This window comes from Strigops habroptila, chromosome Z (assembly GCF_004027225.2).
Source record: "Strigops habroptila isolate Jane chromosome Z, bStrHab1.2.pri, whole genome shotgun sequence".
Classification (NCBI taxonomy): domain Eukaryota; kingdom Metazoa; phylum Chordata; class Aves; order Psittaciformes; family Psittacidae; genus Strigops; species Strigops habroptila.
Genome location: NC_044302.2, coordinates 8,153,040 through 8,297,218, shown reverse-complemented (window position 1 = coordinate 8,297,218; position 144,179 = coordinate 8,153,040). Strand labels below are relative to the sequence as shown.

The 144,179-nt window shown below is 39.1% G+C and overlaps 1 protein-coding gene across 4 annotated transcripts; it reads right to left on the bottom strand.

Annotated features, from left to right (window-relative positions):
• Positions 1–35,742: 35,742 nt before the first annotated feature.
• ADAMTS18 (ADAM metallopeptidase with thrombospondin type 1 motif 18) lies at positions 35,743–111,346 on the bottom strand. Of its 4 annotated transcripts, none has more exons than XM_030470256.1 (23): positions 111,170–111,346; positions 110,943–111,021; positions 108,741–109,057; positions 83,178–83,460; positions 79,739–79,938; positions 78,915–78,998; positions 77,937–78,096; positions 77,221–77,326; positions 74,919–75,056; positions 73,294–73,447; positions 72,198–72,293; positions 71,071–71,219; positions 65,515–65,687; positions 63,688–63,818; positions 63,427–63,550; positions 61,968–62,212; positions 52,152–52,293; positions 50,504–50,630; positions 45,830–46,034; positions 43,306–43,497; positions 42,717–42,929; positions 41,209–41,356; positions 35,743–37,798 (listed from the first exon to the last, which is right to left on the bottom strand). In XM_030470256.1, the coding sequence occupies exons 2-23, from the start codon at positions 110,992–110,994 to the stop codon at positions 37,683–37,685; spliced, it is 3,555 nt and encodes a 1,184-aa protein (XP_030326116.1). In that variant the 5' UTR covers positions 110,995–111,021; positions 111,170–111,346; the 3' UTR covers positions 35,743–37,682. The 4 variants fall into 4 exon arrangements, with proteins under 4 accessions (XP_030326116.1, XP_030326119.1, XP_030326117.1 ...); XM_030470259.1 differs by having other exon boundaries at positions 111,174–111,346; XM_030470257.1 differs by lacking the exon at positions 72,198–72,293 and having other exon boundaries at positions 36,598–37,798.
• Between the last annotated feature and the right edge of the window lie 32,833 nt (positions 111,347–144,179).

Genomic DNA, 144,179 nt, shown 5'->3' with positions numbered 1-144,179 from the left:
AAACGTGGAAAAAGCTATGATCAGATGCAGACAGATGCACATCTGCTTTCCCCATGCTTTGAGCTGGCCAGACAAGCTGGTTTCTTTCTGTTCATGTTTCAGCTGGCTGTTAACTGGCCTGGCCACATAGCTCCTGGGCTGGACCTCCTCCAGAGCCAGCTCAGGACGTGCAGAAGAGACTTGTCTGAACTTGGTGTGCTGATACTGCTCCAGGCACTGTGGTCGAATAGAAGATGAACAACAGAATTTCTGATAAAGGTCAGGAATATTCCCATCTTATGTAGAAATCATTTTTCACAGATTATTTTTCTACTTTTATCCGTGTTACTTGTGGCAGTAGACCTGAGTAGCATTAAACAGTCTTTGTACAGTAACTACAAAAACAGTGTGTTGAGCATTTTTATGGAAGTGTGCTCATCTGTTTGTGACCTGCTTTGCTGTGTCCGGAATAGATACATATTAAAAATTACTACTGTGTATTAGTGTAAGATAAAGAGGCAGTAGTAATGAACTTCAAAAAGATGCTAAATTACTAATCAGCTGTTACTATTATGAGTGAGGTTGTGGGCATCAGTTTTAGTGTGTACGTCCACATGTTGGCAGATGTATTAAACCAGCGCTGCTTTCACAGAGGCTTAATCTTTGCAGTTTTCACCACCGCCTTTGAAAGCTGTGGGAGCTCTGTGCTTCTAGATCATTATTTTGTAGGAACCTAAATAGGTATTCTGGTATATTAATTACTTCGAGTTCCTATGCAATTCTTTTTTTAAAAGTTATCAGCCAAACCATCTATAAACTTATTAACAACTGACTTGACTTACTTATGTAGAAGGTGAGCTGCTTAAAAAAATCACCTTACAAACTAAGGAGGACAGAAATACAAAAATGATTTCCTAAGCCTAGCAAGCAAGCAGAAAATAGATCCAGGGTATCATGGTACTCGTGTGTTATTCTTTAGCATGTTGCAAATACAAATACATTTTCTGGAACAGTAGGATTTTGCAATGTACCAAGATTATAGGTGTGGAGGTTAGACCACTGTAAAAACCATGACCCAATGATTTTAATCTTTGTGGCTGGCAAATTCTCACTGTTCCATCATCTTTTTCTTATGTGGTTGTCATTCATCACTGTTTGCTGGCAATTTTGACAAAATCTTACAACAAAATAAATCCAGTATTTGAACTAGGCATGTAAGAAAATAATGTAATTTATTCTCAATGATCATGATGATAGCTAAGCAGTTCTTAGTGAATCAATTTTTTCCTAATGTTATTTGCTCTTGAAATCCTTGGGAATTATATTCTAGTGACATCTGTTAACACTGCTGCACTTAACATGTAATTAGGAAGGGGAAAAAAAGAAAACAGAAAACAAAAGCCCATGCCAATCTAAATGTGCTTGAAAGGTGCCAGATTGATTACTCTGGAGAATTGAGTCCTCTGTTTATCTTCTGAATTAGTGCAGAAAAATCAATGGCATCACAGACTTGTTCATGTCACCCTGAAATGTCTTGTGCTCACTCAGCTGTGAGGATAGTTTGGGCTTCATTTCGCCAACAGTCCTTAGGATCCCAGTTGGAATGTTATGAAGGACACTGTCCTGTGGTGGAAGGACTGTGCTGAGAACCCTAAGCTAATTCCAAATAGAATCATAGAATCGTAGCATCATAGAATCATAGAATCATAGAATAGTTAGGGTTGGAAAGGACCTTAAGATCATCTAGTTCCAACCCCCCTCCCATGGGCAAGGACACCTCGCACTAAACCATGTCACCCAAGGCTCTGTCCAACCTGGCCTTGAACACCACGAGGGATGGAGCATCCACAGCCTCCCTGGGCAACACATTCCAGTGCTTCACCACCCTCACTGTAAAGAACTTCTTCCTTATAGCTAATCTAAACTTCATCTGTTTAAGTTTGAAGCCATTACCCCTTGTCCTATCACTACAGTCCCTAAGGAAGAGTCCCTCCCCAGCAAATAGATTTCTGACCACCCATATGAGGTCAAACTTTTGGTTGTACTTCGCAGTTCCAGCATAGATTACAAATGGTGATTTTGAACTAAAAGGCTTTACAGTGAATTTCCAATCTCCTAACTATCTAATCCCCTGGTGTGTTTTATTTAATGCATAAACTTCCATTGACATGACAGAGCCAGAAGCATTACAATCTATCATGTCAAGACTTCATACATTAACAGTTCTTGTTAGCATGCATTGGCACAATGCACTGTAATAGTTCTGAATTATGCTAATGATCCATGGATAATGGGTCACAAGGAGATTTTTGAACCGTACCTTTAAACCAATGCCACAGTGCTTTTAGGATGTGTCAAAGTGCATGGAGGCTTGGCACTGTAACACGCTTTAATGCATCTTCAGAGCACCTTATCTTGTATGCTCTGCTTTAATTGAGATTAAATGGCTTTGAAGGTCCTAACGCAATTTCAAGGACAATGCAGTATCTCATATTCTCAGTGAAAGGTTTTTAATGTGTTTCCTTAAAACCAAGACAAATATTCCATACAAACACATTACACCAAACCGATGTTAAAGGTCTGTCTCAAACTTAGATAAACCAATACAATTTGAATTAAAAGTATGACATGGTATTTCTGAGGCTCTAACTGGGATGAGGTGAGAGAATTGCATAAGATCTTGGGTTCTGCAAGAGCACCAGTTAGCAAAGTAACAACAGAAGAAAGGCTTTTTTAAAGTAAAGTAGAGGTGCCTAGATCCTCTGGAAAGCCAAATTGAAGTTGTGCCAGTGAAGGCTTGTAAGAATATTACTCTGGGGGTACATACTCTGAATTTTTTGCATGATGTCAAGACAGGAGCAAAACCATCCTGAAAGTCTGTGTTAGTTTGTGCCCCAGTCTTTATTACATTCCTGTAAGAATGGTTTAAGAATATTTAAATAGATGTCATATGAAAAGTTAAATGATTAAAAAGATACTCAGTCCCCTTTCCCTTTGTTGTAACTTCAGTTTAATACTTAGCATTTTATTTAGTTGCAAACTTGTCCTCTCTGCCTTGCCTCAATAATGATATAAAGGTGCTGCAGTATCTTGGAAGACGTTGTTGTATTCCAATGATGATAACTGTGTAGTTTCATGACCCTCCTGAGCTTATATTTGAGGACTCATTGGAAAAACTGCCATCATATCACAAGGATGTGAAGTGTAATACTGCCAATTTTTTGAATTATTCATTAGTTGGAAGGAAAAAGAAGCAGCAAAGACATAGGATTCTTCCTTTTATTTATGGTTCTACTACTCTTCATATTTTTTAAGTGAAGGGAATACAATTCTTCCGTCTTTTCCACAACAACAACTCAGAAAGAAAAGAAAATGTGTATGCTTGAAGAGTTGGGATTTCTGGGAATACATTTTCCTCTTTTAGCTTGCATTTTAACATAAGGTAAAACATTTTTTTGACAAGGTAAGTAGAGTAAACAAAGATCAGTGAGAAAGCAGAAATTATTGAAGTACTGGAAAAACTGCTGCAGGCTACTTTTTCACACATTGCTGCTCAAGTCAGGATTATGCTATGACAGTTCTAACTCTCCTGCTGACATCCTTATAGACTCTATTACATTATTTACTTCTTGTAAAATAACATTCTATTACAGCTCCTTCATGTCCTGCTGCTATTCAAAGTTCAAGGGGAAGAAATTCTGCTCAACCATAATTCCTTGCTTCCAGCTCGTTAATACAGCTCTGAGGAGATCATTATTAAAAAGACTGATGTGTGGCTTCTATTTCATGCTCCATTTTCTGTTGCAGTAACAACTGTATTTCTAGGGTGTTGGTCCTCACTTAAATCAACAGCACTGCAGAAGATGCATTAGCCTGTGTCTTGAAGTATCAGATGAAGCATGCCCCACCCTGTGCTGAAGATGTAATGTCATTTTTATGTCTGTAGGGCAGAAAGCTTTCAGACATTTCTCTTGCTGTCTCATTGCAGGGAAAAGTGAAGCCAGGCATGCAATCATACCTGACTTCAAAAGAAAAAGATGTGATTCTCAGTAGACTTGCTAGGATCATCTGTGGATAAAACAGGGTTAACAGCAGACATGTTACTTGAACACTCTCTGGAAATTGGCTTAGGTCTCTTTTTCAATATCAGGAGATAATGAAATACATATGACTGAATCCCACATAAGGAGTCTGTTGAACTTGTTTTCTAGGAAGACATACTTATTAGGACCCAGAAAATGAATTTGCCTACTGCCTCTGAATTCTCATCGTAAATCCAGTTAGCAACTAGGTGTACCACTAGCAACATATTCCCACAGTATGGTAGAATGCTCCCAAAGCACTAGCCTTTGAAAAGTAGTACTTTCATGACTGCCTGAAGCCACCCTGGCAAGTCAATCATCAGCCCTGCTGCTTGCAGTGTGAATCTTGAAAGCAGCACTCAACACTTGAAGAACTGGCATCAAACCAAACAGCAGTGACCACACACTTTGAGACAGTCAGAGGACAGGGAACCCCTGGCACTACACACACAGTTCTGAGCAGCACACTTCACTGGCTTTCAAAACCTGTAAGGACCATCCCTAATGAAATTTAGGTAGCATTTCATCAGTAATAATAGAGATAACATGATAATTATCTAATTATCCAGTCCTTGGGAAAAGATACTTAAACTTGCCAGCAAAAAGTGAGTTGTACATCTTCTTTCTTGAAGGCAAACAGTGAAACAGCTGAAAAATCGGCACCAGCTGCAGTAGCATTTTGTTATGCGTGTGGTGGGTCCTGATAGAGCAGTGCAGAGCATTTGGTTCTTGATCTCTGAAGCTGGGCAGGGACTGTGTGGGAATTAAGAGTGACTTTTGCCACTTGCCTCTACCTGAACCAAGACTTCAGTCACTGTCTCTATTATTTTCAGTTTGCTGCACAACTTAGAGTTATAGAACTGGCACCAGGGATAGAGTCAGATACACGAGTGTGCTACGTCAGAAGCTGGTGATTTTTACTCTGGTAATGGACATGGCTTATTAAATGTCTTATGCATCATGAGCAGATTCTCTGTTGAGAGTTGAGAGTGGCAGGAGGTCAAATTTAAACAGTGTGGTTACTAATTCTACTAGAGTAATCAAACAGGATAGATACTTGCTATTTCTTTCAGGTATTGGTCAGTCTGAAAGAATCATTTTGATTCCTGCTTCCTTTTGATTTCAAGGATGTTTGGGACAGATTCCCATTATTTTGCTCCACAACCTTCCTGTTGGGTTAATTTGTAGAGCCCCTGGATAAGTCACACATGCACAAGTATGGGCCACATAGCTATTACTGGCAAAGAAGAAAGCAGGTTGCTTGCTAGTGCTGCAAATTTTCATCTCCCTTAGGCATGAAAGATGATCCTGTTCTTCATCCCGTTATTTCTCTATATCTCCTCAGTCTGACCTGCTTTTTCTGTAAGAAGGGTTGATTCTTCTCTGGGAAACATATTTTTGAAAGAATTTCAGTTAAAATACCATGAATATCTGCCCAGCTGCTAAAGCCATTTAGTTCAAGTGCCTGTAGAATGTTTTTCAGGTCCAGTCTCCTAGCCCAGTTTGCGCTGGTAATCCAGTTTGTGAAGCAGGGAGTCATTATCTGTTTGGGTTTGAGTTTTATACACCAAGTACTGTTATCAAAATATGTTAAATTAACTCTGTTCTAGGAAAGCAGATAATTTCACTGTAGACTGGTAAATATCCGATTATAAATGAAGCTACCTTTAATTTATTGCAAAGTCTAGCACATTCATCAGCATGGCTAATTAAAATTTAACAATTAATAAGCAGTGGCAAACCCTGTATGAAGGTCAGTAGCAACCTAAGCAAACTTATCAAAAATGCAAAAGGGTTTCAAGTTTTTAAAAAGTTCATTCTGTCCTTAATTAACAGATCTAATTACAGCTCTGCCACAGCAAAATGCAAAATGATCTCTTCAAAAGACAAGAAGTCAAAGGTTTAAAGTGCAGATAACCTTCTTCTTCAGTACATACTGACCCAAGTGTAGAAGGGAATTTCACCAAGTAGTCAACAGAGTTGATTGGATAGCTTTTAGAAATTAAAGCTGAGTAATACATAGAAATCCCCAAACAACAAAGGAAATGAGAGGGAATAAAAACTCTCTTGTGCCTTGGGATTTGAAATAACACCAAGTCAAGACTTTGGATAATCTCCTTTCTTAACAAGTTGTCAATGTATTTATTCTGTGACCTTTGCTGGTTAGTTTTCAATAACACTTTCTGTTCTATAGACCGCATGTGTTTAATTATCACCTCATTCAACAAAAAGAGACAGTGCAAAAATCAAGGATAATCTAGCATAGAAGAGCTAAGTACAATAACGTGAAACACTTCACATTCCTGCAGTTAATAGTCAGCATTTAGGAGCTGAAGGGTGATTTTCCAAGTTTCACTGAAGGGTTTAGTTATGCATTACTTCTTCAAGAGGACTAAGAAAAAAAGGAGCGTTATGTTCAGAGTTTTGCAGGAAGAGGCTGGAAATGAACAGAACTGGGTTCATCGGTAAGAGAATTAAATCTTCCTGGCTGATTTATGTGGGCAAGGGTCATTACATGTGGGTAATATAAAGTGGCTGAAAGAAATACTAGACTGCTTGAAATTAATAATATATAGCTGAAATGAATTGTTACTATTCATCTTTACGTTTGAATTAGCAGAAAGAACACCAGTGTGAGAGGCAAGCTCTCTTCATGGAAACCTGACCTATGTGAATATCCTATTGTTCCCTTTCATACCCTGTCAATGATAAAGTGAATGTAGACCTATGGAACACAGGTACATAAAGTAGAAACAATTGAATCTCAGTAATTATCTTGGAGACACTCAAAAACAGAGGAGCCGTATTCATCTTCTACTGGAAACAAAGTGAATCATAACAAATTTTTCAACCAAAAGGCTCATTAAACGCAACATGAAAACAGAGAGTGTATTCTGAGCAATCTCTATGAACTGTCCTTTAGCTTTACAACTGCACTGTCATGACCTGAGTTAATTTCATATGTCATGATGATTTTCTCTTGGCTGTAGGAGGGGAAAAAAATGAAGCCTGTTCAGACTGATGAGCATTTTAAGACTTCTCTTTAATTCCTTTTCTTAAGAAGAGCGTAATCTTCTGGTTTGAAACTGCCTGCTTTGAACCTGTAGGTAGCATCAACCATTAATAACATGCCATACTGATGTGGCCTCATGCTAGTCCTGTGCTATATATTTGAAAGCAGAAATGGTGAGGCTTCTAAATATAACAAACATTCTTTTTCCAAAGAGCCAGGCATCCTGTGTGGCCATGACATGATGCTCACCTTCAAGGAAATAACAGTGATCTGTCTGAAATGTAGGTGCTCAAAAAGAGTTTCATCTGCTATTTCGTCCTTCTCCGTATACTGCCTCAGTAGAGGAAACAAAACTGGTCTTGCTGCGTTGCTTAAAAACACAGATAGAGAAAACACATACCACATTATCACATTCCTTTCTTTGGTAACACTTGCTTTAAGATAAGAAATGAACATAATTACTTGAGTTCTGCTGATGGGAAGTGAAGTATAAGAGGTAGGCATTATTACTGTTACTGTTATTATTATTGAAGTAGCAGGAAGTGCAGTGCTATAAAAACTCCTCTAAGCAGTCACTCCCTCTTACAGACCATTAGAGGTTCACTTCACACTTACATCTCTTGCTTTCAGACTGAATCTTGAATCATTAATTTTGCACTTGACGTTCCTGAAGGAAAGCTTTTTTGAAGCAAAACCTTCTCTAGACGTCTGAAGGTGCCCTGAAGATGTTAATCACCAAAGCCATAAATTCAAGACAAAAAGCCATCCAGGTACCTTGAATTTATTGAGACTTGAAAGTAGTAAGATGTGAAGATTTTTATTTTATTTTCCAGCACCATGCAATGTCCAATTTAGACGTCCTAATGGCAATTTGAGTAAGCAAAGTTGTTATAAATAATATATGGCCCAAGGCACTATATGAAAGCGTGATAAATTAGATTCAAAGGCAAAGATAACCAAACCGAACTTTCCCCCCTCCCTTGTCAAACTCTCAGTTTACAGATCAACTAGCATTAAAGATAAGACTTATAGAGAGACTTGACAGTAAGGGTGAAAACAATCTTTGGGCTGTGCAGGTAAGATACCTCTAATGAAAATGTATTATTTTTTTTCCGTTCTACCTAACTTTGTAAACTTTTATTTTTTACTCCTATCTTTCCCCCCTTATTTTCCCTTTTCTCTCCTCTCTTTTTCCCTTTCCAGGAGATTTTTCTCTATTAGTGCTTCACCAAAATACAAAATAAATTAAAGGATCTTAAAATGTCCTTTAATATTTTGTTTGGAAGAGACACTCCTTCCCTGTGTGCAGATATCCTTCCCAAAAGAGCTTCTCACTTTCTTTTAAGAATATCACAGCAATGTGAAAGCAAGTGATTTTTCATTTCCAGTCTTCTGTGAAACTTTTTCTTCCTCCTTTCCTCTCCTAGTAAAAGTCCTTTCCAATTAAAGTAAACACATGAAGCAAATTATGAATTTTGCTTTACTTTTAACTAACGAAGACCTCCTATTTCAAATATTCTCAGTCTCAGAAATTCTGAATCTCCCATGCATTATTGCCCTCTAGTGTTACTTTGGAATGTAAGTAGAAGATTCCATCTGTAAAATACACGTCAAAGAGACAGGGTCAGATCTGAATCTGAGAAGAAGTTTCCGTATATCCATCAAAAGAGACATTTTACAATCCCCTGATTTCAGCTGGGTCAATTATCTAAGGCCTTTACTAAGAGCCAGTGCTTTGAATATTAATTTCCACACAAAGGGAATGAGGGGAGCATAGGGATCTTCGTTCTCCACACCTCTGTATTCCAAAATGGAGTGGCTGAAAATTTCTCAGGGATTTTAAAATGCTTGGTTTAACTATGGCCCAATATAAATAAAATAAATAAATGAACATGTGGATCCAGATCTGTCCTTTCCATGAAAGTAGGGACAAAGTACCTACTGTCCTCCTGCCAGAGAAAAACCATATATATTAGTAGACAGGCTACTGGCAGCTTGCTAGAGTGCTGAAAATTATGACCCTCTATCACTATTTAGGTAACTCATTAAAACTCATCTAATAAAATACAGGCTAGTTGTAATTTTAAGTAAAAGTGATCAACAAGAATGTTCACTTTGAAAACAAAACATCCAAAATCACATTTTGTTTGGTATTTAAATGGTGTTCAGTGTTATTACCAGACAAGGATTAAATACTGCATATTTCCTCAGTTGATGGAGGTCTGGATGGAAAGTATAACATGTAGCTTAGTGGATAAAGTTACCACCTGTGGGATGCTAAGAGTTCAAATTATGGGTTTACTGCAGCACATTTATAGAAGTATGGAATCATCCCCTTGACCTGCTTGCAAGAAATTAGCATTCAGACAACTTAGAGAGGATGATTTAAAATCTGATCGTAAGCAAGACACTATTTTCCTAAAAGATGGCAAATGTCTCTAACATTTCATGCTCTGAAGCTCATTTTTTTAGTGATGCTCATAACTAGATTTTTATGGTGAATCTTTATGATTCTGAGAAATCAAATCTCTGAGTGATTTGTGTCACCTCTTAGCTATGGTTACAGCTTTATAGTAATTTTAGGATGTGCACTAGTTGTTTTTTATATTTGAGGCCTGTTAAAGGATTTCTATTTGAAGCCAAATGGGTAAATTTACTGCAGTTGCACATTTTCCTAGTACATCATGAGGCCAATTGTCTTCATGTATGTGGCTGAAGTGAGATTTTTCCAGAGGAGTTCCACTGGAGTCAGGGAAGACTTCAGAGCAGCAACAAAAATGTCTGAAGATCTACTTCATAGCCCACAAAAACTGCAGCCATCACAGCTGCAAACACTTGCCTCAAACAGAGGAACCTGTCGGGGTAAGCACAGGACAGAGGCACTTGGCATAGCTCCTCATATGCGTTAAACACTTCTGCAACAATATGAGAGGAGACTCCACACAACTCAACAAAACACACAAGCTGTGGAAATTAGCTCTGGCTATTCACTTTGTCTTCTGAGCAGCACAGCTGTACTGGCTGATACTAAGGAAACTGCCAGCTCCCATCTCTGAGCAATGGAACTGGCCATGCTGCATGAGCTATCTTCATCTGTTGGCTCTGGGACACAGCTGCCTTTGGGCTATGACTGAACTTGTTACACTCCAAATTTATTGTTGAGCCAGTCACAGTAGTAGCACATGTAAGGAAGATTGCACCTTTACCTGTAATGTGAACTGGACACAAACATAGTATTTTTTGTGGTCAGAATGCAAGGGCTATTTAAATTGAGGTGGGATTTATTCCTTAATTTTTGTATAAGCAACCTAGACTGGAAGGTAGGCTGCTAAAATTGGTTTGAGTTCAGAAAACCTACAGGTCATTGCTTGCACCTGCTTGTCCCTATATTCCTTCTCCCTCTCTGGTCAAAAATGGAGCCACGTATAGTGTTCCCTTCATACTCATTAGATCTGTTCCCTGTGTGCCGTTTTCCTTTTATATGGCAAAACCAATTTCCAGGGTCTTTTTATTCTTGTCAGTCCTGTAGAATTCAATGGAGCTGTAGGGAGGTAGCTTGGGTATTTTTTTTTCTCTCTTACATTAACAATAGAGTTTTTTAACTAAGACGCCACTTCAGAAGAGCAGTAATGAAATGCACAAGTCAAGGAGAACACAGCTGTGACTTTCAGTTTGCAGGGCTGTCAGTGAGCGAAAATGTATCTTAACCTGTAAAGCGGGCAAATTTATTCTGTAAGACTTTGAGAGAAAATAAATTCGGAACTTCACAATGCTGTGTATTCAGAGTCACTTTTCAGCATATAACCACTTTTTAAAGTTCTCATAATAGTCAGTAAGAATCTCATAAGCATCTCAATGCACCTTACATTCTTACCTCTGTCAAGAGTCAGCAACCAAGTTGATAACAAGACCTCTTGTCTTTTATTTTGCTGGAGAGACTCTTCATCAGTTCACAGTTGCCTAGTATGTGTCTAATTTTATGCAGCAAGAAAAAGATGAGCGTATCCATACTGACTTTGCAAGTTGAGAGATATTTTGCTTTGAAATTTACAAACAGATAGGATCCATGACTGGAATTACAAATGTAGATAAGCATAACACATTTAGAATTGCATTTCTTTTCTTCTAAATTGTTTCTCTGCAGCTTGTCATTTGCTTGTGTAACATATCAGCAGACTCAGGACAGGCAGAGTAACACAAATGTCATGGGGCCACATTCAGAGTAGGATGCAACCTCTGGTTTCATATATGCAAATACGCATTCTGAATTGTTCACATTTTAAAAGAAAGCTGTAAATGAGATATAAGGGAGAATAACAAGAAACAAGAAAAGTTCAGCATTAAATGCATTCCTACCACTATGTCTGGAAAACCTCCAGTGCATTCTGTAGAGCTTAAATTTGTACCAAGAAGAAAATTTGGCCCTGGAAATAGCACAGACTACATTGTGTAGTTCTAGCCAGGAACAGAATGTGCTAGAAGCAGAACTGGGTCTATGTGGTTTAAGACCATAGTTTCTGCCTCGAGCCCTGCAAAGCAGGTTGACAGGAAAAAGTCTATTTTAAACATCATTCTTTAACTCAGGAGATAATGTCAAGGTTGTTGGTGGCATTGTGTTTATCTTCCAGCAGATAATTAGCAGCTACTGGCTTCAAACTTAAACAGGGAAAGTTCAGGTTAGATATGAGAAAGAAGTTCTTTACTGTGAGGGTAGTGAGGCGCTGGAACAGATTGCCCAGAGAAGTGATAAATGCTCCATCCCTGGCAGTGTTCAAGGCCAGGTTGGATGGAGCCTTGGGTGACATGGTCTAGTGTAACGTGTCCCTGCCCACGGCAGGGTCTTGGAACTACATGATCTTAAGGTCCTTTCCAATCCTAACCATTCTATGGATTCTAGATTCTATGATTCTACCGCATTTTAATGGAAACAATTTGATTCAAGACAAGTGTTAAGCGGTAGCTCATTCAGGGTTTTGAAAATCCAAGTAGCTCATACTGTACTGGTTTTGATACCTGGGGTCAAGTTCCTTGTCATGTTTCCAGCCATAATCTACTATTCCTGCCTGTAAGGTCTGAGCACAAATGTGAACTGATATCCATGTGCCTAGGTTCCCTCTATCTGAAGAATGAGAGAAAATTCAACATATAGGACTGTACCTCTTATAGCAGAGTTTGGGTTTAGATGCTCTGTGGTGCATGGCTTTCAGGTGGCATGAGGTGCAATAGATGGTATGTGCTTAAGCTTATTTAGGATCTGGACCTCAAATGTTGGCACTAATTAGCTCCTTAAATCACAGCTGAATGGAAGTGCGGAATGAAAATACATTTTACCTTCAACACAGTCTTTTCCAAGTTAGGATGAGATGTTTGCCAAGCACAGAAAATATCTTGACCATGCTGTACTTGCACTATACGTGTTCTGTACCAATGCAGGGAACTTGCAGTTCTGACATCTCTCCTGGCCTCTGCAGCATGTTCACTTTCAACTTCAACCAGTTTAGTAGTAAAAGATCCATCCTTGGCAATGGCTACAAATACTGGAATTCCCACTGTGAGGAAAATGTTAAATATTCAGATATTCCCCTTAAAAGCATTAGTTGAAAACAACTGTAAGAAATTCTGTTCTTTTTTCTCTTGAGAAGAAAAGCAAAACCATAAAACTTTAAGAAACAAAATCTGTCTTTGACTTTACCCTTGCCTGGATTGGCCATATACATGTATGGAACTAGAATCTTGTTAGTCAGCAACTGAATGTGTTTGCAAGTTTAATACAGTGTTCAACCTATTCAATTAGAATACTAGAGATTAATCACATGAATGACAAGCTCTTCGAGATCTTAAAGCCATATTCTGCTTATACTTGCTACTTTTCTCTTTACCTGTTGCAGTGCACTTGGGTATCTGCTAGTTTTGGCAAATTCAAGTTGACATTGTCTTAGAGAGGCAAGGGAAGACCACAGTTGCATGCCTTAACTGTAACTACCAGAGAACCTGAACTGAGCCATCTGTGGGAAATGAAGTCGTTCTCTTGGTCCAGTATAAAAAGGATCTGATCAGTGGTGTTCTCATTGACTGTTTTTATGATGGAGGGGAAAGCCTTTAGGCAAAAACACTATTGGAGAAAGTTTTTCAGGAATTTCCAAGATGTATCTTGTGATTCTCAGTTATATTTCTGTAGTGGTCAGACTGCAGAGAATTGTGCCTTTGTTCTTAAGCTCTGAGTTTAGAATACATGAAATATGCTTGTCTTCCTAGCAGGCTGTAAGTATAGGCTTTGTAGCTATAGTTGACTTGATATGTTCTCACCTTGCTGACTTTGCTTTATCCTCTTAACAGAATAAATGATCTCATGTAATAACAAACCTGACAGATCTTCATAATTGATCACTACTGCTGACATATGAAGGGCACAGGATGTAAACAGAATGAAGTAGTGTAAGTATTATGCAATGCAAGTATTGATTCTTTTGATAGCAGTACTGCTTTTCTCTCTAAGTGCCCACCTCAGCAATAAGAAATTATAGGGAAAAATAGAAGTGGGAAGTAAAATTAGACTTAAATGAAAAAAATATGTAACTGATAACCTAGTGAGAGTCTGCCAAGTAGTCTTTCATTGCCTAAGGGTTCAGTTTTACATGAAGCCCTAAACTGTACCAATAGATTCCTTTTGGACTACTGAAGGCTAAAACAAGTGTAAGTGGGGAAGAAGTAATAAATCAATTCTGCTTGTACTAGACACAAGTTAGTAGTGTTCAAAACCCCTTTATGTAATTAGAATGATTTACAGATCAGTGATTGGTATAGGCTAAGAGGTGCTGTGGGTAATGGGTAGAGCGGTGTGGGGCAGGCTGCTTACACCTCTCACAGCAAAATTATAATCTAGCACGTTGTGCTTTCAAAGCCTGATGTCCTTGATAAACAAGGAATGGCAAGACTTATTAAAGTGTAGGCCAATCATTCTTATACCCTGATACTGGAAGAGATAGGTGTCAGATTCTGTTACCGCAGAAGTTTTCACAGCATCCAAGTGATCTCTTCAGAGGCGTGTGAGAAGGCACATTGGCACATAATACGTGCACACCTATTCCCAAACCTGCAAAACCACTGCAGGACCCGTTTAACCTGTTCTTTCATCTTCTCTTACACATCACTGTTGCCTCACAATCTGCTCCCACTGAGCATGCTGCAGTTGTCTAACAAATTTCACATTCAGATAGTTGAGTCACATTACACTCCACAGGGTCATATAAATGTTCTGAAACTGACAGCTGTGATTACAAGTTAGTTGGGTAAGAAGAGGACCCCTGGGCACAAATCTCTGATGTACCTGAAAATTTTTTTGGCAGCAGTGACTAAATCTATCCCAAGCTTACAAGGTCAATTTGCAGCTCAGTTGCCATCCATATTTATCTGCCTCACACGTTGAAATTTTAGTATGACAGTGATAGATCTCTAGGAAATACCCAAAGTAGATTGTTTCCATGGATAGCCTGTAATCCTCATTCTCTTGGAACAATCTTCCAGGATGTGTCATCTACCAGATGATGTCATCTTTTGTCAAGTTCAAAAAAACCCAAAACAAAAAAACCCACAAAACACAATATGTTCTTATAGTAATGTGTATGTGTATGTTCTTAGAGTTGTGGTAAATGGCTCGATGTCCAGTTGGAAACCTGTAACGAGTGGTGTCCCTCAGGGATCGGTGTTGGGACCGGTCCTGTTCAACATCTTTGTCGGTGACATGGACAGTGGGATTGAGTGCGCCCTCAGCAAGTTTGCCGATGACACCAAGCTGTGTGGTTCGGTTGATACGCTGGAGGGAAGGGATGCCATCCAGAGGGACCTTGACACACTTGTGAGGTGGGCCGATGCCAGCCTTATGAAGTTTAACCAAGCCAAGTGCAAGGTCCTACACCTGGGTCGGGGCAACCCCAGGCACTGCTACAGGCTGGGCAGAGAAGAGATTCAGAGCAGCCCTGCAGAAAAGGACTTGGGGGTGTTGGTTGACGAGAAGCTTAACATGAGCCGGCAGTGTGCGCTTGCAGCCCAGAAAGCCAACCGTATCCTGGGCTGCATCAAAAGAAGCGTGACCAGCAGGTCGAAGGAGGTGATCCTGCCCCTCTACTCTGATCTCGTGAGACCCCACTTGGAGTACTGCGTACAATTCTGGTGTCCTCAACATAAAAAGGACATGGAGCTGTTGGAGCGAGTCCAGAGGAGGGCCACGAGGATGATAAGAGGGCTGGAGCACCTCCCATATGAAGACAGGCTGAGAAAGTTGGGGCTGTTCAGCCTGGAGAAGAGAAGGCTGCGTGGTGACCTCATAGCAGCCTTCCAGTATCTGAAGGGGGTCTACAAGGATGCTGGGGAGGGACTCTTCCTTAGGGACTGTAGTGGTAGGACAAGGGGTAATGGGTTCAAACTTAAACAGAGGAAGTTTAGATTAGATATAAGGAAGAAGTTCTTTACAGTGAGGGTGGTGAAGCACTGGAATGGGTTGCCCAGGGAGGTTGTGGATGCTCCATCCCTGGCGGTGTTCAAGGCCAGGTTGGACAGAGCCTTGAGCCACATGGTTTAGGGCAAGGTGTCCCTGCCCATGGCAGGGGGGTTGGAACTAGATGATCTTAAGGTCCTTTCCAACCCTTACGATTCTATGATTCTATGATTCTATGATAATCACGTTCACCTTAATTTCAAATCTGTGGTTTGTAACTTGGTAGACCTTGGTTACCTAGTGTAGACATTGTTGTGCTAAATAATAAAGGGAAATAAAGGGACAAAGAATACAGTGTAAGATCATTAAGTAACTTAAATTTCTTATGTTAGTTGTGACATCTCATATGAATAATAAAAATACAGAAGATGAGGATAATCCTGTTGACATACACAGATTTTTTCTCCTAAATACTTCCAGTTTCTGAAGATTTGTCGGTAGGAGTTCCTGCTGAGCACTACATATTTAATCACTGTAATACTATAACAAAACACCAGATAACTACAGTTATGAAAGGAATCGTTCCTACATATATCATGTAGTTTTTAGAAGCAATACCAATTTTAGAAGCATTGGAACTGTGTTTAAAGTATTTAGCAAGTTTAAAAATAGTTAGAGTGATATTTAAGAAGTTTTCAGCTGAGTCTCTTGAGAAAGCTATGTCTCTTGGTCTATCATCAAGGCAGTGCATGGCTTTGTGTGATATAAGGACATCCCTGAAATGGAAGAAGGTTTTAACTAAGACTTCAGTAATTCACTAAATGAAATGGCTGATTCTTTTCAAGTCTCAAAACAATTCATTTCTAGATGGCTAAATATTGGGAAAAATTAGAGTCATTGCTCTGAAGTAGCTGTTTAACATTGAGACAATATATATTTGTCTGATTTCTTTGCAAGAACTAAAACATGTAAAAGCAAGAAAGGTTACGCAATGATTTGGAGAAACTGGTATTTTTCATGGTAGACTGTAAAATCAGCACTGAAAAGGAGGGAAAATAACTTCTTCTAGCTCTGTCTTATATGTATGTGTTCCTTAAGTTCTGGAATACCTGTGTAACACAAGGGTTCGGGAAATTCAGTATTCAAACACTGTCACTACAACTAACTGCACCAAGGGCCTAATATAATTCATGCTGAAGTCGACAGGAGTCATTCCATCACCTGGAATGAGTGCTGGATCAGGTTCAACACTACACAGAAATGCAAACTCTGCAGCACTTGCTCTCAGAGGAGCTCCCCGCTATGTCAGCTGAAGTAAACTCTCCATTAGACTTGGTATTGTCATCTGCAATACTGAACACATAAGCAATTCTGCAAAATAAGCAATATGCCAGGAGGTAGTGATAGGCAGTAGATACAGGCTAGTCCATCTCTTCAAAAGCTCCATCTCTGTGCTGTGCGCATGCTATGATGTGCATTTGCAGAGTTTCTGCTCAGCAGAATTAGTCTTTTCTGTACTTAATTTTGATTATTTAACAAAAAGACTGTATTTTATAGTCACCCAATAAAAGAGTGTTCCGTAAGATAGGAAACTACATGCAGGGAAATGGAAATGCAGAGTTTTTACCGAAACTATGCTCATCTATCTCTCTTGTGATCCAGGGCAAAGTTGCTGTAGCTTCTTCCATCATTATTCAATTGCTAAAATAGAAATAAGACTTAACTAGGGGCCAGAAAATGCTACCAGTGTTCTATTGTGAATGTGCCCTTTTGCCATTCACAACCTGGAATCCTAGTCCTGCAAAATTTTGCTCTTTATTTACAGCCCTCTGAGTATATTTCTAGAGCTAGATAATACAGTCTTTGTCAGAGTACAAGCAATAAAATATTGCTATATAGCTAGCATCTCTGAAGCTGGACTACAACCCAATCAAACTGACACAACTGATAAAATTTGATGCTGCAACTCTTGCAAAGTCTTTGCAGCACTCTGAAATGCTCAACTACAGAATGGCCCTGAAATCAGTATGGTCTTGCTATAAAAACACACTACATCAGTGTCAGGGAATAGTGTCCTTTGTTGCACTGATTTAGTGCTCCATGCCAACCCCATTCTCAAAAGGGAATTAGTCACTAGGGACAACTCAAAAGTGTTTTGTTGCTTTTAAGTAAAAAATCTAAATTAGTGGAAGCTTCCAGCGGAGGTGTATGCTTTCTCTTGCTACCAGAAATCCCTCTGTCCTTTGCATTAATAAAACCGGTTGATTCTAAAGTTCCTGCTCCTGTTGAAAATGGTTTCATCATACCCTCCCTGAGTCGAGTAAGCGGGGGTGGAAAGGGATGGTTACAGTATGCAGTATGATGTAGATAGTGATTCAGAACTCCTCTAGTCCAGCATATTGGGGTTGTTTTGTTTGAAGAAGTAATCTAGGGCTGCATTACAAATATACCTTCAGCCCCAAGTATGCTTTGTTTATCACTCATTTCTTGAAGAACTAGCTTTATATTAGGCAGCAAAGCATGCTTTGCTATGTAGCAAGTATTCCTACGCAGACGAAGAGAAAGTTTTGGTCTCATACTATCACTGCGCATTTGATGACAGGAGAAAATGCTAACCATATGTATCTTTGAAGTATCTATAGTGACATGGTACATCACATCACAGGCACCAATCCTCCTGTACAAAGCCCGTTAAAGAATTTCACTGACTGCTGTAGTTTATTGAGCCTGGAAACTTGCTCAGTAACTACCTAGCTTTTACCCACGTGGGGTTTTTTGTCCTCCTTTCTGCCCCACAGGAGCAATATAAATGTAAATGAAAGATTATTTAAAATGTTTTGAAATAACATGGTATATGCTAACTTGTTAGTGTCAGATATCATTAGGCCTGATGGGAAGGATGAAGACGACTGTATTCTGTGACATGCAAATATGTACTGTTTGTAACACAAGCTTGCAGCAAAACTCCCACTCAGCACGTTTCCTACTGGTTTTACGTATTGCTTCAGGTGATACTAGAGAGGTAGACAAAAAGAAACAGATTTTTCTGTTTCAAAGCTGCATCTTTCCTTCTTTCATCTCATCTCTGTTTATCTCTTGCTGTTGTTCAGACCCCCCTCTAGCAGGAAGATTAAAGAACAATATGGAAAAACAAAGGAAATAAAAAGAATGCCGTATTTTAAAGCAATCTTTCTCAGGAGTCTCTGCTCGCAAATGCTTACCTTCAGATTTAAATTTTGTTGTTTGTTTTTTGTGTTTGAACACATTCCACTCTATCTTAAACACTCCTTGTGCCATTTCCAGTGTCAGGAAGGGAAATCTGGGGCTTGGATTGATTGTGAAAAGGAGAAGCAGATGGAAGATAAAATGTTGGGTGAGATTTTTCTCTCTGTCTAGCCACCCGTTCATTTATTGTTCATTTCCATCTGTCTTTGCCTGGCTTCCAAGATTGCATTGTGTATTTCTCTGAGTGCTGTTAAGTGCCAGAGATTTAACTGAGTGCTGCACTTGTGCTACATTAGCTCACTTCAAGAAGAAATAGTATTTAGTTATACTGAACTGGGTTTGTGTTCAGCATTTTTTATAGTTTTTTTTTAAATACAGTTGTTCATGGGTCTGCAGAAGGCTTTTATAACAGATTTATTGTGTAGCCTGTCTGAACCAAAGATAGGTTGCCTACGATGTAGGACACATGTTTCAGGGCCTTTTTTCCTTCAGTGCTCATGTCTTTATTTGTCTTGCCAGTTTTTAGTCCTTATTCTCACTTTTCACCTGGCTTACCTCTTGGTACTGTTTCATTATTTTCTGAAAGATTAATTCAGGAAAGTACTTTGAGGTTTTGCATGGGAAAGGAAAGGATTGAGTAAGGTAAGTGAGATAGATTGTATACAAGTTTTAAGGTGACTTTCCTGAATTCTAAGCAGGTCTGATCCTAATGGTAAGTATTGCTTTAGAAGGGACATAAACTTCTTGCCTCTGTCTTCCCAACTGGAGCATGGAGATGCTGATGCTGCTCTCTCCACTGCAAATGGCTGGTTGAAAAGGATAGTTTAACAGTATTAACTGCTGACTGTTTCATACACCATGCTGATAGTTTTAAAGTGCTGCAGCCTCAGGCAGACTCACAGACCTAATATTGTTTTAAGCTCGCTTATCATTTTGTTCAGATAAACACCTGTATTTTCCATGTAATGTGAAAATCTGTGTATGCATATGTATCAGAACGTGAAGCCAGCTGTTCAGTTTACCAGCAGCTTTAGGTTAGAGAGCTGAAATGACCCAAACTCAACAAAATGTCATAGAATCCTGCTTAAATAATGATGGGAATGTCCATTGAACTGAATGATGTCATGCCAGCAATTCCTGGATATGGAAAATGAGACCTGGCTACTGTAAAGTTAGACAGCCGGAGCTAATGACCAGGTGCTGATGTCAGGAGCTTTTAGGGAGAGGCTATGGGAAATGACCCAGTTCAAATCTGGAACTGAGAAGGCGCGTATGTTTTGAAGAAAAGATCAGGAGACAGAGGCAAGGGTACTTATCTTCAGGTCATCAGAGCAGGACGGTAATTTTAAGAAATTAAAATATAAATTCTGACATGTTTCAACACCTAGATATGGCTTCTGGTTTGTTCTGTGTGTGGTTCTTCTTTTAACTGTGCATTCATCCTTTCTCTGATTTCTTGTCCCGAAAGAATAACTGTGTGAATTGGATGAAAAATGCCACAAAGGCACATAAGGTTTTAAGAGTCTCAGCCTCAGGGAGGAGGAATCCTTCTTCCTCTCTATTTCCAGTATCCTTGTCCTCTTGCCTCTGAAGGACAGGCACACTTTTTTCCTCTGTTAGCTGTGAAACAGTTAAATGGTGTTAGGCACTGAATATCAATGCAGGGTCAGCTCACCTGACACACAACCCTATCAGCAATTGCTATGCTGTTGTAAGAAAAAAAAAAATTTATATGCAAGTTATTTCTCAAGTTTGTCTCAAGACAAACATCTAATTTATTCTCTGAAGAGAAACTTATTTCTTTGTGAAGCTTAAATATGTTACTAACTTTTTTCATTATTTTTCATGCGTTTGAGAATACCTCTTTGTGCAGTAGACTTCAGTGAAAGCCATTTGGATAAGAATTATAGGATTAAGAAATGTGGGATTAGAGACTTTCTTCGTATAAAAAAAATGTTGTTTTCTTTCTAAGCAATTATTTTATTGGAGTACAACTGGAAGTTCCCCAAAACTTCATGCCTGAATTTCTGAAGGGACTAATTCCATCATGATCATTCCCATATGTTTTGTAAAAAGAGATAGCTGGCTGTACTCAATTTGCTTCAACAATGTGCATTAAAATACTCATTATATATTTATAGTGGTCACAGACACAACATGTATCTTCATGTCTTGTAAATAAATGCTTTTTAGGTTTGCTGGCCAAATTCATGTTATAAGCCTCTCTTAGATGCCATCCTGTCAAAATCTTAGCTGACATGTTTTGTTTCCTGCCTTTTTATAACATTTCTGTGATTTGGGCCCTGAATTATTGTACATTCCTCAATCTATCTGGTTTATTTTGTTACTTTATTTTTAAAGATGCATGGTCGCTGCGGTGCTGCTAAGATATTTAGAATGAAAAGGAAAAGAACCTGCAGACTTGGAAATGCAATGTTGCAAATTGCTGTCAGCATGTGCTGTTCTCCAAATATTCTGAAGGGAATTTCCTGGTTTGAGGAGTCTCCAGTCTATGTAAAAATACCACAGCCAGCTCCTTTGTCATATTCTCTTAGAGAATCTGAGGATTTAGGAAAATTGTGTTTAATGTCAAGTGAACTCTGACCATCTGGGTATGGAAGACGTCATGTTGGAAGCCACCTATTATACATTAGACTGGTTGCTCTGGCCTCACTGTCTATTAAGACCCTGTAATTTGGTTACTGATTTCCCCAGCATAGCCAATCCCATGTGTAGAAAATGTTTTCGTATAGTACTCCCATGAAGCTATGCAATAACCAGCTTCATCACCGTTTTCCTTGGCACGTCTACATGCAGATGCAGAGATAACAGCACTATCTAGGATGTTCTTATGAGATCCCTTAGGGTAGGACTAATTCCATAACGACTACCACAAGTTATTCCAATAGCTCATTGCCATGTTGGGAGACACTGCTCACACTTCCTGTTGTCTTTTTCAGAGAAGAAAATGTTTCTGTTCTGAGAAATGTATTAGATTTTCCTTAAAATGTTTATTAAAGAGGAAGAGATAGCCATTATGCTGTCCTGTAGGCTGCTTTTCCAACCCCACAGTTATCTGGCAATAAATACTTGGATAGGAGTAGGATGAAGTTGTGAAATTGAATCATGATATCTCAACAGATGGTCATAAGCAGCCTAAATATGAGGGGAGCGCATTGTATGTTTGACTTGACTCTGTGAAGATGATTTATATAGTTAGGTTCTACCTTAAAAGGAAATACCTAAATACCTTTGCTAATCCAGATCTGTAGTACATTAACTTTCAAAGATCCATAATGTCCCCATTGAATTGTAAGGTAGATTATTGGTTCTTCTGAGCCAGGAGACATGTGAAAAATGACAAAAGGGAATAGGCTCCTATTGAATTTACCAGAACAAGTTGATGAATTGTATGTAAGAAGGGAGGTTGGAAGTATAAATATGTTCTACATCCTTTCCATGACAGGCTATAGAATATTTATTATAAATGGAGACATAAAGCAGGAATAATCTTCCCCATGACCTCACTGTGACAAACTGGCTTTCTAATTCTTGCTGAGTGCTGATTATTACTTGGCTAACACTCTGGGCTAAAGACGAAGCATGTGCTAAGTTGCAGGAATTCTTACAAATAGGCTGAGCTATTTTCAGAAGGGCAATTTTAAGGACACATTCATGTTTTTACTTGCAGGAGTATTTTTTCTCAAAGCGTATGAGTAAATCCATGTATGTGCAAAACCTTCAGGCAAACAGTATGAATGCAATTGCTTATTTATGCATTGTGTTTAGTGCCTGGTTCAATGAAGAAGGTTGTGAGGTGTGGCTTAAAGAGCTTGATTGCATGTTAGGAACACCACTGTGATTAAACATCTTTTTGGAGGTGTATGTTAAACGAACAGTTGTAACATTAATAAACTTGCTTCAATTTTTATCAACTCAGAGAGGATGTTACTGGCAAAGATAGCTTAGAAATAGATAGGTATAACATGAAAGAGTAGAATGAAGAGGTTGGTTGTCAAGTTTTGTTGTTTGCTGGAAGCGTTTGGACTATATACAGACTTTATACAGTCTATATACAGACTTTATACAGTCTTTATACAGACTATATACAGACTTTCCTCGTGGAGGGAAGCAAGCATCCTGCTTTTTGCAGCAATGCTGCTCTTTTGCCATGTACTTCTATACAGTGCTTTCAGAGGGCTGGAGAGAATAGCTACAGTGAAAACACAGAAAGAAATAAGAAATCATTAAATGAATAATTGTGCCATTCTTCATGCAAGGTTTCCCTTATGTATAATCTTGATGATTTTACCATGATGTGAATAAACCAAAGCTACTTCTGGTCTGTACTTTAAAGGTGGCAATGTGCTTAAGCAAGTCTCAGCAGATCTGTTTGACCATAAGTAGGCCATCTCCTTTCCATACCTGTAACTGCAACTGTAAGGAGCCAACCCTTCTAGTGTTGTCTGAGCAGCATAACATAGGCTTTATACTGCTTAGGTTTAATCTGGATATATTTTAATCTAGCAAGCAGGTTAAGCCAGCAAGATCTACCTGAACAGTTGTCTCGTTGTTCCATACCTTTCCCATGTTGCATGATGTGCTCTTCCAAATCTCACATGGACTTTTGATCAATTTCTCTTATCCTTATATAGGAACAAGCCATAGGGTAAAATTTACAAGCTCTTTCTTCCCATGTTTTCAGAGCGTGTTAATGGTAGGTAGACTCTTTGTGGTTTTGTCCCACAGCCCTCTTGATGTGTAGGTACAGGAATAAGGGGAAAAAAGCTAAAAAGTTTTCAGGTCTTACTGATACTGAACAGCAAGAATAGCACACTTCTGGGGATGGTTGTTATAGCATTTCTTCTAATAATGTCCAAAAGGTATATAAAGGAAGTTTTATCATTCATTTTGTAATAATCTAAACATCTGTAACTTTCTTTCAAAGTTTTTCCATAAGGGTTTCTCTACAGCTTATTCTACCATCTCACCATACAGTCTGCTGCTATGATACAACACTTCTGCTCTGAAATTAAGACCACTAGGGGAGATCAGTGGAGGGAATTGTCTCACATGAAGAGTGAAAAACATCAAATAGAATGAGCAAACACCCCTTTTAAGTTCTAGATGAGCTGTGGGAAGTTTTTGATTCTATGAAGTTTCACAGTCTTCCTGAATTTAAACATCCTAAATCTGTGAAAACAGAGAGCTGTGGGTTTATTTCACTTCTTTCAGATCCAAAATACAAGACTTTCTCCAAAACTAGATAGGTTCAGCATTGAGCAACACTGACAAGAGAGAAAAGCTATCTTCAGGCTCAGTAGTGTGTTTCTATTGGCTCTGTCATCTGAGCCCTGTGGTATTATCAATGCAAGCATACTGTTAATCCATGCAATGTTATTAAACCAGTGGGTATATCTTAGTTTCTCAGATGGGTAAACGTTTCTCTTGTTTTACAAAAAGTGCAACAACTTTGTGTCTCTGAAATTGTCCTCACTAAAGTGGAGCATATCAGGTTTTGCAAGCAAGTCATCCAGCAAACGAAGGGTTTTTTCTTGTGTTCTTGATATGACATTGAAACTTTGCTACCTTCAAAGAGTCTCAGGCAAATCATGTCTGCAGAGCATCTTTTGCAAGCATGCGCCATGTTAGCTTGGTTGATTGCAGTTCAGTTGGATTTGCCAAAGAAACTTAAGCAAATTTTAATAGTTGAATGTGTTCTTGTGTAGCCCATGTTCACAGGGTAACACAAACTTTACATGAAATATGCTGGAGATCTAAACATCTACTTTCCGAGTTCTGTGGGTTACTCTGCCATATTCTGTGCCACATATCAGATTTCCACTGTGGAAGAGGCTGATTGATAGAAGTTCAGGCCAAAATGTCACAGGCAGCACTTGCACATCCTGAATTCCAGCAGCAGGGAGCACTGGGAATCAGTGGTCATTTGAGCAACGCTTGTAGATGACCTTAAGTGGAGGACAAGTATGACACTAGAGTGGAGATGTTTCAGAAGGTCCATGTAAGTCTTTCCGAAATCTGAAATTTAATCTTGGAAGCTATAATTTGCCAGACTTTCCAATTTGGCATTCAAAAACAAACAAACAAGAATTCAAAAGTCATTGCAAGATCTATAATGAACCCTTGAGATGGCAGATAAATCACTGTAGTAAACAAAAGTAATTCAGGGCCAGGATGATGCTTGTGACACTTAATACTGGATATATTTGACCCATAATATACACACATATGCAAAAAAAATCAACCCAAAAGCCTATGTTTAAAAATACTGAGGACCAGGGAAGGAGAAATCACAAAAGAACAAACTGCAGGACTTTGCTAACTATGACAACCAATATCTGTTATACTGAAGTGGATGAAATAATTCTAGTATTTATAAATATCTACTTAAAGTGGATATTCATATTCCAATTCTCATGAGATATAATGTTAGTACTTAGTATTAATAGGTATGACTGGGAAAGGGGAAGGTGGAAGGCTGTACTTTAGAGATGCCCCAGTTCTTTAATGCCAAACCCGTAAATATTTGAGTTGGAACCGGGACACTGAAAAGTGCTTATCTCACATGTCTCAGCACAGTCACAGAACACCACAGCATCATGACACAAATTCCTCCATGGGTGCAAAGGAGATGAAAACTGAGGTTTGTGGAGAGAAGTGGCAGAAGCGTGAAGTTGTCTGGGCCTTGTCTGTTGGTGGTGGTACCCACATTCCCTTCAAGGGTCTGGTGAGCTGCCATCAGGATTGAACCCCTCTTGCCCTCTAAGGAAACAAGTGGGACCTGAGTTTACTTTCCAGTTGCTGGGCTGATAGTAGATCTGCTTGTGTCTATGGGAGGACAAAGGGGCTGCAACTCTTATCTGGAATAAATAAATACTGCTTCTCCTCCTCCACAGATTTTGTGTGGAACCTTTGTGTGTATGTTCAGCTCCTACACAGAAGAATGCCGTATGTTCAGGCTACCTCTTCTTGAGGTATAAAACCCCAAGAAATCGGCAAATGACACCAGCCCCTCATGTCTGGAGAGTTTTAGAACTAGAGCTCTGAGGCCTGGATGACAGTAAATTCTTAAGGAACAGGGAGAAATTGGGACAGAAGAGCAGCAACCAGTGTGAAAAGCTAAAGGAGAGGCCTGGAGCACAGCGTGCAATCGCAATGTGACTGCACGCTGTGTAGTGATCTGAGCCATGTGAGGCTGGGAAGATTCTGAGTGAGACCTAATTAAAATCATCTGGCCCTCATGAGGGCAATTTCTTTTTCCTTGCATTGTTTTTGTGTGTCCGGGAGATTTAATTAGGCATGTAGAGCTGATGTTCCTGAGAGGAACCCAAAGCACACTCCTAGCTATTTTTAGTATATTGTCATATTATTGGACTTGGGTATTACAAACGCTGCAGGTCTGTAAGAACAAAGACACTGTATGTCCAGGGCTGCAGCAGTGGTTCAGGGCTGACATGATCTGCAGCTATGGCAGTTCTCTGCATCTGATTTTTGGGAGGCAATAAGTATCTAAGTAGGAATTCTACAGCCTCCCAAACAGTGTCATCAGCAGGGTTTAATTGCTGCTTCTCTGACCTGCTCATCCCCCCTGCAGCTATTCTGTGGCATGTTAATACTTGCTGAAACTTCGGAGCACTGTAATTCGGAGAAGGTTTTCCACCAGTGTCTTAATTTTTTGTTTCAGCTGATCTTTATTTCCATTTTCTTTTCAATGATCACAGTTTAAAAAGAGACCATTTGGGATGTTTCTTATCTCAGGTGGTCTTCATAGCAAGAGGTGGTTTAGCAAGCAGTGATTAGCAGGTAACTGCTGAACTGATGAGGTGCTGACTCTGATTGCTTCATTATAATTCCACGCACTTTGCATCTTTCTCACATGTGGATAAAGCATGTTTTGGCTCTGTGACTGTCCAGAGCACTAGCACAGATATGAGAAGTATGTAACTTTGTCGGTGGTCTTCATGGAGTAACTTTGCAAATGCAAACTCAAAAATCACCTGAATGTTTTTCTGTGGACCCTTATGGTTGAAGGACCGTTAACGAGGACTGGTAGATTCTCTTATTGTACTTGAAAGGCTTCATGTTATTCTCACAACCACAATCAAATTTAGGTTAGCAGAGATGACGATAGAGTACAAACCCGCTGGTGAAGCAGGATCTCTGTGTGAATCCCTAGGAGCAGTTCTAAGGATCTTTCCCTTTGCACTTTGCCCCTCTTTCTGTATTGCATGGTGTAAGGGTTTTCAATCAAAACAGTAATGTTTTGGTTTAGAAATTGGTACATAAGAAAAGGTGAGATGAAGACAGATACAGATATAGATATATACACATAAAAACCCCCATACACTTATACTTGTTCCTAAACAAAGTTTTGAAAGCCACTAACCCTCAGACATCTTTTTCACCTTCAAACTTTCACCTGAACATTCATTTCTAGACTCATAAAATCATGAGGAATCCTGTTTCCTAGCTGTTAAGTAGTTCCAGAGCCCTCCTGCTCTGCAACTGCATTGACTACAAGGTGCAAACCCTATCAAATGCGTTGCTGACTTTAGCGCTGGTTTAGCACTATTTGTGACTTCAGACTCTTGAACTCGCTGCTTTTTCCAGCTCTTGATTCCTCCCTGTCTCACTAGGTGGCTGTCTAAGAACACACATAGTGTTCGCTCGCTGCAGCCCAGCTCTTGGGCTGCTGTGCCATTCCCTGATCGCGCACTGGAGAGCACCCTCTCATCAGCCACAGCAGGTATCAGCTGCAAGCTCTGGGCTGAGGGAACCCAGCTCCGCACCTACTGGACACTAGATCCCTTTGGTTAAACCAGTTTTGTTCTCCAAGACAGAATTAAGTATTTATATCAACTGAATCCAAGCCTCGCTTGAATGACTTCCTCACAACACCAGTTTTCCTAGTTCTGTATGATGTTCATTAAGAGTTAGGTAAAACCAGAGAATAAGGTAGACTGTGTGTAACTTAGGCTACTTTGTTCTTCTAGTAAGCTAGAGGGATGAGGCAAAACAGCTGCCAGAATCTGGAAATTGTGCTTTGTATGTGCAGGGACAGACTGAGGGGAAAAAAAGTGCTGTTCACTTAATATCCTTCTTATTGTCAAAGTCCTTATTGCCAGATGTGGCTAGAGTTTGGCTTGTGTGCACTGATTTTGTATGGTTACGAATCCTTTAACTTAAGGGAAATTATTTCTGATTGAGATGAAAATTGGACCCCAAGGCTCAGGCCGAGCTGAACTTTGGACATGTATCTCAGTTTTCCAGTGCTTTTCATTGGAAACCCTGACTCAGGAAGGAAAGTATGCATGGATTCATCTCCAGTCCATGTGTCATCCTATTGTCTTCAGTACTGTGGAATATAAAGCAGGGAATAAGACCACACAGGACTGCATCTCTCTAGAGCACCTCTGAATCTGACTGTATGGTTTGCGTGAATCTGTACTACCTCTGAAAGACGAGGAATAGGCAGAATCTTGTCTCTGTGCCTTAATGGGATTGCAGCAAAGCTGAATCGGCACATGGCTGGGAATGGTCTTAATTGCTTATGCATGGAGAAAGAAGGGAGAAGATAGGTGAATAGTAGGAATATAAATGTTATCTGTACTTAATCAGTTTTTCCCATCTCTGTGTTTTCAACAAGATACTTCCATTCCATAAACCAGTAATTTTTCTTTTAGTTTAGCCTTGTGGAAAAACCTAGATTTACCTGACTTCTTTAACAATTTTCAGTTGGAAACACTGAAACAAGATACTTAGTCTGAGGGCTGGGTCAACTCCATATCTTCCAGAAAATCTCAGACTGTGAAATAATTTGTTTCCTGTCATCAGAACACAAAATGCTGATGTACAACTCTCCAGTGCCTTCTGGGAGCTGTAATTTGTTTGTTCTCTGCCCAGACCTGGTATTTTTTGGCACCTTGCAACTACATGATACCTTTTCCACGTGAACATAAATGTATGGTTTTAAGCCTTCATTTGCCATAAATCTTCATTTGCATATTGCAAGTTTAGCTGAAATAACAACAAATCGCCAAAATATTTCTGCCTGGCTGTCAGGCAAGTATGAGTGCGAACATTCTTGGCTCAGGACCTGCAGGATTAATGCGAAATGCTAAAACATGATACTGGAGCTGATCAAACCGTGCAACCTACACCTGAGGGGAATTTTTCTCATGGAATTCATAAAAATGTCCTTATTTTCTCTTGATTAGATGTGACTGTTAAGGTTTAAATAGAAAGCAGCAGCTTGTCCATGGACAGCAGTGGGAGCTTTGCTGTTCCAAAGCCATAACTTTTAATCAGCGTAGTTCCCTGTCAGAGTGGATTACCCCAAGACACTTCACAAGCCATTCTGCTCCCCACCCCCCGATGGCTTTGGGGGGGAGCTTTGGAACAGGAGGAGAGAAGCAGTGAAAAAGAGGATGCAATTGTCCGAAAGAGACAGAGCTATGTGCCAAAATGTCTGAAGGTTTCAGGACTGTATCACTCTCACATTATTGGTACCTTATTTTTTAATCGACCGCTGGTTTTTAAAAGGCAAATCCACTGTTTGCCTTCCTCTTCTATGTAGTTAGCACAACACAGTTACACAATTTGGAAACTGAGGTGTAAACTCTCCTCTGAAAGAGTTCTTTGGTAGTTGAAGGATGCTGGCTGGGATCCATACAATAGGCATGAGGTTCAGAAGGTTAATGAGAAGTTCAGGGAAGAGCATTTACAAAAGCCAGCACCAAGAATAACCCAGTTCTTGAAGTACTCTGTTCATGGGCAAAGTGTGACAGCATAATGTAGGGATCTGGGGAACTAGTTTACTCTGGTTTCCTGAGTAAGAAGGTGTATCATGTATGAAATAGTTTGGGGTTTTTTTCCACCTTAATTAAGTTCCTCATATAAAAAAAGAGATAGATTGACAGCCTGGAAGTACTATGCACATTGTATGTATGTGGTTAAGAAGAGTTCAGGTGGCAGATTCTAAATTGGCCTTGTTAGAGGAATCTCTACTCTGACCTAAAAGAAGAATAAGACCTTTAACCTCTTTAACTTTTAAGTCATGATCTCTCAGCAGAACAGTGCTCTTACCAGCACCAGTCAACAGCAGGGCCCCATTGCGGTCACCTTCATGCAGATATGAGGTGTGACTTGGGCCTACCCTGAATAAAATGAAACATTTAACCAAACTAATCAAAGAGGAGATAGTGAGTACAGTGAGCTACAGGGAGGTGGTTAAAGGGCTGAAAGTGATCACTTGTTCTATCAAATCCACTCTCTGACCACTGCAGACTGCTATGTCATGGGTGTAGAGTCCAGAATGAACCAAATGAGTGCCTGCTCTTCTCCTTCTTCTCTTCCTTCCCTAGTGCAAGCATAAGTTGCACAAACACTATCTACCACCTTACAGCAGACTTGATGCACAAGTCTAAGACTCAAAACCTGGTAATTCATGGAAGATTGTAGAAGATGTTGAAATATGTGCAGTAGTACTAGGAATGTATTTGAAAACGTCCAGATGATCTTAACTGCGTGCGAAAAAATCCTTCTTGACCATAGGGTTAGCATTGGATGTAAAACAAAAAGAGTGAGCACGTCACTCAACAAGAGCAAGAAAGTATTGGTAAACCCCGTGCAGTTAGAATTTATCAGAACATAAATCCCCTTCCATTTTGTGTTTCCAAGTTATGCTTCAAGAAGAAAACCCCATTCGTGGCCCCTGCTGAAACACTGCTGCATAGGTTGAAATCAGCAGCAGGTCAGGTCAGTCTGGCTCCTTTCAACCTTGCTGTTGTTGATCTCCACAGGTCAAAGCTCAGAAGCCCCATAATCCCAGACTTTAATTTACAGCTCTGGTATCAATCCTCACCTGTTCTATTAGCAGTTCTCTGAGCTTCCAGCTCTTCAGCTGCTTAGCTGAGGTGAAGGTCCCTCACCAGTGCTCACCCCTAACGTTTGACCCTGCACTGCGGTGGGGAGGCATGGGGGCTTTAGCTCTGCCTTACAAACAGCAATACGACTGTGAAACTGAGCAGGGCTTTCAAAAATGCACCAGCTCCAGGGTAGAGCCACTCTGCTAAGGAGTAAATAAAATGGCTGATGAGCGTGCCAGATGTTAAAGTGTCTTAGCGAGGTAAGTGTTTTATATCAGCTACCCGAGAGCTGCATTGGCACGCTCTGGAATCAATGTGCCTAACGTCATGTAGGTCTAGCGTAGAGATTAGTAGACTGATTCTGTCACTTGAGCAAGCTCTATGCTTATCTGAACAAAAAGCTCATAAGAAGTTCATTATTTTCCTGACAACTTCCATTGCAATTGAGAAACAACAAAAAAAAGTCAGTGTTAGATGTTAACTGGCCACAGGGGTAGTTCGAGTTCAGAATATGTAATATGGCAGATGTATACTGCAGTAGCAATGTACTGTCTGACGGTCTCACTCAATAGCTGAATGCTTTTCAAATTAGATGTTCCAGTTTGTTTATATACGATTTTGGGATTGCAACTAGTATTTTGGAAGTGGACACCAAAACCCTCAAAATTAAATTGTGGTAAATGATACAGTTTGAAGAAGTATATACTATGTTTAATTGGAGAGAGCTGTGTTTACAGCCTGTTATTGTCTGTGTTGGCTGACTGTTCCCCACACACCAGCAAAGACAGGCATGAGTAAGTCATGGTCGTTCTGGGCAGCTTGTCATTTGCGTGTATTTGCACAAAGTCTGAGGTGATGAGCTTTCTGCTGACAGGCAATATCACTGGCTAGAAATGAAATGTTCTGATCCAGTTACAATATTAACTATCAGTGGAGGGTGCTGTGCAGTTAAAGTTAAAACTTTGAAAGTTGAAACTTCTTTAGTGGACTTAGAAGTAGAGTATCTTCTTGCAGAGGTTGAAATACTGATTTGTATATTGAATCTTCCTCAGGTCCTGGGGATAAATAGTGACATATCATTAATAGAATGAATAATCTATGAGCTCTTTCTGCAGGGTTTATCTGTTTGTATCATTTGAGGAGAAAGTCAGTGAGATGATCTGGTTGAGTATTAAAAATACACCTGGAAAGTTTATTCTGTCTTTCTCAGTCAAAAGTTATATTTCAGCTATCAAAAGCCCCAAAAATGAAAGCTATGTTCAGTAGCTTATAAAGATCATTTCTTGGTGGTGCATTTTAAGGAAATAGAGACCTCAGTTACTTTTTACTGCTAACAGCTAGGTTGAATATACAATGTGGAAACGTGAGTTCTAGTACTCTGGGGAACACATTGCACCAGAATGGCTTTTCCTGTGAGACGAGTCATAACTGCTTCTAGGGTAAACATTCATGGCATTTTCTCTCATCTTTCCTTATGGAAGGAAAATGTAGCCACATCTGTGTTGAGGTGCCCCTTCTGCTTGAGCCTGCAGGAGTCCTGGGTACGTCTGCAGCTCCTGGCAGTGCCTGATGTGAGGAAGCAGGGTGGCTGCAGTACATTACACAGTGCTAAAAGCACTGTGATGGTCAGAAAGAGCATTCTAGCTAGGATGAAGTGTTCCGTACAAGAGCAGCTCTTCAATTCTGCAGATATCCTGAATCTCTTCAACTGTAATCTAAAGAGAGCTAGTGGAGGGTCATTATTTCCATGGAAACACAGGAGTGTTGGCACGGATTCCCACTTTGGTGAGAATGCCTTCAGTTTCTCCTGTTAGACAGACCTAATTCAGATATTACAGTGATTTGAGAAGGTGACAATCCCAAAGGAGGAGTTCTTGTGTATGCTTTTCTCTGAAATCTGTTTGCTTTCCATAGGTAAGAACTTCATGAGTAAACATTTCCATTATAAGCCCTTTCATATTCTTTTTAAATGTGCTTTTGTGTCAGCTCTCCTATGTTATTATGAAAGGATTAGTGAATATTATCAGCACAGAACATAATAAATTAATGCTTGGCAGCCCGAGTCACCTAAGGGATACCAAAAGCCGATCTTAAATTGCAGTAGGTACATAGCAGTGTTAAGGCTGAAATGTATGGTGACAGTGGCTTGATTTGATGCTTAGAAAGTAAGCCTGGAAGTTAGGGCTCAGCTGAAGGTTCCTGCCTCCACTGGAAGAATCCAGAAATTAAAACAGATTCTCAGATTCTGTTCATGATTGAATACTTCTTATTATTGAACAGAAAGTACATAAAATATTTATTAGTTTGAAGCGTAGGTCCCATAATAGATGCTTTTCTTCAGGGAGCATGAGGAAAACTGGTTTCAACATTACCTCATTGCATTGTGAATTGAGGACTTTAGGTTTTGTCTCTTATTCGGCCCAGCTGGGACATTCAAATTGTTTCTGCCCCAGTATCCATCATGGAAAACGAGTACACTAATTCCCTACAGCCACACCTGATGTGTGAGGGCCGCTGGAGCAAGCTCTGTGGGCCAGAGTGTGCTTCCCATGAGCAACACAATACCCGTGCTGGAAACAGCAACCTGTGTCTAAAGCATTTGCTGTGCAAGTCAGAGTCAGTACGAACCCACCACTGGTCTGTCATTGCCCCTTCTTGTGGGCAGCAAGTGTTACTTGTAAGCTGCAAGATGAAGAACTTTGGAGTGTGGTATACAAAGACAGACATGTTCCAGTCCAGCCGGGCCTGGATTTGTTTTGAAGAGCAGGGATGAAAAATATCCGTGGTAACAGTGGCACACAATGTGGAGGAAGGTCAGCTTGGTTTGTCTTGTTTATGCAATATTGGCTGGGGAGGAATTTAAGGTGTTTTCTAGCAGCTTCCTCTCCTTATTTCAGACCTTTTTCTTGATGGAAAAACGACTTACTGCCTTGCTGAAAACACCTCTCTCTAGTCCCTGATAACTGCCACCCTAACAGTCAGAATGAGTTGTAGGTGTTGCTTTCATCTTGAGATAGTCACTGTCTGGTTTAGGACTCAGCATTGCACACACCTCATTTTTGATTCCTTCCACTGCATCCCAGCTCCACTTCTGCCTTTGCCCTCCACTGTCCTCTCAGACCTCAGAAATGCTCAGCAGTTGCTTTTGAAACAGAGTCAAGTTCCTCACTATTGCTCTTTCTGATCTTATCTGCGTGGAGCTGCCTTGGAAATGTTCTGCAGGGTCCAGGCACACAGACAGGGAGCCACGAGCAGCACTTCTCCTAAGCACAATGAACTCACTGTTAACATCTTCTTTTCCTGTTGTTCCTTGTTGTACACTCGGGGCCATAAGCCTTCTACGACATGAGCACATGTTGTACACAATGGGATCTCAGTGACTCAGTGGGGTTGGACTTCTATTACAGTAGAAATAATAATGTTATTTTATTGATGCTTTTGAATAGGATTTGCTGAAAAATAAAGGAAATATGGGATATGGATCGTGTTACCATAAAACCACATACAACTAAACTAATCTGTCTCCAACATTTCATGTCTTCTGGGCATCCGAGATAGCTGAGTTTGATTTACACAATCAAGCCATTCATCAAATATCTGTTCGAGTTTTAGGCAGATGCATCCTTTACCTGAGTGATGAAAGCTGTCTACAGGAAATGCAGCTATTCCTTTGTGAAAAGACTCCATTCTGCTTTATAAAGTGAGCCTTCCAGCAATATACTTCTAGAAAACTGCCAGGCTTTGTATACCAAATATCATTGTAAGGGCTCGGCAATAAAACAGTTGTGGACTTGGGGTCGATCCAACCACACAATAGCACATCTTTATGCAATATTTCCTCTTTCAACATCCATCTCCAACACTGTAATTCACTGACAACCGTCAGTTCATTGTAATTCCAAAATTGTAGCCCAGAACACATAGTGGTTTAGAGTCTGAATTCTTGTGTGGGCATATTAATTACTGAAATCACTAGTCCAAATCATGTTCAGAGGAGCGCTTGCTGGGAATCCTTCAGGACCAGACTGATCTATTGCTTACTATTGCCTGCCAGAGTATACTGTAAGTAAGACAGAAGCATGCTCAGTATTTCCTATCAGCAATACTTGGTATAGCTTGCTGTTGTCAGAGAACTGAGTGACATTGAAAGAAAGAAGGGAAAAACATCAAATAATGTTAGAGAATATATGTATATGAAAAGATGAAGTGAATCGATGTAGTCCCTACTAGAGATTGGCTTGGAAACTTCTTAGCTGAGTCATTTTTAGAAAAATAAGTATCCCCAGGCAGACGGGGGAGGCTCTAAAACCTAGTGCTGTGTTGAATGAGCTTCATACCTCGCAAACCACCTTGCAGCGCAATACATGCAGGGAGGAATCACACTGATTGTGATACACAAGTTTCCACTGTCTCAGTGAGAGAAGGGGTAGCCCAGTTTTGCCTTCCTTATGGCAAGAGGAGGGGAAGGCAATGGTATTTTTGTGTATTTTAGCTTTTGTGTTGCTATGAAAATAGAACCATGAAGTTAGTTAGGTCCATTTTGCCTTTTTGTGCCTGAAATGGGCACAGCCCAAGCCAGCTGCTTCAATGGTAGAGTAGTCAGTCAAATGAGAAACATCTTCTGCTCTTAAAAGGCAACTACAATGCATTCACTCTGTTGAATAACCAGGCATGCATTCCTCACTCGCCAGTATAATGGGACCTTCAAGAGTAGCAAAGTTTCACATGACCCTGGCACATTTGCCTGACTTTGAGTGCCTGAAAGGAATGACCTCCATCCCATTCATCATAACAGCTTGTTAACACTCAAACCCACTGTTTTGAGGAGTCCCCACCAATATTAACCCATACAAGACCTGCATGGTGGGGCATGGTTAGACAGAGGGGTCACACTTAGCTGTGGTGACTGAAGTTCCACTGCCCCAAAGGATGGGTTTTTCTTGGGGGGCACCTTTTGTCACTCCCCCTGCCCGGAACTGGAGGCTGCTGAGAGTCACAGACATCAGCCAGTTACACAGCAGCAGAGACCAGAGAGAAAACAGGGCAGCGTTTAGTAAAAGATATTAAGGGACAATCAACACAAATGCAGATGAATGCATTCACCACTTCCATTACTTGATATTTACTTATAAGCTCCATATTTTATTCATGAATTTTACAATTCCAAATATAGTGAAACAGTTAGAGTACTTTATTACAAAGCTTATAAAATAATTAAATATTACACTTATATTTTTTGCTTTTTTACACCATAATTCATATTTATGACACTACCATTTTCTTTCCTCAGTTGTCACTTAAGGAAGGGAGCGAAGAAATATAAAGGAAAAGCTATGCATTAATAAATTAATTATTTTACATCAAATAATAAAAAGGACATAATAATAAAAACAAGACAAAAAACCCCCATGTAGATCTCCTAGAAAAAAGGTTATAATTACACAACGTCTGATATCGAGACAGAACGGTGTAGGCTGAGATATGTTTCCAATCATCATTTCCTAAAGTATCTCAGCATACATGGTTTTAATTTAAATTGTTGCAGAAGGAACTGCTAATTTTAAGTGACCACTGTCTGGCATTAGTGCTGAGCTGGCTATCTACTGCTGAAACGATACTTTAAAGAAACAGTAAAACTGAACTACATTCATCAAATGGAGTTGTGGGATTGGGTGGAATTCGATAAATATGCCCCTCACAGGCGCTCCCCAGAAAATTACAGTAGGACACATCCCCATCTCAGAATGGTTTGGCAAAGAGGCTGGAGGTTTTTCAATGCAGAAACCTTAAATTGTACCATAGTGTCAACAAGCATCAAGATACTGAATGATCACGAACACCATTATGCTTATGTTTCTTTTGTTTGCTGGTGGATTCCAAACTAAATAAAACTATCAGGAGAATGTATAAAAATAGAATTGACTTTCATTTGATTAGAGTAAATCATCCACTTTTTTTTTCTTTTTTTTTTTTTTCATATAACCTGTGTGACTAAACAACTACTTAAAGAAGTTTAGCATGAAGTAATGGATTGTAATAGTTGTGTTATTTCCTTTGGGTAACAGATGAATCAAAATTTGCAGAGATTTGCAATTAAGAGGAAGACATTCTTCAGTTATCTTGTCATTTGAATAACCTAGCTTCTGAAAAAAACCTACTTTAAAATATCAAGTTTAAATTTTAAAATGACATAGCTATTGAGCTTAGAAAGTTGAAAACATAACCATTGAGTTCAGTAAATCTGAGTTCCTTGAGTTAATTGAAACATGAAATTATATTTTACTTGTAACACAGCAATATTAAAAGTCCAAATATTCTAATGCTGAATATTTCTAGGAATACATTTCAAGTTACTAGTTAACCACCTCTGAGTTCCTACACAAAGCAGAAAAGGAATTCTTCAAATTAATAAAAACATTAGCATGATGCAAAACTTGCCTTTCCAGCAGCAAGTCTAATAGAGAAGCACCATTTATCTTTGTAGTGCACTAATTACTTCTTGTGGTCACACATGTGACGCTGAGTTCTGCAGACAACAGCCATTGGAGTGTCTTTCCGTGGCAGTGGCAGCAAACCGCCTTCTTACCTTGGGATGACAGCATCATAAAGGGAAAGCTTTTGATAGTGCCATCTGCCAAGCTGCCATGCTGTAACCTTCCTCCTCAGGCTCCCAATCTCTTTTGCTTTGCATTCTGGTAAGTTAGCCAGAAGAGGCTTCCTTGCCTCAGTTTCTTCCTCATAACATAGGACAGTGCAAAATGACCCTTTAAAAGAAAGAACTGATGACCCTTTAAAAGAAAGAACTGCCCCTTCGAGTCTCAGTGTTCAAGTGATCCATAGTACCCTGTACATTAGTGAGGTCAGCAAATAAAAAAAAAAAAAGAAAGAAACATTCTTTTTTCAACATATCTCCAATAATTACTGTACCTCAGACATTCCCTTAGAAAATGGCTCTTCCATCAGTGGTTTATGTGGCACCATGTCTTGCCTCAAAGCAAAGTTAATTCCAACATAAATTGCAGAAGTGAATCCTGTCACTGATGGGTTCAGATAACACGCTGTCAGTTCTTCTTTGTGCATGATTTACAACATTGCTTGCCATAAAATTTGTGGTTACAGACACCATGCTGGGGTACCAGATGACACCAAGTGAAGAAATCCACACAAGAAGGATCATCTGAAGGAGAGAAATCCAAGCAAAATGGTAAGACTCTGTTTTGGCAAGTATATAACTCAGGCAATAGTTCCACGTGCTTATACGCATTTGGTAATGTTAAAAACACAATGGGTGATTCAGTTCAAAGAAGAGGAACTTTCTTTGGCTCAAAAATACTAATTTTTTTTTAATTTGTTTTTTAATTTGTTAAGAGGTGATTAGTTTATTGAGAGATCCAAATTATTAATTTGCTAGACATAGAGCTGATCTATGTCAGAGGATGTCAGAGGCTACAGGAATTAAAAAACTGAGAGTCCAGGTTCAGGAATACAGGAGGCAGTTCCACTGTGGAGGATAAAAAAGTAATCTGTGTTTTCGTCTCCAATTACAAATGTTGTTCTGCAGCCAGGAACTTGTATCAGGGCGCCCGCTCCAAGCTTGCTGCTGACTGCTGCTTGCCACCAACATGCCATGGAGTCTACCTGCGCCTCTACACTCCAAGTATGTCGCAGTTAGAGTACAGGGACCTTGCTCGGAGTACACGTGTGCACAGAGAGCTCTGCTGCAGGTTGCCAGAGGGACTTGCTAGAGGGACTGCTTTCTCTGACTGTGCAGGGAGCCTAAGAAATCTCTGCTTAGACACTTTCTTCAGGTGGCATGAATTGGGCTTTTAGCACTACGACTATGTTAGTGAAATCTTAATTAATTGCACTGGCAAAAGAGACAGGCTGATAATGTTTAGTTCTGAAAAGCCCAGCTTTTAATTACAAATAAACCATATTTTTCAATTAACATTTTATTTCACTTAAATTTACATACAGATCATTTATACACACAGCCCACTCACTTTAAAAACATTTCATAGCTGCTCTTTTCTACAGTTCTGTAGTGGATGCTTTATGCTTCTTTAAAAGAGCAGAGTGATGATTCATATGGATGATTTATAAACAAACTCACCATGTCTGAGAGAGCAGTAGGACATTTAAATGAGGTTTAGCAAAATTTATAGCTAAACTGAAATCTCCTGTGAGCATGGGAAAAGATTCCATTCGACTCTCAGAACTACTGTTTACATGGTCAATAAAAGGAATTTACAAGGAGACAGTGAAGAAAAATCTAGCCACCGTTGTCTGTGTTCTCCTATCAGCTAAGCTGAGTCACAGAAGATGAATGCTCCCTCACACAGCACAGACAACTTCGTCTTTGGGCCAGGAGTGCTTTCTGTCCCTACAGTAACTTCTTTTGATTAGTCACCACTTTGGGTTTTTTGATTCTATTTTATATGATGGCAAAGGTGATTTTGTATACCTCCATCGCCCTCAAATTTATTTGAATTAATAAGAAAATACTGATTTTTTTTAAATATGCCATTTTATTCCTTGGGTTTGTAAAAAATAAACCTGTCTGTAAATGCTAATGCTATGTAAAGAAAATACTGCCCTTGAACAAGTGGTTGTCTAAGAATTGGGACGGCACGCACAGAACAACATGTGGAAAGCTGTTCTGATTGAGACTTTCAAGTTACAAGCTACTGTTTAAAAAACTTTATAAGCACTAAGGAGGCAATACTAGTAAGTCTTTTTGTCCCTTTTGAAGATCACAGTGCAGTGTGCTGACATGGCAGAGGTAAGGCCAAAAACTTTACTCTTGGGACCTAATCCAAAGACCATTGAAATGAACACAAAAAGTTCCACAGATTTCAATGGATGTGGATCAGGCTGCCTGTTCCTTATTTCTGTTTACTCAAGTATTTATACTTGAGTTGTTTAAATTTTCATTCATTATAGGCAGTTGGATTTACTCAGAGTTACGGTGACCGTAACTGCATCTAACAGAGGGATGGAAATGACCCAGCTTGTCTAGGAAAGTGTGTAAACTCTCCCTGAAACATTAATTTCTTGACTGTGATCACTGAGCTGGAGCTACACAGCTGATAATACCGACTGATTTGCTTCAATGTGATTCCAGCAGAGCTGGTTCCCTCTCTTTTTGCTGGTTTAGACAGAAAGTTACAGAGCAGTGAAGAGATAATTGATCTCTAGGGCCTGATGACCCAGTTATAATAAAGGGGAAAGGGCTCCTGCAGATGTGAGGAGAGACAGAAGCAGGCCAAGGCCAAAATTAATAACAGACATTACTGCAGACATGAAATACAGCAGAGGAAAGCAGGGGTGAAAGAAAAGTGCTTGCTATATCGTGACAGAAAAGGATATAATACAGCAACTCCAAAGTACAGCAGAACTTTTTAGGAAGGCGAATTTGATGTGTTAGGAACATTTACTTATAAAAATGCAGAACTATTTACTTATCCCTTTCAAGGCCATTTAATCTATACATCCTTGTTTGGATTTGGGTCCCCTGATGTATGTTTGATAACTCTGCATGTCCTGAGTGGATGCAGTAGAAGAGTCTGTTAAGAAACCGCTGGGTGTTCTGGCGTCGATGTGAGTGAATGGCAGCACTCAGTGCCAAAGAGGGGGTGGCTGGCCAATGTCAGCTCACAAGACACAAGGCCAGAGCTTGACCTTTGCTCCAAGCTCTGCCACCACCTTTCTGTTGCAATTTAGCCTCGGTTTTATAGAGGTTACTTGTAGCTCTCAGGTTTAAAATGGTAACAAGACAGCTGATGGTATTTTAGTGCTTTAGCAGACCTAGATAACTAGCATTATATGGGACAAACCTGGACCTCCATGAGGCTTTTAAGTTAAGAAGGAGTCATAAACTGTAGCCAGCTTGACAGCAAATATATGGGATGGGACTAATGCACTGCTCACTTTCTGTTGAGGTTCTCTGAGAATTCCCCTGCTATCACTTAGAGCAACACAAATTCTCTTCTTCCTCCTGCTCCTCTAGGAAAACACACTGGAGAGGTGGAGTGGGACACAGCAGACATACAAGTGGGGACAGAGCTTAACAGTGTTCCCTGACTCCACATCATATGCTGATCAGAAGCAGTAGGAAGAGAAGTACATTCTAGACAAAATGGTTTGGGACTCCCAGGATATGGTGCAATCTGAAGTTTGGGCAGACTTCAAAAGACTAAAACTGTATGGCAAATTCTCATTGTTTAGTTCAAAGTTACTATTATTAACCATAAAACAGTAAAGCACAGGATGCTTTTATGTTATACAACAAGATAGTACAAAGATGAGGCTCAGAACCAAATGACATTACTTTTTGACAAACTCTTTCATTTTAAATCTCCTGTGTCAGTTATACTCCCAAGTCTGCTTTAAAAGGGTTCACTTTGAGAAGAGAGATGCTGTAGTATCACAGAGTAACTGTAAAGCTGGAAAGTCTGGGGAAAAATCGTTTATGAAGGAGCATGCCAAATACAAATCCTCAGTGGGTGTAACTGGAAAAGGTGATTTTTGCTGGATATAGAGTTCCAAGCAACCAACCCTGCTGCAGCATGTAGAGCTGGGGTTTACCTCTTTTCACAGGGACAGGGCAGAAGTTAGTGTTGCAGGCTCTCAGGACTGCTGGTTTCTGCTGGGGCAAGCACCCAGAAGCTGGTCTTCCATGGCGCAGGCACTGTACGCTGCGGGTTTGCACTCCCCCTCCACACGTTACTGTGCACTGTGGAGAGGAAAAAGTAAAAAAACGCTTTTTATTATAGAGACTCTCTGGGAGCCCACAAAAGCCGAAGCAGTAACTTCCAGAGCTTTGGATGAGACTTTCAAAGCGAGAGAGGTGAGGAAAGGATGTGTTGCTGTGCAGCAACCCCCATCAGGACCAACTTTTCAAAGATGTGTGCATCTGCTTTTCCTTCCAAAAGTTTGGTTATGTAAGGACTCGGCTGAAAATCTGGTTCCTTACTCAGGCATCGAGACAGACATGAAACATTGCAGAAAACCTGTTCCTGATTGTCTGCACTGATTTCTTTGAACTCTCAGCCTTTGGGCCCAATCCTGCTGTCTGAACAGAGATAAAACTCCCATTGGAACTGTAATTATGGCTGTATCTGGGGAAAACCACTATGCATTTGCAGGAAGATCTATGAAGTATCTTAAAGTTAATAAGCCGTTTACTTGTATGTGTTTCATGAAAAGTTGTCTTTAAGATAAATGTGATCATTTTCATCTGATTACAATTGTCAGGCATACATTGTTTCATGTAAATGTTATTAAATGAGTGTGTGTCTCATTGATCTATGACTCATAAAGTAGATAAGTTCCAGAAATACAGAAGCTTGTTTGCAAGAATGTAGAAACAAATACAGACTGATCCCATAATTAATCATAGTATTTAGGGAATTCCAGGCAATCTGTGCAGATGCTCAAATACATTGTGCATATAGATATGTAATAGTTCAACCACAGTGCAGTTTGATGAAGACTGAGAAGAAAGTGTTGGAAAATGAGCGCGGAATGTAGTGCGTCTCGAGCATGAATAACATTTTTAGGTGACATTCTTCAGTTTCAGGACAAAGAAATGGGCTGCACCAAAGTACATGATGGATGTGAACCAGCTGCACCATGTTTCAGTGGCTGAGTGGTGCGTCCTTTAGGGAACAGCTATGTGCAGGAGACACCTGTGGACTGTTAGTAGTGGAGATGTCTCCTCCATACAATTGGATGTTTGACTACAGCACAATGCAAGACCAGAGCTAGCTTTTATCTAAGTAGCTTGGTTTTTGTGTCACCCCAGCTCTAGTGTTCTGTGGCATATGACACCACAGCTTTTCTAGGCTTGGTGTTCTCTAAGCCCAGCACCGCAACCAACTTCTAATTACAGTGGATGCAGTGTCCAAGAGCCACATTGCAGTTATTTTGTTCTCTAATGCTGTGTAGTGAAAAGCACTAGGAGTTGCTACTTGAGATACTGTGTAGAAAAACACTCTCCTTTTATAAGCTGTGTAAAAGTTAAGACATGAAATAGTGCTGGAGAGAGTGCTAGCTTGGACAGGGAGAGAGGCGAGAAAGTTTCCCATTCGTACCTGCTGCCAGGGTGAGGAATACCAGCCAGACACCATGTTATACAGTGTTTGTGATGGACAGGCTCCCTTGTTACAAGCTTCTTCCAGGTTAGTGTTTGGTTTCTTGATGTTTCTACATCTTCTCTGAGGAAAGGTGATCAATTTCCCATGGATGGTTTTCTCTCCACATTTTAGTTCTCGCTTTTGTACACCTGGGCCACAGGAGGCCGAGCACTGCAAAGGCAAAGTACACTGTTTAAATCTAGAGGAACACATGCAGATAAAGGAGACTGTGCTATGTGCAAGAGACCCCCAATTATGCAAAACTACAGAAGCGCTATATAACTAAACCCGCAAAAAAACCCGTGTTCCATAATGTGTAAAACGAAATACGAATCTGAGTCAGTGAAAGTCCTGAAAGACAAAGACATTGGGGTACACTAACTGCAGCTGGATGTAAAGAACTGTGTTTCTACAGCTGCTTGCCCAGCACACCTGATTCTCAAATGACATCTCAGCTTTTCCCCTGCTTGGTTTGTGCGTGTCCCTGAGTAAACATTCCCAAGAGCAGCCAGGGAAGGCAGTGAGCCATGTAACTGCATCGCTTTACCTCACTCCAGGAAGAAACCACCCACTGGAGCCGGTCGTTCTTGGGGCAGCGTCCTAGCACACAGGTCTGGTGGGATTCAGGTTTATGGTCTCTGCTGCACATACTTTCAGGCAAGATTTTAACCTTGGGAGAACCAGTACTTTTGCAGTAGACATCCCGTTTCTTAACACCTCTCCCACAAGTCTTGGAGCACTGTGATGGAAAGAAACATTCATTTGAACAAGAGGAAATGAAAATTGGCATTGTTTGTGTTTTACAGCAGAGCATAGAAACCATGGCTAATGTGCTGGGTAGCTGCCATTATAAGTAAACTTGAAATTCTATTGGTAAATAAGTAATAGCAACATCTGTATGTCACTTCTGAAACATTGTTCTAAGTGCTTTCTTAATGTAAACTCTGAACTCTTACAGCCCCCACATAGAACAGATAAGTAATATCTCTCTTCCGTAGATGAGGTAAGTTGGACTTGTGAGCAAAATGCTTTTTTCCCTGGGCAGTACAGTTGAAAGCTGGTCCTAACCTCCCATCATAAAATCTCACAACAAAGTTCTCAGCTATTTGTTATTTTGTCCTCACCTTGGCCTAGAGGGATGGGATACAGGCAGAGAAAACTACCCAGGGAATCAGTACATAACTCGTTCACCAAATGAATCTCACTACAAGACAGAATCTGATACAGACGATGGTTAAGAAGATTGACCAAAGATATTCTAATTGCCAAGATTATAACTAAAGCTTAGGGCAAGTCCCCAGTGAATAAATACACATTGCTGAACTGGGGTTCAGTTGAAAATACGTTCTGGAGTTTCCATTGCCTTAGCACACAATAAAATGCATGAATGAGCCATTCCTGATGAAATGAAGAAATAAACGGCCCTGAAATAATGTTGCCAGCTTTCTACCTACTTCCACCCTCTTCTAATTGTTCTTTTCACTAATAATTAAGGGGTACATTCCAAGGAAGAATCCTGCGCTAGTATTAAATCCCAAATGTTTTTAAAAGATGTCTTGAAATCAGAGTTGTACTGAGGATACAACAGAAATATCTGCATGCTGAAAATTTCTAGGTTTAATCTTTCCCACAAACAACAAACAACTCTTTTCATTTAAAATTACTCTGGTTTGTGTAGAGAGGCTGGGTATTTTGCATTTTTCCCCTTTTTAGCTCCTTTCAGCCTTTCAGCTGAATCTTAAAATCTTCACTAACAACTTGTTCAATAGACCTGTTCACTACATTTCAGCAGTACTTATGAACTTAATTTTCATAGGCTTATTTGAAAATTCCAACTTGAATGTTACACCTCTTAAAGAGAAGGAAATTTGATTTTTTTTTCTAATTGTGGTGGGTTTGGGTTTTTTTTATTTTAGAGGAAGTAAAATTTAAAAGTGTGAATGTGTTTGAAGATTTTGTTCTTCCTTTTTAAGGATGTTCTTCCTTTTTAATGATCATACTTGGTTTTTACAGTCTCCTCCCACACTAAGTTTTCCTTCACAGACACTGGAAAAAAAGTTCCTTTTTGAGTGTTAAAACTCAGTTACAGTGGAGTGTTGAGTAGTAACTCGTCTGTCATAGTACATTATGGGCACTCCCCGGAGGGGCAGTCTGTGCTGCTCAGCTGGGAATGCTTAGGTCAAGATGTTCTTCAACACATGAAGGGTAACAGTACCACAAACTATGCACAGGAGTGACAGATTTTTCAGTGAATTTAAATCCATCTTGAATCTCACTAAATGAAGATGGAAAAGTGAAAATAATGTAGCTCATTTTGACATAAGCATACTGGCAGCTCTCTCTTAAATCCTAGATTTGCCAGTACTTCACTTATTCTTACACTAACAGTTCACAACTGCATCAATAGGAGTGAAAGAAAGAGCAGAGGTGAGCTCTGTGTAAGTGTGTGTGTGTTTTAACTCAGGCTGGTTTGGTGTCAGGCAGTTGTCAAGTTTGCAGAGCGGGGTGTGTGGACACAGGGATCTGCCCAGGGGCCTTATGCCCCTCAGGGCAACTACTTGCAGCAGTGCTCTACTTGCCGTAGGATAGTCACTCTAACAAAGGCAAATGTGCAGAAGTGATTAGTGAACATGTACATCATAAATCTATCAAGCCACAATTCACATATGTGTGTGCATTAACAGGCAACTCTAACCCCAAATATTTCTTCACTCCGTGACTGCCTGTCATCTCTGAGAAAAGTTAATATTGCTGTGGGAAGTAATCTCAGACGGGGATGATGGCTTTGAGGAATTCATAGAGCCTTCAGTTATGAAACCAGAAAAAATTACCTTTCTATTTGTACATACCAGAAAGGACACTACATGCCCACTTTTGGCAAGCGCTCATGTCTGAACACTTAGGAAGGCTAATTAAAATATATACATAGCTTACATGATATCTTCATGAACAGAGCCACTTGCAAAGTCCTGACCTTCACAAAGTTTGCATTGTTCTTCCTTTTGAGCAGAGTTTTTGGCAATATTTGCATTATACCAGCAGATAAAAATGCAAGTTTTTCTCCAAATTACCTGAGACCATAGTCCGGGGCTCCATTCAGGTGGGCAGTCCTGGCTATTGCACATCTGCACCTGCGCAGGGGTGCTAACGGGACACAGGGAATGGGCTACTACCTCATCTCTTTGGAAAGCCCTTTTCCGGACACACTGAATGAGACGGCTTTGTTGCCCTCCTCCACAGGATTTGCTGCATGCACTCCATTCACCTGTTGACCAGCTTAAAGTAGAAAATAAGTGTTAGCAACAAAGGAGTCCAGTTAGCTTTATAAAATCAATTCATACAAGCCCCCTGTCAAATGTGAATTACTCAGGATCCTGCTCTCCTGATCTGTTCAAAAAATCAAAAAGCCATAATTAGTTATATCATCTATTTTCAAAGCATGAGACATTTTGCTAGGGATGAAATATAAGTCACACAACTAGAAAAACTAGTATTACTTATTTACAGCTCTACATCTACCAGAACCAGCTTGTTGGTGAATCTTGCCTGTGAATCTGACCTGGAATCTGGAATTCCACAGGGATTATGAGAGATGTTGCCAGGCTGGTGGAGTATCCAGGATATATAAGGGTTTGGCTAACAAATCACCATGCCTTTTTAACCACATCTATGCATCTAATTGAAAAAAAAGCTCTCTAAAACACGAAAAGAAAAACCTCTTCTAAATAAATGGTAGGATGATCATTTTTGTTACTTTAGCTGCTGAAGAGATCTCCAAATAGACAAGCAGACCCAAGGCCAAAAGAAGAATCCAGATAAGTGGAGAGAGTTCTGTAAATCAATAAGATTTGATTACTGGAAAGTTCTGCCCTTTGGTTTACATTTTTTCCTTTTTACATCTCTTCAGAAGACATGGCAGAAGAGGATTCTCTTCAGCTGGTACAAGAGGAAAGATGGTGTGGCAAGGAATGAATGGGGCCGGCTTAGCTGAGCAGGCACCTCCTGTGCATTTGTGTGTAGGTTCACTCACACTGCCTGGCACATATCAGCATGGTGCCGTCCAGCGCTACTTATGCCAAACCTTACTGGCCTCTATTCACAAAAAAGAACTTGCTTGCTAAAATCAGCAGCCCTGACATTAGTGTCTTGAGGATTTAAATGTCCTCAGACTAATAAAATTGGCAGACAGATGATATAGAACCTAAATAAAACAGAGGAAATATAACCAGCAAAAGCTGTTGGCAAATCCGTACTCCAGTCACAGGCACGCTTCAGTTACACATTGTGTCACAGAAATGACACAGTCTGAAGAATTATCACCAATTGCTTAGGGTAAGTTCAGTTTTTAAATGTCAGTAGCTGCTCAGTACTTCTGTTAGTGACACATTGAGTGGGACCCCAGCCTTTGTGGGACACTTTGCAAACATACAACCACATGTCTTTGTCAATGTAAGACCATAAAAAAACAACTAGATAGGAAAATAGAAGTGAAAGAAGAAAGGAAACTATGAATGACACACAACTACTCAAGTTGAGAACTCTCATTCAAAGACCCAGCACTGAAATTAAACTAAAGATCTTAAAACATCCATTTTACACATTTTTAATAATGTTTGCCACAGAAGAGGTTCTCATCTCACATCCAACTGCATGGCCTATCCTACAGTTTCTAACAGCATCAGTCCTGTGACCACTGGAATAGCTGCTTACATACAGTTTTTTTTCTTTTCTTGCTGTGTGAAAGATGAACAGCATCCCAGTTGTCTGTCCACATCTGCCTGAAGACAAATCTAATTCTAATTTGTAAAAAATGTATAAAAACCCTATTTTGGAAAAATCTCTTTGGGAATAGAAGAAATCCCAACTCTCAGTCAGTAACTTCAGTAACTGCCAAAAGTAGTGGGAAATATAAAAAACACTCACTTAAGGACAAAGAAATATTAATGTGAAAAGTCAGTAGTTAGGTAATTCCAGACCACGTCAGAAGTTTCCTTTTTGTCTGATTTATAAATATTTGGACTATTGCAATGCAAACTTCTGGAAAAAAGTTATAGTTTTAATCCATTTTACAACTTCTAATTAGTTTGCCTTGATGTTTCTGACAATGGTGATTGGTAGAACTACCAGAAGTGTTCATTTTAAGAGTTTATTCACCATAACTGTCCAGAAAGTTTCCCTCTTCACAGAGGCGAGGGCAATAAACCTACTTTAATGTCCTGCAGTAAACTGCCATTTTCCAAGATTATCTGGGCTGTGATCCAAGAGTATTTCATTAGCTCAAATAACTAAATAATTATGATCAGATTTGGCAGCTCTGAAATCCAACAACAACAGTGTGCAGTACCGATGCCTTTCTGTGTTCTTTGCTGTCGGGACAATAGTTTGTTCCTACTCAGACTAATGAGTCTTTGTTCTTATGCAGTAATTATTCCTCACTGACCTTTGTAAGTCTGGAGCCTCTTTTATGTCACAAAACTGATACAAAACTGTATCTCATGTTAGTCACCTCCTTCCCTTGCCTGTTACACCTACTATATTTCTTTTTGCTTTATTTGCTGGCTATTAAGCGTTCTTTGTTTCTTCCATGGTATTTATTAATACTTAATTTTTTGATGTTGGCTGTCTCGGTTTTATGGTAAATATTACACGCTATGACTTTCTGGGCAGATTCCTCAGCAGAGATAGTCTGGCATAGTTTCACTCAGCTGAATGGCAATCTGTTAATTTAAGACATGGTCCTACATGTAGATCCTCCATACATTAACATATCCCAAGAATTTAAAAATAATTAATTAACGAGTTTCCCTGAAGGTGGCTCAGGGCTTTTATAGTTTTTCTTTTTGTACTCTTTTTAGGGTTCAAGTCATTAATTGTGTTTTAAAGTAGTAAATCTAAGAATATCAGAGAAGTTTCGGCATGAAAACATTGCAATGCATGTCAGAATGGATAGTCAGCATTTTCAGTGATAGGGGTATCGGTGGATGTTCAAAGTACATCGGGACCTCTGGTCAACAGAAATGGCAATTTCGTGTGTGGTCAGTAGAAATGAATACAACTTTGGTGAAGCCTTATAGCATAACAAGCTCACATCAAAGCAAAGGTAAGCATAAACAACTTAAAAAGACTCCTGGGGACATCATAGACATTTATGTGTACATGATACTGCGTTCATTGGATAAAAATAGGTCTGGCAGAAGATAAGTCACATATGAAAAGATTGTGTTTTGCTACAAAGATTATTTAAAATTGGTATTGAGAAAATCGTGTGGCTAAATGCAATCTAAAGAAACTGCTGAAACAGGAACATGGGGCTCTCATGTCATATGCTGCCATTATTTAAACCTTATCGCTCTCATTTTGTGGTTGTAGTGTATAATTTGCCATTTGGATTTTGTGTACTCTGCTGTAATCTTTAAATTTGGCAAGAAATTCCAAACTGTTACTGGACTATTTTTTAGTATGTTCAACATATTGCAAACTATGAATTTTTAAGTAAAAACAAAGCCACTGCAGAACATACCCATCTTTTTGCTTTGCCCCATCATCCTCTTCTGGACTGGGGGAGATGAGGAATGCTTCCTATTAAGCTTCATTAAATGTGTTATTTTATGAAGTATGGGAGCAGACTTAGCCAATTGCTTCTACAGCCCATTGCTTTTATCACCACAGAGTAAAACAGCAGATGGCACCAGGTCTAGAGCTTTCCTCCATTTCCTCTGCCTTCTGCTGCCTGCACTTTTCAATGCATCTTCAGCTGTCTTTATTTCTCGCTGAAACACTCCTGATTTTTCAACATTTCTATTTAGAAATTCGCTGTTCTGGAAGTCAGAATGTCTTGTCCAACATAGTACAGCTTTTCTGATCTTTAGTATAAAATTAAAACAATGCTAAGGTTGCAAAGTCAGAAATCCAAAGGTGAAAAAAACCAGCAGAAGAAAGATGGTCAATGTGTCCTTAAATCTGTCCACTTACATTCTTAGCCACACAATACCATGTTTAATTATACGAGCACACTGCATTTTTTTTTTTCCAAAGGACTCCTACTACAGCTACTATAAATCAGCGTAACTCCGTTGTTTTTAAAGGAGTTGATTTAGACCAGCTGGATTCTAAATACTTATCTGTGTGTCAATGTCTTCCTTTGCATCTCACCTTTCTCATGTCTTTTAGAACATAAGACTGTTCACATAGGCAATGTCTTCATATTTATTTTTGTGGGCACCAGGAGCATTGCTGATGATTTATTTGGTTTAGATAGTCCTCTCCTTGGTATCATAATACTCTGTGGGACATTTTGTCCAAAAAGCACTAATTACACTTCACAAGGTTCTTTTAACCTAATCTAATATGTGGAATCTGAGTCATGAGGCCAAGCTTCCACATGGGGAGTAGCACTTTACTCAGGAAATGGTCTTACTGATTCAAGGTGAGTAAAGGTGGCAGAACAGGCCTCTAAGTAACTTAGATTTACTCGGTGTCACATAGCTAACCCCAGCATGGTGATAGAGCTGCAAGCAATCCTCGGGAGGTCCTGCTTAGCAACATTAGAAATACTGCCTCTATTATTATCGTTGGGCAGAAGCCTACACAACTAACATTTTTAAACAATTACTGATTTACGTTACAGAATAAAAGTGGGTTCATCTAGCAGGCTATGCAGTCCTGTCTGCCTGTCAGAGGACTTCTTTCATAGTGAACTCAGTCATAAGGCACAGCAAAAAGGTACAAAAATAGAGAGCACTTACTATGCTGGGCAGGGATTAGTGTTGCATAGTTTCGTCTCAGTTAAAGGCTTCATCCTTGGGCCACAAAAGGAGGAATTAACTCGCATACGATGATCTTCTAAACAAATTGCTTTTGCTGTAATGTGTCCTATGGAAATATTAGAAAAGAATACAGTAAAATAAATGTTTATTTAAAATATAAGAGAAAAAGTAGTAGGGAAGAATTTTAACTAAACAAGTCCAAGCTCATCCTTGGTTCAATTCCACCGACTTGGAATGAATAAAATAGGATTTAATTTGGCAGGATGTTTCTAACATTAATTCACTTCTCTGTAACACAGGTACTATTGAAGTCAGATGAAACATTTCAGTTATAAACAGCATATTTGCAGAATCTTCCCACAGCAAAAAACAGTAATTCCTCAAATCCTAACTCCCTGCAGAAACTACCAGTGCTTTCTTAGATCTCTCTTCATGCACTTGCAGGTTGCAACAAAACATTTTGCGTTTATATAATTCTGCAGGTTCCTGCTCCTAAACTCTTGTCTAGTGTCAGCATCAGGACAGATGGCAGAGAAGACATCAAATGCCTTAAGAGATGAAGTGATTTCGTCGATTTATTTTCAATTTAGATGTACCATTCACCTCACTCATGGTTCACTGGGCACAGGAACTTAAATTTGGAAACAGCCATGCTTCCAGCATCTTTATATCCATGCTGCAACCTTTATTTGTTTTAAAGGGAAGCAAGAAAAACACAGTTGTTGTATTTTATGTCTACAGTGCTCCTGGAGGGTCTTTCTTCCATAAACAGTTTATTCAGATGCTGTGAAGTCTGACAACACACTAGCAAGACATTCCTGAATTTCACCTGGACTTTTTTTCCTATACAGGAGCATAACGTGTAATTTCCTTGGTTACCTGGTCCTTTGCTTTGGTATTAAAAACAACTGCATTGTATAGTCTTATTTATATGACTCCGTTCCAATCTAAGGGCCACTAAAATGTTAATTCTCAATTCTTTTTGCACGACTTCCGACATGCCAGTTTTCTGCTTTCATTACATCCCAGAATTACCTTTGCTGACCAAACGTCCAGGATTTAGAAGAACAAACAGATGGTCTGCACAAATCAAACACCTTTAGGAGTATGCTAATAAGAAATCCTTAGCTTATATATGATTTCAGACTTTAACCTGACAGCACTGGAGTATTTGTAGTTTAACAGTGAGAAAATTAAGGTGCAACTGCCGGTAAAGGTCTTGATAATATTTTAGTCTTCAATTACTCTCTATGTGTAAGATAAATTTTACTCATTATTTGCTATCTTTCTTTGTTCCTAAATTATAACAACATAAAAGCACATATTTACTTTCCGCATTACTTCAACACCAAGATATCATATGGTTATGGACTGACCTAAAGAAAAAAGACGGAGTCACTGTAAGTGACATAAACTGAGACTGGCGTGATTCTTTTTTTTACTATAAAGGAAGTATGAAGGTATTTCATCTATACTGTAAGTTGTCAGATAAAAAAATAGGGACCAGGTGTTCAGTGTAACCCCCATATGTCTTGATACACGTTTGCAAAATTAAAGACAGCTGAAATGTTTGAGATGCTTTATAAAAATGAAAACGATGACAACTGGCAATTGGAAAGTTACCTACCACCGCCACAGGTAGCTGAGCACTCTGACTGCACCGTCACCCAGGAGTAGCTGTGTTTTTTGACAGACGTCTTGTTTTCACTGTTGGTTTTGGAAAATGTATATTCCCAAGCAATCCCAGGATTTTTGCCTTGTAGGAGGATCTGTAGAGGAGTATGTAGAGTTTGGTTAAAAAAATAAAAGGAGGGAGTAAAAAAAAAGGAATTTTGTTATTCTGAAGTAAGATGAACTGAACATGATACAGATAATCTATACACACCATGTTTGTGAAAGAAGTTTCAGGAGACCTAATTTTTCAACAAACTAAAAACCACCAAAGTAATTCCTAAACAGCGAAGTGTTTTCTTGGACTAACACTTGCAGGGCATATAACAGAAGAGTGCAGAAATAGATGGTTCAGCATAACGTTCCTTTAAATCAGATGGCATTTGACTGGCTTATGGAAGCAGAAATGCCTTCAGTAGGTGTCAAATATCTGAAACCTTTTGGCAATGTAGTATTTATCACTGTCCCTGCCTCAGCTCTCAGTACTCTGCTCCTGCAACCAGCCTGTAATAAGTGTGTCCCTGCATTCACTGGGGCTCACAGGCAGGTGCTGGGTTTGCTGTGGCAGTGCAGTGGATGGGTGAAGGATAGTGGTGGGAGAAATTTCCTGCCTTCTGTGAATGACGAAGCCTTAGCTTGGTAAGTAAGCAGGTCTCAAATGCTTGACGTAAGGAAGCTTGAGCAAATCAGTAGCATAGCTGTGTGGAGACTGGGAATAGAGGTGCTTAGCGATGGCCATCTCAGTTCTTGACACTGAGGATAAAAAACTGTTTTCTATGTAGACTGATGATATATTTTGTTCAGAAGACCCCCAGACAGTATTTTTCTCCTAATGATTGAAGCTGATAAAGCTTTAGTCCAGGCCTGTCCCCGGGGCATCTACATGGAAAAAGGTTTGGAGAAAACACTTATTCATGATTGTAGCATAACGTATTAGAAAATTTATAGAAATGGTGATTACTGACTATAATACCAGTCTTTGTCATTTAACTTGGGGAGCCTACGTCTCAGGGGTGTACTGTTTTAGTGCTGAATTATATTGCAGTTTTCATGTAGGCAACTATATTCATTTCAAATCTGAATTATAATCAATGCAAGATGCACAAACATCTGACACAGACCTAAATTTGGGGATAAATTTCTATTTAAGAACATTTATTTTTAAAACTTTCTGGCAGCAAAAGTGCATTTATATTCATACTTGGTAGAAAAAGCACAAGAGTTTGCAGTTACAGAGCTCTCTTATGCTTTAATTCTTCACCAATATGGATCTGGTCATCATAATACAAAGAGCAGGTGCAGTTAACGTTAGGTCCTAAATATGCTTTTTGATAAGCACCAGCATTTCAAGTACAATTTCAATCTATATTAATGATTACCATTCAAAGTACTAATAAATATCAGCCAAGTTCACATGATGTCTAACCCAAGTGCTTAAGCATAGCATGGATACTGATCTCTGTACAGACTGGTTTCATAAAATAGCAACAAACTTGCATTTATGTTGTTTAAGACTAAGAAATATAGAAACATTTTATAATTAATTAAATATTTTGAAATGTAGCCAAAGGTTTTAAAGTATTCTGGAAATGTACAGGAAATACCCATGGCATTGAAAATTCAGACCAAATTTACATGACTCCCAGTTCAATAATGTTGAACACATGAAGGATCTGGACTGTGTGTTGTTTACTTTTCTAGAAGAACAAAGGATGCTATATTTTCTGTTCTTAGTAGCCAAAGATTTTATTTCAGTCAGTGAACCTTAATAATGATCCAAACTACATACAACAATTAGAACTGTAAAATTCAAAATACTTTCAAAAGAATTGGAGAGCACATGCCTTCTCATTGGAAGATTCAGATTAGAAAATTCTCCAAGCACAGGCAAATTAGAGTATTTCATATGAAAGCTTTCAGCTTGCCCATGGAAGCTTAATTCATGAGCACCTTTCTTTTATTCCTTGGCTGTTCATCACTCTCTGATGTAAGTGTTTGGCAAGATTTAACAGTCCCTTCAGATGAAGGAAAACATCTCTTCTATCTAAATTTTTACTTTTAGAAAGCTGTCCGATTGCTGATAGCAGAAATTTGAACTCTCTTAAAGCAGCTGTTCCACAGTAACTTTGAATCTTGAATCTCAAGCCCATGGCCATCTGAGTTTCTAGAAGGAACAGGTTGCAATGATATGTGTTCACTCTACTCTCCTTCTCCGAAGGACAAATTGAGACAAATATCTAATAAGTAAAGTTTCAGAACATGTGCTTCAGAAAAAAACCAGGGTATGTTAACCCTAGTAAGAATTGAGCCCTGGAAAACTATTCTTTAATTAAAATAATTCCTTTCCTGGTTCTTCTTACAGACCAGACCTAAAAATGCTGTAATTTGCTTTTACCCATTGGAAGGTCCTACAAGTCCCAGTATTAGCACAGATCTCAGCATTTCGGGCAGCCAGAAACACTTTCTCCCCTTTCAGTAGTTACTCTGTGTTCCTTCAAGTGCAGAGGCTGAAATTCTATCTGGCCTTTTAGTAAGTCATGAGTTGAAAGAGGAGGAGGTTTTGTCCATACCCTTGTGCAAGCATGAGCCCTCGTCTCTCCTGATTCTGACAAATGTCATAAACCTGTGCTATGTCAGTGGCTGAAAAAACAGTAAAGCTTTTAAATAAGAATACTTTACAGTATTAGGCTGAGCACTTGTCTCTGAGAGTGCTCTTTACTTGGTGGTAGTAGAGGCAAGAAATGGAACGAATGCATCCTGAACAACAGAAGTCAGGATATGAAAGAGTGAGGATGAGAAGATAGAAGTGGCAACGAGTTTTACTCCTGATAGAGTAATATTCTCCTGGTGCTTCAAAATAATGAAGGGAATGAAGGGGAAGTGATCTTGAATGAGTTAGAACAAGATGTGTTCCTATCATTTCAGAGAACAACCATCACCAATGTAAGAAACTCACAACCTCCAGCTGAGCGAGTGCCTGAGGGCAGGTCCTGCACACCAGGCAAGCTGGGCCATACCTACTTCAAGACCTTGGGCTACACCCCTTCTCACGCCATGGAAAACAGGCACAGTTACAGTGGGCAGATGGGGTGAACTCTGTTTCCTGGCTGGCAGCCCACATGCGAACCCCTTCCCACCCAGCAGACTCCAGAAGGAATGTTTACAAAGCAAGAGCTGCATTACAGGCGGGTCTCTTTCCCCCTGGGTCATCCCAGCTATGTAGCAAAAGGCCAAAATCAAACTCTGGAAAAGTATCGGAGGCAAAATATTGTAGGAGACAAAACCCAAGTCCACGGCATTCAGCTGGAAAAGAGTATACAAAGTATAATGTCCAACCAAGTTTTCACCAGGAATGCAATGCTATTGCAAAGTTGCAATTTTGCCAAAGTAATGAGCATGTAAAAAGTTTTCTATCGTATTTTCAAACATTCATTATAAAGCCCTTCCTTAACAACCCAATAACCAAAGTCTGCTTATACAGCCAAGTTATCAGACCTACAAATTTGGAAGGACCTCCAATGCTAGTCTACTTAACTGGATGCATTCCAGCATCTTCCCAGCCAACTGGCATTTGCTCCCAAATTTACAGCTGGCAAACAACGTCCTTAAACATTTCCAGTTCCTCAACAGAACTGTTTAATGTCTACCTTTAACACACCAACCACCTGACTTCAGACACAACACTCAGCAGCTCTGCCGCAGGGCGCAGAGTCATAAAATTTACAGCTTCTTGAGCTCGAAAACCACAGACTCTGCGGCTGGAATCTGCCAGATCTATCCTGAAGAAAAAGAGCTGTGGCTTTTGCTTAGGGCACAAGATGTTAAAACAATGGATAAATTGAACTCTCCTGAGTAAAGAACCTTTTCGTTTTGCTGCTAATTTTGATTTCAAAGCTAAATCAATAGATTTCCTAAACTAGCTGTGCATTTGCTCCTTTGTTTGAGGTTCCTTTTCTTTCCCATGTTTCTCCTAAGTTTTCAATAAAATACTCCATTTTGCAGCTCATATTTTTAAAGAGCCTATCAGCATTGTTTTATTATCATTGACTGTGCTTTCAGGTACTTTTTAACGTAAGATGGATGTGTGAAGTTGCTTGCAACACACTGAATTAAAAGACATTAGTTTACACAATATAGAGCATAAACTTTGAATCCCAGCATCCGTGCATGGTAGCCTTGATCTGAGTCTTCAAATTGCACCTACGTTTCCTGGCTCGCTCCATGCTGTGTAAGTCTTTGGTAAGTTCTCTAGGTGAGTGTGACAGAGTTAAGCTGTCAGCAGTGAGCCCTCAGTTACAGCAGTAAGGGCAGCCAGAGAGCTGTCTGTACGGTAGGCTCGTGCCTGCCTGAGCTATGCTTGTGAGACCCACAGTTGTCATCCACTGTGACTCTACATGCTGTTTAAACATCATAATATCCAACATCCTAAGCCAGGATGTGATTTCTCCATTTAATCAAGATTAACTCTACTTTCATGAATTTACTCAGGTTTCAGTAGGATAAATTAAGCATGCGGCATATGCTGGTGGAAAACTGTTCAAAAAACTTTAAGCCAGGACCCTTGTTTTAATGGACATTTATTGGATGGGATGCTGGACAGTGGCTAACATCAGGAGTGTCAAAGAAAAGGGAGAGAACACCTGCTTGGAAAGCACCTGTAAAGGAGGATTACCCATTGCTTACTTAAGCCAAACCTTAAAACAAAAGGGGCTTTATCTCTTCATTATTTCTAAAGACACTTTAAATACAATCTTAGCTAAAAGTATTTGACAAATGATTGTTTTTCAAGAAAGTCCACTAAGGTCATTAATAGGGAAAAAGAAAAAAGAAAAAAAATAGAGTATCCTTGAAAGGTCCTGTATGATCTCATTTCTACTTCAGCTGTTTCAAATTTATCTTCTGTTATTATTGTGTCTCCATTTTTTTTACTGTTCACATGCTAAATGTACAACCTGCAGGGATACTGTCCAGCTAATCTCCCCTCACTAGAGGAGAACCCTTTTATCTGCTGTATTGAATCAACATCTGTATCTTATAAGCACATCTTAGCTCTCTTTAGCTTACTTTCTCTTTAGGGGAAATCAGTACAAATTTATCATCTAGTAGCTAATAATAAATGTAATGCTTTATTACTGCAACTTGGCTTTCTCCCAGTGGCAGCTACATCATCAGTAAAGTCATTCCACCTGGCTTCCTTTCTCTTCTTTTCCCCTATTGATAAAGAGGAAGTGATTTACTGGTTTTAATTAGACATATTCCTGCCTCGGAGCTCCATTCACCTTCTCTTCCCATGAATGTCTGCCTCTTTGCAAAGCATCCTCTCTATCTGTTACTTACTGCTGTCCAAATAAATGTTTTTCACAAAGATTTCACAATTTCTTGATTTCACCAAGTTTGAGGTAAACTTCAGTGAAGATTCTGATTCTGTCTCACCCTGAAAACTTTACAGTGCTTTCTCAAATTGTGTTTGATTTCTCAAATCAGTCAGCTCTTCATTCGAATAGAAAATTATTTTTACTGTTTATTTATTATTTACTAAACTCTCCATATTTTTACATTAGTGTATCAATCCCTGGTCACACAACATTTTTCATGCCCATATAACAGTTCTGTTTCTTTTTCCCTTTCAGAATCTTTTCCATAATTCAAGTCAGTTGTAGAGGGTGATTGAATATCTAAACAACTGGATGCCCTGAGTAGACCCTGTACAAGTTCTGTGTTGCTACAGCACTGTGAGGGCAGCATCCCTCATGCTCTGATAGCCTCTTCTCAAAGTCCTTTCAGCAGCTAGAGGTGCCCACTGTCTTCCTGTATTTGCAAAGCTAGATAAATGAATGATGAATTTACTGTTTGTTTCTCCTTAAGTTACATATTTTTCAGTTAACAGAAAAACACTTGACAAGGTCTTTAAATTGAAAGTGCTGGCCTTAGGTTACCTATGACCAAATGACAGATAAATGAGCAGAATATATTCAACTACATTAAAAAATACTCCAATGTGTTTCCGTTTAAGATGAGACAATTGTGCTACAGAAACCATATTTTAAAAACCTGATATTAATTTCTGATCCTAGATTATCATTTAGCTATCATATTTCTACCCTTTTGACTATTGACACTTATTTCATCTAACCTGAATGTGATCATTTTGCGAACTGACTTCTAAATCCATGATTATTTTTCATTTCAGCTTTTACTGGTTTCTACAAATCCACAATCACCAGAGTATCAATAATACTTCAGAAGGATGCAGATACACAAATTCTGAAGGGCACTGGTTTACTGGTTTTTGCCTTCCCTCCATCTGTGAAATTAATTCTCAAATGATCCAGAAAGGGTTTGGAAGAATTCTAAAATCTCATCATACATTTACACTTCCAGTAGCTGTGCTCAGGAAATACTAGTCCCACTCATTTAATTCCACATTCAACTCACAATGTTCTCCTCAGAAAATATTTGACCACTGTAGTTTGTATTTTTTCTCCCACAACCTAGTTAAATTACAGATTCACTGCCCTTTGTCTTCTTTGGTATGAGTTGGTCCCATAATTACATACATAGAATATATGTAAATATATATGTGTGGTTGTTTTTTTTTTTTTTTGGTTTTTTCGTTTTTTTTGTGAAATTCCAGAGTAAATAAGAAAAGCTGTTTATCAGTCTTGTCTGACTAAATGGTACATGCTTAGCTGAACTATTGAAAACCCTCATGGAAAAACAATTGCGTGGGAACATTCTGTACAGTAAGATAGAAATACAAAGCATTTTGTAGAACTGCAAGGCTGAACTTGTGCTATGCAAGACAGTAGGGAATTTTAAGATTTTTTTTCTGACTTGGGCTTCCTCCTTCTCTCTTAATACATGCTTCAGATGTCTCTTTCAAGAAAATACTTTGGAGAATGACTGCATTTCAAAGGAAGTGATTGCCTTGAGCAGAGATTTGCCAGACCTGTCTGGACCCGTACCTGGAGAGCACTGGTCCCATCCTCTCCTGTGATTGTTGCTCGGCGGACGTGCAAAGCCTGAACGTTCTGGATACATATAGGCTGATTTGCATTCAGAAGCACAGTGGAAAACCTGGACCATTTGAGTCACCACACAAACGTCTAGCAAAACTATGACTACAAAACTGAACAGGCACAAGCTGTGTTAATCTGTCTTTCAAATCACAGTGGAATGGCAATAAATGCACCTACAAAATCTTGTATTTTCTGCCCACCTGAATAATAAAAGTTCCTGTATTTCTGTATGTAATTTATTCAGTTGCTTAATACCTGCAGTGTGCATTTTTACAAGGGCTTGAAAAAATCTAATCTAGAAAATAGGTATTAAATTTCTTTTGGAAACAACCTAATTAAAAAATGAAGAAAAAATATCTGAAGATTACAGGAAGAAGCTGAACCCTGGAAAGCCTTACCTTACTGAAAACCAACTGAATTGGATAAAAAATTGCTGGCAGGACTTCTTTTGTATGCTGAGAATTTCTCATGAAAATTACATGAGAGGAAAATAAAAACAAAGCTGCAATGTAATATGCTTAAACACTCCCTTTTTGAGCTTTCTATCAGTTTCTGGTATTTATAGTCAAAGCAGGATTTATTTCATTATTACTGCTGCAAACAAATCTTCAGCAATATGAGTATTTTCTCATAAAAGCATATTTCTTCAGTTTTCATTGGCATTTTTGCTGCTTACAATTACCAGTAAATCATAAATAATGCAGATCTCTGAACACAGAAAATTTTGCATTTTTTCCAGAATTCAGCTTGTTGAATGTTGCTTAAATTATTGAAATGAAGAAAAAAATCTTAACCACAGCTCATAGATATATATAATTGGGAATACGTGACCGTAACATTTGCAGTCATTAGAATCCCTAGTTGCCAATGCCAGTGGTGTAGGTATTTCAATAAAAATACAAGGGAAGTTTAAATAAGCTCTCAAAGGAGCAATAGCCTCCAGTTAAATGTTAAATCTTAATAAAACTGTTTAGCATAATTTGATAGGATGAAAATAGAAGTGTTATTTGGCATTAAAATTTCTTTCTTTAATCTTTATTCTGCAAAGTATGCGCACGATATGCAGCCAAGTAAGTCATCTTGCAGGAAATTTATTATTCATACTTTAACTCTGTAATAATATAGTTTAATCTACTTTGTATTATGACAAATAAGATTCTTGAGAGTTCAGCTTAACATTTCACAGTATTTATAAGTGTGCTTGTTTCTTTGGTGTAAGGCTGTTTTAGAGATGTTTTGCAGACGGGGAAGTGTGTCTGTAACTTGTAGACCAAACTCTTCCTTAGACTAAAGCATCCCTACGGACATATATACCCAAACTGAAAATTCTTTTGACTCAGAAAAAATGTTTTAAAAGGCATTGCAAATTGTGATAGTAATTTGTGAAAATACACACCATGTCAGACTGTCTGTTCTAAAACATGTGTTCATCTTAAAGTACTTCAACAAGTGTTCACGGTCCATGAACTTCAGTGCTTCTTAAAGGTACATTTAAGTGCATGACTCAATGAGTATGGGTAGCAGCAAGGCTCTTCAGTATTCCAAATAACACTTGACTGAAGACTTGCGAAAATTTAAATACTCCTTGATGAATATATTTCATGTCACAGTCTACACTTAAGTGTCTGTCTTAGTTTAACGGAACAAAGCTGCCTAAGGGAGACGGGGTGTGGAGCTCTCAGCTGACTGCTCCTGCTACCTCCGGCAGAGCTGCTCTTGGGGATGGTGTTCTGTGGTGGGGTGAACAACTGCAGGCTGCTGCCTCAGGGAAGGGCACAAGTGCACACCACACAAAGCTCTGCCTTTGACAGTGGGTGACCAGAGGGGTACTAGAAGGTGTTGGAAGGAACTGAATCCCTTCTGGGGAGGGTTCCTTCCTTCTCACAGGGAAGGATTCACCAAAGCAGACACAATGGATCCGTTACAAAGCCAAAGATCTGCTAGAGATTTCTGACAAAACAGGCAAACTAATGTAGCTAACAGGAAGCAAAGGCTTGAGCAATTGAACCAGAAATAGGCCCTCAGATCTTCTGATGTATTTTAAGAGAAAATCTAGCGAAGTAACTCAATGCAGAAAGAGATTTTTCTTAGAACAGAAGTGTTACTGGCCAATTTCAAAATTGTAACACTGGAACAAACCACATAAGTACCAAAATAACTTTCTATTAAATATAGTTTCAACACAGAACATCTGGCAGACAGAGTAGGTGATACAAATTTGACTGGGAGATAAACATATATAAAATTCATTAGTTCAGATGCTATCACCAATGAAACTGAACCAACAGAAATTACATAGGAGTCTATGTGTGGTACTTTGACCATCTGTGTCCCAAGGTAGATGTTAGACTGGCTACATGTGCCTTCAGTTTCAGAAGCATTTTTTGAAACTCTTAGCATTAAGCCTTGCTGTAATGTCAGATTGATTTTTACATCACTGAATTTTATTGTATACCATTTACGGGATGTGTTTATAATCTCTATAACCATTGTGCAGCAACAGAGAAATCATGCTATATGGTGCTGTTTATGCACCTTCCTTTTTACTGAATTTGTGACAGTTTGATAAACTTCAGACCTTGCTAAACTAGTGAAAGGCCTTTCCATCTAGCATGACCACACAATTAAGTCTGAATACTGTCATGACTCAATGTTATTCTTTAATCTTGCCGAGAGCTACAGTGCAGAGCTAAAGCTGTCTTTACTAATTCTGTAATAGACATCAAGGGAAGAATAAACACAAGAAAGCTTACTTCAAAGACCAGCGTCTCATTAGTCGGTCCTGCTGCATATAGACTCTCTGGATGGTTAAAAGAGCGTTGATAATCAAAAACTGTTCCAGCAAAAGAGAACTTTCCTGGCCAGTCAATTGTCCAGTCTCCTGTCAGATAATACTTTTTACCAAGGTTGCGCACTGCAAGGTAGCTGGTAGAGATCTGCATTTCGTGGAGCTGTATACTGCGTGCTCCTGCTGGAACAGTGACCACAGCATAATAGTCTGAAATAAAAGAAGCAAGCCACATTTTTGCAGTTGTCATACAGGTAAAGATGGCTTATAATTTCTGAGCCAGTTCGAAGTTTTTGCAGTTTAGAAGAAATTGAAGCTAACTGTTCTGATCCACCAAAGTAACTCTTTCCACGAGAAATCAGTTCTGATTTTACACACACCCCCATGCAGCCTGTAATCAGAGTAACTCTGAGGTATTTCAGTTCCTGTAATTTTTCTCCGTGATTGAAGACAAGAAAAAGCAAGTTCCCATAGAAAATGCAGAATGGCTAATGGTGGTTTCCCTGCAATTGTTTCACCATGTTTTCCCTGTAGTTGCCTGCAGTAGTTGGAAGGTACTACTTCCATCTTGGACAAGTTTTTTGGAGTGAGGTGAACTGGGATGCAGAGAGCTTTCGCAAAGCCCTGTGTACCACAGGATCTCCCTGGTGTGAGCCACTGAACTCTGAGCCTGTAGAAGTCTCACTCCTTCTACAATCAGATGAGACAGCACTGATGATCTCCAGCATGCGCTGCACACAGCTAATTTCACAGAGCATTCAGTTTAGGTTAGTTGTCTAGCATTGTACCTTTTCATTACTATACCCTAAACAATGTCCTCTATTACTATAGTAGTGACATGTCTTATGATCAACAGTAAATGGATCCTTAAAACACCCCCATGGGTAAAAAAATTCTATCTGCATTTTATGCCTGAGAAATTGAAGCACAGTGAGATTATTTCACAAGAAGCCTGTGACAATCCACTAAAGGAAAGTCCATCTCCCAGCGATGGGATCATCCACTGAATCAGCTGGATAGCTTCCAGCAACTTCATTTGAAAATGGACATGGAAATACTGTCATGTTTGGCATTGTGCTGTGTATCACTTTTTGTACAGTCCCATCCCAGTCAGAGCTGTTGACAGCTATTCCTTCAATTGCCTGAATCCTAACATCTCTTTTAAGAGGAAATTCACACGTAAAGGGAAAATGTGGCTTAAGAAACAAGAGGAATGCTTGCAAATTAACTAACCTAGACTTATGCTCATAGCTTTCTTGTTACCAAGAAATAGGAGAAATGTGAACTTTCCTCTCACTCTCCCTGTGATTTTCAGTTCACATCTGGACTTGTAGCCACTGCCCTAATGAGCAAGGAGTCATATTTATTACATGGGGATACAGCAGAGTAATGAATTGATGATCATGTGGAATAGCTTTCCTTACCATTAGCTTTGTGCTGGATCAAGTATTGGCCTTTAAAGAACTTGCATGTTGAATTATCTCCTTTACAAACTCCACAAGCATCCAATACAGCTTTGGAACCAAGTTCATGATCACACCCTACTTGCTGCAACCAAAAGGCACAAGTGAAGGACTCAGACACAAGGGAATTTGAAGAAACAGCTGCATTTTCCATAAAGGAGTCAATTGCCCACTTAAAAAAAAATAGACATTAGGATTGTAAGAAAATTAATTTTATCTTACTTCACATATTCCATCAATGCAAACATCGTATTTATTTGGAGAACACAGAGTTCCATCCTTCACTTTGCTCGACATTGCAAAGAAAAAGTCAAAGTCTTCAGCTGTGCAGTACAATTTACATCTATCTTCCTCTGCGGGTAAAAACCAAAAACAAAGAACGAGGCAAGAAAATATTAGCAGACCTGCAGCACAGTCTGAACAACAGTTGAAAGCATCCTGCTATTGTCTCTTCCTGCATCCTAGATGGCAAGCTACAATTTTGTGTGGTGGCATATTAGGACCTCAAGATGGACAAAAATGTAGCCAAATGCAGCAGCTTATATTATGCTGCTTTAGAAGAACACGTGGGTTTGACTGTCAATCAAATTTCTTCTTATATATGGACAGTATGTTATGCTTATAAAGGGCTGATTAATTCTACATAGACAAAACTCATGCAATTGTAAATATTGTCACAATTGCTGAAATACACAACTTTAATACAAATAGCACATGCAACACATAAAACAGTGTAACAAAATTCTGAAGAACACGAAATTGGATTCAAAGTAGCGTTGTTCTATTATTAAATAAGCAGCTGGATTGTCAATAGTACTTTCTGCAGAGGCAACGCATCTGTAGCAATTCTGAAAACAGATAATGTTTTCAGGACTGTAAATGAAGATCTTGGGTTAGATTTTGCAAAGCAGCTAAGAACATAAGGACAGGCCTCTTCAAGTTCAGAGTCACTTGGGGACGTAGTGCTTTTGAAAATTATGCCCTTTGTCCCTGATTTTAAGCTTCTATTTCTTTTACTAAATGCAGACCCTACCTTTAAAACCAACGTAGGCTACCTTAATTTCTATTAAAGAAGATTTATTATTCTCCCTATTATACAAGATCCGTTGTTGTTACACACTGTGAAACTGTATTTCCTCTTTCCTCTGTTCGCATTGGCTGTTATGACATAGATTTCTGTCTACCCATGAAAATGACTGCAAAGACTTTTGAAGAAAACATAATCAGGCTATGAATGAAAGTTACATATACGTTTATGTGTGTATATATATATAATTATACACTTATGCCATCAAATCCAAATTTGTACAGGTGCTAACTGAAGCAGCTACAATGTGATACAATTCAGTCACTTTTAATCAAGTAGTAGTAACTGCAGCTCCAAACTGTGATTTCAAACTGCAGAAATATTTGTTGTATCAGAGAAAAATGAATACTGATTGAAAATATTTGCAAAATTAGGATGTATAAAGTAAAAATAAACTTTGCTTGTACAAAAGAGAAGAAATAGTTATTGAGAACTGAACTTTATGAGGATGTCTTAGTAAAAGATGACTTCAAAAACTTTTTGCCAGTACATTGTTTGTTTTTCCAATTCTCATGGGACTATACCAGCAGAAAAGTCAAAAGGTTGATTTATTGTTATGTTTTGAAATCTGAGAACATTCCAAAGGAAGGAAGATTCTGGAAACGTTATTGTGGGAGCTCGCATTTCCCAGGCTGAAAAATCCATGGAAATTGTTTTGGTTTGGTTTTACACTAACCAATACATAATATAAAATGAAAGAGAGGGGTAGCAACAGCCAGGGAGTCATGCTGAAGACAAAGATTCAAATTCACAACCGAGATCAATTCTGCGTGTTCATACAGGCAGTATGGCACAGGAGGCCGGATTCAACTGTGCTAGAAAGCAAACACATCTTCAATAAGCCAACTGAATTTCTGTTTGCTTACATCAGGGTCATATTTGCCCAAAGAATATGGATGAATTGCAGCGTATAGCTTGTTTCCTGTGATTGCCTCTTACCATCAGAGCTGTGGCATAATTACCTTCTACTTTAGTATATGGCTTCCATTTGTAGTACCATCCCCGGAAAGGTTTGCTGTTGTACTCTGCACACTGCTGGGCACGGAAGTCCAAGCTGTTTGCAGGACACGGCTGGTGATTACAAAGCTGATAAATACGACCGGAACCTTGGCAGAATTTCCCGCCATGCTGCGGCCTATAAAAAAGAAAAAACCTTCTTTTGCAAACTCCATTTTTTATGTGATTGACACATTATATGTATAAGAGAATACAGAGAAAATGAGAGGATAGATTGTCTTAGGAGATCAGTATTTCTTATATGGGCCATTAATTTTCATGGTTCCTAAACCCAAGCAAAGCAGTTGCCATGAATTATCAACTTGGATTACTGCAAACTCAGCAAAGATGCAACCATCTAGAGGTGAATTATGTTTTCACTAATTTAAATTTATAGGGCTATTCTGTATTGGCTGGTTTCAATCTTGTTATATAGCTATTTATACCCTGCTGTAACTCAGGAATGAACATATGCAAAGAATTACCTATCACAATAAGAGTTAATAAAGGATAACGTAACACTGATCAAACATAAACAGAATGAATAATTACATTTGGTTGTTCATGTTTTGTAAATCATTTTGAAACAATGTGTTTTTAAACAGTCAAAGGAAACAAGGACTGTGCATGGTTATCCTGCTGTAGGGAAATGTTAGGATTCATGGATAACTTCAAGCATGTCACGTCCATTTCAGCAAACTTTAACAGGGCATTTCCCTTAATTTGGCCAGAATGAAAAGAGCATGTGTTATTCCTTTGCTAGTATCTTACGTTTCCAGAATATCAGGTTTTTAACTATTTGGTCTATGCACACCACGGTAAAACAATGTAAAATGTAAGAACTTCCTCTTTTTTAAGTGACTGAGCAGTCTCACAAACTGCTGAGAAATTTATTCTCTTACTTCTGTATTCCTTACAGATCTACACAGGAAGTCACTGATGTTATTTCTGCAGTTTAACAATGCTCAGATATACATCTATAAGTACTGAGCCAGGTCTTCAAAACACCACGTTCTAAGAACTGTTTGTTATATTATGCAACTTCTTGCATCAAGTGAAAGAAATGTAACAATGTTGCAGTGCTGCACTTGCACACATTTATCTAATGAATTTTAACAATTATGGAACATACATACTTGGAAGATAAACTGTGATCTTTCAGTGGACAGTTTGCCCATTTTACACATGCATTAGGGAAAAAATAGAGTATTATAAAAGATTGAATAGTAATATATTAACTAACAATAATAATTTATAATAATAGTATAAAGGATACAGTTGCAATGTATTGTTTGTTTAAATCCCTAAACCATGATTCCCCATAACAAGTATCCCATGCAACTTCACTTGGCATGCATTTGACTAGAGTACTATGGAAACAGTTGGTGCAACACGGATGAGAAAATCCAGGTGCTTTTTCTGTTTGCTTTATTATCAGTTTTAACCCTCATATGTCCAACCCACTAATCAAGCTGAGGCTTGGCACTTCTGTTTTGAAACAACTTTGAATGTATACAGTATCTGCCTTTTCCAGAATTCTGGGTTACAAAACAATCTTTCAAAGGAAGAGGTGAAGGCACATGTGCAGCTCTATATAAAACTGGGTATAACGGCAAAAGTCTTAAAACTAACTCAAATTTTCTGTCCTAGTTGGTGGCAATTCAGTCTGTGACGGGCAGGGGGATAGTGACATCAGTGAAGGCAGAATTTATTTTGACTTTGTGCAATCAGTGAGAGCTTTGAGGTAAGGCAGCCAAACCGTTGGGTCCCTCATCAGTTATCTACAGACTTTCTTTACAGCTTCAGCACATGTATGATTTTTGACCTCTTTTAGCCCCAGAGTAAAATTCTCTTTTAGTGTAACGAAAAGAAGCAACCTTCTTCCAAGTAAATGCCACCAAATTAGCAATATAATGGAATTATTTATGGCTAGATCGTGATTTCTAGCCACAGTCTTGCATTTGAGGATGGTATAAAATTCCACCAAACTAAGGGAGCACTGGAAGAGGCATTCCATTTCCCAGCTCTGTTACAGCATTTTAATATTACAGTACACTCCCATTACTGAAACTGTTGGCCAGAGAATTATGGAAACTTCCCCACCTTCATTTTTACCAGGAAGATGTCAGTAAGAATTAAGTAATTCACAGGAAACTAGATGTAGATCTACAAAACCCCATTTCTGAGAAAATATTATTATTTAACTAACAAAATCATGCTTTTATTGGTGATGTTTATACCACCAGTAGATTCTGGCTTGATTGCCTGCCAAAGCTCTGTTAGTGTAACTGTGAGTGCAACAGAACACTTTGCAGAGGGTATTCCAACATTTCTGTAGTGGTACAGTGCTCCTAATACAGATAGAGCCTGAACTTTTCATCTGTGTACCTCCCCAGTGCTGGCATGCATAGGTAAATGTACCTGCATGAACAGATGCTGTTAGAGCTGAGGCCTTGCTGAGGGTAATTGAAAAAGGAGAAATCTGGGGAGAAAAGCCAGCAAAAGGAGTTCAAGTACAAAGATGTAAGCACTCCACTTCATGTAAGACTCAACATGTAGCTTAAAGTAATTCCTCAGTACCCTTTTAAGAATAGACTCCATGAACAATGAAAGTAAAATGGATATTCACTACAATGCAACAGAGAGCAAGAAATCCTGGAATTAACCTGATCAAGAAAAATAATTTTTGCCTTACAAATGGAATTAGACTCTGAAATTCTGGACTCCTGTTTCTTGATGTTTTGTCATAATTTAAGCACATTTCTACTGATACTATGACCATATTACAATAGTTTACAAAGCTAGACTATTTTATTCTGCATGAATTTGAAAGGTCTACAAGATCTTTACTTGTCTTCATTTTCAAATGGCAACATGACTTTGCATCAGTTTATGTCCGCACTGTCTGCAATCACTGTTACAGGTATCATAAACAAAAGATTCAGAAGTCATGTTCAAACAATTTTGATTTAGTTTTTTGATTGCATACATGCCTAAAACTCCATTCTGCTCTTACTGAACAATGCGCTATTGTGAGGTGGGTAGAATGCAGTCCCACAGATATGATTTAGGCATTAATTTAAATCTCTCAGGCACTCTTCAGGTTCTTTCCCAGCTAAGTTATTAAATTATGTAATCTATTTCTATCTTGGAGAAGTACCTCAATTGTAAAATGTTATGATGTACGAAAACCAGATCCATGAAACTAACACTGTGACAATTTACAGAAACATAATGATTTTAGCAAATCTGCATAGTCCTGTGTTCTACAGATGACCTCCATAGGTGTTTGTTTGTATGGGTTCGTACATAACTCCGGTGGTAATTCAGAAGCCACACCCAGAGCTGTTTGGATGTGATCACAAGGTCTGTCTTAAAATTGTCAAGAGAAAGGGAAGTGAATTGGTTGGATATTATTTGCAAGAGCAGAATTTCACATACAAACACAGGCAATGAGATTTTCGGGAGCAGCAGCCTGAATTAATGTTCTTCACCTATCTTTAATCTTCTAATAACATGTTTCACCTTTAAAATCATTGGAAACCTAGACATCTCCCTTGATGTTCAAAAGAAGTGAATTTGAAAGTGAACTACTTATTTAAAAACCTCATTTTAGAGTCCAGTCAGTTCTCCAGAGATCCACACCTCTTGCCCTAATCTCTTATAGAAATACTTCTTATTTTTTTGTCATTCTCAAAATTTTGCTATCCAAAATCATCAAGCTTTTGAACAAAATAAACATTAGCTCCTACATAAATCTGGATTAGGAAAAGTGAAATAAATATATTACATATCAAATAATATACATACATGTACCAAAATATATTTCAGAAGTTCAAGAAGAAAGGAAACGTTATTCTTTGTTTATATGCAGTTATAGAGGTGAACAATGAACAGTGACTAGGTTATAAATTGTTCCATGTGACATAACACTGAGAATGGACAGTATAATTTTTCTAAAGATTCCACATTTATACAGAAGTGCTGTGATGGGAAATACAGTTACCTAGATATTTGTGTGCTGTTGTGCGGATGGCTTATTTATAGTCCTGTCATTTCATCGCTCGAACTCTGAGAGAGGTTTATAGTCTCTTCTTTTTGATCTAACCGAATTACCACTACTATAATAAAATTAAACTTAGTATAAACATGATCCAGTTCTGGTATCAACTCTTACTTGGTTACATCAAGTCTTGAATCAAGTCTTATTTTAATTAGATCAGACAAATCACTCTGAATGCAAGTTTTAAATATATCATGCTATAGTAGCAGACATTCTTCACATTAAAGAGCTTCTGTTTGAGGACCATTGGAAGTCATTATCAGTTATAATAGTGCACCAAACTGAAACATGTCAACTACTGTCACACAGGGAAAGTAAGGCAAGGCTTATGAACAAATGCAAAGAACAAACAAATTCAGAGGCAAAACAGGGACCAAAGTAGAAAAACCAAGATAGATGTATGATGTGTAATTGAGACTTATCATTCTCTTGCTAAATAGTTTAATAAAGGAAACTATCGAGTAATTTTATTTATCAAAATACACTGGGAAACAACAGAAAAGGTTGAGAAAATGCTCTGCTCAGATCTGCAAAAATTGGCTTGGCTGAGTGAGGGTAACAAAGACTATTTTAACTAACTCATATTTTCCTATAACATAGTATGTGAAATGTGGATATTATTACTGCAGCACTGTATAGTAGGTGTGAGGCTTCTTTACAGCCTCATATAAACTGTGTCATATTTTCTCTGGGTTTTATTACTGTAGTGTAAATGCTGTTTTTATTGTGTGCAATGAAGAATACATGTGTCTATGCCTGTTGAAGTTGTGTATGAAATAAAACAGTGAAATCCTTTTTTTCTTGTAAGTTGAAGTGAATTGAATACTTGGGAAAGATGCTGGTCAGGTAACACTTTACCTCTACTTTGAATTAGTATTGCAAGGAATAATAGTATTTACGGTGATAGGATATTCACTAGAGGAAAATACCAGAAATGTTTCATTAGTTAGGATACAATTAGTTCAGCTACTTTATCCAGGCCTGTGAAACATAGAAGAATGCAAAGAACCTGACAGACATATTAAGACATATTTTTACAACCATTTTGACATTGAATTTAAACATTTTGGGTTTATTATCCTCAACAATATGATCTCCTCAGAAGACTTACTAGCTTTCAAAAGCTTTTTCCCTTGCTCTTAAATTACTAGGTGTGAATATGTCTGTGTGGTGTTTCGTTGCTTCTGCAGGTACTTGATAAACTGTAGTGTCACAAAATGAATTGAGAAAATTGGGCTGTAGATGTTCTAGACCTCTAGCAGTCTTCAGCCAGCCACAGCTTTCTAGTATCAGGACATATTTCTGTCTTTGAGCTACTAACTGGTCATATTAGGCATGAAAGAAAGGTCTTAGAAACATTTTCACACCTATTATTTCCTTACAGAAATGGACTCTATTATGTTTTTGTTCTATTAACATAAATAGCACAAAGTAATACCTTTTCACATCTATGTCTTACTTTGGATTATTGCAGTGTCTTTCTTGATACGTGACCCCACCTCCACAAGTGCGAGTACACTCTGACCACTCGGACCAGGCAGACCACTGGCCATTTACAGGCTTGGGTCCATGATCACCGTATTTGACACACTGTCCTCTTCGACACCACTGCCAAAAGAATGCCAAAAAACATCCCATCAGAGTTAGCAGTATGTAGTAGATGCAAAAAAGAAAAAATCCACCTTTAAAAGCTCCAGTGCTTAACCCTTACAAACATGAGGTCACCTACCGAACTCAGTGGGATAGTTCACAGTAGAACAAAGACTCTGAAGTAGGACATTTATAGACATAATGGTATAGATAAGAAATGTCCTAAAATTTGTCCGTGTTCTGAGTTGATGATCTTTGAGGTACAAATTTTCAAAACTCTCGCAGAGTATTTTTTTGGCTTACTTTTCCCTCCAAAAAATCCATGGTAATTTGTTGTCCTGTGCTGTCAGAACCTCAAAACTTCCCATGTAATTTGAAAATAGCCTGCTAAAATTCTGCTAAGATCTCTCTCTTTTATCACTCAATTACAAAATACTGCACAAAGAGAAAAAGTGAAATAGAACATTTGTCAGTAACGTGAAAATTAAATATTCTACTGGAAGAAACATTACAGGAAAAGAAAATATTTCGGTTAACTACTGATTAGTGTAAATTAGAAAGTTCACCTAAATTAGAAGGCTCAACTAAAACAAATAACCATGCTTTTCTAGCAGTGATAATTGATGATAATATGCATGATGGCCTTTGTACAGCAAATACTATGGCTTAAGGAATGTTTATATCTGAGTGGAATTTGAAGCCTTGATCTAACTTCTCTTATAATTAATAGATTTTTTTACTGATTTAGATTTGCCAGCTATATCTTGTTCCACAACTAGATGAGAAGCACCACTGCCTTCCATCGGACAGATGCCTCTGTGGGGGCCAGTCCTGATTATACATTGCAATGCAGTGTTTTACAGAGCAATCCAGAAGTCCATGATAGCAAACCTGCAGGAATCTGGATAAAACTGTTTTTGACAGGAGCTCGTATTTGACCCAGTGTAGTCTAAAAGCAAGTTCGAATGGTATTATCCTATTTATAAAACAACTTACCATACTTATACCACAAGCTGTTCCTTCCGCAGCTGGCATGAACTTTGTCTCACACCTATGGCCCACTTTGTGGCACCAGAGAGATTTGCATATATCCTGGATAGAAAAAAAGTACTCACTGCAGTACTCATAATTCCCATTATTTCCTGATATTTAGAAAGAGTAACAAATGATACATGCCTCTGCTATCTTAGAAACCATGTAAATAAAACTTTTTCTAAATTTAGAAAATCCAGGGTTTAAGATTCATTGCACAGCCATATTCTCTATATTGCCTCCCTGTTTATGCACCATTTCACTTATCTATCCTTTAAAACTATTTTGAGTGTGATACTGTAATAGAAAAAAAACTGTTCAAAAGTTCAAGGCTAAAATTTCATCAAGTCTACAGGGACTATGATACTGTGAAGAGACTAGATTTTCTAAAGCACAAGAGAGATCTGAAAAACACCGTCTCTCCACAGTGCTGTTTGCTCTCTCTTCTTTATTAGCTGTAGAAGAAACACAGCTGCCATCACCTGATAAATGTGGTTAGTATAAAACAAATCAAAATACTCCAGGATAATAACAGGAGTAATAAAAATGACAATATTTCTTTTCAGAACAAGCACTCCAGATTATCTACTAAAATGTCTCCTCTGAAGAGATCAGCAAGAAGTGCAGCAGTCACTAAAATAATTGGTTAATCTAAATTCACCCTTTATTGTTCTAAGATAACCCTATAGATCTTTCCTAGGCTGTGCTGTCAATGCATAAAACACAAGAAACTTAGTCTTTCTTACCCCACAACCCCATACAAGCTTTGATCAAAACTCTACTGCCTACTAACTTCCCTTAGCATAGTAGGCAAGGACTCATGGGTCTTCTGTGTTCAACTGCGCTCCTTATAACTCCTGGAAAGAACATTTCCTTCTGAAACTCTCTAGGGATTGTGATATTTCTCAAAAGAGGCCAGTACCTTTGAAGCAAATTGGCAAGCAAGATAAGGTAGAGAAATAGCCCAGGCTGCTGAAGAACACTGTATTACTTGTACGTATATCATGTACTGCAGTTCTTTAATGGAATTTTAACTTTTCAAAAGTATATCAGTAGGTACCTTTACAAAGCTGAGGTTGCACAGTTTTGCTTTCATTCCAAATTGCCATTTGCACTGGGTATCAGCATCATAGATCTGCCCTGGCAGTTTGTCAGGGTATTTATACTGTCCTGTTTGCTTAGGTTCATCAATCAGGCAGGCAGCTTGAGCTGTACTATAATGAGAATGTATATTAATCATGACTATGATCTTTATATCAAAATATTTTAATTTGCTACAGACCAGCAAAAACACGTAATATGGTATACAGTACCTTTAACTAGCTTTAGAGGTATGCACTGAAATGAGAAACTTATCTTATTGCAGGAGCCAAAAGACCTTGACATCTTGTCGGTAGCCTGACCTGAAAAGTTTTAAGGAAGCAGGAATTTCCAGGCTTTGGGACTGCTGTGACAACAACAGTGAATGATTTCAAATTCTTTTCCTCCCTTTATATCTGTGTAACCATGAGCAAGGTGATCTAGTCTGCTCCTTTCCCTTAAATAGATTCCCAAAATCAAGAATCAACCGGCATGCTGTCTCATTTCAGCATTTGCTCTGTGTGCATTGACAACGAAGGCTGCTACAGCTTGTCTGCTTTGGGTTCCTGTGCCCAAAGGTTCACTACAGTCTACTTTTTTCCTTTGTAAATGTTTAGGAAGCCATGTCTACAGAAGGTCACACTGTAGACATGGGTTTACATATCTATATGCTGCATGTATCTTCCAAGTGTCTCTTGGACCATATTGCATGTTGGAGGGCTTATGTGACGTTTTAGTTTGCAATTTGCTTGTGTACTCAGAATATGTTGCATCATTGCAGCATAAACAGAACTCTGTCACCTTTCCTGGCCACTACCGTAAGATAGTAACTAGGAATACAAGGATCAGATCCTTGAATTCTAGCACTATTTAAGTGATTGATTCTCACTCTAAGGAATTAACATCTAAACCACCTGTACTGGATCTGGTCTTAGTACCACCTACACATTTTTTAGTAATCTTATATAGTCTACCCATGTACAACAAACTAAATAGAAGGAAAATTGTACAGGAAAGGACTTCAATCCTGATGACATTAAACACAGACTAAAACCCAATTCCCTTAAAAGCATCACTGAGTAATGCCAAAATGCTGGAGAAATAGTTGGCATCTTTCTCTTTTTCCTTCCCATCCACCCCCAGAAACAGAATATGAAAAATGCAAAACGTCCTTACTCATGGCATGACCTAGATCAAGAGAGAAACTCCAGTGAGAAAGGCCACTAATGTTAATTTACATTTTGTAATGACTTTGGTACCACTGTGTCTGCCCTCTTTTGTGTTCATTTCCTACTAATTCTCTAATAAACCTAGCTGCTGACAGGAATGCCTGGGAAAGAATGACATGCCAGTCATTGCTGCAGGATATTCATGGAGGGTGAAATTCATTCTTTTGAAATGAGGCAGGACAAAAGCCACTTATATGCCATACCGCCTGTACGCTTCGTAAGTCCAAGTGTGTGGGCTCAAATAGTATATGGGTTTGAGCACATTTTGAAAGAGGTGAATTTCACACTTAAGTAATTTTTATGTCTGTTCAAGAATTCAAGCCCAGTTACTAAAGGCACATTCTCTGGCAGTAGCCCAGATTTACATTTGACCTACCTGAGAAATTTGTTGAGATACTGCCTGCTGCATACAGACCAAGAAAACACTCCATTGTTTCCTGTGAGTGTGGGAGACATAATATTACCCTCAGCTTTTCTACAAGGATTTCCTTCTCCATCATGAATCATACCAAAACTGAAAAGAGATCCAAGCATGAGAGTGAAAATCTAGATTAATTAGAAGCAAGACAAAATTTGGGGAAAAAGAAACACTTTTTGGGTAACAGTCTGAGACCTCCTTTGCCTAGTGATAATGCCTGTTGCCATGAATGGCATGGAGATCAGAAACCAGGGAAATACCAGCGTTACATAGTTGTAAGAGTATAACTTCACTGTCTTCCTAATAGGACAGAAGAACTACATAGCTATATTCTATCTATAGCAAAAGAAGTGGGATTGAATGAATAGAATACAAGATATGAATATAAAAATGTGATTCTTCTTCTAATTTTGGCCACTAACTTGCTACACTATCTCAGGCATATCACTTTCTTTTCCTTGCTTTTGTTATACGCTGTCACTTACATACTTTGCCTAGACTGTAACTTCTTTAGTGGGAATATTGTCTCTTACTGGGTGCTTGGCTCAGTCTGCAGCATCATGACGCCCTGCTTTCCCTAGGAGAGGTGTTAGGGTAATATAAAGAATAGTAGGAAATAATAAAAAACCACGCAAAAATAACAAATTATGTGGAGCTTATGGACATAGTAAAGCTAATTTTCAGTTTTTTTCCTTTCACTGTTTTGTGTTTATTCACTGCATGGGACATCTGTGACTTTCAATGTGTTTTGAATAGAAGTTTCATAATCTGTTACTTCAACATTGTAATGCATTGGCAACTATATGAATGTAGTCTGTCCACGTGCAGGGAATATCTAATGTACTGAAGTCAGCCCTCTCCTGTTATAAATCATTGCAGGCTCATCAGAATTACTACATGTGCTGCCACCAGCTGAGGCTCCAAACTTGCTAAAATATATGGCTCCTTCCATAAACAGACAAAAAAAAGTACCAACTGAGCTAGTATTTTAGAAACCTTTATAAAATCCTAACTTTGTTAACATACACTGAAGCCAAAGAATCTATAGCTTAACATACCCACTGACAGAACGGGCTCTGAACTCCCAAAGGAACCCTTAAGCTTTCAGGTAAAAACACAAACCACCTGAAGAAAACCATAAAAATGTATAACAACTGAAGCTACTCAGTAGATCACAGAGTGTGATCTGTGCAGGACACAATATTCTCCTGCTATTAAATCCTTAGGTTAATATATTCACAGTAGACCTGAGCACCTCCAAGGCTGCCACAGGTTTTTTTTCCTCAAGGAATTTGTATCACAGAGACCAAATTCTGTTGTCTTACATCACACAGTAGGTAGCTTCAGAAACATGAACATGAACGAATTATAATAAAGACGTTTTGAATCTGGCACAGATTTTTTCCAGGAGATAAGATGCATTTTATGAGACAGAAGTATGGAAATATACCAAAGAAAGACTGAATACTATAATAATCAAAGGCAATGGTGAAAAAGTAAAAAAAAATTAGAAGATTTCTAAGTATAATCTCTCAAAACAAATAAGAAAATAAACAGGAAGGAAGGACGTTAAGGAACTAGCGAAGATAATTCTTGAAAAATAAGTTATGGGCCTGATTCTCTCCTGTTACTGATCAAAGGGCATTAAAAATGTACTGAAGTCAGTGAAACTGCATTAGTGTGACAGGAGGATCAAACAATATATATTTTACATATTTGGTCCCATTGAAAGTGTTGGCACAATTCCCACGGGCTTCACTGGTAGCTGGATTATTCTTTAATTCCTTGTTTCCCTTCAGATGCACAGAAACCTGTGAAAGGGTCTCTCATGTAGACATTAGGTCATAGTATATACTGTAGAATACATTTGTACAATGAAAACTAAATAGTCCCGATTCAGTCATGCAGAATCAGAATAATTGATGCCTTGACCAAACAGCAGAATACAGTATGTCTGCTTCTCAAAGTTATTCTGTTGTTGGACAAAATAAAGATCCTATGCCCATGTTTTATCTGACCCTTGATTTCAGATTTGTACCACATAGAGAAATTATGCTTCTATACTGCCAGTGGTTAGACAGAGTCCAGTTTGAGCTATGTTAGAATTGAAAATAAAAACCATGCAAGAAGTTGTGAAAATGTAGTTAAAAATTACTTGGGGGGAAAAAAAAAACAACTAAAAACAGGACAGTAAAACCTAATCATCTTTAGATTTATATATTTATGTATAGAAGAAGCACGTAAGACTCATGAAACTTACTTGTGTCCAGATTCATGAGCAATTGTAAAAGCCAGTCCTAGGCCTGTATCTTCATTAATGGTACAACTCCGGTACTTGCTACACATGCCACTGATAGGTGCGAATCCTGCATGAAGGAAGCAGTAGAAAAGCTTGTTCCTCTGCAGAATTCCAAATACATATATCATCTGCACTGGTCCTGATAAGCCAGTCTATTTTGGTGCATGAAGTTGGTTGTCTACTTCATCAGGTTTATCATGGAGAAATTACAGCAGACTTTGACAATAGAGACTCCTGTATAAGATGTATAAATCAAATCCAACCTCCCAAAATCGTTTGTTAAGTTTATTCTTTCCCTACCTCATGCCTTTACTGCTCCCAAACTAGGGAGGAACCCCATTCAAAAAGGGCAAGGAGTCACAAAAAGAAAAGAAAAAATCAGAGTGGCTCAGAAATAGTCTCAAAACTATTCCTTGAAGAGATGACAATCCAAAAGGATGTCTTCAGATAATTTATTTTGCTACTTTTCATGAGGCAATGATATCAGTGCTACTCTTTTTCTTCTAGGTATCTCAAAGACAAATACATACTGCATATACAACACTGTTCTTTCATCTTCACAAGGCTGACATTATGCGCAAAAATGGACTTTTTTATTTTAAAACATTTCAGTCTCTATGAGCCAAAATGCTACTGTGTCAACCACGAGTTTATCAGAATGTGTTTTCATGTCTTACCTAAAGTATCACAGGGCTCATTTTTCCAAGAGCAGATATCAAAACCCGTAAGCAAGATGGCATGGTCATGGCGCTTTCCATTCTTCCCAACCAGAGCAGATTGCCATTGACAAAAGCTGTTCAGTGACTGGTCTGCATGGTGGTTAATCAGTAATCCACCCTGTAGATATTTCACAGGCACAGAAATAGGGTGCTACCATCAATACTTGAGAAAGATGATTGAAAGAGTAAGAGTTCGTTAGAGAAAGGGAATTACTTTTTCATATTTGTTCTACACAAACTTATGCTTTCCCATGTTGACTGTGATGACTAATTCAGTTGATGAGGGAATCTACTGCAATAGTAAAATAAAACTGCACCTCTGCCCAGACACATAGATATTTTCAAAACCAGTGGTTGGAATTACAGTGTACATATATATTTGATTCCTGATAAAACTGAACACTAAACCATTTTCAATCTTGTGATTAAAACGTTTGGAGATTTCTGTGGAGGAAAAGTATTATCCCACCACAAATTTCTTTTCATTAAAAGAGCTTTTGTCTTCTTTTGCCTGCCTCCCACATTCTGTCACATTCTATCTTCAGTTTGAGGCTTTCAACTCCTTCCCCCTTCTGGTCATCACATTCTGGAAAGCCCAGTTTGAAGTCTTTTTATTTATTTAAATACTGCTTAAGTAGATTTCTCATTCCAGCCATTTCACTTCAAGAAAATGCTGGAAATTGTTAAATTATACCTTTCTGGAAGCATTTCAATGTTTCTAAAGAACACTTATATGAAGACTTTAGCATCAAAAACTGAGAAGCAGTGAAATGCAGAAAGTGTGATTCTGGAAGCTTTTGTGATTTTAATCTGTTCATGCTTCATGTCTTCAGAAACCTCTCACGAAAGCTTATGTACATTATGTGGGAGCCTCTGGTGCTCCCTGTGAACAGTACCAAACAAAGTATACAACACAAAAACTCTGACACAACTTACAGGCTCTTGTTCCAAAAGAAGAAGGCTCACAACAATAATGTTTATATCACTTCCAATTGTTCCATCTTTAAACAGACTAGAGACCTGCAACAGTTATTGAAAAGGAAATATAATATACATGTATATATATTTTTAATAGACTAAACATATTGAATTTGAGTGCTGAGTTATTGCACTGGGCTTCAATTTTCAATACAAATAAATGGAATTCTACACCTTGTAGGATTCATCCAAAAGAGCATACCCCAGCAGAATTATGCCCCAAATCACTACATTTATTCAAGAAAATGAAAACCTTTTATTGACTTCAATGGGCATTGTTCTGTCCCTGGTCTTCTGGAGCAAGTGTAATCAAGTTTCAAGTTCAAGTTTTGTAGTACAAAACTAAACAGCAAAGCTACAAAGGAAAACATATTTGTAGTTGAATTATCTTATTTTTCTCAAAATAAATTTGTCCTTTCTCAAATAATTGTTTGTTTCAAAGGGAGATATCAGACAAAACAAACTAAGCTTCATGATACTAAACGAAAGTTTTGATTTCTGCCTTTTTTGTATTACACAAGAAATATTTTCAAATTTAACATTTTAAATATTTTTATTTTCTTTTTTTTAACCCTAAGGTATTGTTGCCAGAGCTGGGATAATATAGGGATATATTTTTAAAGAGCCTTTTGACATAAGTGATATATTAGATGAGACCTGAAGAAAGACCTGTGTAAAGTGTCCCTGCTCGTTTTGGTATCATTATTTGTCTAATGGAAGATCCTACTCTGAGATAGCAATACTCCACAAGGAAAACATACCTCAGTAGCACCACATCTTACCATATTCATAACTGTTAAGATGTACGTTGTTACATTTTCTTTGCCATGTTTCTCCAACATTTTTTTATCTGCCACAACAAGGGTTTCAACGTTTAGACTTCCATTTTTCTGAATTTTAGCCGGTGATCTTCTGAACCTTGCAGAAGCCCCATATTCATCTGAGCGAATGTATGTCTCTTCTGTGGGTGGCTTAGGTGCATCTAAAAGGAAATAAAACTCAGGTTTGGAAAGGATTCAGGTCACCCATGAACAGTTTCATCAGAAAATGAAGTATCACTGGTTTACAGCCTTAGATTATTTTTACAGCATGTGATTTCATACTTATGGCTAAGTTCTTGTATATTTATTAAAAAAGATCTGATTCATTCCTGAGGGAAAGATGGCTACAGTGAGAGAAGGAAATGAAAGAATCACATTTGTATGAAATAAGCAGTTTAAAATAAGGAATTAACCTAATAAAATGGTAGCATCTGTGGCAAAAAACACACACGGATTTTTTTAACAGAATATCTACATTTTTCCTGTCCTTCTGATAACTTCCTGAGGTATTTGGCATGTGCTACTTGCATAGCAGTTGGTAAAAAGTCCTTTCCATAACAACTGTCCACTGTCAGTACAGAAAGCAGAGACACACCACAAGTAAGATTCCTGCCAGCCTGCTATTGCTAATGTGATTGACATTAACCTTCTATGTGAATTTGCCACTGAGATTATTCCTGCTAGGAACATATTTGGTTAGTATAGGGAAATGTCAGGCAACAGCTAGGAGGGCTTAACAGGATATGTGCATCCAGCCCACACCCCCCAATGCCAGAGTACACTTTTTCCATCTCTGTTTGTTCAGCATGGTCAATGGCACAATTAGAGGATGGTTACTACTCCATTTCTTCAGAGATCCAGAAAATGGGAACTATGTCCTACATCTTATAATGTTCCTGTTATTCATAGCTTCTTTTGCATAAATCTGTACTGCTTTTGTTTGCATCAAGAATTAACTCCAAGGCCATAGTTAACATACTATTCGGATAACAATAGGATTTTTTTCTGACACAGAACGTAACATGACACAAGTGAGGGAGCCTCAGGTAATCAAAAAAAAAATCCTGTCTGTGTCTCATCTGAAAGTTATTCCAACAACAGAGCTGAAACAGACGCTACTTCCTTCCATGATTAACTGGGAAATCAAGAATACCACAGAATGCACAACAGTGGTCTGCTTTCAAGAACTACGTCACTCTAAACTGTATTTAAGATTGCAGGTGACTGTGCTAGTAAGATTTTAAAACGCACCACTCATTAGAAACAACTATCAAAGAACTTTTCTCTACTGGAAGCACGTCAAGACACAAAGACATGCCTCACCCAAGAGAGAAGCATTCAGTTCAAGGCACATCAGTTTCCATGTGCTATTCTGAAGGCAATACAATTTCAAGGTGTCTCACTCATAAATCCATGAGCAGTGGGATCTTGCTCTTAAAGTTAACTTCACAGCTACTGATAAAACTTGAACGGCAGTAATGTTTCAAGCATCATTCACTAACTACAGTCCAGTTAATTCTCATGATCTAAACCCACTTAAATTATTAAAAGAAAGTCCCAAATACTCATGGAAGGGATGTTGCCTTTACTGGAGTAATACATTTTCTTCCCCATCCTACCTCTGCCCCTATTCCATTAAACAATCACATGTGATTTTATTTAGGATGGCATTCATTCTGTGAACATGATATCAACTTGTTCTGTAGGTTAACCAAGGCTGGGTATGGAAATAGGTTGGTATTTTTTAGAACTCCTCCTATCTTTGTAAAAGACTGCCGGCTGTGAAAAGGTTTCGCGATTAAGGTATTTAAATGTAATCTTGCTTAATCAGACCCTAACAGTGAATGTGACACCAAGTTCCTAAGCAATGATACATGAATCATTTATACTAAACTCATCATGGTTGGATGCTAATTGCACGTTCTTCATTTCACATAAACCCAGATTGAACATGCAGCTAAGAACTCATAGCTGCAACTGAAATTATTGAATATATAGATAAACATACAATTACAGGAGCATATATTCTTATGAGTATTTTCAAGAAAAATCTCAGTTTATCAATTTGGTACCCAAAAGCAGTGGTTACTTTTGACCTTTCCTGTGTCTGTAAGTCCCATTTATAAGACAGGAATAATGACAGTATCATCTCACATCCCAGGAGGCTATGAAGACATGGTGTTCAAAATGCATTCATTTATCATAGGGATAAGCACTGTGCAAAAGCTCAAAAGGACTAATGAATAATTCTGAATTTGGACAAGCAGTCACAGAGGGTACAGTAAATAAGGCACAAGAGCACAGTGGACATGTAAATAAGATAAAACAATATAGAGCAGATGAGCTAACTTAGCACCAGGAAAACAGAGGCAGCAGGAAAACACAACAGGAGGGAAAGAGAGTATGCGATGAGGTAGTTCTGATCTGCATCAGAATGCAAATGTTTACAGGTTGCATCATAGGCTTGTGCATCTGGCATTTGAGGTCTAGCTCCCAAATCTAGGAAGAAGGATTTTTGAAGAAGCAGTCAATTCTTAATAAGCATTTTTCAGGCCTCAGATAGGCTTCAGTCTCAGTCAACACCTCCTTTCTTATTCCTTCCCTTCTGTTGGTTTTCTCTTTGTTCCCTACATGCCTTTTGGAAAAGGAACCTGCTCAAGTAGGAAGTTGTAAGAATATAACTGGACAGAGACAATGTTTTCAATGCTGTGTGCAGTCCTGGAGACCCTCATTAAGAAACTCAGCTCAGAAGTAGATCAGCTTTCAAAAAGAATCAACTGAATGCTATAAGTACAGATATAGGCTCCAAGGGGGCTCTAAAGTGTTCTGCAATTTGAGGGCCTAATGAAGGACTCAGAATAGACCTTGGCAGGACAATATTCCAATATGTTTTTAAAGAGGTGGCTCCTAACTCTTATTTAAACAATTTACATGGGAGGTTCTTTTTGAAGATCTCAGTTGCTGAAAATTTTATTATCAGATGGTGAGTTCTAAAAGACTTCTCTGTTCTCTCAGAAATTAATGATTTGGGAGACTTTTTCTCCGCCTTCAAGCCTAATCAGTTATATATCCCCAAACTAACAGAAAGCATCAGCTTAGGGACTTGGCATTCATCACTGTGCAGAACTGCTTACTGAAAACTGTGTTGGTTCAGATAAGTCAGAAAAGGGATCTCTTATTATAGGTAGAGAATAAGAAAAATAAACAGCGATTCTGATGGCTTAATAAAACAGATTATGACATCAGTTGAAAGAAACAATCAAGTTTTTCATATCTATTTAATTTTAGAAATGTATAATGTAAGATTATTATGTCTCCATCACAAAGGTGACTGTGAACCACACTACACAGTCTCTGAGAACCACTATCTCAAACAAGGAGAGAAAGTTTCCTTACATACATTTCTTGCGACGTCCACAAAAATGTTGCTTTTGAAACCTTCCACGGTGGTAACCATTGGCTTGAGCATGATGCTTGTGGGAAGTGAGCATTCTGTGATGACCAAAAGAAAATAATTTTGAATTGGACTCTACTGTGTACCGGTGAACCTTCTCTTCTGCAGTTCGTTTATATAATACATGAGGATGGTGTCCAGCAGGTGATGTGTAGTTGTGCTCCTGTGCTAGCTGCTGAGGTAATGGAGATATAAGGAACTCAATCTTCCGTGTCCTTATCAAACCTGACTAAAAAAAGAAACACTGCCATGAATTAGAGAAAAGACTGTCAAAGTTCACAGCTGGAACATGCTAGCTTTTAAAGAGATCTCCCTTTAAAGCCTAGACAGATTGAAATGTGCACCCCAAATTAGATTTACTCAAGGTACAATCTAGATAGTCTTCCTGATTAATGCATGCATTGTTTCTCTTTGGAGATGACCAGGCTTCACATTTGATAACATAGAAAACAAGATTTGTGGGGCTGGCAGCAGAACACCTTCACACAGTACCATGACTAATTTCATATGCAATATCAATCCATTCTTCAGAGTATAGATTTGTTTGTAAGCGTGATTGTATAAAGGTCTACAACCTCACATAAAAAGAAAATGCTTTTGGAAAACGCAACTTCAAATAAATGCATACATTAGTAAAACAAAATATTTGAACTAAGGCTCAGGTGTTTTTCAGAACAAGGTATTACCAGACAGGAATCCCACACTTCAGGTTACTATAAGTAGAAACATAAGCACACCATAGTATAGCAGCACAAAGTCGAAGCATCTGAACATTTTAGTACTCTCATTCAGTAATCAACTCCCCACAATTTAATCATCATAAATGCAGTTTAAAATTTATGTCCTCCTACAAGAGAAAACTGATCAGTGAAAGTAAATATCCGATTGTTTTCCTCCTTGTCCCTGAAAGACAGAAGTAAGTATGGGAAAACTACACTGCAGTTTTCACATAGTATCTGTGCATAAAACTGTATATGTGATGAAGTGTTTCCAGGATCAGGGCCAGGGAAATGTGGGTGGCACTGAGGAAGTATTTCCATGCAGCTCATTAATCAGTTATGATTTTATTTCATTTATTGGTTTTGTAAAATATGTTGTAATAAACACTTCTCTTTACCAAGTCAAAGACCAAGAAGTTTCATCAGGTAATTCTATTACATTATATATGTAATACTAGATACAGATTTTTGTTTTGGATCAGTGAGACTTTACCACGTGCCAACACCCTCCTGCCAAAATTGACATCCCACGAGGCCTACATTATCTCTTATGCTTCAGAAAAATATTTGCAGACAAATGTCAATTGCAAACCATCCTATCTGACATCTTAAGTCCTCCCAGGTCATGATTCCACCTCCCTCCTCAAAAAGCATTCTTTGAAAATGCACATATTGGACATGTATGAACTATTCCCTTCTGAAATGGATGCTTTCCTTTAGCCTAGCCTCCTAGAACCAGAACACCAAGGGTATCAGAAGGAGAGCAGTTTGAATGCCTAATGTAAGCATTGTACTCCTATAGAATATGTGGAATTTTCTGCATTTTCAGAACTGTTTCCTATAAGGAAAACTCCAAAGCAAATGAAAAGCAAGTAAAAATAGAAAGTTTTATATAAAGCTTCACAGCTTTCACTGTTCACTAAACAAATGCTAAAATTGATTTAAAGTCTATTCCAGCAGAAAAGATTTATCAGAGATATACAGGTCCTCAACAGTCTATGGTCAAACGCTCTGCCCTTTTCACGGAAATCCACTTCTGTCTTTCCAAATCAAACGTAACTTTGCAGTACTCCCCAGTATAAGCATACTTCCCAAGGGCCTAATAATAGCACCCATAAAATCATACTGCTACCTTAACTTTGTCAAGACATCCCATATTACGAACTGGGAGGGTCTGACTGCCTCCTGAAAAATAATATGAAAACAAACAGAGACGATATTCTGATTAACAATTTGACCCCTCTCTTTCTTCACCCCAAATCCATAATTTCGTATCTCATCTTGTATCTACTTAATATTCTAAATTAAGGTTAAAATTGCCTCTGTCAATAAGAGGCAGGCTTTAAATAACTGACAAGAATTTAAACTTGCCTGCTCACTGCAATAAGTTGGCATATTTCAAATGTCAGATCACATTCAGTCATGACAAAGTACTTTCCTGTAGGGAAGAAGACTAATATTTTAATCCTTATGATGCGTGTCATCACACAATTTAAAAGTGGTTCTGAGGGGCAATCTTTATGTACTAGAGTGCACTGATAATTGGGCACTGCTAAATGATTTTTGTTTTTTTCAGCTGGAAAAAAGAAATGTAGTGAATCTGGTTCTTATTTCCCCATTTTAAAGGTTTCCACATCTAAAATTATTCCTGTAGGATTCATTCTGTAAATGATTCAAACCATATGGAACAAAGGCTTTTCTACATTTTCCTGTAAGAAACTGCCCCTGATGTACACGAAGTTTCAGCCCCAATGTAACTTCTATATTTAACATTGTAAGCGAGGTTTAAGAATGTGGGACACACACACACACAAAGTGAATTCTGGGCCCTGCACTACATGTGTATTGTCTTTACATAGGCTGCAGCTAACTGGGTGCCTTACAAATGTATTCTTTTTTTTTTTTTTCCAGCAGAAATGACCCTATATCTCCAGTAAGACTTCTTTCCTTTGGGTTTTACATGAGACACATCCTCCAAATTGAAAAATGTTGTGTGAACGAAAGATACCTTCTTTTTGATAACATCTAATTTTATGAAGTTGTCAAGAAGAAAGGGTAAGTGCCACAGAGCAATCTGGACACTCATTCAATCACAGACCATTTTCCATTTCTTCTAGGTAAGGGATGGTTTCAAGGATTCACGTTAAAATAATCTCTAGGGTAATTCCAAAGTAATGCTGAGAATGCTGACGTGGTTCTGACAGAGACGCAGTCCTCCAGATTGCTGCAAAGGGGGCAGCTGGGCAATAACTGACAGATAGTTTTCTTGCAGGTTCTTGACTCGCAGCCTTAGGTAAAGCAAAGTGGCCTACGGCTGTGGTCATGTTGGCTGGAAGCTACGTCAGCTGAGAAACACCAGAGCCCAGAGGCAGGATACTGGCACTGAGTAATTTTCTCTAACTACACTGCCAAGGAATTCCAGGTTCTGAAAAGCCAGATTGTGGCTACTCAGTACTACTGGGCAACGTAAGTGTTAAAGGAAAAAGAAAAAAAGGGGGACTGGTGGTGTTTCTGGGAATGTTTTCTACAAATACATGAAACATAATTGTGAGTTAGATGCAATATGTTTATCCAGCTCAAATACTTCAGTAGATGAACAAATACTGTCAAAACTGTCATGGAAATTTATACATTAGGTTTCCTATTGCCAGCATAGCTTGAAGTATACATGTGATTTTCCTTGAATTGGAATTCAATGATATCTTTCCATTAACTTTGATGGGTTTGGGACTCAACAAGAAGAGGGTCAGGTAGGTCAAAACTCCATTTTTATTTCAGATTCTCTGCAATTAAAACACCATGAGAGGAAGCAGGATGACAAAATCTAACATTCTTATAAGTCTAGACAACACAGCATGAAAAAGACCAGGGTCTCCTGTCTATTCCCTCTCTCTCCCACTGTGGCTATCACTAATAATAGCACTAATTGTGAGAATATGGTGGGAAGGAAAACCCAAGAGGTTGCTCAGTTGGAATTTGCTGTTGTCTTGTTTTTCCCTCACAACACACATTTGCATTCTGTAAGGGATATTCCATGCCCTTGGAAAGTAAACAGCAAGACATACGTTGATCTGTGTGGTTAGTAAATAATTCTGAATCAATAAATTAGAGGAACTTGCAGTTTGTTTGCAGAAAAGTTGTGAAGAGATGAGAAGGCAACATTCCTCCAACTTGCTATTTGTTATGAAATGTTTGTTTAACTCTGGGTTAAAGGAATTTTCAGATCCAATATCTCTTTGTGAAATTCCTCAGTATCAGGATGTTATTACCAAGGTAAGGCACTTGTTCTATTTTCTTGGTGTGTTTCAAAAGGAAGAAGAACCTCAAAATGGAATTTGGACATGAGAAATGATAATAAAATATCTGCTTCATTATTTTTTCAATTGAAGTTAGATTATAAATGAAAAATAACAATTTTTGAAACCACTGAAAATTTATTTTAGCTATAAGAAACCAGGTAAATATTCCACATGGAACAGTTTTGAGTCACACTAACATTTCTGTTTCTAACAGGTCTCATTGGCCTCTTCCTGGAACAGCACAAAGGCTGTTCCCATTTGTCTCCCCCTGTGTCCTTAGACTCTGAGTGAAGCCTTTGGCAGCTCATCAGCCTGTAAACCTAATGCGTTTTGAGGCTTCAGCATCTCCAAAAAACAGACCCTCTATAATAACACAGCAGTGACAGTGAGTGAAGGATTTTCAGAACTTATGTTTCTTGCCTACAGTTGAATAAAGATAAGTTTTGAAATAGCAGACAAACCCTTGCTCTGAACTAGAAGAGTCTCATGGGTTTGGGTTCTTTGCATACAAGGCATTTTTATTGCATACTAATTAAATTAGAGGGAACAGCTTGGCCATATGCACATTAAAGTTATGGGAGTTTCATAAACCAGATTCAAATAATGAGGTAAGAAGCATAATGAAGTGAAACTGAGAATCAAAACATAAAAGCGAACTGCAATGTCTCTTCTAAACATAACTAATAATAATTATTAATACTGACCGATGCAGAGTTAAGTTACAGTTTGTTCAAAGATGAGGGTATCTTAACTAAATAAAGTACTAAAAAGTTTGCACGTGTTGTCTAAGGAACACTACTTATATCCAGAATGCTTTATTCAGTGTTACAAGTATATATATAAAATTAAGGGTTAAAAAACCACTGTGTCTTAATGGAGAGCAGCTAAAACAGCCAAAGAAATCAATTAAGCCTACACAATTAGATGGGTATGCATGTACTCAAGATGAAAAATCTCTCAAACGGAAAAGTTAAATGTCTTTTCACACCCATTACAATCGTGCCAAATATTCATGCAAAGTTTTAAAAGACTTGACAAAAGGCCAACTGAAATTGGCATAAAGCTTTCCAGAGACTTCAGTGGACATTGATCCAAGACTTCTGTTGTGTTATTTCGCAACTGTCCAGCTCCTAAAACCCACAAATCATCGATTCAACCACTTAACAAGAGGTACAGCACGTAAAGTACAGTGACATAAAGTACAGGTTTTAGTTCTGCTTAAAACAAATAAAAACATAAATTAAGAACTCCCTCAAAATAAAAGAATAAGAACAGATGACCTAAGAACTATGGTTGCTGGTTATTTAAAATTATCTGAGGTCAAAGATGCCTATATATCTAGTATTCACATCACAATATTGTTGGGACTGTCTCATGTCACAGCATATTGGAGTCTTTTCTCATTCACTTTGCAGTGAAAACTCATGAAATTATCTCAGCCACAGCTCATTTTAATCAAAGACAAACTCTTATTTTCTGCCCTGATGTACTTCTAAGTCTCTGGCGCTTTGGCACCAACAAAGGAAACACAAAAGACCTATCTCTGTCACCAAAGAACTCCCTTGCTGGAGCAGAGACTCCCCTAGCTCAGACATGACACTTGCAGTTTTTGTCTGCCAGACCATTTCCCATACTGGAATAATGAGCATCTTAGAAGCAGAAAGAGGGTATGATGGAGATTCAGAGAACATTCACACAACTTAGAGCTACCTGACTGTCATGGTTTAAGCCAAAAGCCAGAAGTTGCCTTCAGGACCAGACTGGCTTCTAGAATTGAGCAGATGTCAGTTTTCAAATACCCACATACTGCACCATGTGTTAGAAGAAGGGAGAGGTCTCCGTGTAACTCCAGTATTTCTCCTCAGATTCCACCACAGACTGATGGGGACATAAGGCCCTTCCCTCAGGTCGTACAAGCACATAATGGTAGTCCCTTCAGGAAGTACAGAAATTATCTTCTTGTTTGTGATCAGCCCTCCTTTCTTTCTGCACAGGCTCCAAGGCAGCTGCTGGCACACAATCATAGAATGGTTTGGGTTGGAAAGGACCTTAAGATCATCTAGGTCCAACCCTCCTGCCATTGACAGAGACGCCTCACACTAGACCAGGTCGCCGAAGGCTCTGTCCAACCTGGCCTTGAACACTGCCAGGGATGAAGCATTTATTGCTTCTTTGGGCAACCTGTTCCAGTGCCTCACCACCCTCACAGTAAAGGACTTCTTCCTTAGATCTAACCTGAACTTCCCCTGTTTAACTTGAAACCTGCCACCCCTTGTCCTGTCGCTACAGTCTCTGATGAAGAGTCCCTCTCCAGCATCCTTGTAGGCCTACAAGCTCAAGCACAGCATAACATATGTCTACGTGGTATTTTGCAACACCTAGTTCATGCCCAGGAGCTTGGGGAATAGTGACAGTGATTTCAGATCCATTTCAAATGCACGCTCAAGAAAAACCTGTGTGGATATGGCAGCCCCTGTGCGTACACCAGCAAGCTGATACAAAATCTTGTCAAGACAGCAGGAAAAGTGCCAGCTGTTTAGAATGGGATTTGGGTCAAGCCTTGAAAATAGGGTAAAGATAGAGTTTTTTCACACATGCCAAGGAATCCCAGGAAAAATAAAGTTATGTTAAGTTTGCCAACATTCATCTTATGGATTCCTCTTTCCTCCAAAGCAAGGATATTCAATCAATACTAGTACAAAGCTGTTCAAAGCAATCCAGCATCATGTAAGCAGTCTAAATAAATCATTGCTTCTTTAGAGAATGTGTAATGAAGTAGACTCACTTCTTGGGATAGGTTAAGCTGGTAGTCTGAAAAACATGTAAGACTATAACCTTACTACAGACCTAAGCAAAACTACTTCCAAGAATTATAGCCAGCGGTATAGTACAGCCTGACCTGGAATTGTAGATACCTGGTATCGCTAACTGCCTTTTTGAGAGATGGATTATTGAGCACCTCTCAGGTTAGGGTCAAAATGTCAATGCTCTGGAAAATATAATTAAAATGAGCAAATTAAGATGTGAAGTTAGGTAGAAAAAATGACAAGGAACATATATGGCAAAACAGAAAGAAGGAGCAGAACTGCAGAAAGTGTTGCTGAGGTGAAAGATATCTTTACCCTTGGGAAGCATCCTGAGCAAACAGTCAAACCAATGGCAGTAAATCATGGCAATTAAAGAAGTTCATTCCCTCTCTGTTACAACCTACAGCCCCTTTTCTGAGGAGTAACTGTGAAGGAGACAGCAGCAGCTAACAGATCTGAGGCATATTTTGCCTCCATATGCTGTTTCTGTCCCCCTCAGAAGGGCACTTCACACAGATGAAGCACTGGGTAAATTCAACAAGCTTTCTGAGTCCCACTGACAATGGACATGATCCACAATTCTCCAACAAGAGGTGAAAAGTCTGGACCTTAAGTGCATACACAGACTGTGAAATAAATTACTTTCAAAGAGTGTTAAGCACCCAGGAGCTCCCATTGAGCTGAACATTGTCTCTCCAAGCATTTCCAGAGGGCATTTTTACCAATTTGGGAAAGAAAATGTTCTGGGAAACTAGTGAGAATGGACTCTCATGAGGTTTCCAATAATACACATGTATTATTAAAGTCAGAAATCCCACGAGTAAAACTCAGAGCATGTTCATTTTTGATCATATCCCAAACCAGGCAGCACAAAGGCATGTGAATACGCTAAATGAGAGAATTTAAGTAAACTTTAAAACCCTAGCTTTTATGTTGCCAAAGAATTTCACCCATCCTTCAGAAAAGTATCTAGTCTGTACATAGGCAGTTACTGATGGCTACCCCAGAGTCAGGGAAGTACAAATGTAATGTTTTATTGGACTGGGTCCTTGGCTGATGAGAATGACCTAAGCAGATCTTTACTGATTTGCACAGATTGGAATATCTGGCTCTGTATCACAGCAAATGTTTAGGTGAAGTTAATGGCCTTTATATACACAAAAATATTTTTGTTGTGAAGGAAGCATTAGAATCACTGGTTGCCTACTCTGACTTGAGCATTGTACAGGAGATCACATTTTTCTTTAGATTCTCAGTGACTCAGAAGAATAATTCAATTTATTCCATTTTCTAACATAATATAGATTTCTTGCAAATGCAAAATGTGAAGAGTTCTTCACAATATACCATTTTATTATCTGCAGATCTGACAGGAGGAGAGTACGATGTTTGAATTGCCAGTCTGAGTTAATCATGAAAGACTGCTCTGTTTGGCTGCTCAAAAGAAGTGTTACGCAGAACATTCAGCAATTATTAAAACAAGGTAACAAAATTGCATGTCTTTAATTATTCCTATATGAACAAAGACAGTGTTATCTCTGAATAGTGCCTTTGTATTTCTGCAGTTGACTGAACTTGTTTTAAACATCTATATGCAGCCCTCTGTCAACATATGGCAAATAAGGAAATATTCTTATTTGTTCCTCCACTTAAGGTAATTGAACCAGTCACATTGGTATTTAAATATATTAAATTGGTATTTATTGCAGGGTAATGAGATATTCTAGAACTAACACAAATTTGATTGCTTTGCCACAGATTAAATACTTGCTTGTCAGTACGTGAGCTCCTTCATTTCTCATGTTTTGGGGGTTTTTGGGGGGTCTTTTTAGTTGTTTGGGTTTTTTTTGTTGGGGTTTTTTTTTTTTTAACAGAAATAGGCATGATAAATGAACAGAAGAAAAATACTAATGTAAACTACAATCTTATGACACTAACTATACACTAATAATATTTAAGTGCCAAAGGTTTACCAAGTTGCACTCAAGAACACTTCATTAATGATTCTAGCTGTATGGTTCTTTGACTTGCTATAATGGTTGCTATACTGCAATTGCTAATTGCTATAAAGCAATTAGCTAAAACCAACAGCTCAAATTTAGGCTTGGTAGCTGTACAAGCACTTGGGTATGGCCTGTTTAAGCAAATCCCTGCAACTGTAAGATAAAATCTAGATCATTTATTAGTTATGACAGTTCTGAAATCCATCACAAAGCAAACAGGAAACAGCAGGAGTGTTTTATGAATGCATTTATGCTTCACTTTTCCTAAGAAAAAGGGCAGCCCACTATTTGTCATGTGCTGTCTTACAGTTGATTAGTTACTTACAGTACATCAAGAATAACAGAACAGCTGACTTCAGAAGGTAGTTTAGTTAGTCCTCTAATCAAGCATCCCATGTAACTGAGCGCACAGCTTGAGAGAACTAAAGTGTGAGAGGAGGTGTATCCTTTGGAAATTTTGAAGCATAGAAAATGCAGCCCTCTCTGTCCTCTCATTCTGTGTAAAAGCATAAAATAAAGCACTATTTATGTTCCTCTTAAATCTCTGAAATGTGACTTCAGGACTCCTAGATCTTTAACAGACCTTTCGACAGGGCAGAATTTTACCCTAAGGGTGGTTTGCTATGAATTAGGTGCAATGAGAATGTTCTGGCAAGATTCTCCTCCTCCTTTGTGTACAGCTAATCGATTTTATGTGGATGGAATTCAGATGTACTAATACTCTAGGGAAACCGCATGCCTTCTTAATGAATCTTCTGCTCCTCTAGTTGTGATAAAGGCAAAACCAGTAAGATTAGGGCACAGTGACATAGAAAATGAACAGCTTAAAAAAATCCAACTGATGATAGATAACTAAAATCAGTACTTGGAAATTCTTTTCCGTAGGTACTTAGCATTAACAGATGCTTGCTTGAGTGTTTCTGATAAGGAACATTCCTCCCTATCAGACATACAACTCCAAACATTAGAAGTCATGACTCAGGCCTTGCAGGAAACAATGCTATAAATTTCAAGATTTTGTAAAATAATGCCAAAGGGCTTTTGTGTTTTCTTTCTGATTTCTTGAACCATTCTCAACTGAGTTTTTAATGGTTATTTTTACCCTTTATGGCCATGTGTACTAGCATCAACCTTGGGTGTTTTGGTTTTTTTTTTTTTTTGTGAAAATGCAGCTTTTCCTGTGATGATGGGACTTTGGCAGCTCGACCTTTCAGAAGAACATTTCATATCATGAGTGAGAGTGGCAGACAAGCCTCAAAGACTTCCTTTCCCTTATGAAACACTGTTGAGGTTGCAGCCAATAGAGAGACACACTTATCCAATGCACTTGGACACCACACAGAGCTAGCCGATGAAGTGTAGACCCTTCACTCTGTTCAGAGGTCTTGGCTTCAGAGTGACTTACACTGACTGCATGAAAGCCCCAAAGCAAATGCTCTAGACAGCGGCAGTTCACTTCCCATACCCACTTTTCCCCAGCGAAGATCCTTCATGAAAACTTCAGCCTGGCAGAGCTGATGCAAATGAATTCCAGGGAGCAGAAGATCTGAGCCTGTCTGACCTGAGATAATTTGCATTCAAACAAAATAAATCCAGCTCAATTCCCATAGCAATTTTACTTTGCTATGAATAGCTCAGCAACTCCAATAACGAGGAGCTCGGGTTACATCTGATTGCCAGCTGTATTGCTTACTAAGAAGTTAGGTCAGTGGTTCCCAACCTTTTAATTTTCCTTCTTGGAGTATACATTGCTATGGATTAGTTACATGAGAGAGTGGTCACAAGAAACTCTGTAGGGAGTAAAGTATCAGCTTTGCTGATATTCCACATACACAGACATATACATATGTTGAAATATCTATGTGGGAAGGAGAAAGGGAGGGGAACAAAAGAGCTTAGGCCATTAAGGGAATGGAAAACAAGAAGCAAAGATGGCCCAAGAGTGAGAATGTCAGGCTGGCGTCTGGGTTATCTGGATTAAACTCCCAGTTCTTCAGCTTCTTTGTTCCTTATTTCTCAGCTTTATAGTCAGGATTTTGTAATCAACCCAGTCAATGCTCAAGACAGACTTGTGAAGGCTCACATCTGACCCCAGCTGGGTTGTTCTATTAAAATGCCTCCATCTTCCTCACTTTAAGCTGCAGCCCCAGCCTTCAGGATTTCACTCAGTAGCTTCAGCTGTGATCCGGTGACCAGCTGGACTAAGCACAGAAGGTCACAGAATAGCTGTGCCATGTAGTAGGTGGCACCACTCACAGGAACAGCAATGCTACATTGTCTGTGAACCAGAAATATGCATTCAGTCACTGGAGTCTGAGAAAGTTGATAGGTTTGCTCACAACTAGGAATTCCCTTGCTATAATGCTTTCTATTTTTCACATGCCTGTAGAGAAAGTTTGATTATGTAACATCACTGTGAAAAAAGGAGTAGGAAAGCCTAAATTTCATCTTTTCTTCTTTTGCTGTAATCACCTATTTGAAACAGGACAGCAGCCCAGGTGTGTCTGAAACATTTTTTCCCCTCAAGAAATGGTAAATCAATAAAACCTTGAACGCAATTCATACTATTAAACATGAAATGCAGGGCAGCAGCATCCTAAGGATCCACTGAGATAAAATAAGACCTCACCATTTTCTTAGTTTTTCAACATGTTGAGAAACTGGTACAGTGCCAACTCCACGTAACATTCGGATAACCATAAAAACATCCTTATCATCTAGATCTTGGTTTGCAATAGGTATTTGAATACAAAGTGAGTTATTTGCTAAGATAAATGTAGTAACTTGTGTCTATATTCCACGTCATAAAAAAGCCTCATTATTTGTAGGCAACATTTAAGGCCATGAAACCTGCCTTCATAATATTATATTGTCGAGTATACCATGGATCCAAAGATTCTTTGTTTTCTTAATTGTAGCTACCAATCAACAGTGCTCAGACATACTGCACTAACCCTTGTCCTGCTTTCAAACTTTGCACACTCATTCACACTCCTCTCTACCACAAATTAGCCTATGATGTTTCTGTTTCAAAGGAATGATGCACAAAGGTGAGCATGCTATAACAGCTCTGCTGTGCAACTGTAACAAAATTAAAAGCAGGAAACCTAGGTGGATTTGTCCTAGACTACATAATTTTTCAATAGAATTATAAACAAATGTTTGATGAGAAAAGATCCTCAGTGCAATTGTCTGACTAGAGAAATCTCTGTAACAAATATAACTGTAATGGCATGCAAAAACTGCCACAAAGAGGTCCTGGTTTGGTATGAAATAAAACATCATGACATAACTCTTCAATAGCAACAGTAATACTACCTTAATACTGGTCCAGATATTAAGCATAAAGCGAGGTAAATCCACTCTTCAACCCAACACATCAATTTACTTCTCCTGACAGGGTCAGAGTACAACACGCAAGTCTCAACTAGTATTTGGAGCGTTAACACAATAGTTTCCAGGTATTCAGATCCATGTTTGACTTGTACTTACTGTATAGGCCTGCAGTACTAAACTGGTCATGAAAGGTTACTCTGATATCACCATAAGCAGACTTTAGCCTAAGCCTGTGAATTATGTGACTATTTAGCAGGGATGATTCTTAAGAAAAGTATGAAAGATGGTGTGGGAGCATTTACTTGTGTCTTTTCATTGAAGAATGCAGTTCTATTACATGCCTTTGAGAATCAGAAATGAGAAGAGAGGACAAAGAAGCTGAGGAGAGGACATCAAGGTTCCTACTTCTACTAAGTTCCACAGAAACTGGCTCAAGAAGGGAGGGCTTTGATTCCTGTTTCAGCAATCACCATTTGCAATGATTTTCAAGCAAGTGAATATAATTTCTTCATTAAATCATTTGTGCAGTATTGTTTTCAGTGCACTACCTTACATATTAGGCTCTCAAAATATACTCTGTGGAGCCTAAGTAACCCTGTGACGATCTCTGAGATCTCAGGAAATAGAAAAGGTGAAGTGACAAAAGGAAGGTTGTGCCTAAAAGCAACTTTTTATTATGTGAGATACTCTCTATTGAATCAGTCTAAGAAATCTAAAAACCTACTGCCACAGATGTTGATGCTATGTTAAACACTATAGGCATTCTTATTGAAATAAAAATGCAGTAAAGTCAAGGAAGATACAATTATCTGGAGTTTGTTGACAACTCAGCAGGCTGCAAAGTTATAAAGGGTTTTATAAAAAAAAAACCCAAAACAAAACAAAATCAGCAAAATACTTTGGAGGCAAAATTTCCTAAGCAGCCTGACCCTCTTTGTGCAATCAATCTACTGAACAGTAGGTTAAGCAAAGGTCAGGTTAAGCATAGGTTAAGAAAAAAGCTCCAAGAAGAAGAATGTGCTGTCAGGGTCACAGAGGCTCTGGGACATCATGGAAGTGTGTGAATTAGACACTTCAATGTTCTCTGTAGGTCCCAGTCCCAGGGCCTGAGTGTCTCTCTGCTCTGTCCCGACACCACAGAATACAAGACCTGAGTTCCCTCCATGTCACACTGCAGCCCACAGCTGCTCTCTGCGGACTTTAAGCATGAAATACACAACTTCAGCCATAATTTGAGAGAAGTGCTGCACAGTTCAGCTGCTGTTGTATCTTCAACCCTTACTTAGAAATCAGGATACGCTTGATCTGCTGAGAAGTGCTGCATGAGTCAAATGAGTAGTGTATCAAAGCACACCAACTCCCATGAACAAGAGAGAACTGGTCTGCTTTCATAGGCAAGAATTAGAAAAGTGAACACGAGAAGTGAAGAACGTGGTCGTCCCATCCTGAGTTTCTGAAACTCTGTGTCACTTGCACAACCACTGATCTAGCATTCTCAGATTGTAACTTCTTTGATAGAGCTTGTCCTCAAGCCTATCCCTCCCATTAGCGTATCCCTGACTTTCCCCCAAATAATCTGGCTGCTTAGTAGCCTCTAACGGGGCACTGCTGGCCAAAAGCATGAAGGCACTCAAGCCCTGTTTATGTCTACACACTTTCCTACATAAGATTATACGTAGTTCCAGGAATTAAAGTGCAATCCTACCAGTTCTCTAGTGTGAATTTGCCCAGTTTAATGTGTCATGACTAAAGATGTGACTGTTCATGCAATCCATCTGGATCATCAGTCATTTACTCCACCTTTTCTGCTTTCCAGGTGGTAATGTAAACAGAGGAAAAGCTAGAAGGACCTCTTGTTGTGAAACATTTCCTCTCTTCACAGCATGTTACACCACACACTCCTCCCACAGCATAGAGCCAGCAGCGTTAATGTGCAATGGAAGTAAATTAGCCACAAATAGCACCATAGGGAACTTAAATATTTTGAATGTATACCACATTATCAGGAAATGCCCACCCTCTTTATCTGTCAGGAACAAGGAAATTAAAAGCTTTGAAATTTTAAACTGCCCATCAGTTGTTATGAATCAATCAAACATCTTGCTGTGGAGAGGCAGCATGCATATGGACACTGGTGAGATAAGAGAGGGTTTAAACTACACTCCCCATACTGTTGGAACAGTTTCAGCCCGAGATTCCACATTTGACCACCTCTGTCCAGGGTGTCCTTTTCCTTATATATCTGCAGTGAACCTCTCAAAAGGCTAGAACAGGACACTGAAGTTTGATAGTATTTCAAATTATTTGTACTAATTCTCACAAATTTCACCAATCTGAATTTTTTTTCAAGAGTAAATAAGCTTTATAAGATAATTTGCAGACTTATAGTGACTTACTCCTTTAACATATAATGATAGAAGTCATGAAATACTGTTACACATTCTCTACATTATTATTTTTTGCAGTAACCCTACATCCATCCACCTACCACAAAAATCAAAGACAAATCGCATCAATACTCTCTTGAAATTTTAAAGTCCCTTCCTGGAAGAACCACAAAGGTGTTGATTTAAATGATAATTACTATTTTGCCAGTACAAAATACAGTTATTGAACAGCAGAAGAGACAACCGCAGGACTCTCCATGCCTCAGGCAGTTAAAATGACCACCCAGGACTCTTTGGTAATCAGAGGAATCAGAAAAATCAATTAACTATTTCAGAAACAGACTACATGTTCTCTTCTCTGCAATTGTTTGGCTATCCTACCAAAACTAGAATAGGAAAGAGAACTTGTCTCCTACAGGTGTTCCCAGGATGACAAGTGATAATATCCTTGTACATTTTTGTAGATCAAAAACTGTGAAGTCCATCTTCTGTCTAGCAAGGGAAACAAGCCTCAAAACCTACTTTCCTCTTTTACTCCCAATGCCAGACTTCATCAGGACTTGATTGGGATTCAGCCAGGTAATGTCTTTACATTTACTCTTGACTTTGCATGTTTTGGTGGCTGTCATGCTTCCTTTACTCCATTGTCACAATACTCTGGTAGCATAGCAGAACAAAAACAATTGGTATTAGTACACTGAAACAATTCTGGCAGCTTCAGGCACCAGATGCCAAGCACTTTGGTGCATTTTCTAGCAGCAGCAGCAGCTGATTCTCTGGGAAACTGCCTGAACTCCTGCTTCATTTTACTCCAGGCTGTAACTGTTGTCCATGAGAACAGCAGATGGTCAGTCTCTGCTCTCAGCAGACGGGTTTCTTTGCCCTTCATCTAACTTATGATTCAATGAAATCTGATTATACAGCACCACCCTCGATTATTTACAAGACGTGTTTTGGGGTCCACAGTAGAAATGGACATGCTTCACTTTCTCAATGAGCCAGTGGTATTTTCCATTTGCAAAATGTTTCTCTAAACCCAAGAGTAACTGTAGTAATGTTTCCCAAAGAAATGGTGAGCCTCTGGACTCAAGGTCCAGGATGATGTAGGGAGGAGGAAAAGAAAACACCCCTGAGGCCAGGTTCTGATCCAAAGTAGTCAGGATAAAACTCTTCATTCACTAAAAGCTTTAGATGAAGCCCATAAACCAGCAATTACCTGTCAATGAGAGTGGAAGATACTGTGCTGCAAGAATCAGTAGACATCAGCTGCTCACTCATGTCTCAACCTGGAAATTGTCCTTTTCCCACCCCTTTGCTCAAGCTTTTGCTTCTAGAGGTGGAAAAACAATCTGATCATCAGTATGAGATGTTGGGAGTGCAAAGAATATCCACACAGCCTCCCCATGGCTTCTAGGCCGAAGAGAAGCCAGCAAACAGAAAAAACCTGGAGGCTGGAGATACTGTTGTGGTTGTCTGGTCTTTACAGTGATTTTACAGACATCCACTGCAAACAGTGTAACATACAGCGGACTATCAGGAATGATCCTTTGCCAGAAAAAGTAGCAAAAAAGTGCCAGTGATGGAAGCATTTTTCTTGCCCATACTATAATCATCTGAAAAAAATTCATCTCGTCCCTAGCCCAAGATTGGTATTTTAGTCTTTAAATTATACTTGGATCTAACAAAACAAACAGCAAAACTTTCTGTCAGGCATTAACAATAAATTAAATAGGGTAGCCACATTTTTAGAAAAGTTTAAACTTTCTTCTCCATCACTGTGTTACAGCAGTTATACCTACCCCTTACCATGAGCAGACTATAATTCAATTACAATATTAACTCAAAATATTTCTAAGGCTTAGTGTAGCCTAATTTTTAGACTTCTTCCTAACAAAAAGAATGAGTGTGTTGCATAAGCCAAGGCTGGTCAAGATAGAATTATTTTTAAATGCTCACTCTTCTCACTGAAGTGCAATAATTTGCACAAGGAAAAAGCAAATATGGTTTTTATTTCATGATTAAAAAAAACGCCCAAACCTAATTATATTCTGGTGTTATATAAATTCCATATCTCATGGCAAAGAAACTGCAGATTTGAAGAGTAATCCATATTTCATTAGTTTGTGTACTCTACCACAGAATATAATATTACGTTCTTAAATTAGTTGGAAGCCACACTGTGCTGCAGAGTATAAAAACAAAAGTGAGGGCTCAAGCTAGGTCAAGCATATTTTGTATAGGTCCATTAAAAATCTCATGCCATTAATATTAATAAAGATGTTGAGACACAAAAGTCCTTCAATTAACATATATTAGGCAGGCAGGCACAAGCATTCAAGTGATCCCACTGTGAACAGCAAGAATCCAGTCCTCAAGAATAAAGCCATGAGTGTGTTGTGTACATAGTGGGGCAGCTAGAAATGCTAATGCCACAGGAGAGTGAAAAGGCAACACCCCATTGTCTGTGCAAGTAAATATCACATTATTGCCTCAGCTTCCTCTACTATTACGCAGGTTTGTGCTGGGCCTTGTTATTCCCGTAAGAATAACCTCAAGACCTATTATCTTTGTCTTCAAACCTTTTTCTTTTACTATTTTTTGGCACGAACTAGTTGGGCAGCCACATATGAGATTGAGGAAAAGGATTTTCATCTGACTGTACAACTTGTTTATAGATTTCCCTAGCTTATGAACTCACACTGTAAAAAACGAAATTAACTTGCATGTTCCAGAAATTACGCTGGACAATAATGGTTCCCACGGTACTGAGCTTCAACCATCAAGACTCATTCACTTGCGTGTGACCTGATTATTTGACATTTCTTCACCCTCATTCTTAGTGACTTCCGAGCACGATAAACAATAAAAGGTTACTGATGTCAACCTATTATGAGCCAGGATGCTGTTCTCATCTAACACACAGTAAAGCCAGCACTGAAGCTTAATTAATACATGTTTGTAAATTGTGCTGAGCTGCAAGGCATTACGATTCCAGGTTTCTTCTGTAAATGTTTACCTCAAAGCTTTAGTCAATGCTTTACTGTCTGAACCAAAGATAAGTTCTGCTTCCATCAGCTATTCACATAGCTGGTCAAATCACTGTCAGAGCAAATCAATAGGAAATTCCTTTAGCATACTGTAATTTATGGTAGACCTGCAGCAACAGAATTGGGATTAAAACGGGATAAGAAAAGGCAAGAAAGAACCAACATTTCTGCTCCCAGTGACATGATCAAAAAGACAGAGGAAAACCTTGTTTGTAATGTAATTATCCATTAAAGTTCAATGCAGATACCATTTAAGGGCTAGTCAGAGCCTTCCTAATACAAAACGAGTGATTTTTAGAAAAAAGATACTAAAGTCTGAGTTGCAGCTGATAAAACCCACTGTAGGTCCACTGCTAGCTCTCGCTACAGAGACAACTAAGTTTAACCCCTCTCCTGCCAGCTCACTGAGAGAAGACCATTACAAAGTGAGGTACACAGATGTAACAACTTCAGTATGCGGTCAGGAGTCAAGTCTGGCGGGTCAGTTTTGGGCATCAGGGAACACTTCTGATGCCCAAAAAGGCTGCTGACTTTAGTGGGGTTGCTGTCACTTATCACTGGACACTGCAACTTCCAAACAGAAAAAAAATGCTATTTTCTAGAAAATCCCTAGAGCTCTATATGTGTGTTAAGTCAACATTACTCATGCCCAGGACAGAATGAAATCAAATGCAAATATCTCTAAAATTGTCTTAAAGAACTGACCGATAAAGAATTGGCATCACAGCTCTGATGCCTTTGTCTAGCATGGCCCCAGCTTTTACCTTGCCCCCATCCATGCACTGCAAATTTCAAGATCACGGACACTGACAACAGTATTTAGACCTCCATCCTTCTCTCACTGTTTGCAGTACTGGACATCAGTCCCAGAGATCAATCTACTGTCTCTTTCAAAGAGAATGGGACACGCCATGCATCAGAAACACAAACCTTTCCCTAAAAAGTTGAAAATTAGAAAACATTACCTTAAATATCTTGTAGAGTCATACACAACTGTGACAAGCAAAAACTGTACGGGCCAAAATGACCAGGAGACCTATGGAGCTGGTAACAAACTCCCAGCGACCACCCAGACTAGTCATAACTGGGAGCCTAGATTGAATCGAAGTCAAGATCCCAACTGAGTACAAGTATGCAAATCACAAAGCTGTCACCATCGTCAGGGCCCAGGTTGTGCAGAGAGGCTAAGGAGGGAGTAAGCTTGTGAGGAAAAGAAACAAAATGTTTAAGAACAGTTTTGATCCCATTGTTTGCTCAGATCAAGTGGATTGCGTGGCAGGGCCAGGGCACAACCAAGATACTCCTGTACTTTCCGCTCTACTGCTGCAGGTCAGGAGTGGTCTGCTTGAGTTGGACTTGAACTACAGTTTCACAGACCGTCATTGTGTTTTGGGTAAACAAAAGCCCTTACACTCCAGATCTGCAAACCTGGTATGTTCCTCAAACACTTCTGAAGTGGAGAAGAAGGGGAAAAAGACAGAAATAAAACCTTGTTTAGGTTAATTATTAGTAACTGAAAGCTGCTATTAGTTATTAGAATCAGCCTCTAAAGAGAGACATATTTTAGATGTTCAGCAGATCACAGCTGTGCAGAAGATAATATGTTGCATCTTAGCAGCAGAGATGGTCCAAATGAAAATAGTGGCGCTTAAAATAAAAATCCCCATTTACATCAAAGACATCCTGTTATGAAGAGGTCAAGTCTGTGCAGACAGGTCGTCCTCTTCTGACCCTTATGAGGGCATTTGACTATAAGCTTCACTCTAATGGACTAGGGAAAGTGTGGGAACTAAATTCTGTGGAAAGACTTTGCTACAACAAGAAAAATACTGATGTTTCAAGTGTAGACAGAGTCTACTAATTCCTTTAGAAGTTCTGATACAACTAGGCTTAACAAGAAAGACCAGGATGAACTGCCTATCTATGTACAAATGGATGGCTCCCTGTTTCTGGACTTGCTTTATGGGTGCAAGTAGCAGTGCTCGCAACAGCCTGAAGTTCGGTCTGAAATACACCAATGAATAATTTCCATGTTCTTATTGTCAGCAATAAAGGAGCAGGCAAAAATTACTGAGAACACCAGCTCCTATGGGCGCTTCTGTGAGCTGTTCTGCTCAACAGCCCACTGTGTTCAGGCTGATGGAGCCAAAGTGCTCTCAGTGACACAGCATTTCCTCTCTGTACGTCCAGGCTTCCAGGGGTGTTTTTTTTATATAAAACATGGAAGAGATGAAACTGCTATTAGTTTTCCTGTCTAGCAGAAGCAGACTATTTCTCCATCATTAATTCTTTTTAATTCCATTTCTTACCCATCAGGAATTAGTAAGGTCAAAATGCCTCGAATATCACTGTCTTAAGCAGAAAGCTTATCAGACAGATATGGAGAAGGACAATCAACGATCTAATCACACAATTCATCAGCAGTCAAACTAATCCTGAGATCAGAAACAGTGTCTTTTATTTGTACAGTATAATTTAAAGTATCTTTGAGAATATGTCTTTTTCCCACTGTCACCTCCTTTTCCTGTAAAGCTTTTTCTTATTTTCATATTTACCATATTAGAGAATGAATAATGGCAAAATGTCCAGTGAACAAAATTATGATCCTGTAAAACACAACTCTATTTTATAAAGGATGGAGATATAATGGTGTAGTAATATAAAGAAAGTCAAGAACTCACATGCCAGATGCTGTTCATGTTGTGCTGGTATAATGGCAGAAAATGTAGGATTTGTATATTGGCTTCTGGGTCGACTAAAAATAGTTTTGAGAGTGAGTCAAATCACCAGTTCTGTACTTAATTTCTCTTCAAGGTCCCAGAGGGTGAAATTTTGTCCTATTTTTACAGCTGTAGGTTTCTACAGGAACCTCAGTGTGAGTGGCAATTATTTTGTCCTTTTATCAGCAGTCTGGCTCACTGGTTTTGATGGGAGTTTGTCTGCAGAAGAACCTTCGGATTTGTCTCAACATATTTAATTAGACTTACAGTGGAATAAGAGGCTGTTGTTTCCATGAAATTAAATAATGCTAATACAGGGTGCAATTAAACAACTACAAAGAACGGGTATATGAGTTGCCTTGCCTGCCTGCCTCTTAGGTGGCCAGACTGTGTTAAGCAGCTTTAATTTTGTGGCTTCTTTGATACTTTGAGCAAAGTCCTGCCCTCAGACATGCACACACAACTTCCACTGAATTAATACATCTCCTATTTATCTCTCAGTACTACATCTAACCCCTTCTCCAGTCGTAGACTCTTCTGACAGCTCAGCTAGTGTAACATGATGCATCCTTCCCTCCTCTTTCTCTTCCCTTGACTAGACACTAACAAACGTAACAGAACTTGAGACAAGAGAAAGAGGCCCTTTATAATGAAAGACTCAATCACATCTTAACAAAAACAAAGGAGGGCACCAGCTAGTGCATGAAGCTGACTCCACTGTTCTAACTGAGGTACAGAAGTAAAAGGGAGAGAATGGCCCACATTCACCTCGTGTAACCAGGTGCAGCCTCTCAAGCCTCCAGGCCAGTGCACTTACTAAGGGTTGAATTTGGCCTGTGCAATAAACCTGTGTTTCATACAGTTTTAAAGGACCTGAGCTATAGTGATTTTCCCTCTGACTCAGAATACAAATGCGTGTTTACTCTGCAATGTAACGGTAGGAGAGTTCCTTTATGTTGTTCCTTTATGTTTCCTCTGGGCATACATTTTGTGCTTGCTATATATTGCTATATACCCTCACCTGTCCCCTCCACCAAACAGCAGCAACATCCCCACAAATACTATATAATAAACTACTCATTATGTTCTCTATTTTCTATGTTGTGTATTGGACTATAGTGTAAATTTATTTGACTTTGTAAGAGAGTTCTTGTTCACAAGGGAAACATGACTTCTCGCTCCTAAATGCACAGTTATAAATTACTTTCAAGAATGTCTCTAGAACACAAATGGACTACTGACAACTCTGGGGGTCTGATTTACTGTGTGACTGCAAACAGTTCACTTTATACAAGCGATTATGTATACGTAGACCCAACATAATGAGATAGGAGACAAAAACTACCATGCAAAGAGACAATCACACAGTTTATACTGAGACTAAGACAGTACTAAGTCTTTCAGAGACAACATCATCATGAAAGGCGAGTTAAAGATAGTGAACCAACAATAAATATCTGGTTTCAATGCAGATGAGATGGCACAACTTGGGGATGAGAATGGGCAAGGGGGCAAGAGGAATGAGGTAGGAATACAGGTAACAGCCACACTGAGTAAGTCCTAAAAACAATTTCTTATTCTAACAGTGGCCAGCAACATCTCCTTCTGCAAAGCTGAACCCCCCCCACTCTCCCGTATTCTGTGGATTTGGCATAGTCTGCTTCCCAATTAGATCAGACTGCTAAAGGCAATTATAAGAAACACTATATTACTAAATAATAGTAATAAAATAATATAATTAGAATTAAGTAAGAATTAGCTCAAGCCAGGAGTTTGGAAAAAAAAATGAATCTGGGAAGAATGAACAGCTTGAACTGGAGAATGTAAACCAAGGATGAAGTAGCAAGACAAACCAGTGGTCTGGATATATCAACTGGGACTGCTGAAGGCATTGAAGGAAGCTCCAAGAAGTCACGCTGGAGTAATGTAGGAGTTTTATTACAAGTAATAATGAATATCAGTGGAGAGAAAAATTTTGCATTAGTTTCTGGTTGGGCCACATTAAAACGATGCCAGAGAGGGGAAACTCGAATTGTATTTACTAATATAAGTGAACTCATTAACCCGAAGCTTTAAGAGTTAAAAAAAAACCAAAATACACTGCTGAAAGTGAGAATGTATTAACAAAATATATGAAAATGAACAAAATTATCACAATTTCTTTGGAGGCAATGTATCATATTCTCCACAGACAGCCCAGAACACATTTTGCTGAAGGTGGATGAAGCACATCCATCTTCTGAGCAGCTTTGATAAAATGACTGAGTAAATCTGTACCATGTACAGTGTAAACCTGGATTTTAATACATCTGTCATACTCTTATCGCTAAATATGATGCTGCCACTCAATGTCTGATGGTGAAACAGACACTTAGGAAGACTGAAAGATTTCTTGCATACAAGATACTTTAATTTAAAAAATATAATCACGGTTTTCTTGCTGAATAACAGATTTGTTCCAGCAAATAAAGGAAGCAGGAAAGGGCAGAAGAAAGAAAATATTCCATTGAAAAATCAAAGCACCTCAACACTTTGATGATGGAGAAACAAGAGACAGTACTCTCACTAAACTTGTACACATTCTCCTAAAATGCTAACTTCATATATTAGAGCATTTATTCAGATAAAGAGCATAGATCCAGTTTTGTCTTCTCACACATCAGGAAAATTGTGTTGACTGATGGAAACATTTGGTCTCAAATCAACAAACCAGCATAAAACTGTGGAGCCTTACTGTCAACTAAGCTATTAAAACACAAGTAAGATACACACATCTCTTAATAGATCTGTACCAAACCAACAAATTCTTGCTCCTTTCCAGTGTTAAGTTAAGGTCATCTTGCCTAACAAACCATTTCATATAGACTCTCTTGAAAGTCTACTCTGCAGGCAATGGCAGATAACAGACAGCTGAATGACTGAATACTCTAGGTCATCCAAAAAATTAGATCAAAGAGTCCCTGTAGTCTATTGAAATGCAATTGCTTCCAAACCACATTGTGTTGTTCCAGGCTTGAAAGAATGGGTCACTGCAGTTTTATTGTAGGGAAGCTATTGCTAATGAAAGGAACAATGGAAAGATTAGTGCTACCAACCATATAGAAGAAACACCACTTTTGGTTTAATTGCAGTGAACAAAGCAAATAGGAAAGAAGGGCAACCAAGTGACAAAAGTAGTTGGTGCAAAGAGGATATAGAAGCTATTCACAAGGTTCTCTTGATCAGAGCACAGCGTCCAGACTTAACATATGATTACTGAATTTGGATCACAGTGAAAAGTGACGTGGTTGTCTTTACAGGCAGCTGACGACACATTTTTAAGAAAGCAGTCTGAAAGACTGCTGAAAGACTAAGAATCCTGTTGATAACTTCCCTGGGATTCATTAGGTGCACTGAAATTATTTAATAAATGGATAGGGAGAGGAAAAAAAAAATTACACTTTGTGATACCTACGCTGCAGGAGATTATTATAAGTAAAGGTTTACTTCACTTACCTGTTTCAGGTAACAATTTAAAGTGAAATCTATTGAACCTTGGAACTGATTAAAGATTCTAATTGGTGATAATCTAGGTACTGGAAAAATCTAGGTACCGCCATAATAAATTTGTTCATGCCACAATATTTATTCTCTTTTGATCAGTTTCTGGATCTTTTCTAAGTGAATTTTACCAGTCATAACAATCTCCATGTCGAGACAGTGGTAAAAGATCGATTTCAGCCTCAGTTAAGATCACCACATTCTGTTTCTTTGTGACCTGAGGCAGACTTGAACCTTCCTTCTCCAGACAAGATTTGACAAGCCCAACTTCACTTAGCTCATAAAGCATGTTAAAAAACAAAACGTGACCAAACAGGGGAGATCGCCCAAAGTTTAACTGTTGTGTGCAGGTAGAGCACTTCTTTTAGAGGAAAAGACAAACACTAAGTGAGAACAGGTTTTTTTCCTGAATAAATATGGTAAAAGCTAGCAGCTGTGAAAATGAAGCTTCCACAGGAACAGCTAATCACATCTGATATTAACACAAACACAACTTAGAAAACAAAAGAGATCTTCATTCCAGTACCTGGCACCTGCTCCAAAGTCACATTTGCAACTGTTCAAATGGACTATAAACATACTAATTCCTCTAACTTGCTGAGGAAAAAAAAAAAAAAAAAGAAAGTAGAGCATTCAAAATATAATTCAGACTACTTCAACCACTTATCAGTATTCAACAGCTCTTCCTAACCAACAGTCTTCAAGTCACTGATTACTGTTTCAAAGGAAATACTGGGTGTCTCAAGTGGTCTTTTTTTGGTCTGGTCACACAGTTTAATAGCCCTTATGAACAAGTACCTTTGCAAAACAGGCTTCTAGAGGGTGGCCCAACATATCTTCTGGACCTTAGTCAACCACAAAGCACACAGGTAGTTTCATACACCTTATACTCAAATGTCATTGCTTTAATCTACATCCATAGGAGACTGTTTGCAAGTACAAGGGCTTAAGCCTAAGAACAACAATAACTATTAATTTTGTAGATGATTCTTCTGAATTACATCAGTAAAGACTTCTCTGAAGGCAATGAGCACTGTCAAATGTGTTTTAAAAAAATCATTTCTGAGTAATAACTTTCCATGAATTTGGATGACAGCTATAAATGGAAAATAAGCAATGATAATATTTAACGCATTCATAAGAGATCAACCAATTCAAATTTATAATCCCAAATAAGGCTGGAGTTGTCAAAAGAAGTGAAGGGAAACTGGTTCCTAACTGCTGCTGAGCTAGAGAATTCACCCTTCCTTAAGGCAGTTGACAAACCTAGGTATAACTTTTCTACAAGCTTACAGATTGATTTCTTTTTTATTTATTCATATTAGTTCAGAATGGCATTTACTTAAAAGCAAGAAAAAACATATCAACTATCACAAACTATAACAAATAAAAATTGCTATGGTATAATTACTAAGACTACCAGCCAGTCTTCTGTGCTTTTTACCCCAAAAGACTAATCAAAAAAAACACAAAGGGTGTGATGCAGTTCATTGGCTGTAATGAAACCTCTTCTGTTAAATGTAATAGCAATTAGTGGTATCAGGACAATCAGATGGTGTATGGTATCCCGAATATTATATGAATCACCTTCAGCTACTATTCCACATATGAAAATACTTTTAACGCTAATTTGTTTTAAAGAAACACTTACCAAGCCTACACACGTAGATATTGCTACCGAGGAGGTGCTATCGTTCCTTATAAATCCCTGGTAAAAACACTGCTCAATTTCATGTTCCTGAGAATTTGAGACTCCATCTTTCCCGAGTACCTGGACAATAAAACTGTTGCTTAAAATGGTTGAAGGTTTAAGTTCTAAGTGAAGTTCCTGTCCAAATGCTGAAAATTTGTAGTGCAAGGAACTCTTGGAACTCTGAGTTGATCTCTTTCTCCTAGTACTGTGCAAAACATCATGTGAAATGTACGATCCACTGGAATCCACTTTGACAGGCGTCACAAATACATAATCTGTAATGATAAAAAGTTAGCTATCAGCTTTTTTTATCCAACAAATAAGGCATCCTTCTAACATGGTAAGCATCAGACTTTCACTATAGCAGGAAGAGTTCCCTCATTCTCGGAATGGCCTGAAAGCTCTGCAGGCAACATGTGTATAGCCTTGCCTGCAGAAATGCACGTCCGTAACCCACACAGGCTCTCAAACTGTGTTTGTTTCTTTTCTGCCCCACTGAGAAGTACAGACTAACTAGCATAGCTGTGAACATTCCCACAATCACTCTTCTGAAGACATTTGTCATCACCAGCAGATCTGTAGGTTTTCCCCTCTCCCTGTATTAATTGCTGTCGAATGTGAAGGCCACTCGTGTTTGAGAGGTTTTTTCCCTTCCCTAAGAAGGCAGCAAACATTATATGACTGTAGGGGTAACTATGACTGAGACTTTGTAGAACTGTACCACTTATTCAAATGGATTAAAGGATTAATTTATTAATGCCTTAACTGAGCGAGACGTCATCTCTTTGTAGTGACTTGATTAGACTGGGTTTCAAATTGTAACTGACCTTCAGCAGAAAGAGATTACATCCTACTTAATAACCTTTATCCAGCCATTGCTAATTGCACGTCAAAGAAGTTTACTGTTTTGGATAAAATATGTGAAAAACTACAAAACTCTTTGTGAGGAGAAGGCCAAGATATAATCACAACCACCTAAGAAAGGAAAAAAAAAAAAAAAAAAAAATAGAGGCCATGATTCAGGTAGCTGTATAAGCAGGTGCCTAGCTTGAAGTACATTACCACTGCTGTCAATCTAGCCATATACAGGGATTACTTGAATCCTGGAAGCTGGGTCTGAATTTTAGCCGTTGGCTGAACTAGGACCTTTGCACCTACTCCTGGTTGTATGAGTAATTATGCTGAATAATCTGTTTCCCAACCCCACTGCAGTTTTGAGCTACACTTCTCTGTGAATACTTAAGGATGCCTATGCATCTGACTATAAAACAATTCTTTTCTCTTCCTAAATTAAAATGGTTAAAAAAAAAAAACCAAAACACAAAACCCTGCTTCTTGTGTTGTAACAGATGTTGCAAAAACTATCAATCTCTTTGCCTGAATAGATATTATTTGACACATTAAGCCGACAACATAACCAGTGATAGGTTGTTTTTCCTTAGACAGTGGAAACAATACATCAAAAGCTTTCACTTTCCTCAAGTGGTGTTAATCAGCGGCAGGAGTTGAGGATGCTAAGCAGGCTGCCAAAAAATGCAAGCAGCTGCTGGAGAGGGAATCCCCCAGCGAGCAGACGATAGGGTGCAGGAGGGTTTTCCTTTCTGCACCCTGGTGTGGTTCTCTATTGTACTTTGTTTCCACTCGCACCCAATAAAAAGCATATATTGCACTTCAAACTTCCCAAAGTCATCAGCATCTAAGTGTTAGTCTCTGCAACCCAGGAACAAACAGCTGCTGAGCTCTTGCTCACACAAGTCCGTCCTCCCATGTTTGTTTTCCCTTAGCCTGCGCTGCAGGGCTTCTTCTGCTCTCCCACCCAAACCTTTTCATTACTTCTGTCTCATTGCTTCTGTAACAGACACCCGAGGTTTTGTTGTTGTGGCTACATATGCATTCATTTTTCTAATCACATATATAAATAGGGATGTATTTACCATCTCATTCATTTGCTTTGCTGTTACATATTGTTCCTTTTAGCTTTTGCACACGGGGTTTAACAACTTAATCTCTGCCCATGATTAGCTATTTTACAGCAGCTAACTTGCTTGCGCTCCATGTTCCCTGAACACTGGGGCTTCTTCCCTTTAAATGCTCAGTCCATCAAAAAAAAAAAACCGCATCCATGCAAATGTTCGTATACACAGAAAGAGCAATACAAACCATGATTCAATTCAGTGATGCTGTCACTGGTTAAAGTTGCTGCATGAGACATGCAACAGAGGCAGCACAGCTGAAGGGTCTGAAAGAGAAAAAAGAAAAAGAGCAAAAAAAGGAGTATTGGGCGAGATTTACTTGACAAGGGAAGGCAGAAAGACAAGGCACCAGAAACAGTGCAGTAACCTGGTCTGAAAGTACACCATGCGACTGCAAAAGAAAGTGTTCTCGACCTGCCTTTACAGCGCTTCCGAGCCACGGGAGAGCCAGGAATCGCATGGAGCTGCCGCTGAGAATCGCAACAGGTAAAGTCCAGCCGACAAGCAGGAGACAGTCCATGTTCCGCCGCGCACCTGGTGTGCTACCTGCTCCCCGAAGCGTGCTGCGGGCGAGCCCGGATCCCCCGCATTGTCACCTGGGCTCTGTCCCGCAGCAGCTCCGGCGGCCGGCCCGCAGCGCCGCGTCCCCGCCGTGCGCGGCGGCGGAGCCCATGGAGCGGCGCCCGGTGCGGTGCGGGTGAGCGCGCCTCGCCACCGCCGCCGCGCACGCTTTAAGCCGCCGCCGCCGCGGGGCAGCGCTGCCTCCGGCGCCGCGTCTCGGCGCGACCGCCGCCCGGGGGGCGACGCGGAGCGGAGCGGAGCAGGCGGGACCAATGGGGAGGCGGCGGGGCAGGGCCGGGGCCGGGACTCGGGCGGGGAGGCACCTGGGCCGGGGGGCGGCCTGCGGCCCCCTGGGGGCGGGGGAAGCAGCGGGGCCGGGACAGCGCAGCGCTGGAGCTGGCACACACCTGCGGCGACCCGCACGGGACCGGGGGAGCCTCGCCGGCGTGAAAGGAGGGGCCGAGACTCGGGGCTCCATCAGAAGCAGCGGAGTTCTTGTGGTGATGCTGGGAGAGGAGCAGAGTCAACCCAAACAAACAGACAGACAAACAAGCAAACAAATCAAACGAGGATTAGGTTGTCTGGGAAGAAAACACAGCTGCGACCAGTTACTGAAAATCGAACACTCCTGTCCATCACGGAGCTGACTTTTACACAGTGGCTTACACGTGTGAAAGGAGCCAAGTGCAGCACCTGGTTCTGGTCTTTACTAATCCCCTGTACGCTGTTGGGTTACACTTCTACGGAAAGCTGAAGGATTAAAGATCTAAATAATCTGAAAGGAATCTGAAGTACTGAAGTGAGTGGGGCTGATCCAGACTGGAAGCCAATACAGAACTTATTCCTGATGTTTTTGGCTGCACTCAGAGAAGTGTCCCTCACCTGATCACCTCCTTGTTGTGCCAGAAGGGTTTCTAGTATGTGTTACAGTCCAATTTCACTCAAAATCTCCCTTGTCCCAGGGTCTCACCATGAGAATAAACAGTAGCTGTGTCAGTTTAAGGTGTCACCATCCCAGAGCGCAGAGCACTCCGGGAGCCGAGGTGAGCTGGAGGTCATCTCCTCTACCTTTCTCCTTCTCCAGGGGTTTTGTGGTAACCAGTGTGGGGCAGTGGATTAGGCAGATCTGAGATAGTTTCCCTTCTAAACCATTTCCTGTCTTTAGACATTAAATAAGGTCCCAGGTGTGGAATTTTTCCTCCACCTCTGTCTATTTCCCAGTGGGCTTTACATTATCACCTTGTTGAATAGATTATGATAAAGTTTCAAGATCTTTTTGTAACAGTGCACCTGTCACCTCCCACTGAGTATATCTCAATGAAATAGCTGGCTGCAGGTTTACAATGGTCCCAGTGGAGCAGAACACATAAAACATGGTGTGCATTGCAGGTAATAGGAGAAAAATGTAAAATTGTTGGGCTGTAATGTTATTATCAGCCCTCAACACCCTGAATGGACAGATTTGACTATTTTCAGTAGACTATCTGGCTGTGAAGACTGACATTTTCCTTGCTGCGAGGGGAGGGAAATGAATGCAGTTCTCTAGCAATTACAAGACTTGTTTAAGAATGAAAAAGACAACTTTCGCCATAAACCTAGCACCACTGAAGGGAGTTTTGCTCTTGATTTCTGTGGAGTTAAGATTTCACCCTAGGGATTTATCGTTTCTGAGTATGATCAAAGAAGAAAAAATGTGACACTGCTTTGCATGACTATAAATGACATGTGTCCAAATTTGAGTTGGCATTAGGCAGGGGACCCCAACCTTTCTTGGTCTGTAGGCAGCAACATTGATCAGTTAACATGTTCAGACAACATCATACTTTGCTCCCTGAGTCAATCAAGATCCCAGCAGTGATGGTCATAAACATCAGAGAATCCTGCAGGCAGCTCGTTTCCATGTGCAAACAAAGTTACCATGCAAAACCTTAGAGAAATAAAGCTCCCCAGTCAGCACTGCAGTAACAGTGCAGCCAGAGAGATTTCTTCCTGCCCCCACTCTCTAACAATTCCCACTTCAGATGACCAGCAAGCATATATTCCTCCAGAGATAATCATTACCACTGTGCAGCCTGTGATTGGACTCTTCTCCATTCTCCCTAAGCTCTCCATTTAGATGCTGTATCACTTTTGTGCTGATCAGTTTTGTCGTGTTCTCAGTCTTTTTCTTCCCCTACTTGTTTGGATCCACCTACATGAGAGACTCCTCCATTACCAGTGAATACAAGAAAGCGTGGAGACCCAGTAGAAACTTGTCATCCTTAAGCAGCACTGCACTACAGACAATAATACCCTTCTTGAGGAGGGATCTCCAGCATGAAGTGATCATCTATGAACCATGATTCAGGAAGTCATGATTTCTCCCATATCTGTAAGTGAAAGTAGGGGGGTGTCTACTCTGTACCAGTAGTGAGTTACTGCTTCACTTTCATCTCCACACTGAGGCTGAGCACAGCCCAGGTTTCACCAGGGCTTCTCATCTGCCTGCTCTAGACACATCACACCTGTGCACAAAGTGTCTATTGCCTTGAGGTCTACATGCAAAGGTATTAGATGTTCTTGTTTCCACCTCCTAGTTTATCAGAGAAAATGGATTATTAGTTTTAATAATTCTATTTTTTCTAATTCTGAATCCCTCTTTTCTTGTGAATTTCTATAGACTATTTTTTCCCGAAGAGCTATGTTGTCATGGCCATCAGGATAGAGTCCAGCCCCACATAGAACTCACATTATTGGGAACATGAGTGACAGGCACGCAGAAGAAATAAGCCCTGAATTAAAATGCCATCATGTTTGCTTTGCTGCATGTGTTAGAGCAAATTCTTTATCACGTGAGACATTCGTGACCACTGAGATGAGTGAATGATTCACAGAAGTCTGTTGTCTGCTAGCTCTTACCTCTTCCTCTGTCAATCTAGATTATTTTTCCAGATATATTTGCATTAGAAATGAATTTGAATAATTTTTACCATATTTAAATGATATATGATTGAATAATTGGAAGCAGAGTACTTCCAGTGGGAAAATGGTGCAGTGAGGGCTTGTTTTGATCAGGCAGTCACAATGTATTGAGTGCATACACATAGTAGAATGAGAGCAGGTATGTTTTTACTAACTCAGTGTCCAGTTTCTGCAGCTGTCCATTCCTACTTGACCATTTCTGTGACTATTTCTTACCGAACGACATACTTGTGGGGTTATCAGGATAGATGTATGCACTCCATAGGATTCTTCCAGCTCAATCTTTATGCTTGCTTTGTGTTTATCCTCATGAAGATGTTTCACTCTTGTGAAGCACAGAAACCCTTTGCCTTCATTTACAGTGAGTGGTGATTAACCACATGCTGGGTGAAATGCTTTGTGGAGAACTCTTCATGGAAATCCCTTTACAAATGAAAATGACCCTCTTTAGAATGAGCTGGTAGTTCTCAAAACCCATCAAGTTCATCTTTGTTCCAGGCTGAAAAGGCTCCAAATTCAAGTTATGCTCCAAAGTTGGTTATGCTCCATATATACCGCAACTGCTAAGGAGGCTTTTCTTTCCCATTATGTTATTCATTCAATAATCTCAAAGCATATTTCGAATTTACAGAAGTTGTCTAAAGAGTTCAGCAACTGTTACTCAGTTGTAGCAGGACAAAACTTCTAGTTGAACAAAATACAAGCAACTTAAAACTTGTGGAAAGGGCTCGTGTAGAAGAAGTGTCGTTGCAGGGATAGAGCCACCTGGTATCAAGTTACATTTGCGTGTCTATCCATACGTTTTCTAAACCCACTCAATACCACACAGTTTAGGAAGCAGCCAAATCCTTTCAGCTGGATCATATCTCCTCTATCTGTCTGAGTTACAGAACCTAAGAAGATAGTCTGCTGTATTCTTCCTGCCAGAAAGATCTCTTGTGCAGAAAGCAGATTGTAAACAAAGAGCGCTCATGGCCATAGGGAGCATCTCAGGTATGGAACGGGTGCACCACTGGAACATGGCACATCCTGACAGACTGAGGGTCTGAGGACACCAGTCAGCTTTGCCTCCAGCTGGAACAGCATTAGCAGTAGCTCTTACTTCCACAGAGCAGGTTTATAAAGTACTAGACGCTATTGCGATGCCTGCTAACAGCAGATCCACTCCTACCTCACATCCTTCCCCCCTCCCCAAATTTTAAAAGACTGCTCTCATAAAAAAGAAACCATGAGGACTCCTTTGTTTACTGATGTGAAACCTGAAGCTACTACAGTATTCTCAGGAATGGAAAATGCTAGTCTAGTGTGTTCCCAAAAGCATATTTCTGCATTTCTAACCAGTGTTCAGTTTATAATATGAGCCACTGTAATAAAGTTGCTTTTACATGATGGCTAATTGCATTCCTCAGTGACATAGGGCATGGGCTATACCATGTCACTGGTCATTCTGTTTATGGGTAACTGTATTTCAGCTGACATAGAAACCGTGTAAGTAACAAAAACATCTACTGGTTGACTTAGTGTGGTTCCTTCATTAAGTCCTGTTCCTTAAAGGCCTGAAAGTTCACAAAATACAATTCCACTGTCTCACCACTCTCACCAGTTTCTATATTAAATTCTGCTTTCTGCAGAAGCCTCAAAATGTAGTGTTGGGGGCTGAAGTTACGTCCTCAAATGGTCTCTAAGCCCACAGTTTTCAGTTTGCACCCTATAAATTCTGTCAAACTCCATGCATTAAAGAGTAATCTCTGTGGAATAGGTTTTCACCACCATTCACAGTAATATTTTCTGTCAATAAGCCCCTAAATTCATTTCACATAGCTCTTTAATCACCGCCACTGGAAAAGGAGCTTGATCCAGCATTCCTGCTGTACCCTAACTCCCAACGAAATCAAAGAAACAATGTTTACATTTTTTCCTCACCCAATTTGCACGTAGCACTGGGCTGTTATAGTCCCAAATAAATGCTTTTGATTACAAATATTAAACACAATTTTCTGCTTACATGCGTTTCTCTGTATTGCACAGCATGTCCATCCTAATTTGATTAGTTCTACACATTTATTTGTGCTAGCTGGACATCCTACTTTCTGGCATGGAGTACGAAGTTCCAGCTATCCTGCTGACTTGTTAGCATTGTGCTTGCTCTATCCTGCAGCACAAGAGATTTGGGCTCAGGAGCGGAACTAAAACCACCTCCATGCTGGGTGCTTATGGCTCACATATAGAAACTTCACAGAGCAGTGTTCTGCATTTCTCTTGCAGTTAGCGCAATGCTTAGATTTTAGAAGAGATTAACTGACTTGCATTTCTAGTGTCACCAGCAATTTTTTAAGAGGGGAGAAGCGAGAAAGACAATCTAAAAACATCGCAAACAACATTCATTTGGCTTGGATCCACATGTCACAAGTTGCTACCACAGTGTCCCAACACACTCTGTGGCTGAGAAGTGAACAGGGGGAAGTTGCAGCTCAGTACATTGGGTCTCTGTCACACACCCAGACCAAAATGAAATGAAAATGTCCATCACTAATAGAAGAAAAATAAAAGCTGTCATTGTGGGTGGCCCGACTAAGGCTTTGCAAGCACTACATTTTAGAAGAGTTTTCCTGGAGCCTTGCCAAGTGTAATTAAAGCACAGGTACCTCCAAACTCACAGAACTCTAATAAAAACAATTATGCAGTTTATAATGTTGTGCACGTGCCAGAATCTGTATTTGTACAATGGATCAAAAATGGCACAGGAGGAACCATGCAGTCCAGCAGGTTCAAAGATCCAGTTTGAAAATGCTTTTTATACATACTGATTTGCTCTCTACCCGGAAGGCTGTGGAGCCTATGGAGTCACAAAGACATACTTAAAACCCCTGCAAATTACTTCTAAGACACCAGGACTGGTTTCAGACATACTTTGGCATCACGTGCAGGAAGGAAAGCCCAGTCTCTGTTAGTGTCAGCCAGCATCTGCACCCCAGAAAAGGATAAACCATGCCAAGAAAGAAAATCCACATGGAAGTTTCAACCTAACTCTTCCATGCTAGGAATGTAGAAGGTTACTCCAACCCCAAAATGAATGGCATTGGGATGAAACGGTACCTCATTCATTTCTTGTTGGTTCTTTTTTCATCTCTGTAAACAAAGCAAACTTGTTTCATGCAATAGAGGCTACAAGCTGTTTTTTTCTTCCCTACAACTAGTAGTGTTGCTTCATCTCACCCATGTCTAACATGTTATCCTGATTTTTCGCTTTATTTCTGGTCTGTAAAGGTAACTTCTGCTGATGTGACTCATTCCCATAAGTGTTAGCACCAGTTTGCATTGCATTATGAGATAAAATCTCTGATGACAATTTTCCGGCTTGTATCCAGTTAGTTTCAGGGTGGGAATCTGAGTTGTGGGATGAAAATCTCAAGTGCACTCTGGGGACTTAATCTTCCAAAGTCCCAAGAATTCACAGCTCCAGTCGAGAGCAAGAGGAGATGAACCTGCTCAGCATTTCTGAACATGAACCCCTGTACTCCTTTGAACAGATACCCTGAGAACAATGTTGCTAGGAAGATTTAGTCTCCAGTCCCTTTTACATGTGTTTCTTCTTTTATTTGCTACTAATTTCATGGGCCAAGCAAAGAAGAAAATTGGCTTCTCTCTCCTCTGAATTTCATTATTTGCAGATTTTTTTAATACAAGATAATGCTGCTTTGGCGGGCTCCTGGGATTCCTCTATTAAAAACTTCCCTCCCTTTTCACATCAATGAGCCTTTGTTACCTCAGCCTTCTCACTGGGAACATATATTGCAAAGAGGTTCAGTAGCCTTTTCAGTCCCTTCTGTGTAACAGTTGCAGTGTACCCACAAATACTTTGTTTAACCATTTTCAATTAAGTATCAGCCCATTTCCTATGAAAATTAGGTGCTTTTACTTCTGGTTCAGTGTGCGTTCATCTTCCCTTTGTAGCTGCCTGCCCAGACCCATCACCTTCGTCTCTTTCTTACTCAAAATGGACCTCTCAGTGGGAATTTTAACTACAGCTTGGCAGTCAAACAGGAAAATGCCTCCCACAGAATTATAGAGCTGCTCCATATTTGCTCCTATAAGAAAGGGCTTACAGCACCATGCAATGCTATACAAAGAAGGCGTTGTCTAATAAATCTGCATAGATAGTCTATTTGCTGTGTACTGAAAGACTTCAAACTCTTGTACCATAACAAGAGTGGGGTTTGTGTTAGACATTGGAAAACTGTATTTTTTAAGGTCCAGATTCTATTTTCTTGTAGGCTATTTTGCACCACAATGGCAGTAAGCAATCACTTCACAGCTTTGCATACGGGTATGAACTCTAAATATTTAACTTGGCCTATACTTTTTCACCAGGAAATCAAGGCCTTCATGACTTACCTTTTATTTTCGGGGGGGGAGGGGGTGGGATAAAATAATATTTTTACCTCAATTTTCCTGCCAAAAGAGGACGATAGTAGATGAAGAATATGGTAGCAGTAGTTGTACAGGACCCCTTGAGCTAGGTGCTGAACACGTGCAGAACAGAAAATTGGTCCCTATCCCAAGAGCTCAGTTTACAGTTTTTAATTTACCACAGCCTTCTTTGCATTCCTAATTTGCAAACAAAACTATTCCCTGACTGTGGTGTTGATTTCCAAAGTGATTTCAGCATGTTGCGGAGTCAAACAGTTGTTTTACAAACTCAGTGTTGCATCGGTTGCTGTGACAACATTTAATAATACCTTACTCTGTGTGTGTACTGAGTAGAAAGTGTTTGATATTTGTCTATTTTCAATAGAGCTGGATGTTGGGAAGAAAAAGGAATGAAATCATTTTAGGCTGCATGCCTATAACACTGAAATTAACAGCCCCTCTTCCACTGGATTCAGTGAGGGTAGAGTTGGATCTTTATGGTGGCAATTCTGAACTTGCATATAAAGACAAGTAGTGCTGGAGTGGAGCACAAATGTAAAAGTAGCTGGAAGAGTGAAGGAAGAAGCAATTTTTAGATATACTGAATAAGAGAAATGTAGAATAGAATATTCATGAAAATGGAAGTCATGCAGGTTGAAGCTTTACTCAGCAAACCCTTATGCACGAGCCTAATGCACAGTGTGTCCTGGGAGGTGCCTTATAATCAAAATCCTTCCTTTCCTTGGTATATTAAGAACTACCAAGTACTGTGAAAGTGCTGCTGTTTTGCTCCACGGATGAACTCTTTCAGAGTGTCACATTAATAAAAGTGATTTCATGGCCATTTCAATCATTTTATTTTTAATGAGAGCAGGTTTTTAGCTTGAATTTAAATGAGATTTAAACCTTCTTGGCAACACAGACACTGCAACATTGTGCTAGAACTTCATAACCAGAAACTGAAACTGATTAGTCTATTTGAGGGTAACCTGATTAGTTTTTACCCATGCTTGCAGGATAGTTTTACTGAGTTGCATGTAGCAGGAAGAAATGCGCTGACTTCTGCTCTGCCAGGCCAGCTAGCACTGCCTTCTGCCCTCACGGTATGAAACTGGAGTCGCACACTGCATGATGTGTACTGGGATATGCAGAGGATCTTTCAGAGGAAGGCATCACATGTCTAGGACTTTGCCATGGTCCAGCAAAAATTATTTGCAGTCAGAAGTATACCCACTAAGTCTCCAACTCAAGTTACCTTGGCCTATTTTTGTATTCCAGAATAAAGTGGATTAAAAGCCAACAAAAGAATGTGACAGGTAAAAGATAAATTAGCATGACAAAGTTCTTTTATTTTTTATGACCTGTAATAGACTAAGATGCAAGCTCATTATTTCCTTTTTTTTCAGGATCTACCTTTTGTGTCCCTTTCATTATGTATATACCCCTGTGTCTTGCTCATTCGCAATCACACACTGAGGGTGTCAAGAGCAGCAAGACATAAATGCTATTCTCATGAGTAAAATTATCTCCTTGCAAACTGAGGAAAATGAGCAGTTTATGAAGTCTCTGGTTTCCAGATAAATTTTTTCTGAAACCTGCTTCATCACAATATAGAGACAATGTGATCTGAAAGCATATTGTTTTGGACGAGGGCCAGTCATCTGGGAATCCTTCACTAGTACCTGAAATAGAAGTAAGGTAGGGCATACTGAGGTGAGCGGCTTCCAGATTTTACCTGAAAGCTCTGTAGGTGGCCTAAGGCCACTTGAATCCAATCCAAGACAGGCACCTGGCTCTGGCCTGGATGCCTGCCAGTTTCATAGCATATTCTATCCCTGAATTATGGTGTCTGGACTTATTTCATGGCTTATTGTTTGTTGTATGTCTTTTAAAACTAATTCCTCACTGAAAGATGTTTGAAATTCAAAGCTTTCTTCAGTTTCCCACTTTATTCTGGAGCTGCAGACACTTGCCTTATTAGGTCCAGGAAAACCTGCTCTAACAATTCACTAAATAGAGCTTAATGCTGTGGTAGTGTGCAGGTTGTTGTTCTTGGGAGGAGGAAGAAAAGGGAGAGTGGTGACTTGTGTTATGGCTTTACCTTGTTGATAAACATGACGAGGTATAATATAAAACTCTGTAATGTCAGAGTTTTCACTAAGTTTCTGTGCTGCTTAACTTTCAAAGCACCTTTTTTATAGGTGTAAAGGGAGCAATATGCTTGCAGTGATTAAAGCTTGGTTGTTTATTAACTACAAACGTAGCTTGTATATGCTAGCCCCTGAATTATCACAGTGCTTTTATTATAGCTGAGGTTTTCATATTTCAGTGAGATTATTCTAACTTCTTCCTTATGGGCTGCCCAGAAGCAACTCTACTATGGAGCCTCATGACTATTGGACTTTTTTGGAATACCAAGTCAGACTTTTACTCCAAAACTCAAAATGGAGAAAAGAAATCTCCTAAAATCCAAATGTGAGCAGTATAGTTGACATTTCCACCACAAAGGAATAAAATACTTAAAATACTTAAGGGAGAATTTAGCAAAGAGTGATACATGTAAATATGAGACCTTTTCCCTGGGAGCCAAAAGTTTGGCTTTTGATGTTGAAATATTTTAAGTGGAAAGCACTACAGGATTTCTCAGTGCTACAAGGGCAGCTTAAATGGTAATGTATTCATCTTTCTTCTCCCTATCAGATCTGTCAAAGTGGTTTGTATCTTCATGATTTTGTATAACCAGCAAATCTAATCCTTCCCAGATGCCTGGACCTTATAGTGCAGTGTTGCATATTCTTAATTATGCTATCTGCCCATGTTAATACTTGATTATCATTATCACACTAATCAGTCTACTTAGCTAGGCTTTTAAAGAAACAGAAAGGCAGACTTCTGCAAACTCTTTTCCTGATTTGAGTAGCCTCATTGTTACAGAAAACATGTTGCTGTTTAAACAACCCAGAAAGGAATTACCTGACCAGAATAAATAACAATTGCCTTGGGGCATGTTCCCTCTCAAATGTTGATTTGAAATTGCTGATCAAGTGTTAGATTAACTGGATTACTTACAACTCTCAATTAATAAATACCAAAGCAACTTGGCTAAGAAAACAGCAGAGAACATTAAACAAAGAGAACAATGCCCACGTCTGCAAAATTCACTTGGAGTGGTTTGTCAGACACCAAGGCACTACATAGAGAAGAAATTTCTATGGAATCATCCTTAGAGCTAAACCAAGGCTCGTCTGCTATTTCCCACCTAAAAGTCTAAGTGACTCAGAAGGATTTAAAGACTGTTGAGCCTATAGGAAAATCGCAAATAACTGCAAAGTCAGGAGAACACTTAACCTGAGATTTATGTGTTGTATCAACAATAATGGAAAGCCCAAGAGAGACTAAGGGTTCAAGACATGAACCTATTACTTGTGTGTGCGGAGTGTGGAATGTGGGAAGCTTAGGGCTACCATATTTCTGTCCAGGTTTCCCCAGACAAAATGAAATGCAGTGAGACTAATGTGTCTGGGATGCGTCCTTGATTTATACACATACAGTAAGTTCAGAGTGAATTGGATTTACTGTGCTCACACAGATCACCTATTCACTGCACACAAATTGATCCCACGCAACCTGAATACATGGGATCCATTGTTTATATACTGTAGAATAGACCTGGCCATATGCAATAGATGTATCTGCAAATGGCATTGATAAGCTCATCAGAGCCCTAAACAGGTACCACATTACCCCACTTTTTCCTGGACAACGTATCTAGATGGAAAAAGAGGACATACCTGGAAGAAGTCAGATGCAGTCCTAGGTAAACTGTGGAAGTAAAAGTTTCATTTGATATCATTATAAAAACATTGGAAGATATCATTCATATTGGGTAAAAAAAAAAAAAGGAACTGAACCCATAGATACTTGAAATGGAGAATTCCATTTTATTGCTCTGAGTGGAGTGAAATTAGAAAGATATGTCACTGTCCACTCTTGTCTAAAGAGGGATAGAAATAAGTGCTAGTGCTCAAGAGGGAGAGATACTCCTTGAAACATTAAAAATCCAATAAGCCATATTCTTTTAGTGGATACACTAAAAATCTTGACCTTAAACTTAGATTTTAATGACTTTTTTTTTAAGCTATTTTAAGCAATTTTGGAAATGCACTTCAATGTGTTTGTAGTTTGAACAGCCTCCACACTCCTCAGATGTGGAAAGGCAGCCCTTCATATTCAGAGTGACTGAAATGTTTGGAACTCCAGAAGGTGCGCTTCCTGTACATCCATCCATTTATAGTCTTGGACCATAAAACTGGAATGTCAAATGATGAAGTAATTCTACCCTTAGCAATGTGCCATTAATATTTTGGCATACTAGAGAAAATAACTGGATTTGGAATGGTTAGTGCAACACACTATTCTAGTGCAGCAAAGAACCGCACCTCCAAAAGCTACACTGTCTGTATGCCTACTTCTCTGAACCCTGTCTAATGTCACTGTACCATGACCCACGTTCTGCACATACTTACTGACTGGCAGTTACAGAAACACTTTAAGACAAAACCTGATTTTATTTGGCAACGTTCACTGATGACTATCAAGCTATGATATCTTATCTGACTCCTATTCCTTTCAAGAAAAAAAAAAAAAAATAAGGCTACTTCTTCCTAAAACCTGTCTCATTATAGCATACAATTCCAGAGGGACACTCCATGTTCAACTCTAAGTTTACCTAAGTAATCAAACTCAAAGCATACCTGCAAGTATTTTGTAAAACATCATGAAAATAATGAAAAGCAGTTTTTCTAAATTCAAAGGGTAGGATTGAGGCAATCACAAACCCAGGAGCACTTAGCTGACAACTTTTGCATCCAGTCCCTCTGCATGCTCTAGCCTGAAAAGCAGACAGTGTGGAAATGGTGGAACTTGATATATCATATCATATCTAAAGGATATGCTAGACCTAGTATGTGCATAAAGGAATTGTTCTGTTTTACACCACCGGAACATTTTATATCCTGACTCCACTGCAGCCAAGAAACAAGTCAAGGCAAAATTCCCTTTGCCAGTAAACCTGAAATTCCACCCAGCAGATGTCAGCAGCGAGCCTTGAACACCCGCCGTCAGGTTACACGCTGGTCCTTAGTTCCTCCCGGGGCATCTACTCTGCCCTCATACTGCATTCAGCTCCGGGGCCCTCAACATCAGGAGGACGTGGACCTGCTCGAACAAGCCCAGAGGAGGCCACAAAGATGATCGAAGGGCTGGAGCAGCTCTGCTCTGGAGCCAGGCTGAGAGAACTGGGCTTGTTCAGTCTGGAGAAGAGAAGGCTCCAGGGAGACCTTAGAGCAGCTCCAGTGCCTAAAGAGGCCAACAAGCAACCTGGAGAGGGGCGTTTTACAAAGGCATGTACTGATAAGACAAGGGGGAATGGCTTTAAACTTTAAACAGAAGTTCTTCCCTGTGAGGGTGCTGAGGTGCTGGCACAGGGTGCCCAGAGAAGCTGTGGCTGCCCCATCCCTGGCAGTGTTCAAGGCCAGGTTGGACACAGGGGCTTGGAGCAACCTGATCTAGTGGAAGGTGTCCCTGCCCGTGGCAGGGGGTTGGAATGGATGAGCTTTAAGATCCCTTCCAACCCAAACCAGTCTGAGATTCTATGATTCTATTATTCTATGATTCTATGATTTACTGAACTAAATTTATAGAAAAAGTAGAAGACAAAGTCATTGACATATAAATTAAGAAGGAAGCAGCTATATTTAAAAAATCAATGGATATTTCCATTGCAAGGGTGATTATGTGGGAGGCTTTTTGCCTTTTTAAGAATCTCTGGCTTCCACCTTCTGACTCTCAAGCTGAAAGATGCACTTTAAAACTAATGCTTCAGCATATAACTTCTATTTCTTTATGCCTTGTTTTCTTAGATCCGCTGCTATCTTTTATAGCTAAGTGTTTCAGATTTTTTCATGCTGCTATATAATTGAAATGTGGTGATTCTGTAATGCCAAGCGTTACATCACTGAAGTGTGGCATTATAGTCCCATCATTACGAAGTCATGAGGCTCAGTTTTGTCCATGTTCCAAATCCTTTACTGAAACTAAAGTGAAAGTCTATAAATGACAAAAAATTCCTACACTACCTTTCTCACTGAGAAGAGAATCTTCCTGACTCATGTTCTGCTAACCCACACGACTGACAACTCTTTCGCAGAGCTCTGAATTTCACACCACTTCACAGCAAATGTGTTTGTAGTAAAACTGGGTATCAGTTTACTAAAAGCATCAGTGAGACTTCACAGGCTCCCTGTTGTGAACAGGGGGGCAGATTCTCCCCAAAGTCTCTGCTGGTGTGAACCGGTATAGCTCTACTGAAGTCATGTTTTGCTAAAACCTATTGCTAGACAGAATTTCACGCCAGCTCATAGTGTACAGATCCACAGAACTGGAGCAATGCGCATCAATAGCAAATTTTGTCTAGAGAGTATAAAGCAATCCAAGAGGCTTTTTAATCCAGTCTGGATGTCTGATATTGTCTATACCCATAAACAAACTGTAATAGCTGGCAAGTCCTACAGCCAGAATTTCTTGAGGGAAAGAGATTCCTCCCTTTCTGTTGAAGTAGAGAGAAGAGTGCTTTCACAGAAAGCTACGTAGAGTCTATGCACATGAAATTGCTCCAATGGATCTTGGGGAGTCACTGCATAGGTATATTGATACTTTTGGGGACAGCTTCCAGAAAGGCTCACAAGCAGAAATGGAGGCAACTACTTGACAAGCAGCAGCCTAAACACACTGTTCTATCTTCATGGGAAGACTTTGCTGAAAAAACACCTTACTGAGGATTTTGTTGTCGAAGACAGTGGAAGATTGAAGACTACTCTAGAATGCTTCCTATGACAGCCAAAAGAGCCCATCCCAGCAGCCTATCTATTGCTCCTGGAGGAGGTCTAACTTGGGTGGTGCTCCAGTATCCAGCAATGGCAAAGTGTTTTTCTACACCAGTAAACACACACAAACAGGTTTAAGTCTAGCAGTGGCCTCAAAATCAGCTACACAAGGTCCATTGAAACCTTTAAATAGTATCAAGTCCATGTGCCAAATCCTCTGAGAGCCTTGCTTGAATACATGGGTTGGTGACAATCATCATGCTAAAAGGGGTAGAACTTGTTCAGTGCCCTTAACTTCTAACAATTCTGGTAGTTTATTTCACTTAAAAAATTCTCATCCCAAATTTTAATCTGTAATTAGGTGGTGTTACTCTTCAGGTTAAACTTATAATTTAAATTCAAGAGACTTTAAAACTGTCTGGACAAATTAGACATGTACTTAGAATACTGGCACTTCTCCAAGACAAACAGTGTCTGTTATTATCAACAGTGCTAATGTTACCAGAATAACTAGGAAGCTTTACAAATCAGCATGACAAATTAAAAAGAGGAAAAACAAAAATCTCCGAAGGCAAGGAGTTTTTAGCACTCATTTAAATTTAATCTTCATGGCTAGATTTGTTTCCATAAACATACATTTGTTGTAATTAGCTACCAAGACTGGAGCTTAATGAGTTTAATAAATATTTCAGGCTGTTAAGAGATGGAAGTGGCACTAGGATGACTGGAGATTTTCTGCAGTTCAATGAAACATAAATGAAGAGAATTGGAATGACTGAATCACACATTTACTAAAGGCACCACCCAACTCTTTTTGAAGTGGAAAAAGTTATTAGGAATTGGGCATGGACCATAAGCTCCTAAACCATTGTCCAGAACAAGAACAGATCAGTTTGCTGGAGGTATCCATTAACGAAACCTGACCAGTTACGCACAGTGCAGACAGTATTTTCCCTGAATAGGAGCTGAAGACTGCAGTGGAGGTATCACTATCTGCTTCAAAACTATTTCCACTACAACCCCTGTGAATATCATGGAGTTTGATGATGTGGGAGCCACAGGCAGAATTACAGGGTTCACAAATCTTCAGACAACATCCCTCTTCATTTAGACTTCTAGCTCATGAACTATCTTCCATTTTCTTTTGTTCCTTTATTTTAGAATATTTGGATTTGAGATGCTGTGGAAACAATAATTTTCACACTCTTTGGATTTTGTAGTCTTGAGTATAGACGTAAGTATGTTTCTCGTGAATGTAATCCTGAGGGTCCTTATAAACTGATTTAGAGCACCTCTCACTATGCAGTTATCCACATTACCAGAACACAGACAAACCAAGGCACCATTCCAGTTCTAACTCTAACATTTCACATTAAATCAGAAGTATAAAAGTCACCTCAAAAATCATGAGAGAAATGTACAAGTCACTAAATTGTTACATACTCATTTTTGCATGAGGGTTTATGCAGCAGAAGTCAATTGTGCATGGGTTATTTGCTGTAGTTTTTTGTAGACTTTGGCCTTTTTTTACAACTACACGATGTAAACTTTTTTTTTTTAATAAAAGGTAATATCCTTAAATGACCACATGATTTCAAGGAAGTTGGGACATTACCTCCTTCTCACTACCATCACTAAAGTTGACAATAAGCATCAAATCTTTGACCTAAAAAGTAGAATTTTGGGATTTGGAACTTTGTTTTAGTACTGACTGACTATTCTTAGAGCAGAGACAATTTTTGCTTTTAGATGATGAAATTACTCTCCACAGAAAACAAATTAAATGCTGCTTGTTGTGAATATTCTAGCTCATATGCTGCCTTCAGGCATCTGTGGCTGATGCTTCTTAAAACCAGCCAAGGAAAATTTACTTCCATAATCTTGGAGCAAGCACTAAACCAGACGTTGCAGCTTGATGTAGAGTGTTTGCCCAGGCTCTCCAGAATCTCAAGATTTGTGTTGCATGGAAGATATTCTATGAAAAAATCTAATCCATACTGTATAATAATTCACTACTTCAAAGGAAACAGAGAACTGTGCATTTATCAGATAACTATAATATCATGAAAGGCTGAAGGATATAAGAATAAGATTAAACTAAGATAGAAAGTTAGGTATTTAAATGTTAATGTGGAAACATTTGCTACATACCATAAAATACATAAAAAATCTTTAAACAGAAGAACATGCTAACAATGGAAAGCTGACTTCAGGCCTACTCTCAACTGAGTGTTGAAATAAGTGAATACTTATTTCAGCATTTGATCACGGGTTATCATTCAATAATAAGGTGTAATCAAGCAAGCAGATAGCATTTTGAAATTAGGCTTTGTAGAACCACTCTTTACTATGATTACCAAAAAATACTCAAGTTGTTACTTTAATGTGGAGTGTAAATGTCATGTCAAGGGCCACTGATGAGGCTTTTTCTCCTCTTCCTCTCTTGTCTTTAAATTACAATGTTAAATCAGACTAACTCACAGACCAGACAAAACAGGTAAACAATCTAAACTTTTGTTTGTAGCTGGGTTTTTGACTTATTTCACTCCATCTTTCTCCATTTTATTCCATGGGTCTGCAAATGGAGCATTGTCAAACTTATTTTCCTGGTTTGGCTCATGGCTCATTCCTTATGCAGATGTGGAAGAGGAGGAAGGGGGATTTCTACATGGGTTCAGCATGTCCTAAATTATCCTTATTTTATTTAGTTCAGACAGGCTCTTCCACTAGTTAACATATTTTGCAGAGTACATATGTCTCAAGAAATACAGCAACATGTTAACTATGAATATACCAACCACAAAAATCAGCTTATCTCAAGCTGTTCATAAAGACAAGAAACATAATGAATGACGAAATTAGGAATTAGCTGTCATCACTTTGTAATACTCTCACCCCATATATTTTCATAATTTCACATGCTTATGTCACAGAACTCTTTAACGATTGTATAAGTTGTGTGTCATGAGGTGGAAAGATTTAAAATTGCTGAAAAAAAAAGTATGTTTTTCTTTCTTTTTTCCTCACGAATTTGACAAGTTTCTCATCAACCTATTAACGGAGGGCTCAGTAGTTGAAAGTTGCTAAGCAATATGTTCCAAAGAATATGAACATAGGTCAAATAATATAGATTAATAGAAAAGAAATCATAACTGCAAATAATGTAAGCTGAACAGAAACATGTTGGTCATTTTGCAAATAAACTTTCAAAAATCAAGACCCGTGAAAGCATATTCTCATGCATTCAAGTGAAAAAATGTGATCTCAAACCAAATGTTTATTTTTCAAACAAAGGAAGAAGTAACCAGTCCATTTTATACCAATGTCTTCATTGTGATCTAATTAATCAAATCAAAATAAAAAAAAAATTGTAACTGTTTGCCAAACACATAAAAGAGATGGCTGATGCCGATGATTAAACAAAAACCTCCCCCAAACAGTCTGAATTGTTTCTAGAGTAAAGGATAGAGTAAAGGGGCTTTTTTCTTCTGAACTTTTTCTCATAAGTTGTTTTCAAAGATCAAATTTACCATTTATCAATCATATCACATATAAGAATTGGGGGTGACTTTGAAATTCTCTTCACTTGAATTTCTGCATCTACATTTTTTTTTTTTTTTTAATAAAAAGTCTCTGGATTTTTTTTTCTTCTAGAAAATATTAATAGCTGCATCAAAATACATATGACCTCAAAAATGAGTATAGATGCAGGTGCTTGGTACATCATTTATAACATGCATTCCTGATGAACTCAAGCAAGTAATTTCTATTAATCTCTCAAGTAAAAAGCAAATACCAGTACTTCTATGAAGTACCTTCATTATAGGAATCCAGAGTTTAATAGGTATTTGTTTCTTGCCCTATTTCCAGCAGCTTGCCAGGGGCAGCCTTAGTGTCTGATGGACGTTTACGTACATCATTCTACACCTATGATAACAGTTTCCAGCAAAATTCTCTATTCATGCCATGTTTATGCTCCTATATCACAGACATGTGGCTCAGAGACACCACTGAACAGGTTTCCTAGTGCTGAAACCTAAATCTATCGGTTACCAAATATAAAATATCCCTGAGGCAGAAATGAATGTCAATAAATAATGAAGAGAACATAAATCATTGTTGTTTTGCTAAATGGCAAAGGGTTTAGCTATTCAGTCCAACCAGAGATGTGAAAAGAAATCATACCAAGCATAAGCAAACTGGAGATTGTCCACTGGAATAATAAAAAGAATATGCAGGCAAAACTTCTTGAACACTACAGCCACATGTTCCCACTCAGAGACATTATGTGAATCAACACACTGGGAATTTTAACCACAGCCTCTTTGTGCCCCATACACAATATTTTAAGGTCAATTAATCTGTGTGTTCGCACACCCTATGTGTGGTCTCCTCTCTGGTCCAACCACACTACTGATTGCTAGTGCCATGAATACCTTTTCTCTGCTGAGAAAACATAGTGCACTGACCCTCTTGAAAGGCTGTTACACTGGTGCTTTCCATGCAGAGCCAGCTCATGCAGAGAAACAGGAGTTTCATCAACTTCTGCACCAGAGTGGGTTTCACCTGTTCTGAAACGTGGTAATACCAAATGTCAGAGAAAATAATTCCAACATGCTGTGCCTGCTGCTGTGTAACTGTAGGTACTGTGTTTCAATCAGAGGAGTCTAACATGTTTTTCTATTGCTTTCTTTGACTTCAGCCTCTACAGAAAACAGGTCAGAGCTCTAAGACATCTTTGGGTTTTTTTAATAACCTAAGCCAAATAGAAATTTGTACACTTACAGACAAAAACCACTCCCAATGTCAAAAGAAATTTTCATCAAGAACTGCCAGTCACCTTACAAATACATGAAGAGGATGAAAAGGTGTACTGGGGGCATGTCAGATAGCTATTATAAACAGCAGCATATACTGAAAAATTAGATCTGCAGTCCAGTGTTTGAAGTACTAATTAAGTTATGGTTATTTTACAGGGAAAATACATTTCTGATAACATAGCTCTTATCTGTCACTTTCTTATGTACATCAACCGAGTTTTCTTAGTGATAAATATCAATTCTGTTTTACAGAGAACCTGTCATCAAATAACAAATGTATACGGTCTTCTTAACAATAATTGTGAATGTCACCTCTTGACGAGTAAATTGAGTATTCCACATATTTCTAGACTAGGAGAGGGTACTTTACTAATACTGATTAATATTACTATCTATTCCAAGGTATGATCACAGTACAGCCACTTGCGTCCTGCAGGACCCAGAAGACAGTCCATTCCCAAAGGACATGTCACAGGAGAGTCTTTCTCAAGAGATTTGAACATTAGGGTAGCAAACAAATCAGTTGAGAGAGATTTGACTGCTTAAATAATTAGTTGTTCATCTCAGCACAGTACAATCTTGAAGGATATGAAGAGCTGATTAATTTCTTACTTCAAAATCCCCATTAAACTCTGAGAGCTTTGCCCAGGCTATTTTGCAGCTTTAGGTTTTGCATACAAGGCTTTGAAAATTTCACTTTTTGAGTGAAAAAAGAAAAAAGGCTTTTGAAAATCGAGTTCCTACCCAGCTGGCTGACAGCCTGAAATACACCTGCCCACAAAGGATTTTCAAAAAACACTGGAGGCAAGGCATGTTGTGGAGTGGATCTATTTGTGCAACCTACAAGCAAATAAACATTTTGACTGTATTCATGAAGTTCTTACTGTAAAACAGAGTTGTCCTTAACCGGCATGGAAAGAAAAGCTCCCTGACTAAGGGAACTGTTGTCAATGTTTCATCATTCCTTTCACCCGGGCTACAGTCTTCTGCTGCTTTTACTCAGTTTTAAAGGTTATTGATCCTTTCGTAAATTACCAGAGACCACTGAAATCAGAAATCTTTTCCATTCACTCACACACTTGTCAGACTAGGCTTGTACATACTCCCTTGCTGGAACATGGTACTCTGCTAATATGCAGAGTCAAGTCTCCCTTTTCCCACCTGTGGTACCAAGACAAGCCTATTGAACCATCTATCAGAGAACTCACTCCGTGCTCATGATGGGAGGAACACTCAGAACATGTACTTGAGCGTTTCTCTGACTCCCCTTGCAGCTGGGTGTCACGGCACACTTACTGTGGTTTGAGTACCAGTGCATCCCATCATCCCAAACAAAGAACATCTTCTTGTTCTTGCAATTGTAGCTGTGGAGTTTTACCAAGGAATAAATTTTCATCTCACGAAGGTCTTCAGTTTTATTATTATTATTGCTTTTGAACTAAAAATGTCTGCTTTAATCAATATGGTTATAGTTTTGTTTCTGCCATCCACTGAAGTCAGTAAAGCATCTCCATTACAGCCCAATCAAAAGGACATTTCCTCTCAAATGAAAAGAGCAGCATGTTTCATGAAACAATTTATTTAAAGAACATCTGCTGGAGTTTTCAGAATGCTGCTGTAGGATATGGTTACACTGAACTGTAAGACAAAAATATCTGGTTTTACTGTGTTCCGTATCTCAGTTATTAAGTCAAGTTTATAGGATCACTTATGTAGGCTGAAAGTTTTCCTAATAAATCATTAGAGGTTATTTAGGCCTCTCTCTCAGTTTGTGGTCTTTGTTTGTTTTCCAGTAACCACAAAACATCTGAATTAAATTATCTAGCAAATTTGATTGCTTGTATTCCAGAAGTTGTACATCTTCAAGATATGCAAATATCATTGCTACATCAGCAACCTCATGTTCTGACTGCATTTAAATCACTCAGTTCCTTTTCCCTTTCACTGCTATCACATAGGTGTTAAATCACTTGCAAGAAATATTCCAGAGCTTTGACTTTTTCTAAAGTTGAATATATACATTTTAAAAAATATTTATGCTTGGATCACATCACAGGCTCTGTGTGACCTTTTCTAGCTGCCCCTGCAGCTGATGAAGAAAAAATACGCTGGCATCTTGCATAATGGTGTAAGGCTATATGGGCTTAGGACTAAGGGTTCTGAAAGAGGGTTTGTGGCAATAGCCGAGTGACTGTTGCCTATTCCAGCAAATTCTTTAATGAAATTGAGACAATTGAGTTTCAAAGTGTCTCAATGTTCCATTTGGATATGCCTCACCTTAGAAAGATTTGATTTTATTTAAAATTCTGAAACAACTGTTGGAGAAAACTCAAGGTATTTTTCAGATTTTTTCCTTCAAAATAATTAACATCTTACGTTTCCATCTTGATCCAAAGTGTTTCTTTTCAAATATTTCTTCGAAATATTTCTAATCATTTTTTGCAAGATAAGGCATTTATGTTCCAGTCAGCTCTGTTTGTTTTGTTGCAGTATAAATGAACTTAGTACAGAAGAGATGGTAGATGCCTCAGTGTAGGATTGCAGACAGCAAGAACCAGTCCCCCTTCATTTACTAGAATTATGATGTTTTAATTTAGACAATACATTCTTTTTTGATAAATGAAAGCAAAAGTAAAATATAAATAAATCCCAAAGTTGATACAGTGAGGTCTAATTGCATATAAACCCTCTTAAATACAAGCTCAAAATAATAATTTAAAAACAGCTTAAGCCACTGGAGAGCAAGTATAACCCATGAAATGGATCGGCTGTAATCTAGAGGATGTCTTTCCATGTTACCATTCTTCAGCACAGGGAATACAAAAGTTAATTAAATTAGATATTAAATTAAGCATCATTTTCACACAATACAGTTCATTGGAATTTTATACAATAAGTTCCTGGAATTACTCAGGTCAATAAAGAATTACCTCAGCAACCCCCATGGCACATTGTCCCATCAGGCAAGACAAGAATGTACCACACATTCCACTATTCAAATGAGCTTTTAAAGGTTTAGGGTTTTGAGGAAAGTGAGGAAGAGAAAAAAAAGGCAAATGAAGTCTTTCGCAAACAGTCTGATATCACATAATAGGAGCAAAGAGTCTTTCTAGTCTGACTGCTCCCTTGGCCTGCATGAGCAGAAAAGGAGGCTTTCAGGCACTCCATTTGCATTGCACTCCAAGCTACATTCCACATATCCTTGCTTTGGGCACCATCTATAGTTTGCATATTCCTTTAGGATGCCAAACATCCCTGGGAAAACAACAGCAAAACCCCAACATACATAACATGCAGCCCATTCTCACACAGCAGAAGCCTCAGCTGGAAAATCTAGACAATAATAGTTCAAATAAAAAGTATTATCTCTAGGTAGAACTGTATTTTCCTGGTCCCTTAGAGAATTTTTCTCTTGTTTCTGGCTTTGTTTTTTGCCAGTGGGTACCCCGCTTCCCTGTTGTTTGAAGTAAAGAAATCTATAATGATGTCTCTTTCTCCATTAAAATGTCTCCGCAAATGACTAGAGATAAATTCACAGGATTTTAAAAGCCTCAGTGGATGCAAAGTTGGAGAACTGAAGTGTTTTATGGCTACACTAAGAATATTACACAATGTCAGTAAACCTAATGAATCTTAGTACAAGCATACAGGTTAGTGCATTGCAACACAGCTTGACTTCAAGCAACTTTTTCTTTACTGGTCTCCTGCCTATGCCAGACAGAAGAGCAGGGGGAGGTTTCCTTCTCCTGTGTTTGCAGAAGCTGCAGTAGCAGTGTGTTACTTTTCCAGACGCATTTGCCAGCTGTTTTATCCTACAGATCACTCAGGGCTCCTACAGATGAAGATGGTGAAAGAAAGCAGTGAAACACCCTTTCTTAACGTACCTCCATTTTCAAGCTGTTCCAGAGGTGAACTGCTGAGCATTAAATACCTCAGCTACTGCATCCACATCCAGGGGATTGGTATTACCAAGCCTCAAGCAACGCTCCATTCTGTGAGAAGTGAAATTCCTGCATTTTACATGCATTCAGTTTTGTTATTATTTAATGCTCACAGTGTACAGATTGTCTAACCTGTGCCTTGTGGCAAGTCTGCTGCAGGCCTGAGCTTTCATGAGTTGCCATGAAGTGCTGTATGCCCTAGTAGGACTTTTATTCAGAATAGCACCAGACTGTGGGACTGCTTAAAAGTGGAGCTTTGAGAGTAGCAGGAGAATATTGCATGAGGCCTGTTATTCTGTGCTATTGGGGAAGCAGCAGCAAAGCATGTGGATCTCATCTTGTGGGTCCATGAGAATCTGGAGATGTTCAATCTCCCCCTCCCAAGTCATACTCTTTAAGTATGCCACTCCTTTTAAGAACCTTCATTAAGGCTCAATCTCCTTAGTTGTCTTGTGGAAGAACATGATCAGGATCTTAGTTCCTTCATTGTCTCCTCTGAGGTATCATTTAGGTCAGTTCTTTCCATATAAAGATATCTCGTGGAACAGTACAAGATAACCAGACCTCGGCAAAAGAGTATGTATTTGACACAAAAGGAATGCACTGTTTACAAAAGAGTGTACTTTAAACACCCAGGATCTGTGTGGTTTTGCTCTTCTCTTATTTCTGGGTGCACATTTTAAATCATGCTTTAAAAGACTGACCTTTTGCTGAGGAGACATAAAGCTGTCATGAGAAGTCTTAGGGTAAAAGGAGTAATAGAAATCTTTATTAACTTTTACTTCTGCTACTGCTAACAAAGGTGAGTACGCATAAGAAGGCAGCCTGCATGTAGTTCTGCCCATGACCTCCCCAAATCTGAGCTTCACGTTGTGCTTAACTCTGAAAGAATTAAGGCCAAGGAAAGACAAAGATACGTTTTATTTCATTGTGCATGTGGTCTGGCTAAAGCAGTAGCAGCCCCATAGAAGAAAACCAGTCCAGTTGCTGCAGACATGGCTTTCTGTTTACATGTCCTGTAGGAACATTAGGGGGTTGCTTTGTTAGATTTTCACAGAGTTCACAATAGTCCAGTTCTGAAGCCCACCAACATTGGAATTTTTGTTTTTCAACTTGCACCAGGTTTTCCTGCAGCTCTTTGACTTGTATGGACTTGTACTTTGTTGTTTTGGTTGGTCAGGAAAAGCACGACAGGATTTCATAGGGAAACTTAAGAAGGTCTCAAGAATCTTTGGTTTCAAAGCTATTAGTAGGACAGTTCTATTGAATTTTTGGGTGGCTCCAGGCTCAGAGCCCTCCTGTAGTAGGCACCCTATGGTACAGTAGTGCCTGCTTCCAGTGAACTAGTAGGAGATGATTTGTTTTTCTTTAACATGATACAAATAGTTTTTATTAAAGAAAATTGACTGTAGAAAAGGATGCTGTCTTGAGATGATTAAAAGATCTTTAACCTGTTCAGTGTCAGTACAAAACTGGGGCTGAACAATGTATGATCTTCTATCACCATCAGTTAACTGCTGCATTTTAGGTTTAAGATGGGACAGGAGAGATCACTAAATTTGAGAGAAATATTTTTCATTCAGTACCTCTCACATGCTTTTTATATCCACCCATCAAGTTCATTGTTATATTTAAATTATAGAGTGTCTGGTCTGTAACCATCCCTTTTTATAGGTTTGTACAGCCCTAAGGTAACAAGCTCCTACCTCTGGTGGAGCTCTGCCGTGTAAATTACTGATGTTAAGTCTCCTCAAACATATATAAAAAAGGACATTAAGTTTGTGAAGTAAAGATTCAACAACCAGGAGGTACCAGAATTAAGGTTTCCTCTGCAATTGCCTATGCAGTTTTAATTTCGCATGCATATATGTATTATGGTATAGACTCTCATAATACAGCCATATGCCTTGCACAGGAAAAGGCAATGCTGACTACTGCTACTGAGCCTTTTATTTTGTTTCCCTCCTTCATTCCATAACCTCCTGCAATCCCTGCTGAACCTCGCCAGACTCATGAGGCTTCCATAATTGCCAAATGTGCTATCTTGTTTGGGTTGCCTGGGAAGCACGGGGTTTGACTTTTTAAAGCAATTACAATGTATAGCACATTTCCACTCAGAACAGATGTCAGTTCAACAGAGATCTTGCCACATCTGCAAACCAGAAACATTATCTTCGATGTCTCGAGCTGGATCCCCAGAAAATGAGGAACACGGCATTACCACCTCCAAAACCTTGGTTTAAATCTCTTACTTTTACTAAATACATACAAGTGTCTGCCAAACATACAGTTCACCAGACATATATTTCACTACACAAGCATTGATTTGTCTTAATGAATCCTCTGACCCTTTTACTATAGCCACAAGATGTCTCCTCAGAGATCTCTTTGAGCTGACAGTTATTTAGTAATTTCTTCTCAGGGCTAAAAGCTTATTTTAGCCTGTGTAAACGAAGCACCTGAAGATAGGTACAATTCTCGTTAGATTTCTGTCTGGGAGGAGAATTTGGCACATGTTTACTGCTTTGCTAAGGTCTTCATAGGGAGTCTCTGTGCCATCCTACCACATTCTTAATCTGAATAGTTTGGTAAAACATGACTTTCGAACATGCTATGTACCATACCAGTGGTGGGGTCCAGCTATAGCCTCAGTGGCAAAATTCACTGCAAAACCCAAGGAGATTAATTTCTTATAAATATCTACCATGAAAATTGCACAGGAGTCTCCTTTGTTCTCCAGAGACTGATCTTTCATCAGTCTTCATTGATCTAGGACTTCGCTTGTAACATTGACTTCCTTGACCTGAATTTGCCTACTTGCCATACTTCTCCTTGCTGTTTTAGGTTGTGAAGGGTGTGTAATGATCATTTCATTATCTTACAGAAAGATCCATGGAGCAGTAATCTCCTCCTATTCTTCTCTAATCAGCCTTGAGACATAATTAACAGTTCCCTTTCTCACAGTGATGCACCATGTAAAAGCAGCATAATACCTACCTGGTCCACTATAGACTATCACAGTCACAAACCTTTTTCTTTGCTCTGACACTCTTTTTGCCCTTGAGCTTTATTTTATTCAAATCTGTGAAGCTCACTGCCACCTTTGATGACAAGGAGCAAAAAATGGCAGTAACAAACTACCTGGACTACCTATGCTTGCAAAAATAATACATATGGACCAAACAGTGCTTACGCTTTAAAGTTTACTGACGTTGGGAAGAAGATTGACTCTCCCTTTAAGGAGAGAGAGATAAAGTGTCTTGCCCTGAAATTCCTGTATTAATTAAAGAGAAAACAGTGCTTTACTGGAACAAATCCCTCCTGTTAACTTCCTGATCATCAATTTACAAGTACAGATTCTAAAGCAAAACACCCGTGGGTGGTTCTGAGATCATTAACAAGATACAAATCTTTTAATAAATAATCTCATGGGTATGGCATCTTGGGGAGACTGGTACCAATTTCCACACAATTTTAAAGCCTGCTGTGCAGTTAGGCTGGATGCCAGAGCTGAAAAAGAACATCCTGAATCTTGGCATGGCAAACCTCCAGTGGGCAGCTTTAGCCTGTGAGTGGTCATACTATGCTTTTCCAGGGCACTGTTCTGCAGAAGCTATCAGAGGAAGAGGCCCATATACGCTAGTGGGGCACTAGTGATATGTAAATCCAAGTGTTTTCATGCTGTCAACTGAAGCCTACTTAACACAGACTGTGTGAGCAGCATGTAAAATAACTGGGTGAGCACTTCCCAGTGTGCTAAGGCCACCCTTGCAGCAAGGACTGGGAAAGTAAAAATAGCTGCCCTGTCAATTTTCATTTAACTCTTTCATTAAAAATATGGCACTCACAGTCTCTACGGGTGTGTATGCCTGTGGTGACAGAAACGGGAGGAAAATCTTGCAGGAGGACCATAACTCTGGATGTGCTTTCCCTGCTAGCATGGCTGTAACGGATGGGTGATCTTGGAAGGGGCTGAATTCAGTGCCTTTCTGACTGGAATGATAATGCCATCGGGAAGATAAGAAATGAGATGAAGCATCCAAAATGCCTTATTAGCCTTTGATGGAATGTGGGGAGCTGCCAGCAGATGCAAAATATATACGATCTGCATTTCAGCTGCTTTGTATATGGAAGTGCAGTGCTGGAACAACGTGGAGGGTGTTCAGACATAAATTCTCCTTCCACGTGGCAGAGCAGGTGGAAAGAAAGCCAGGAGAAAGAATTATAGTAGTTTCTCTTTTTCTGTTGTGATTTTATCTGTAGTCAGCTTTGTCCTTTCAGTCAGTTAATTACAATTCTGTTGTTTGTTTTATTTATTGTTCCAGGATCTTACTTGGCTCACAGCTTCAGTGTATTGTGCATGAGGACTGTATAATTTTGATGTTTCTTTTAGCAGTCTTTTTCTATTCTAAACTGCTTGCTCTGGCTATCTGGTTTGAAAAGCTAATATAGAGTTAGTCTGCTCTTTTGGACAGTAGCACAAGGTCTAGGACAGCTTATTGGGGTGTATTACAATGAAAGAGACCTCAAACAACTTAAGAAAGAGGCTTTGTGTATTCTCTGCCCCAGCTGACTTGACTGTTGGTTAGGACAGCAGCTCAGCATGTGGTTAGGCTCCTTCTCTGCCTCTCATTGTCTTTGAGACTACACTAGCTCGATACTGCTGAGCACAAGTGTTCATTTGTTTATGCTCTCCTCCTCACCTCCACCCTGGGAATATATATAATGGAAAAAAAGTACTTTGACCCGTTTTTACACTTCACAGTATTTTGGCATCGGCCAACCTTCCATGTGAGGCTGCTATGGTTGAAATAATACTGTTATACTAGCACCTCCCCAGCACAAAGATGTAACAAAGTGCTGGTACTGTAAGGTATGCAGTCCCCATGCTGATGCCTCTGCCAGCCCCAGCTGTTAAAGCCACCATGAGCCAAACACAAGATAATCAGATCCTTTTTTAAAAGCTGATACATGGATCTCTCTCTGTCCTCTGACTTTTGAACTGCACGATTTTGCCTGCTATGGAGGGTAGAAATACAATCTGTTACACTCTGTTGTTCTTTTAACACCGTTTGGAGATTCTTCACACTGTTATAAGAACTTTTTTTCAGGTCAAACACTAATTCTTCAGTTTAGTTTAAATTCTGTAAGACTCAGAAATAGGTGTGAGGCTTTAAAACTGAAGGAATTTGAGTGTCAAGGGACACGAGACATAGAAATCATGACTTGAAGGAATAGTACATACTATAGGCAGAGCTCATTTTGTCAATGGGAATATAGGGCTTAAACTATTAGTGTGCTCTCTTATTCTCTCAACAGCTAGCAAGCATCTTCAAAATATTGTTTTTATTATTTTGTGTTATGTGGGGCTATTAACATTCTTACATCTATTATGCTTACTGGATCAAAAAGGGTGGACCTGAACTCACTCTTCTTGGTGAGTGAGGTGGTGAAACTGCCCAGAAAGAAATGTGCTGCTCCACTGCCTTGGCTCCTTAAATATTACACTAAAAGTGTATTTCCTCACGCTGATCTCATCAGCCATATGTCTCCTGTCCTACAGCACTATGTAACTGTTCAGTCCTTGGAAAATAAGTAATTTCTTGCAGTGAGTAATTTAACCATTTTAGCCACATGCCCTCAAGACAACCACTTGAACAGGATGTGCAACTTATGTAGTTTAACAGTAAAATATTCATAAGGATGTATTCAATACTAAGACATTACAGGAGTTGTCAGAACAGAATAAAAGAAAGGAATAAATGCAACCCTACTTACAAATATCTAGCTGAGTGATTTAGCTCAGCGTATTTCATACCTATAGAGAATCTCTCAGATTAGATTCTTTACACAGACCATACCATGGTTCTGCTATGTCCACTGTTCATCACTTCAGCACTTGGCAGGACAGTCAAGTGGTAGGACTGGTAGGACTGGTAGGACTTCATCTTAAAACTGATGCTTGTCTCAGGTAATTTACATCTCTCCTTTGCAAATATCCTACTAGTCTGACAGAAATTAAAACGATCTTGCATTATAGACAATTATTTTTGTTTCTTTTTCTTTGCAGAAAGTCTTAAAAGAAGAGATTGTAGAACGCATGACTGAAACCCACTTGAAAACATTTTCTGATGCAGATGTTGCCATCCCATGGTAAGGACAGTATGTGAGGAATTCTTTTACCATCCCAGATGATTATGTGACAAGCTTCTAAATGCATCTCTCACAGTCAACCCACAACTGGTGAAGCATGAGATAAGAAAGATTAGATTAGCTGGGAGCAGGCCTAACTTGAGGGTCTGCCTGAATACCAGAGTCATTAGTTCTGCCAAACATGTAGCACCATAAAAGTTCTGCTACATTGCCTGATATTTACTACATTCACTGCATCTGTACATGCCAACACATTGCTTTCCATTATAGGATTTCAGCGGAACAAACCCTTCAATAGGAACAATGCTGGAAGCCAGGTGGCAATAAAGATTTACAGAGAGGCAAACGTGAAGGTCTAATGCAAGTGAGCAACACCTGCTTACTCTGTCTTACACAACTTTCTGAATGGCACCAGATGGGTCTACATGTCATCTTCCTTGCTGAGAACAGAAGTAAAATATTAGGCCAACTCCCTTGTAGCACAGTAGGATGCACTAGGTAATGATTCAAGAGAATGAGGAGATTCCAACATTTACTGTAAACTGAACTTGACAAAAATGTAAATTATATGGTTGTGAAGCTCAAGGAATTCAGACTGTGGTCTATCTAATAAAAGCCCATGTAAAAAGAGATCTGTCAAGGGCATGTGGGTAATAAGGGTAGATATGCACATCAGGTTTTTTGGTCAAACAGCCATAAGCTAATCAGCAAACCTGAACATGATTACTCCAGCGTAAAAGCTAGTGTAACCATGTTCAATGAGCTGTCATCAGTGTTTTCTTCCTTGCAGTCATATCTGATATTCCCAAGTTTTAATCTGGCCAATACAATCAAGACCTATCTGCCATCTGCTTGGAAAGCGCTTGAATGTAACCCTGCAGTTTCCTAGCTCCTTCACTTCTCCACCAGGCAGGCTTCCTGGCTCATTTACCCTTTTCATCAAGAAAGCAGGATTGTTTTTCTAACATCCCATGGCCATCAGACAGAGCAATCATGAACAAGAGAGAGAGACCTGTTTCTGCCCGCAGCTGCAGATGAACAGTGCTCGTAGATAAATCATGGCTTCAAGACCCAGCAGGAGGGTCTCCCACTGGCCATCCAAATCCACAGTGCCACCAGAGGAGCATATCTTCCTTGTCATTAGACCAATCTTCAATTTTGCATTAATTATAAACCATAGGGTCCTTATAGTTGAATTAAGGATTATTTTTTAGGTTTAGAAATGGAATGATCTGTGAAATATATATATTTTAATGCCAAATGCTTTAATACCTATAAGAATGCCTTCTTTGATGAAAAACTTCAGCTATATGATCTCTACTGAAACATCTGAAGCAGCAGCTCCTGGCAACAGTAATTGACAGTGCTTGTTATAAGGAATTTTAACTAAGTAGAATAAGAGCTAATGATATGTTGTTAAGTAATTTAGGCAGGATATCAGAAGAAAATTCAGAGTGAGATCTATTAGACAATGAAAATATTGTCCAAAAGAACTTATAAAAGCCACATCACTTAAAATATTTAAAGCTGGTTTCTTTAAAACTCTAGAGAGGATAATTATACTGAATCAATCTCCATTCACAGTGAATGAAATCAGCTTCTATTCAGGAGCACGAAATAAATTACTTAACTGGCCATTACAGTCTCTAACTGATGTGACTCCATGGTTTTTCATCTCTTTAGGGGATGCTGCTTCACTCTGTATGTTTGTTTTCAGAGAGGAGAGACACTTCTAAAAAGGAATTAATCTGGAAGCCTAGATTAGATAGCCTCCCCAAACCACTGCTGTACCCCAGTGTATAGTGCATGCAGTGGCGTAGTATGGGTGTACAATAAGCAAAATAAACTATCCCAGAGTACCACATTTCTGCTAGATCCTGTACTCCTCACCAAAATGACCACTATGAAACCAAAACTATTCCCAATTTAAACACCGCTCTGCAGACTGAAGATGAAAGGAAAGACCCATGAGGAGAGATGCTGGAGCTGAGTAAGGCATTTAACAACCAGCACAGCTAAGAAAAGGCAAAGGACGAAAGTCATAGGTGACTCTCACAACTCTCCTCTCAGAGGTAGAGAGGCACCCACCCATTCGCTGACTTGATACTCTCATTACAGAGGATGCTGCCTACCGGGGGCTCGTATCAGGGATGTCACTGAGAGACTACCAAGCCTTGCACAGTCCACTATTATCAGCTGCTGTTGTTTCGTGTGTGCACCAGTGACACAGCCACGAGCAGTCTGAGGAATATCAAGAAGGGTTACAGAGCCCTGGGAGGGGTGAGGGACTCTGGAGCTCAGGTGTTTTCTTACCAATCCTCCTGCTCAAAGATAAGGGATTTGAAAAGGCCAGTCGAATCTAGGGAATCAACAAATGGTTATGGGACTGATGTCACAGCCAGGGGTTCAGCTATTTTGACCATGGGACTCACTTTGAGAAACCTGCTGTATTGGGGGCTGAGGGGGTCTCTCTATCAGAGAAGAGGAAAAGCATCTTTGGTCACAGGCTTGTCAAGCTGGTGAAGAGGGCTTTAAACTAAGGTTGCTGTGGGAGGGGAACCTCAATCCACTCTACACCTACCAGCCTGATGCCAGTACCAGCAAAATACGCCCAGAGCATGGAGAGGGATTGCAGGTCAGCAAGAGAGGACCTGAAGAGCAGCACAAAGGAATTACTGCCACACCAGCCAGTAAATCAGCATCATCTATGGCTGTTAATTCCTCTACACAAATGCACATAGCATAGGGAATAAACAAGAGGAGTTAGAAATGTGCACATACCTGCATGGCTATGATCTTATTGGCGTCAAGCAGATGTAGTGGGATGACTCCTATGATTGGAGTGTTGAAATGGATACAGGCTCTTCAGGAAGGATGGACAAGGGAGAGGAGTGGGTCACCCTGTATGTCAACGACCAGCTGGAGTGCATGGAGCTCCACCTCATCCACGTGAGGATGGATGAGTAGCAGACCAAGAGCTTAAGGGCCAGGATTAAAAGGATGGCTGGGACAGGGGACATTGTAATAAGGGTTTGCTACAGGCTGCCTGATGAGGAGGACCATGTGGATGAGGCCCTCTATAGACAGAAAAGAGCAGTCTCACGTTCACAAGCCCTGGTCCTCATGGAGAGATTAAAATACCTGCATATCTGTTGGAGGGACAACACAGCAGGTCATAAGCAATCCAGGAAGTTCCTGGAATGTGTTGATGACAACTTCCTTCTCCAAGTGACAAAAAACCAACAAGCTGTCTTGTAAAACCACATCCTGTAACATTTGAGGGATTATCTATGGTATATTCTCCTTCAGCACATTTAATCAGCTCATCTGAAAGTGTTGTTCTGCTTCTCCATAATGGTGAGTCTCAGTTCTACTGTATGGATGATTACAGATTTGGACCCCTGTATCATTATGGCACTAGGTCATATCATAAATCAACCACTGGTGAAAAACGTTGACAGAAGTGATTTATAAGTTTTCAACTCTGAGCCCCATCTAGATGTGCTCTGATTGTTTTGCAATTATTCCTTGGAGGGGTATGTAAGAACATTCATAAGTAGGACACTAGTGGGTAACTAACTGTCTGAGAACAATGAAAATCATAATTGCAGTACAGGAGCTGTTCTTATTCTGTAATAAGACTTTGTATTGAGAGCTGGCATCCAAATGGAAGTTTTTGATGCAAACATCTGTT

Excerpts from the sequence above, each read along its gene's own strand:
- ADAMTS18 (XM_030470259.1), bottom strand. The coding sequence starts at position 111,275 with ATGGACTGTCTCCTGCTTGTCGGCTGGACTTTACCTGTTGCGATTCTC. Across the intron at positions 73,448-74,918 it reads TATCTCAACAAATTTCTCAG|TACAGCTCAAGCTGCCTGCC; the intron begins GTAGGTCAAATG and ends TTCTCATTATAG. Across the intron at positions 50,631-52,151 it reads CTCAGCTACCTGTGGCGGTG|GACACATTACAGCAAAAGCA; the intron begins GTAGGTAACTTT and ends ATATTTCCATAG.